Source organism: Hevea brasiliensis, chromosome 2 (assembly GCF_030052815.1).
Source record: "Hevea brasiliensis isolate MT/VB/25A 57/8 chromosome 2, ASM3005281v1, whole genome shotgun sequence".
Lineage (NCBI taxonomy): Eukaryota > Viridiplantae > Streptophyta > Magnoliopsida > Malpighiales > Euphorbiaceae > Hevea > Hevea brasiliensis.
The window spans coordinates 116,067,433-116,199,365 of NC_079494.1; the positions used below are offsets into that span (position 1 = coordinate 116,067,433).

Sequence of the window (131,933 nt, forward strand, 5' to 3'; positions counted from 1 at the left end):
TCTAAAACTTCAACGTCACTATAATTCCTAACATATCGAACCCCTGTTTTCTTCTCTACCCCACGCATAAAATATGCAATTTTTGTTACCTGCCCATATCCTAGCTTTTTTTTCAACTTCTCCTCTATATCAAGACAGCGAATCATATCTACGTCAATGTCTTCCTAATAATGCACCTCACCACCCTCGTATTCAAAGCTACCATCCCCATCCTGCAAAGTTCCACCATGGTGAATCAGCAAAGACACATACACCATCTTATGTCATGCACAAACAGAAACAAAATGAAACCACACTCAGTATACAAAGATCATTATTTTCATTGCATGCACATGCAAAGATGTTAGCGTTATAGGGAAAAATATACATTTCTTGAATAACCATACAAAACCCTCGAATCTGCTATGGGTACCACTTGAGTTTACCAATGGCGTCTGAATTTCAATTGAATACTTGATTCTCCTTTCGGCAATTGAAGGCAACAGCCCAAGGGACCATAATGTGATTCAGCTTAATTAGGGATTTTAAATATCAATGAAGATACAAATGACGAAGAGAGTCTCATGTAGGTTGGTATTAAGGGACTATTTTAGTGCTTATTTGGGGATTCATTTTAGGGGTATTTAGCGATTTCTCATTTGGCTCAGCAAATGGGCTGACATGGTAAGACATGGCAGCCATGTGGCATTTCCGTTACTCCACTAACGGGGTGCCTAATGACAGGGCATATATTTTATAATTCTCAAATTATAGGGTTTAATTGGTTATTTAGAAGTATGGGATATAATTAAAAAAAAATCTGAAAGTATAAGTTTTTTTTGGCAATTTCCCCAAAAAAAAATCATTAAAAATGAAACAAACAAAGATTTAAAAGTATCAGTTAAATGGTACTGTCAACTTCCACAAAAGAAAATTGACATACATGGAACTAGAACATAGAACTAACCCAAAGACTTTTGCTGTAAAGGAGAATAAAGCTGAATGAATTTTGGGCAAAAAAAAAAAAAAGACAGCAAAGATATGCGGTGTGAAGTGAACTAACCTGAGGTAGCGATGACAATGAGTAGGTTACTCTAAAAAATCACCATGTTCAAATCTGAATTTGATTAATATTATTAAAATCTGAAGCTGTTATAAATTAGATTAAAATTTATTATCTACTATTCGAATTAGTCTCGAACCTAATTATTATATTCGAAAAAAATTCGAACCTATTTAATTTTATATATTTTAATTAATATTTTGCATAAAAAATTTATTTTCACTAATAATTTATATTTTAAAAATTTAAAAATTTAAAAATTTAATAATTTCATAAATTATATAAATTTAATTTTATATAAAATAAAAATATAAAAATTTATAAATATTATTATAAAAAAATATAAATTTTATATTTAATTAAGTATTTATATAAATAAATTCAGGTAATGGATATCAATATGTAAAACCCGAACTGAACCAATCACGATGTTATTTTTTAAATTCTAATTCGTCATAAATCTGATTATATAAAATTTAAATTCATCTTATTAAAGTTTAATTAAATTAAATATCTATAAAAATTTAATCTGTTGCTATTCCTAATATGAGGATTAGAATGCCCTTGTCTTGATAGTAGGTGTTTTTACCAATCGCTTAACAGGAATTAGGGTTGTGGTAAACGACAACTCGTTTTATATTCGCGCGGATTTGACCTTGTCGCCGAGCCTGCACTCAGCACGAACACGGGTTCAAACTCAGTTTTAAATTCGCAAACCCATTCAGAAAATGCAAAGGCAGTACAGGTACGAGAAAAGCATGGAGGACACTAAGCAATTGCAAATTGAAAGTTTCCAACAGCTTCCTTCGCCTTCATTATTCGCATCTCAGATTGAATCCAAAAACGTCCCCGCTGTAATGCCCTTGAACAATATAGTCATTCAATTTCCCTTTCAGTGGTCATCTTTCCCTTAAAGCTTACTCTGCCTTCCTCCTTTTTTTTCAAAGGTTTTCCGTGGATGCATAAAGGAATGGAAAGCCTTCACCCGGTGGAATCCTGTTAACGGCGGCCTCAACTATTTGCAGGTGTTTTGCTATTTTAAAATGAGCACTGCTTAGTTTCTATGCATGAACTGAACTCTGAACTCTGCAATTCCTTTCATCTCCATTGATGGATAATTTTTAGGAACTGGTGGGATCATCTACCGTTGAGGCTATGCTATCCAGATCCGCTCCTGTCTTTTATGGTGATCTTCGAAGCCATGAGAGGGTAATTTTATAAGGCTTTCTTCTTATAAGGAGCTTTGAACTGCTACCTGTTGTCTTCAATGTTATTAATAGCTGCTTATATCATATTATTTCTGTTTTAGGTTCCAATACCATTCTCCACCTTTATTGGTCTTTGTAAGCAGCTTATGTCAAATGCAGAAAGGCATGAGCCTGCAGTGTCTGATGCACAAGAGCAGGACCCTCTGCTATCTGGTGATGCTCCTCAAAAAATTTATTTGGCTCAGGTTTGAACTCAGTAGCTTCTGTATGGTGGATGTTTTTATCTCGTATTCTTTGACCAATGTGTGTTCATTTAGGATGGACAGTGTTAGGGGTAACTGTTGACACGACCTCATTTTCAATTTTAATTGCTTGTACTTTAGGTGCCAATTATGAATACGGAGGATCAAGAAAGGGTTCAACTGGGAGTTCTTAGGGAAGACATTCAAACGGTTTGTGCTTTTCTTAATTAACTTTGTCGTTCCTTAGTCTGTGGCTCTCCATAAAAGAACCATTTGTTTACAGTTGATTAATTTATGCAGCCTGCTTTTTTAGAGACAAAGGAACTGGCTTCTATTAATCTGTGGATGAATAGTGCTCTTTCTAGATCAAGTACTCACTATGATCCACACCATAATGTTCTATGCATAGTTGCTGGTTGCAAACAAGGTTTAGTTGCTTTCTCTTTTCACTTATCCATTTTACAGCTGGGGGGAGCCTTCTATGTTCATCTGCAATTTATTTGATTTATGATGACACCAATAGTCATTGTCTGCATTTTATTGCTTGTAAAGAAAGTTGAGAGCTCTTCACCTTGTGGTTGTGCCTGCTTCCATCTTATACACTTGCTCTTATCTCATGACTTCACTTTTTAGGGTCAATGGTTGAAGTGTTCGGAAGGCAATGCTTTTATCCTTTCTACACTAACTTATTTAAGAGTTGGAAATTGACCTTTTTTGAGCTATTTCTCTTTTGCATACAGTTTGTGGGAATAGATCATGTTTGATCAGATGAAAATGCTTTAATTGTTAACAGAGACAAAATGGAAGAAATAATTTTTTTTAGTTTGTGCTTTATGCTAATTGATTTTTGGCTGGCCTTGTTTTACATTATGGTTTTTATGTTTAGCCTGTACCCATGTGTGATAACTAGCTTCTTTTATTTCTTTTCCTTTTTGTTTAAATACTTTTTATTTGTTGCAGTTGTCTTGTGGCCCCCTTCTGCAAGTCCGTCTTTATACCCAAAGCCTATATATGGTGAAGCCTCGAACCACAGGTATGCTGCTTTCATATTGTGTGTTAAATTAGCTGCTTTTGTTTTGGGTCTCTGCTTTGTAAGAGTGGGAAATAATCAAAGTTTGTTTTAGTTGTTGGAATGGCCTTGTTTCTATAATTGATCTTTATGCATAGTGTTTGTTGTTTAAATCCTTTATCTCCCCTTATATTTTTATGTTTTTTTTCCTCTGGCTTGCAGTTCTGTTGCTTTAGAAAACCCTGATTTCTCATTGTATCCAAGAGCAGAATGCTCCATTGAGTACTCTCAGAAGGTAATTCTTCATGCAGGTGATGCACTTTTCATCCCTGAAGGCTGGTAAGGCTTAAATTATTATGCTTTTGAAGAAATTGCCTTAAAGGCCTGTTTATTCCCTTTTTCTTTTTTAAGTTATATGTGCTCCTATTTGTTACATATTTACAGTTATGTTAGCCAACAAATCTCAAAATGCTTGTTGGGTTTGAACTGAGAATTTCATAACCCAATTGCATTTTGCAAGTGGATATTGCTGCCATCCAATCAGATTAGAAGGCAATTTCTGGGGAACTTTCTTGTTAGTCTTCAAATTCTTGATAAAGGGAAAACCAAAATGAGCCTAATTACAATATTTACAAATTTATAACCAAAAGCAATCAATTCAATAATATATATGCTTTCTTATAGTTCAAATTCCACTTTCTGAAGCATAATTCCTCAATAGTATGTTTATTTTTGATTAATATGTTGAGCAGCATGCAATAAACTAAATAAATTTTTCAGTATTAAGGCTTCATTTGTTGTTTGGAAAATAACTTGCCTATGAAAAATGTTTTTGAAGAAAAATAAGAACTTATTTTCCATTATTTAGCTGCAATGCTGAAAAGTAAAGGAAAAATATTTTCTAATGTTTGGAGCATGCTGAAAATTATTAATTTTCTTTCAATTTATAATAATATAAAAATGTTCAGATAATAAAATTTTCAATTTTATTTTTTTACTTTCTGTTGTGGAATATGAGAGAAAAATTGTATAAAATGATCAACTGTGGCGTCACCACTAATTTTTAGTGAGTGTCACTAGTTGCTAATGTCCAATGGTGGTGCTTGATGGTCAAGGGTGACCAGTGGTGATGATAGAGTAATGAGTATGTGTTTATATATTTTTAAGTTTCTTTATATTTTAATAGCTTTGTCAAAGTCTTTGATTAGGAAAATATTTTCTGTTGACTAATTTTCTTAAGGACCCAAAGTGCTAGAAAATATGAAAAATATTTTCCTGGAAAATAGCTTCCGTGAAACAAACGATGTTTAAGACTATTCATATTATTTCTAGGAAATTGTCTCATTGATTTTGCTCTTCTAGCTTCAACTCTGCCTTCTTTCTACCATCACCTTAATTTCCACGATATTTAATAAGCATAGAAGTGAAAAAAAAAAGATCTAAAAGTTTGACATTTTATTGATCATGTTAACAGGTAATAGTGATATGTAAATGCCTTTAGCCAACTTCTTATGACATTAGTATTTTATTGGAAAATAAGTTAGTTTTCATTCCTTCCCTCTTTATATTTTCATTAGATTTTATTCTTTTTGCCATATGTTTTTATATTTGTTTATGTTATTGTTGATTCAGACCTGGTGTCTAACAAAACTGAATGGCGAAAAATGATCCACATAATCAACTCCAACTAGTTTGGGATAAACGTTTAGTTGTTATGTTATTGTTGATTCAACCTAAAATATGGCACCAAACATCTCTTTTGATGAAACATGTATAGATATGGATAAAAACAATTAGTTTTTAAAGAAAATTTTCCCTATAATTAAGGATTGCTTAACTTGGATTATTTTGTAATTATATAATTCTTTTTAGAAATTGGAATCCATAAGGAATTTGAGAATTCTTTTAATGATATAAATTATTGTTATACTAAAAAATAGGATTAGGGGTGGTAATTCAAGTTGACGGATTGTGTTCGTGTTGTGTCAATACATAATGGGAATAATATTAGGATCGACACAAACATAATACAATTTAATGAACCGTGTCAAGAATTTAAACATAAGCACATCCCTTTTATTGTATGGGTTATATGATATAACACACATAATATAATTAATATTAAATCGTGTCTGGTTAATTTGACATGACTCGATCGATTTAATATGCTTAGACACAATTCAATTCATTTAACATGTTGCACAACTTAACTTAACTTGTTTGACACGTTTTGATATGATTCAACACTTTTAATTTTCATAAAATAATATATAATATGAAATTTACACATTAATTTTAGCCATGAAATTTACATTCTGCCATTTTGGGTATCAATTTTTTTATGACACTTGCAATTTAAAAGAATTTACTAATTTATGACACTTGCAATTTATTACTTTTTTGACATTTTTAGTTTATGACCCTTGCAACGCATGACAATTTTTGAATGAAATTAAATGTTTAACATCCTTATATTAATTAGGCTTATATTTACTAACTTATCATTTTCTAATAATAACATTTGCAGGTTAGTGGGTTGCAAGTCAACTTGTCCTGAACATGTCGAATTGGGTTAATGGGTCAACTTGTAACATGAATCGATTATTGACATGTTTTTGACACAAACACAAATAAGTTTGTTATAGAAGTCTTCTTAATGAGGAAGTTTACCCCAATTATGAGATTGACTCCTATAGGATAGGATTCTTAATCCTTGTAGAATTAGAGTTCTAATCCATTTAGAATAGGAGAATATTGTGTATATATATATATATATATATCTGTGTATTAACATCTTAGTGAAATAAAAAAATACCTAAATTACATGGTATCAGAGCCTTAGGTCCCTAGTTTCGAAGTTTTTTTTTTCCCCGTTGAAAATTTTCTCCCGTTCCCTGTTCTAGGTCATCGGCTCACTATAAACTAGGAGGACTTCCTAGGACTATCAAAATACCTCACAGCCAGTCTCAGATGGAGGCCCAGGTACTGATCGGCCGTCCCTCAAAGTCCGGTGATGGGATGTGAAGCGAGTGGCCTCCATGCGCCACTTTTGTGTTTCGGCCATTGTTCCACGCGCCGGCGCGTGTCCGCCGGTGTGATGTTTTTCGGCGATTCCTGACGGCCGGCGATTCTTCCCCAACGTCGCCCCAACGAGTTGATCCCATCCCTGCAGCCCGTGTTTGGATTTGGCGCTGCGTTGTTGCCAGTGTTTGAAGAATCGCTTCTCTCGGGTCATTGGATCTGCTAGTGTTCAATAGCTCGGGCTATTTGTGGACTTTAAGGTGCAATAGCTGAGGGTGAGACCAAGTCTATAATCATTGATGTAGTCCCAGTGATGACTAAAATCACTGAAAACAAACTTAATGGGTTAAACTACTTGGAGTGGAGCAAAACTGTTCGGATTTATTTACAGAGCATTGATAAAGATGATCATCTCACGAAAGATTCACCGAATGATGATACTAAGCAAACTTGGTTAAGAGAAGATCCTCGTTTGTTTTTATAACTTCGGAATTCAATTCATAGTGAGATAATGAGCCTTATTAATCATTGTGAGTATGTTAAAGAATTGATGGAGTACTTAGAATTTTTATACTCTGGCAAAGGCAATATTTCTCGCATATATGATGTTTGCAAAGCATTTTATCGACCTGAGAAACAAAACAAAACTCTTACAGCATATTTTATGGAATTCAAATGTGTTTATGAAGAACTTAATATTCTGTTACCATTCAGTCATGATGTAAAGGTGCAACAAGCTCAACTTGAGCAAATGGCTGTTATGAGTTTTCTTGCTGGTTTACCCTCAGAATATGAAACTGTTAAATCTCAGATTCTCTCTAGTTCTGAGATTTTCTCCCTTCATGACACGTTTACACGTGTCCTTCGTATAGAAAGTACTTATTCTCCGCAACCTACTAACGGTGCTCTTATTAGTAGAAATATAAGTGGACAACAGGGATATAGAGGAGGGATTACTAACCACAGAAACAATCAACGCAATGTGGAGGCTAGTTCTAATCAGAACTCAGGAGGAATCATTTGTTATTATTGCCATGAGCCTGGACACACAAAACGCAACTGCTTAAAACTTCAGAGGAAAAATCAGCAATCCCAGGTGGCAAATATGGTAACAGAAAATTCTACAGTGTCTTCCTCTTTAGAGAAAACTGTCTCAGTTTCTGTAGAAGAATTTGCACAATTCTCCCAGTATCAGGCATCTCTAAAGCCTACCAACTCCTCAATCACTGCTATCGCTGAGTCAAATAAATCCACTACATGCCTTGTATCCTCCTCATCCAAATGGATCATTGATTCTGGTGCTACAGATCATATGACAGGTAATTCTGCTCTTTTATCTGATTTTTAGTCTTTTACCACTCCTTCCACAGTCACGTTGGGTGATGGATCTACTTCGTGTGTCATTGGTTCTGGAACTATGAATCCAATCACATCCATATCTTTGTCATCTGTTTTATGTCTACCTAACTTCTCTTTTAATTTACTATCTGTTAGTAAACTCACTCGAAACTTAAATTGTTCTATTTCATTTTTTCCTGATTATTGTTTGTTTTAGGATCTTACGACGAAGAAGATTATTAGTAAAGGGCATGAGTCAGGAGGTCTCTACATCCTTGATAAATGTGAACTGCGATCTATTGCTTGCTCTAGTACTTTAACTCCTCTTGAAGTTCATCATAGATTGGGCCATTCTTTTTTATCCACCTTGAAGAAATTATGTCCTCAGTTTTAGTCTTTGTCAGTACTAGAATGTGAGTCATGTCAGTTTGCTAAGTATCATCGTTTACCTTCTATGCCTAGAGTCAATAAACGGGCTTCGTCCCATTTTGAATTAGTTCATTCTGATATTTAGGGTCCATGTTCCATTACTTCTAAACTTGGATTTAGATAGTTTGTTACTTTTGTGGATAATTACTCTCGTATTACATGGTTATATTTAATGAAGAATTGTTCTAAGTTATTTTCTATCATTAATGCTTTTTGTGTTGAAAGTAAAACTCAGTTTAATACTTCTGTACGTATGCTAAGAAGTGATAATGTTAAAGAATATTTTTCTGAGCACTTTCAGAACTATATGACTTATAATGGTATTCTTCACCAGTCTTCTTGTGTTGATACACCATCTCAAAATGGTGTTGCCGAAAGAAAAAAATCGACATCTTCTTGAGGTAGTTAGGGCACTTCTTTTCCAAATGAAAGTACCTAAACATTTTTTGGCCAATGCAGTTTCTACAGCATGTTTTTTTATCAATCACATGCCATCTTCTGTCCTTAATGGGGACATTCCTTATACTATTTTATTTCCATCTAAATTATTGTTTCCTGTTGAACCCCGGATCTTTGGTTGTACTTGCTTTGTGCGGGATGTTTGTCCACAAGTTTCTAAATTGGATCCAAAGTCTCTTAAATATGTTTTCCTTGGATATTCGCGGCTCCAAAAAGGATACAGGTGTTTTTCTCCAACTCTTAATCGTTACATTGTTTCTACTGATGTTACATTTTTTGAGTCTACTCCATTATTTCCTCAAACATCTATGTATGAGAATCAGGGGGAGGATGATGGCCTTTTAGTCTACACTACAAAACAAACACAATCTCCTTTCCTTGCTCCTTCTGTCCCTGTCTCAGTCCGACCTCCTGTTATTCATGTTTATTCAAGGAGATTGCAGACTCCAGACTTAGATCCTCCCACATCTTCATCGTCGGAAGATCCAGTTACTACCACTGATCATGATCCTACTTTAGATCTTCCCATTGCTCTTCGCAAAGGTAAACGTACATATACTTACCCTATTTCTTCTTTTGTTTCTTATAATCATTTGTGTTCTCCTTCTCAATGTTTTGTTACCTCTTTAGATTCTATAAAAATCCCTAAATCAGTCATTGAGGCATTATCTCACCCTGGTTGGGGTGCCGCTATGAAAGAGAAAATGGAGGCCTTAGATACAAATGATACATGGGAACTGGTGCCTTTGCCCACTGGTAAATAGGCTATTGGGTGCAAATGGGTTTTCTCGGTAAAGACGAATCCTGATAGTTCTATAACCAAATTAAAAGCACTTCTTGTAGCCAAAGGATATGCTCAAACATATGTGATAGATTACTCTAATACTTTTTCTCCTGTAGCTAAACTAGCTTCAGTTCGATTGTTCATCTCCCTAGCAGCTACACATGATTGGCCTTTGCACCAATTAGATATAAAGAATGCTTTCCTTCATGGTGATCTCCAAGATGAGGTATATATGAAGCAACCACCAGGGTTTGTTGCTCAGAGGGAGTTGGGTAAAATTTGCAAACTTCGAAAGTTTTTTTATGGTTTGAAACAAAGTCCTCGGGCTTGGTTTGGGAGATTCAGTGAAGTAGTACAAGATTTTGGTATGCAAAAGAGTAAGTGCGATCATTCGATGTTTTATAGGCAGTCTAAGACTGGCCTAATTCTACTGGTAGTGTATGTTGATGATATTGTTATCACTGGAAGTGATTCTTTAGGCATTTCATCTCTTAAACACTTTCTTTAGACCCAGTTTCAAATAAAAGATTTAGGCCCATTCAAATATTTCTTGGTTATTGAAGTTATAAGAAGTAAGAAAGGTATTTTCTTGTCTCAGCGGAAGTATATTCTTTGATCTTCTGACAGAAACTGGAAAATTAGGCGCTAAGCTTTGCAATGCACTAATGACCCTGAATCTCTAACTTGGAGCAGAGGATGGTAAGCTATTTGAAGTTCCAGAAAAATACAGGAGGTTGGTAGGTAAATTGAACTATCTTACAATAACACGTCCTAATATTGCATACTCAGTTAGTGTGGTAAGTCAGTTTATGTCTTCTCCAACTTCTGCTCATTGGGAAGTTTTGGGACAAATTTTGTGTTATTTGAAAGGAGCTCCAGGGCGAGGCTTATTATATAGTAATCATAGGCATTTGAATGTTGAATGCTTTTCAGATGCAGATTGGGCAAGTTCTAAGGCTGATAAAAGATCAACTACTGGATATTGTGTTTTTGTTGGAGGTAATTGAGTGACATGGAGAAGTAAGAAATATAGCGTAGTCTCGCGATCTAGTGCTGAATCGGAATACAGAGCTATGGCACAATCAGTGTGTGAAATAGTATGGATACTTCAATTATTAGATGAGGTTGGCCTTAAGACCTCTTTGCCTGCGCGGTTATGGTGTGATAATCAAGCTGTTATCTATATTGCTTCTAATCCTGTGTTCCATGAACGGACCAAGCATATTGAAATTGATTGTCATTTTGTCCGGGAAAAGCTTCAACAAGGGATTATCTCAACACAGCACATCAAAACTGGAGACCAACTAGGAGATTTGTTTATAAAAGCTCTAAATGGAACTCGGGTTGACTACATCTGTAACAAGTTGGGCATGATTAACATCTATACTCTAACTTGAGGGGGAGTGTTATAGAAGTCTTCTTAATGAGGAAGTTTACTCCAATTATGAGATTGACTCCTATAGGATAGGATTCCTAATCCTTGTAGAATTAGACTTCTAATCCATTTAGAATAGGAGAATATTGTATACATATATATATCCGTATATTAACATCTTAGTGAAATAGAAAAATACCTAAATTACAAAGTTCAAACCTAATTCTCTATTTTCATGTCTTGTTTGAGTCGTTTTCGTGGGTTATGTCTAAAATTACCACTGCTAAATAGGATGCCTACCAATAATTCATAATTAAAAAATAAAAAATAAAAATAGGAATTGATTGGTATAAATGGCAATAGCATACTTCCTGCCAATTTAACATCGTCTCTAATTCTCTTTTTTTTCTCCTATATATATGTGTGTGGGTGTATATATATATATATTAATTTAAATTTTCATATATATGTAGGACCTTCTAGATTAAAAATGATAGTGTATTAGGTGTTAATGTGACATTAATGCCGTGTCAGGATGGATTTAATGGTGTTAAGTTGTTTGGCCTAAAAAAGCTAAAGGTGATAAATACAAGGCATCATATTGACAAAAAATGAAATATAGACCCTTAAGTGGCAAAGTGCAAAACCGCATGGCACTTTTTGTACTTTCCCCATGAAAAATAATTTTATCATCATATATTGCAAGCTTCATTGCCAGCCTTGACTGTTTGTCCCTCTTTTTTTTTTCCAGCTATGAGCTATCACCAGTCAGAAACTTAATAAAATAGCTGAATGTTTCCTAGTGTATATTTTACTATATTCGTTTCTTTTTTGGACTCAACTTTCTAGCATGTAGCAAAGTTAGATGATTGTTCTTTCTAATTGCTACAGGTTCCACCAAGTAGACAGTAGCAATTTGACAATTGCAGTTAACTTTTGGTGGCGGTCCAACATAATGTCTAGCATGTTAGAACACATGGATGCTTATTATTTGCGCAGAATATTAAGAAGGTTCATTGCTTAATTATTTCTTTGGATGTTTCAGTTTTTATTCTCTGGTTTTTTCCCCCATTTTTCCTGTGAATCTCTTTCTGTTTAGCTTAGCTTTAGCTTTAGTAATCCAGGCAGTAAGCTAACTTGATTTTGTGCTTTTGTTTCTTTGGCATGTTTTATGCTGAATGCTGTGAAATCAAGATTGACGGATAAAGAAATGGTACGTTATAACCTTGATATTTCAGTTGCAACAGATATTTTTACTACTTCTGGATTTGGAATTTGAATTGATGATTACCCCTACCCCACAAAACCTTGCTCTCTTGTTTCTGGGATTGCATAAATGCCCATTGTTTTAGTTTGCAAGCATTATATTTATATGTGTTTCTAAAACTCTTTTTATCCACTATTTGTATGGAAAATTGCATTTTGAGTTTGCAATCACACTTCTCAGGCTGTCTGAAGGAAAAAATTTTCTAAAAATGGATCCTGGAAAAAAGTGTGGGGGTCACTGGCAGATTTCGATGTGAAATATGGTTGATTATAACTTAGTACTTATGAAATCTGTACCTAGAAGTTGCTTAAGTTAAATAATGGACCAGAAAAGTTTGGCAGTTTCAGGTGTAAGATCCTTATAAACTCCACATATTAATGAACAATGAGTAGACATTAGAAACTTTGTAATTCTGTTTCATTAACTGTGGGGACTCAATATACTCCATTTCGTGTTTTCCTTTTGTCCCTTGTTTCCTACTAGCAGTTTATAGTCAAACATTCTAACACATGAGTCATACTTGAAATTAGGACAGAACCACATACTCCAGAAGGCTTCTTCTCCTAGCATGGAGAAACAGAAGATGCCCACATGCAAGCTGCCTAGTAATGGAGAGGCAGGTCAGTTTGATCATTATGTTGGTTGGTCTTGTTTGCCTTCAATGGCTTTTAGTTTTATGCAAGATATCTTGTGGCTGATCTCAACTTTTTTTAATCAGATCATAGTCACTGTGATTTGGTGCAGCCATGTGAAAAAAGTGATTTACAAGGGACAGACCAACAGCAGAGAGTTAACTTGCATCTATTGGAACCTTATGCACTCCAGGTTCTTCATGATCTTGTTTCTTTGGTTCATGACCGTGTTAACTTGATTGACCAAAGTCATTTGGTAGAGTCAACTTCAGCAAATGATTCTGCAGTTAGCATGAAAGGTCAATATGATAAGACAGCAACAACTAATGTGTTTATCCTTGAAGATGATCCAGTTGCTAAAATTCTTTGGACCCTTGATCCACACACTCTTCAGAATGTCCTTCTTTCTATGGCGGTGAGTTTGGGCTCTTGTATAAAGATTACACTTAATAGGCAGGAATTTCTGTCAACAGTACATGAAATGCCCATCTATTTTAAAAATAATCTCTATGTGCATTAGCCTTTGATAATTTCACGTTTGTCATTGCTGCTTTTTCTTGGAGATTTTTCATGTTGCATCACTCTCTTTCCAGCACAATTTTCCTAGAACTTTGGAGGCGTTGATACTGCACTTGCTTTCACCGGTGGGAGCAGAAGTACTCACACAGAAATTTGATGAGATGGATCAACTAACCACTGAAGAAAATAGGTATTTGTCAATTTCATTGGACTCTTTAATTCTTGAAAAGAAGAATAAACCACTTCAACTTTGCTGTATCATTCATCATTTATGATTTCAGGAACAAATTCTATGAAGTTTTCTATGAGGCATTTGATGACCAATTTGCTGCTATGGATGCAATTCTGAATGGGAAAGAATTATTTGCTCTCCAGGTAATACTAGGTGCTGTCTTTGTTTTCTGGAAGTCAACTCAACTCAACTAAGCCTTTATCTCAAAAATTTGGGGTCGGCTATATGGATTCGCTTTCTCCACTCTAAACGATTTTGGGTTAAATCTTCAGAAATGTGTAATGCTTTTAGGTCAATGTTGTACTACTCTACTCCAAGTCAATTTAGGTCTACCCCTTTTTTTCTTTCTATCCTCTAACCTAATGTGCTCTACTTGTCTAACTGGAGCCTCCGTATGTCTACGCTTCACATGACCAAACCACCTCAATCTCCCTTCTTTCAACTTATCTTCAATTGGCACCACTCCTACCTTTTCTCTAATACTCTCATTACGGACTTTATCTAGTCTAGTATAGCTACTCATTCACCTTAACATTCTCATCTCTGCAACTCTTATCTTAGACGCATACGACTCTTTCAGTGCCCAACACTCACTACCATATAACATAGCCGGTCGTATGACTGTACGGTAAAATTTTCCTTTCAACTTATTGGGAATCTTACGATCAAAATGCATTCTACATTTATTTTATTTTCAAGATGTAGCTAGCCGTGTATTTATTTGGCATGTAAAGCCATTTTGCATTATTCATGTGGTTGAAGGAATAAGTTTAGCTGTATGTGTTGGAGCATTCAAATGCAAGTCTCTTTAAGTTAGTAGGTGGTGAGGACTGTATGCTATATAAGACTTTAGAAGAGTTATTTAATTGATATCGGATTATTTAGTGCTCTTCTCACTTGGAATCCAATTAAAACAACAAGAAAACATATTGCTTCCTAGATACTAATTTGAAAATAGACGAACTTCATTTATTTTGAAGTATTGATTCTTTGCCCTTTCTTGTAAGTATCTGCCTTCCTCTCCCTCTATTATGCTTTTTAGTTATAAATAAAATGTGCTAATCTTGTTTTGATATTTAAATCTGTTTAATGGTTTTATTTTCTTCCAACGGCCAATATGTTTTTCTAACATTCCAAATGGCACTTTAATATATACACAACAATGGTATGTTGACTGACCTAGAACGTGGATCAATAATGACAATCCAAAAAATTAACCTAGTGGGTGAAGATACTGATATACTGTATTATATACAAGGCCATCTTGATATAGTTAAAGCATTTAACCAATATGGATTTTGCTCAAACCAGACTAGTTTTTTGGTTTTGATGCATGGTCATGTTCATGTTATTTCATTGGCATTTTGTGATCTAAAACTGATCTTAACTGGTATCATGTCTAAATATTTAATTGGTCCTGTTGCATTTTTCTGCCAACACCTTGTAAATTTCTTTCGGATTTACAAATTTCACAATGTAGAGAGCATCATAAATCTTCAGTGATCTCAATTTCATATGGTGAAGCACCTTTCTCCGTGCTCATATTTTTTTTTCCCCTCTAAATGATGGTGTTCTGCAATTGGAATTTGGTGAAATTTACATAGTGCATGAAACTTTAGGAGGTGAAATGCAAAGATTTTTTATTTTTTTTGATAATTGGCCAGGATAAAATATTCTTGTTGAGGTTTTATGCTTAAAATTATCAGCATAAACAGGCTTTGAAAACCATAATCTCTTGCCTATTCATTAGAAAAAGTGAAAAAAGGATTTTCATTATCTGTGCTCTGTTAGATATATGATATTGGATGATTCCTGTAATAGTTTGCATGGTGGCCTAGTTCTGTGTCATGTTAATGTTGCCATGCAGGATTGTAATGTCCATAGTTCCTCTTTTATATATTTTTCTTCTTATATTTTTTCCCTTTGAATTAAAGTTGATACTGAATGAATCCAACTGATTTTGCATCCTGCTCCCATTATGATTTTCTGAGCCACTCCAGCTTTGACCACATTGGTTTTTCCCCAAATGAGCAGTCTTTATAAAGTTTTTCAGTCTTTTTTCTTTTTGGTTCTTTGCACTTTTATATCTTCGTAGCATCTTTGTTTGAGTGAACTTTAGGTGCGTTAGTTAATCCACACCTGCATCTTGATCTTCAATTTGCTGCAGTTGGACAAGAATCTTCCAAGCATGCCAATAGATAGAATACTTACTGGACGTTTCAGAATCCATCTGAAATGAAACTAATGTTTATCAAGGATGATGGGATTGTGCTTCAGGGACACACACATGATGTTTTTGCTAACAGCACCTGCGAATGAAGAGCTTTGCTTTAATATTATTATTCTTACCTTATCATCATCATCATTATTTTGTTTTTCCTTTATCCCGTTGTTCACTTGTCCTAGTATATTCTCTGTGTTTCTCTTTAATAAATCCTTCCTTTATCAAAGGAAAAAAGAAAAAAAATGGAAAAAGAAGAAGAAGAAAGGAAAGGAAGGAAGAAGAAAATAAAAATAAAAAAAAAAGGGAAAAGCTGAAGAATATCTTGTGCAACTTTGATGCATTCGATTTTAAGTACATCTGAAAATAAATTTGAAATCTGATTTTGATGTTGCAGGCATTTCAGAATGTGTTGGATAAATACTTGGGAGTAAGCTTTGATGTGCGAAAACCATCAACTGGATAAGACGTTTAGTGACGCAACTTCATGAAGGAATTGGTCCCATCAAAAGAGTCCATCAGTGAAGAAGCTTTCTGTCTTAATCGTACTTTTACGTGTGAGTCATCCACAATTTTGTAGAAATATAAATCATTGCCAACTTTGAATGATGATGTATATCTCAGCTGTAACTTGCCGTACCATCCAATTTCTTTGCCTTTAATGATACTTGCACAAACAATTGTTTAAAATCTTGTGGAGTCTAAATTATGAAAGTCACGTTTGTGTTTCCTGATATGGGATCCAAATGGTCCATGAAAGATTGTAACAGCTAAGATGGCATATTCAGAGGATGGGTTCCTGTATCTTGCTGAACCAATAGCAATTTTTCCCCGGACAAAAATCTTGCAGGTTTAAATTTGACCAAAATTGTTGGAAATGTTGTGTTAGATAATAATCTTCTGTTAGGATGTGATATACTCAAGCCAACAAGAATGCCTGTTGATATTCTTCGATACCGGGGGTATCATAGATGAGTAACACGTGGAAAGTATTTGGAAGGGTATGAATACGGTGATGAGAATATAGATGATGACTTACGTTCAGTATATGCTGTTCGAGTGGTAAGGACTTTGGTCCGAGCGGGTGAGATTGGGTTTCTGTGATTTGTATCTGCTCCTACAAAATAGCAAAGTATTAGAGAACCAAAAGGGAGCTATTTCCTAGTGGCACTCCGATAATTAAGTTAGTGAGGGTTGAAAGGATAAAGGATGGCAAAATAATAAGAGAGCTAAGTATGAGTTCGAATGTTTTACCTAAAGGTGCCTTAACGTTTTATATATTGATTGTTGGATCAATGGTATGGTGGAGTGCCAGATGTTGTTACTGGATATTGACTAGGTTGTATTATTCAGCTTTAACAGTGAGGGATGCCGAATTTGTCAAATGTGTTAGGAACTCACCATCGTTGCAACGGCGGTTATACTGTCAATGACGGTGACATTGGTGTGCTCCACAATGTTTTTTGTGGTGCAATTCATTAATGCACTTGTTAAGTTTTTATTTTTCAATTTTCTATTTGGTTTTTATTCATGAATTACTTTAAAGAATCAGTCTCAATAGTATTCGGATTGTCTCTTCGAGTGATCTAATGACCGGTCGTTAAAATGGGATCGAGCGAACTCCATATCCGCTAGAGTAAGGATCACTATCCTTTATATACAAGCATGATAAATTAGCAAGTACCATAGCCTCACATATCATTAATCCATGGGATGAATATTTTTATATGTATCATCTGTAAAGTTACCATGTACGTACAAACAGAGCTAGGGCTGATATTGCCAGTACATGAGAAGATGAGCTTTTGTTAACTAGTGCAGGACAAATGGCTATTTGCTTGTAGAAACTTGGATGCATTTGTGAAAATCATTATTTTGGTCTCTCGGGTTGTCCTTTTTTTTTTTTCTGTTCCATTTTTTTTAAATTAAAAATCCCTTGCTAGTTGCTATCATCTTTGTCTAAATTTGTGATTATGAGCAACAAAAATGTCAATGAAATGCTGGAAGAGGATGCATATTTCTTTCTTTATTCTCAATTGAATGGTGATACTCAAGAGGATTGTGGAAAAGAGGGAGTTGCATGGGGATTTGCAGAAGGGGAAAAGAGAAAAGCACAGAAAAGAAGCTCTGGTAATTATTAGGACTGGAAGGAAGCAAAAGTGGGAAAAGGAAGGTTTGTTAGGATGAGATTCCCTGGTGGAAGATGACATATGCAAGTGAAACAATGTTAAGAGAGGAAGGGGGGAAGTAATGGAAGAAAAACTTTTGGTTTGTCTGGTTGTGTAGCACAGGAAGATTAAAAAAATAATAAAAAAAAAGATTTGTCTTTTTTACTAGACAAATGGTATGTATTGCACCTTAACCCTGCAACTTACACTTATGCTTTCTAAAAGCTTTAGATATTCCGAAACCCTCCTCCTTTCATTAATCCCTAGGTCTCCTCTCTCTTTCCCAAGGTGAATATGCTAAATTGGGTTCTGCTAACTAGCATTTCCATTCTTTATCTGCCTAAGTATACACAACTTGAAATTCATTAATGCACACTGTTGGGAAACCCTTAATGCTCACTGTTACAATTACTTCCTATATATCATCCTACCATATTTAGGAAACCTTGAGCAATTAATATCCTAGCAATCAAATGAAAACAGATGGAGAGTGTTACCATATGTTATTTGTCAAGACTCTTTGAACTACTGGTTCTTCTCCAGAGAAAAAAAAAAAAGAAAAGGAGGGGCATACGTTGGTGGGTAATGCAAGCAAAGTAGAGAAAGATAATGTGAATGTAAACATAGGTTAAGGTGCATTGCAAAGGCTGTGTGATATGGGGACGTGCACAGAAATTGATAAAGGGATCATCAGGTAAAAGAAAATACTGATGAGAATTTTTGTAATTTAAACTTTGTATTAAGCATCTTTTTCATAACCGTTGACATCCTCTTCCTCTTTCTTTTCTTTTCTTTTCTTTTCTTTTAGTTTAGTACCACCATGCATCGGACCACCACCACACTGGCACAAATACACACAACAGCATCAACTTAGTTGCCTTTTTACTCACGCTTGCGGCCATCTATACCTCTCTTTAGAAAAGCCTACATTTCTTCAAAATTATCAAAATTTTCCCTCATAGTTTCATAAAGTCATTGAGGAAAAGAAATTCTTGGAAACTGCTAATGCTTCTTTATTCTTTAATAGGGCAATTGATTGAGGAAGACATGTGATCTGATAGAACTTTTCCCACTAATGCCTGTAGTTTATGCAATATATATGCCATATAAAATTGAAACAGTGAGAGTTGCCATTTTCAGTATTATTTATAAAAACAAATGTGAAACGATAATGACTCATTTGAAAACTAATATTAATTACCTCTCGTGTACGTTGTTGCATTTTAATTAGGATCCTGCGCTAATTATTTGTCTAAGCACTTTTGTCTATTGATTTGTCAGTGTGAATGTGTTGACATACATCATTTTTTAAAATTCTGGGAATTTATTTATTGGCCCAGTTGAGGAAATTAGAGAGGGGAGAAAAAAAAAAAAAAGCTCTGTGGTTATATATATACATATTTTTTTAATTTCCCATTAGTGACAAACAAAAGATCTAAAGGTGGGGGTAACCCCTAAGGTCTTTAGCTGTTGAATTTGGAATTTAACAATTGTCTTTTCAGCAAAGCCGTATGGACATGTTCAATGTAGACTGCATAATCATAGGCTTATGGATAATAAATTATTTTGGCATCTCCAACTATTTATTTGTATTTGAGATTACTAGAAAAATTGATGGTAATTGAAAGAGGCTTACTTTGTTCTTTAATTTATATTTTAATTTCGATAAGGATATATATATATATATATATATATATATATATATATATATATATATATATATATATATATTAATTTTGAAAATCAAAGGACTGGTAATTTATTTATTTCAGGAAAAAATCAGAGGTCTAATCTCATCGCCCAGAAAACAATGGATGACATGAAAATGAAATAGGGCAAATCAGTGTCAAAAAGTGTCGAATACAAGATTAGGGTTACGGGGGCACATTCGTCAATCCCAAGAGTACAAGGTATGGCCCCCTTCACCGACATGCTTACCTCATCTCATCTCTGCCACTTGCTTATCTTTGCTTTGGAGTGCAAGTTTTTCAAACCCTAGAATATACTCTTTCCTTTTAATCATCTCCTACAATCATAACTCTCTCTCTCTCTCTCTCTCTCGTCATTTCCTTGTAAATTGAGGGCATAGTTGTAAATCTATTGCATGCATGTATTACATTTGTTGATACGTCTTTTAACTCCATCATCACGAAGAGAATGGTGTGTGTGTATATATATATTCACTTTCTTTACTTTATACCATCAACGAATGCAATATGTATGTCCACATGCCAATAATGAGGCATAGGAATAATAAAATTATATGAAGCTCATGTCTTTATGGGTTGCTTGCATGGATATACCACGCTATTGTGCATTGCAAAAGGTGAAAAAGAAATAAAAAATAAAAATCCTTTGTGTGAGAAGACTTCAATTCATCTTGATCTTTCGGTTCTTATTTAATAATCTATTTTTCTATTATTTATCTATTTATTATTATTATTATTATTATTATTATTATTATTATTATTATTATTATTATTATTACTTTTGATTTATATTTATAAAAAGATATATAATTATTAAATTTCAATTAATAAAAAATCTTATAAATTAAAAAATTTTATTAAAATAGATATAGTATACAAAAAATTTTATAAGTTAAATATGACTAATAAGAATCTTAAATTATATATTTCATAGCAAGATAATTAATAATACTAAAATAAATTCAATTCCTAATTCTATTATAATTGGTATTTCAAAATTAATTTAATATAATCCTATGTATCTCACATTCTTAATTGTATTTGTTTATGTTAATTATTATTTATTATTAAAACTATTAAATTAATAAATTTTAATTGGTCAATTAAATTATTTGATTAATTAAATTTAGTTTTTAGTTAATTATTTTATTGATCAATTAAATTATTTAGAAGTCATTAATATTATTAAGTATTAACTAATTTTATCTTATTTTTAAGGATAAATGATAACGTAGTCATGTCTTATTAAATTATGGTAAATGAAGCAATCAAATTAAAAAGAAGAATTCTACATATATTGGAGGATCTCTTAAGTCTTTCCCATTTAAAAATATATTGGAACAAGTTCAAAAGCTCTGTAGAGTTCTAATTGCAAAGCTCTCTTCAAATTCAAAGAGAAGAGAATCAAGTTCTCTATCAACGAGAAGAAGATTTCATCATTGATCTAAGATCAAGTTTATTAGACCCTTAAATCTTGTTATGCAAATTAGAAGAATTACAAGTTACATCTCTAAGAAGAATCAATATTAAAAGTTATATTCACAAATTTTATTAAATATAAATTTATACTCTATTCTTACCTTTTAAGCTTTAGAATACAAAATTTGTGTGCATATGACGTCTCTTGGACGATTTTAGCTAAATAGATAGATACATAGAGAGAGAGAGAGAGAGAGAGAGAGAGAGAGAGGTGGAAAACATAAAGATATGGAGTGAAAAAGAGAGAGACAAAGAGGAAAGAGAAGAGAAGAAGAGATGGAGAATAGAGAGAGAATAAGAAAAATTATGTTCTCTCATTTTAAAGGAATATACTGACAGAATTAGATTAATTATTGTAAATAATAATAAATTATATTAAGAAAAACAATTAATAATTCTTTCAAATGATTTTGATCATTATAAGACAATAATCATTTAGCAATTAGTATTTAAAAAAAAATTAAAAAAGAGCAATTGGCATAGGTCCACGAGGCCCATTACTGGTTGTCTTTCGAGCAACTTTGGCATACTCATCGAACAAGACAAAAGTGATAACCACCATCACCATAGCTTTCTCTTCTATCTCTCCATATTGCAATTTGGTCTTGTGAACCATAGCTGTCCTGATAAAGATGGGACATAACCTAAAGGAATATATATATATTTTAACAATTTATCAAAATCCCAATCCCCTATTTGGTTTACATTCTGCATGTGATATTTATTTTATTTTTATTAATTTTAAATTTGAAATTTTATAATTTTAAAAATAATTTTACTAATTATCATTAACAGAAATCTCTTTAATTTAAATGGCAAAATGGACTTAAATCCATAACTGAGAAATGAAAAGCATCAAAGCATTTAGAAATGTCTGAAAGAAAATATGAAGTATAAAAGATGAGAGTCATCACATAACAAGAAAGGAGATCGATCCTTCTTTAAAACCTTCTCCAAACCCTTCTCCTTATTTTTGCTTAGGCAAGGAGACTGAGGGTATTTCTGTCATGGGGAAGCAAGAGCTGAATTACTATTTTACCCTTTTTCTGCATTTAGCAGTCACCCCACGTTTCTGAGGCCGGAGGCTGGGGGAATCCAAAACCATGGTGTTTCAACAATGCATGGTCTCTCTGATTGTATTGCTGCGACCCTACTCCACCTGCATACGTTAGCATTTCCCTCACATTCATGCTAACGTTAACACCGCCATTCCCATTCGCCATGTTTCCACTGCCATTGCCATTGCCATTGCCAGCGTGGCCATCTCCTGTCAGACCCAGAAAGTCTCTTGTCAAACGGTCATTCTTCTGCCACGCGGCCAGATTGCCCAGGTAAGAACCCTGATGGGAGATTTGACTCACTGAGTCAGCCGCAGCCTGACTCACCGCCCCCAATTCGCCCATATCCAATTGGGTCATGTGACTGTGACCCGCTGTCTGAGTTGCACCCACCGTTGCAGCCTTTTGGAGCAATGCAGTGGCTGACAGGTGGTGCGATGATGCTGACGCGGCAGGGTTTGATAGGCTTTGGAAGGATGAGGCTATCAAACCCTTATGGGTTGGCAAGGATGGTGGCAGTTCTTGGAAGAGCGGTGGAAGCTGGAAATGGTGAGTTTCAGGCTTGATATGAACTGGGTTTTGAGGGTTGCTAGGGTTTTGAGGAGGTGGGTCCCAAGGGTTGAGGGAAAGGTGATGATGGTGGTGGGTAGTGAGGGGGAAGAAAGAAGGGTGGGGTTGTGGGTTTTGTAGAAGAAGAGATTGGGCTGTAGGATTTGTGGAAACTAATTGGTGAGCTGAGAGCCTTGCACTTTCTTCTGCTAATGCATCACAGAATGCCCTGTGGGTTATGAAGCTATCCTTCCTGTGGTTTCAAAATCCAAGCACACGTAAAGAGAAAATGTTAGTTTAGTTTGAAAATGCTGAGCCAGGAATGAACAAGCAACGGAGAATGATGGGATTACTTGATAAAGTACTAATTAATGGGGTGTATATAGCATTTGAATGATTCTATTAATTTATGGAATCTGCATGGTATGAACTAGCTAAGAACATGGGATAGATTATTATAAAATTGGTAGGATAAGAGAAAAAAGAAAAGAAAAGAAAAGAAATCTTGACTAATGAAGAGATAAATGAATAGAGTATGTGGTTAATTAAGCAAATTAAGTGAAATGACTACGCTATAATTTGTTCTCTTCTTGATAAAGCTAATAGAGATGAGAAGTTCGAGACACTAGTAGGGCGTCTTGCATGCTGATTGGATGGATACATGATTGAAATAAAGCTAGATAATGCAAAAGTAGAACTATCTGTTTTAGTCAAAACTGAAGTAGAGAGAGAGAGAGAGATGCAAGGCAGCCGCATGAGAAATAGGCATATGGATGGTCAGCTCAAAATTTCAAGAAATTGCAAGCCTTTTGAAACTTGTGCTCGCGCATTTAACCTAGATGTGCAAATTGAAACCACAAGTATATATCTTATTATAGATGAAGGAAAATGAAAGCAAATCAGAATAACAGATATTTTTGCAGATTTATCAGTTCTCATCATCATGATCAAGGGTCAGAGCCTCAGTATGTTCTGCAGCTAAATCATGGCATGCTTCATGAAAATATTATCACGGGTTTTCTCAGCCATAAAATATTGAAACCAAACAGCAATTAAGATCTTTTTCCCATTCACTTTTTCTTGGAGAAGCAGAAATATTCATCATTGTTTTTGAGACTGCAGTCACTCCATTACAAAGTACCAAAAAAGGTAAACACACTGGAAAAAAGCAAGAACAGTTCAAGAGAAACACCCTCCAGTGCAGCGAACTTCTTTGTAACAATTTAAAACATGAAATGAAAGATTTGGTATATATGTTAATTTCACAGAATCCCCAATCAAGAAAAATCTGAATCCTTTGGAAAAAAAAAAAAAAGAAAGAAAAATCTGAATCAGTGCTTACGCAGGCATTCAATGCAAAGGACACAGGAGAAAAGTAATGCTCTTGGATTAAAGAGAAAGCATACATAAAACAAAAGATTATATATATGTTTTTATTTCTTTTTGTTCTTTTCAAATATGAACTTATTGGCAGGTTCAGATTTTCAGTGATATTGCTTTCAGTTACTCTTGTAATGTCATCAGTAACAGACACTAGTATTAATGGTGTCCACTTCTATGCAACCTGCCAATAAATTTAAGCATCAGATATATTCCATGCAGAGCTTACCCACTCTTGTACAAAAACAAAGCCGATTGAAACAAAATACAAACACCATTAGATAGACATGAGACTTCCCACTTTAAACAAAAGACCAATATTTGCTGTGACTTCCAATATCAGTCCAAAATGATGAATAACTGTGAAACATCAAAACTCGTAAAGTTGGGAACATTGGGAATTTCAGACGAACATAATAAAGATATAAAGACCAAAAAAGCATTTATTTATTTATATTTTTGACAAAAAGGGGGAAAAAATTGAAAGAAAGATGCCAAGAAAAGAAGAAAGAAAAAAAATACCTGGAGAAAAGGGTTCCACAGTCACATCTATACTCTCTAGTTCCACAAGTTTTAGAGTGAGCCTTCCAATCTGATTGAACAGCATAGATCTTTGAACACTTTTCGCACTTCCATTTCTTCTCTCCGTGTTTTCTGCAATAGTGTTTCTTGATGCCCGTGAGGTCACCCAGAGCCCTTGAAGGATGGTGGTGAACACATGATGGTTCAGGGCAAACATAGGCTCTCTTTTTGATCTCTTTACTGTTTCGTTGCTTCAGCTTCCACGGAAGGTTGTGGCCTCTCCTGTGAAGTTGAAGATTCTGATCTCTCTGAAACCCTTTGTTGCAGATCTCACACACAAATCTATTGGTAGCTAGTAAGGTCTTTGGAGATAATGCTATCACTTCAGCGTCTGGGTCTGCAACACCATCAAAGAAGATAAGACCAATAATGAAAAAAAAAATTATACAAATCTATAACGAAATTGAGATTGAAGAGATTAAGAGAAGAAATTACCTGGGTTTCCTGGTAGGCTTCTCTTCTTCTTGATCTTGGGTTGCTGCTGCTGCTGAGGAGAAACGGTGGAAACCACTGGATTTAAGCAGCAAAAATCCTGAACTCTATTACCGGAAGAAGCACTAGCGTCCTCAGACAAAGAAGTTGAATTGGACATGGCTGCAGGGAACATGCCTGTGAAGCAGAAAACTCCAAGGGAAAAAAAACACGGTTTCTTTGTTTTTGTTTGATAACTTTCTACCACTTTAACCCTTCTCCAAGTTCCCACTTTGCACCTTTGAAGAAACAACAAGAAGAGTAAGTAAGGGCAGCCCCAGAAATAGAGAATCCCGGCTTTGGACACAACTAAACACAGCTTTGTAGATGCACAGGTGGCAGTGAATTACAGACACAGAAAGGCATCATTCATTGGGTAGTAAAAGCAAAATCTCGTGAAGAGATGATGATGATGATGGGTTATTCTCCAAGTCGCTATCTAGCCATGGATTGCTTGTCTGAGCAACACTGCAACCCAATTCAGATATATCTCTTTGCAAACTCTCTCTCTCACTAAAACTATCTAGGAGCTTACCATGCAATCAAACTTAGAAAGACCAGACAATAAGATGGTTTTTCCTCTAAATCCTCTTCACTACCCTATAACCCTCTTCTATATTCCTTCCTTTTTTTCTATATAACCCTACTTAGGGATAGCAAGAAAATGAAAGAAATTATATATCAGTAGCTGGGTCTTGTAGATAATAGTGTACAGAAGGTGATGATTGTAGTGGCAGACCAAGGAAGGGGGGTGGCAAATTAGATAAAAAAAGAAAAATAAAAGAAGCTACATAAAAAAAGCTAGCAAACCCAAAAATGATAACAATTCTGCAAAAGTAGAGAGAGAGAGAGAGAGAGAGATGTGGGCAAAGACTAAAGAAGAATCCCAATCCTACTTGATTCATCATAAACAATTTTCTTTTCAACCATCTCTTTATTATTTCTTTAATAATTTTTCTTTTAGTGTCTGACGTTGGCACTTTCTGTCTTTTACTTTGTTCCTGTTATAAAACACCCAAACCCTAAAAGGACCTCGATTTGAATGGAATGGAATGATATATTAAAAGGAGGGTTTGCTTACCAGAATTGTTAGGAGAATGAGAAGCTTAAAAAGCTTTGAGGATATGGCAAAGGCAAAGATCCATGGAGATAGGCCGTCTCAAACTTTTTTATTACCCCACAACTAACATGATTGATCTATTGATTGGCTTTCTTAGCTTAATTATAACAAAAAATTCAATTATATACACTTATATGATCATCTTTGTATTGGAGGTAAGAAAAGAATAATTGTTTAGCCTATAATTAAAACTTATGTAGCCTATAATTAAAACTTCAACTAATTGCTTAATTATGGTAAAGATTATTTTTCTATCAAAATTGATCTCCTTTAGAGATCATAATTATTATATGTATAATTAATCATACTTTACTTTCTCTTTTGGTGATCTTTAACATGAATGTTTATTCTGTTTTCGTTATAATGTGTGCAATCTAAATGAATTTCTTGTTTTTCATTATTTTGTTGAGGAATTTTCCTCTCCTTTCTGTTCTCTTTCTTTTGTAATTATTCGCTCACATCCTAGTGTATAGTGAAAGTGCCCAAGCAAACCCCACCAAGGGGGGAATTTGGAAGGTCTCTTCTTCTTCTTCTTCTTCTTCTTCTTTTTTTCCCCTCTTTTCTACCTTTTTTTATTCCAAACCCAAATCTAAAGCATTGAAGAGATAGTATGGATTGACCTTTTTATCCCTTTCTTTAAACGAACATGATAAAATTCTTTAGAAATTCTATAATTACAGTGGCTATAAATGTCATTGCCAGTGAAACAGGGGAAATTCTCTTTCTAGAGGACATGCATGGCCTAAACATGGCGGCTCAAATAGGGAAAAACCATGCAAAAAGATTAACAATCAATAAGCCTCTCAGATATATATGAGACCCACCAATACTCAGAAGTTTGGGACATATAACATATGGTCATCGAGTATTGCTCTTACAGATCCTTTGGAATCCTATGCATTCTCTTTTGATCCAAAAATCTTTTGAATCAATTTAGCTTTCTGGTTGAGATTCATGCTGCTTTTCTTTTGGGATAAGATGAGATTTATGCTTCATTGATTCACCTTTAACCCAAAAAAGCTAGCTATAGCTATGATGATGCAACTTGCAAGGCATAATGTCACTCAAAATTGATATAGAAATATATATGATCTTTCTTCTTTTATTTTTGGTAAATTATCTCATTTTAATGAATTTAATAAGAAAAATTCCAAATATATACTGTTATTAAGTAGTTGAAATTACAAGTTACCTATAACTGGACATTTGAGATGTACCTCATAGCAGAAACAAGGTAAGCACATGTCTTTGCATGTTTAAAAATCCTAAAACAAAATCTTCACTTGAAGGGCATGGCAACTGATGGTGATATGCTCTACAGGGCTAAATTTTAATCCTATTCTAGCTAAAAGTACATTATCTACCTTCCATTTTATGTAACAAAATATTTTTGAGAATTAGTAAATAGATCTTGCTCTCAACAACTAGCTAGAGTGATTCCATATCATTTTTTTCCCTTTCTTTTTTATAAATTAATAAGAATGATATTAATGACATAAAAGATTTTCATTTTGAAAATAATATGTGGTCAATAATCCATGGATGTGACGTTTGTCCTAACATTCATGAATAACAAATTTAATCCCAGATTTTTGGTGTAGTCCCCCTACAGAAATTTACATAGCCAGCGCCTGTCATCTTTTTGAAGTGAAAAAAGATACCTAGATCTTGACTATTGGATGAACCCAAATTGATCAGTAGAACAATGCATGAAATAATTTACCATTACTTCATAGTTGTTACTGAAAAAATATAATCAAGTCTAATAATAGTGAATATATTTCTTATCTGCTGTGCATGCACAGAGAGAGAGAGAGAGAGAGAGAGAGAGAGAGAGAGAAGCATATTGATGAGTGGGAGAGGGAAAGAATAGGGCTTTTGTGGGCCATTGTTTTCTTCACGGGTTCTTCTATTACCAGATTCTCTCATGCAGTTTTTTGGGTCTCTTTACTTCCCCAAGGGCACAATAAAAGACATAATTGCAGTAGTGCACCAATGTTTACATCTTTCTGTAATCTCCTCCCTATGCATTTTATTATTGTTTTGCTCCTTGTCCCTTGTTGTCCATCTTCTGCTGCTTACCCATTAATTTCTTCTATGGTGTTGCAAACAAAGGTGAAGCTTCCTATGCCTTCGCACCTTTTTGTTTTCTTATATATACATGCGTCCTACTTTGGCCTTTAACATTGATCACAAGAAAGAATCTCAATCAACTTAATGAGCTCAAACAAATCCATGTCTGCAATTCAAAACAAAAGCTATATTTGAACTATTCTACAGCTACATTTCTTAAATCTTTGTTTTTTTTTTCAAAGTTGATATTGATTTTCATAGTCATACTTTTTTCTACTAAATCACATCGCATCACACCTAATGACCACCTATATACATGGGGTCAAATAAAACAGGCAACATTAATATAATTAAATAGGTATATATAATATTAATTAATTAGTTAATTAATTAATTAAATTCTATGATTCTTGAAATGCAGATCTTTCTTATTCAAAGTCTCTCCACAGCTACCCTACTCTTAAGAAGACTTAATATTATATATTAAAGTTCTTCGTTCCATCATTTTCTCACTCAAACCCACATGGTCAATCTATATATCATTGGAGTTGGGACTCAACAAACCTTGTAACTTCTAATTTCATCAAAAGGGTTCTTACATTCAAACTTTCATCATAAGTTACTGCCATAATTTAAACCCAATATAGATTTTTTTTTTTTTTTTTCCATATCTTTGTGGGTCTTTATTGGGCTTACCAAATTGAGCCAGCCCTAAGCTTCTGTGGTTAAGGTAGATCAATAATTCCCCATACGATCGTAATTATGGGTAACAAGTGGGATTAGTTGCACACGCAACTGATAATTAACTGGTATTTTAGCACGTGCCAGTATTTTTATTTTTTAAAATTTAGGCATAAATGCATAGGAGTTTGCATTCTGAAGGGTTTTGATCAAAATGGCAGGCCCAGATATCCACACAAGGCCCATGTTAAGAGGCCGGAGAGGAGATTGTGGAAGGGTGCCCCACGTTAAGGACCATCATGACATCACGAGAAAGGTAAGAAATTGTCCTTTTCATTTTTAAATTTTTAATTTTCCTTTAATTTCCTGAAGCGGGAGGACTCACGAGTGCTTACTTGGAGTTGGGGCCAACCTCAACCTCGATACACGTGTCAGACTCACGTGCTTCCAAGACAGACTTCCATAGTCCATTAACGCCCTGCTAGCCGTACACCAGCTCTTCGTTTTTTAGCATTTCTGGTTTCTTATTGCACGTCCCATCCGCCAACTTAGCGCGTGCTTAACAACTCTCTAATTCTCAAATTCCCTATTCATCTCAATAATTCATTCTGTCCCATTCATTCATCTCAAATAAATTTTTGGGAAAATCCTTGCTAAATGAAATTCATATTTTTTCATAACCATGAATCTTCACAATATTTAGAATTATTAATATATTCATCATATAATAAAAATTAAATTATTTTCAGAGACTAAAGTTTGAATTTCATTTATTAATATTTTAATCTAAATAACATATAAGCATTAGGATTAAAAATAGTATTAATATAACAAATGAAAAGTAAGTAAAAAGCAAAATCTGAGTTTGAAGACATTTTAAAGAGTGTAGGCGACAACTCTGATTCTTCAGTTGGCAGGAGTCGCCCTCAATGGAGTGGGTCCTGAATAGCCATCGCACTATGAACCTTGTGAATTGGACTGAATTATGGGTCAATCCTTTACACACACCGATCGAATACCACATCAACTTTGAATTATCATTTTGACTTGTTCTGTTTTGTAGTCACGGATGAGAAAATAAAACAGGGGACATGCTCGAAGACTTAGAAGAGTGGAACCACGACTTCAGGGAAAGACTTGCTACATCTATAATAACGATGACATGAATAACAATTTTTGAATGCCTTGTCCTATGCTACTGTTAAGTCGGCTGCTGCTGCTACAACTACTACAGATTAATATAAAACACACCCAATTTCCAGATTCATGAATTAGAATTACTTGTATTTAGTTTTTTTTTTTTTTCCACTCCTTGTAGCTTCCTAGAAATTATAATGGTATAACGTAAATGCCCAGCCAAGGTATGAAATTGAAAAATATGTGACCCCTTAGACTATTCTTCTTCTAATCTTATGAATTAACAAAGACATGGAAATGTTAGACCTATGAAGTTCAACTAGTTTCACATCAAGCAGGAATACAAGCATTTCATCATTCCAAGTTTTTATATTGGCACGTGAAATTGCACTCTCTCTCACTGTACAGAGGAAGATGCTTCTACCTTTTTAAATTAAACCTGACAACTTCAGTACGAGGACATTTCATATCAACCAAACAAGTAACTTCATTTTCAATCATTATATTCGTACTGTTCTACTGGAAATTAAACTCAAGGGTAAAGAGCCGTACGTGCAGAGACCAAGTAAAGTACTTATCTCTTTCAATTTCTAAACCACAGTAATCAATCAGGCAGGTGCAGATTGGAACAGAGCTGCACTTTTTTTTGTGGTTTTCAATTCTAACGACTGCTGAACCTCAATCTTCCTAAGACACAAAGAATTCTTGATAAAAGACAAGATTAAATTCTTGTTTTGCCCTATATCTGAACCCCATCTTATCCTAAGTTTGTTTGGCAAACAACTGTTGAGTTTAAGTTTCCATGTAAGCCAATGTCTTCCTTTGTCTTTGATTAAAAGAAAAAAAAAATGTCTTCCTTTGTCATGCTATAACACATTTTACATGGAAAATGCAAGCACACATCAATGATGAATGGAAAAGAGACAAACTTGTAACTAAAAAAGAAGTAAAAAGCCCCAATAAAACAAGCAGAAGAGATGCAATAGAAAGCTACGCTCCTGATTACTGCCACTTTTGCCATCTTAAATCTGTGAGAAAATTGATAATGACAATCATTTACCAAAGTTTATTCTTAGCCATACCTAGACCCTTACACTAGATCATAGGTTGTATATGGCAGATCTAGCGAACGATATCACCTTGTTTAATGCGCGTGTGAGATTCATATGGTAGCCACATGTAACATCATTATATACTGAAGCATATTGTGCCACTTCCCTGAGACAATTTTTCACCTTGGGTAGAAACATTACCACAATCAACAGTTTATATCTACAGTGAAAAGTGGCCACTTCATACAACTTAAAAAGTTCTCTCACCATATTTGCAGGGAAGGGGTGTTGGATCATCGTCCTTTCAGACGCAAGCTCATGCCAGGTCCAAAGTACATTGGTGAAAAGTGAAAACACCAAAATCTGCATCTCCAATATAATGAAGACAAAAACACAAGACAATTTAGGGACATGGATAAATGATAAGTTTTAATTTATTTAACTGTAGGATTTATTCTTGGCATTAGCCCATCATGGAGGCACAAGAAGTTGTCATTACTTTCTATCAAATCATAATACTCAAGTGGAGATTAAAAAACACAATATAATTTAGATTCTCTCTATTGCATTTTTGGACATTTCTGCAATCCATACTTAACCCGTGAGGACAACAGTTAAGACCATTCAATTTCTATCAACAGCTACTTCCCAAAAGACCCTCCAAAAGTTCCAAAATTTTGTCCTAGAGATAGACACAATCTAATTGCTGATGCCTTGAAGAGAATACCAATAAAATGCCGGTGCAATCTCCCCACAAATTCTACCTAAAAAATTTCAACAAACAAGGTTCTTTCTTTTTTAATTTTAGCACACCCATCATTGTCAAACCTGAACCAGCTGGTTAGACCAGTTTAACCAGTGACCAGAGCATGAGCCAGTTCGGTCTGCTTTCTAAACTTTTCACTCTAAACCTAGGCACACGTGTAAACCTGATCCGTTTTAAAGCCAGTGCTCATGTAGGGTGAAATGGCAGCTTGCAAAATTTAGTCATTGACACATCATCCCATTTAAAATTTTTTTAATGTAGTTACTGGTGTAGGGAATCAAACTTGCATCACAAAAGATTAGCTTTAAAGCAAATTGCCATTCAATACATTAGAACTTTACATATTTTTCTTCAAGATTATATATAGCTTTCTCATACAATTTTTTCAAAAATTAAATTATATCTATTAAATTACTATGTATAAAATATTTCAAAATTATTTCTTCTATTATAACCATTTCTTCTATTATATAATGTTATTATTTTAAATTTCTAATAATATATTATATGCAAATTTATATAAAATTTTTTAATAACTTAATTATAAATCTAATAAATTCTACTTATTTTATTATATAAATTAATCTATTTGTAAATTTTTTAATAAAATAAACCAAATTCATGTATTTTATATAACATATACAATATTTATATAACAGTTTGCGAGTTGAACTGCAATTCGACCTCGGTTGAACCTCTTAACTCATGACTTTATGCCTTCACCGGTTTAGAGACTAAGTCAGGTATAAAAACCTTATGCACACCACACACTTCTAGGATACTAAAAAAAAAAAGCAACAGAGGGGTCAGAATATTTTTCTATGAATGCAAATTAAAAGGATCCAAAAAAGAGAAAACAAAAATTTCCAGTGGGAGTTCACAAGGACAAACATATCAATATAACGTAGCCATGATCTCATAAAAAAAGTGTCATTGAAAGGACAACTTGGAGATATTCCAACTTTAACATGAACATAGGAATAATTTAATGACAACCAATTTTTTAATAGTGTTTGGAAAGAATTTAGAGGCAAGTCAGAGATTGCACTCAATACTTTAACTTACGCAACATCAAGGTTTCAACACCCAGACTTTTAACATTACACCAAGCAATAGTCCTATTAAACATAACTACACAGTTTTTTTTTTTGGGGGGGGAGGGGGGGGGGGGGGTTGGTGGGGCGGCGCCCGGGTTAGAGAGAGAGATCAATAAGAAAGTTGGCTAATTTTGACAAAAATGAGATGATAACATAGGCCCTTAGCCGTCAATTATGACATCCTAACACATATGTTAGAACTGCCAACTAGCCAAGTCCAAGTCATGCACTATCCTCTTCAACTCGCCTATCCTATTGGAATATTGATTCTAAACGATAAGGTCAATTAACATGGTATCTAATGCCATCAAATTTTCTACATTCTCATTCTACTCCTAATTTTATTGACATAACATATATATACATAGCAATACATATGCCTAGCTATGATTTCTAAGGGTGTGCATTATTTGTTTAACATCGAATAATCAAACCAATGAAATTCAATTATTTTGATAGGAGTATGTTTGGTTCAATTCAATTATTAGTTAGTAATTCTCAAAATTCTCGACTTTTAGTTATTGGTTCAGTTACCTTTAATTACCAAACTAACCAAATTTTTATTAATTAATAAATTTATTATCATTTTAATAATAATATATCATTTATAATTATTATTTTTATAATTTTATTAATAATATTTAGTTTATAATTATTCTTTTACTAAAAATAAATCATATTTATTATTTTTTATAAATAAAAAATTATTATAAATATATTTTTATTAATATTTTATTAATTAATAATATAAAATATATCTTAACTTTTTTTCATTTAGTTTAGTTATAATCGATAACTAACTGAATTTGTCAGCTTTGATTTTCTCGATTCAATTAGTACTTTATAGTTCGTTAAAATTTTGGTTAGTTCAACCGACTGCACATCCCTAATGATCTCATCAAAATGGTGTCCTAGAAAACCTCTTGAACAGCGACATAACAGGAACAATTTAATTACTACCAATTTTACAGTATTTTGGAAAATTTTGCAGACAAGTCAGTGATTGCACTCAATGCTTGAATTTGCACCAATGAGGTTGCAACACCCAGACTGTTAGCGCCAAGGAACAAACTGCCTTCAAAGAAATTCATAGCCAATTGCAACAGAAGTGGGATGATATTCGTAGCCATCAATCAAGACATTCTACTTTAAATGGAAAATTGGCCTAAATTGCCCATGTTCCATTGCCTCTTCTAGCTGGCAACATGTCCAAGTCAAGAACTATCCTTTTGAACTTGCCTATCTTACTGGAATATTAGTTCTTAAAGATATGGTCAGTTAACAAGGTATCTGATGTTACTAAATTTTCTTTACTCTTATTCTACACCTAATTTTATTCAAATTACATTTCATATATTCTCACCCTGTTTAGGCTAGAATTTGCAAAATCTTATGGACCAAATAGTGTTCCTCTAATTCTTGCCAGAAGATAGCATGCATCATAAGACTACTGAATAAAGAAATTGATAAGGTAGCAAACACATTATAGTTACTATGAATATACAAACATGCATAGCATTAATCTGCAGCCATATCTTTGTAAATCATATGAATAGACACAAAATGTCTATATTGATTCTTTTGAGCTTCAACTCTGTTTCAAATTTCAGATTTTATAAAAAAAAACCAATATCATTCAATTTTTCTACTGTCTTAAGCCCGAATCCATAACCAATTAGACAACAAGATATAGAAGTGAATTAAATTGTTACTTCTTCCCCAATCACTTCCTTTTTTCTTTTCTGCTAAGTTGATGTCTTATTTTAATAAAAGGGACCAAATTAATCATTCCAAGCTGCAACATTTGTTCACTCTAATCCCAATCACTGGTTTGACAAGTGCAATGAATACAACACAATCAACTAGTCTCCAAAGCTAATTGATAAGATTAGAATCATTTAATCATTATGTAGCCATCATAACATTAAAATAAAGTCAAAATTTTTTATCCTTTTCCATGTAGATTATAAATAATGTCATTCACTATCTTATCACAAGATGCTCTACCAAATATCAAATTGACACCAATACATGTCTTCTCAACTTTTACAAACAGTTATTATCCCATTAGAAGGCCAAAGGGTGTTCCTTATCATTTTATGACAAGACTGTCCCCAAATTGTTTCTAGAAAGAAAGCATTTACCCTTTTAACTGCAAAGCATCTTTCCATGCTTCAATAAGTCATTTCAACACATAAAAAAATCTCCATTGCAAAATGTTTCAAGATAAAGAAATTCTTTCATATAACCCTTTTGAAAACTTACCACACGAGATTGAGATAACTATCAAGATATAAAAATAAAAGACAAGGTGTTTGATGTTGATGTTGTTCTCCTCTTCTATGGGTATGAAATGATGGATCTCGGGGTTTGGATCTGCAAGACAACACTAAAGAATATCGGGTGGGTTACTTGACCACCACTCTGATTCTTAAGTCAGTATTGGAACTTAACTGTTGAATAATGAGGATGTCATTAAGAGAGATGACATTCTCATTCTTCAACAGTAAAGTTCTAATACTGATTTAAGCATCGGAGTGGTGGTCAACTAACCCACCGGGTGTTCCTTAGTGTTGTCTTGCATATTCAAGCACCGAGATCCATCATTTCATACCCACAGAAGAGGAGAACACGTTTTAAACATTACAACTAAAGTCTAAAGATGCCATGGAGATGTAAACTTTGGAGAGATATCCACCAATCTAATCAAGATTAAGTAAGATGAAACTTCATAGGAAGACTTTGCTGTTGACATATTCTTATGGTACAATTGACAAGAACTACAAACACTCTGATCTTGATTTGTTAATCTATAAATGGCCTTAGCTTTTTAGTTTCATTGTGATGCAATCATGTTTAAGCAAATTTCTATTGCATTGCTCAAAGTTGTTTAAAAAAGTTTCCATTTGCGGATATCAGTGACAATAAACTTGATGAGAGCCTCTCCATGTGGTTGCTTGCTTCGTGAGAGTTTATAAGCTTTAATAAAGTATGAACGTCAATAAATAACTGCAGAAAACTAGAGAAAATGTAATTATGCAACCACATATCAAATTTGATAGCACATTTAACTTTATGTTACTTTTTTCTTTTGCACAGTTGTGCACCCAAGTAAAGAAAAACAACCAATTCTTATCACTTCATAATACAAGCATTGATAACTTGACAGAAAATAAAGAATTGACCTTTCCGCTGCAGAGCATACTTTGGCAGTTCCTTCACAGAGAGTTTCTGCTTTCAAGAAGGCATTTCTACTGCAGAATGCATGCGGGCAAAGAAATTTTCATAGATAAACTTTTTGGAGTGAACATTTGCCACAAAACTGCGACTGGCAAAATTTCAAGAGAAATACCATATGATTTTAAAACACTATGTAAACTGTATAAATTAAAGTAGAAACATAAAATGCCAAGCAGGTATGAGTTCCGGTGACTTGTCTACCAATCTTGAAATAAGACTATGTAATTATGCAACTTAATAAAGTAAATTTTCTCTTTGACAAAGTGCTTCAGCTATGATTTGAGGGGAGTTCCAAGACTCACTTCTAGATTTCTTAATTTGCATGCAAATGCCATACTCTATGCTTCTCAGTTCACTATAAAAGTTCTCAAGCAAACCATTAATGCATTGCTAAAAAGGAAGGGGAAAATCCCTGGACACAATGCACTTCTAAAAACATTGATTTAGAACCTCTCCACCTAGGTGTGCCAGCCATCCAAAAGTTCTACATTTGATGTTTTGATTGGGTAACAGATATTCTAAACAATAACAGTCACCAAACCATGTTCAAACATAAAAATGAGAATAAGATGTTCCAACAACTGCCCCAGCAACCAGTTCCAACTTCCAAGTTCAAAAAAGAAAAGAAAGTCAGTGATCAGATCAATGTTGTAGTCTTATTTATTTATGCAGTGACTTATACAAATCCATATATGAACTGCACAAACATTACGGAGAGAGGCATGAAAAACTATTAAATGCTAGATTATTACTCTAAACTATAAATTTTCACTTATTGCTGCAGATATGCAGAAAAATGGGGAAAACCAAAAACAAAGGAAAAAGAAAATGAAATGAAATAATTGCCACATTAATAAGGACGAACAAATAGTTTTCTTCTAGAAGCATGTGAAGCCATGATCTATATTGACTGAATATCAGCAATGTAAATACATGAAATCAATTTACAAGTGGATCACTATGGTTTATGTTGCATAGCATCTAAAAATACTCCTTTCAGAATCAATAATGGATCATCTCATAATCTGTCCTCAGAATGCCATGTTGTCAAACTATATTGCAGAATTGCTTGTATGTAATGATTCTAATTTCTTAACAAATATCTACACAATAAAATATTATAAGCAATCACATGTTTTGGTTCAAATCATTCCACTAAACGAAAAGAACACATGTTTTGGTTCAAATCATTCCACTAAACGAAAAGAAGTTTATCTAATTACTGGTGATTGATTGACATGCTTTCACAAATAAGAAATTGGGCATGATGCCCTATAAAATAATAAACTGTTTTGACGACTTCACAATTTGATAATTTAATTAATCCATCTTTCTAGCTAATCAGAACAAGAATGAATGATCTCTGGCAAAGCTGCACAAGTTCACATTACTACCGAGTACCCAAGAAATCATTTGAAACTTGAAATGCAGATGTTATTTTACACCCTAAAGTCTAAACTCTTTAGTCAGTGAACAATACCCAATTTGACCCAATTCAACAGTAATTAGCAATGACTTGACAAAATCCAACTGAGAAATCCAATCCACAGTTTCTATACATGGTCCTCGATTCTGATAAGCTTGTTATTAATGCAACCAGGATTTAGTACATGAAGTTTATCACAGTCTCATCATTGGAAAAAAAAAAAAGAAAAGAAAAGAAAAGAAAAAGCATATAGAAATTGAACCAATCAATGCTGGCCATAATCAAAATAGTAATCTAATTTAGGTTAGGAAAAGTAAAGAATAGTAGCTTTTTTGAATAATACTGACCCCTTGTCTCACGAAAGCTTTGCCGATTAGCTTCGGTCATTTCTGCTGCCAGCTGAGGCGGGACTGAGCAGGGTGCGAATATTAGAGGATCACCCTGACGTTTGGTCTTCTATTAACTCCTTTTTAAAACGCCCGATGACCTCAATTAGGGATGGCAAATGGCAGGTAATATAAAAATCACCCAAACTTCCAACTTGATTGATATTCATTTTAAAATTGATTAAAATTTATTTTTAATTATTAAATTTAATTATTATTATTATTATTATTTAAAAATATTTAAATTTATTTAATTTTATATATTTAATTAATAATATATATATATAATTATTTTTATTAATAATTTATATTTTAAAAATTTAATAATTTTATAAAATATTTTAATTTTATTTTATATAAAATAAAATATAAAAATTTATAAATATTATTAAGAGTATATATTTTTATATTTAATTAAATATTTATATAAACAGAGATAACGGATACTCAACATGTAAAACTCGAACACGACTCAAACCTATCACAAGTATTAAATTTTAAATTCGAATCCATCTCAAATCCAATTATATATTACCTAAATCCGTCGTATTAGAATTCAATTAGATCAGATACTCGTAAAAACTCGATCTATTATCATCCCTAAGCTCAATTAAATATTTTTAAATTTAATTTTTCCTATTCATCGCATGCTCAACACACAAAATACAATGAAATTCTATTAAATACATGTGAATTGAATTTATAATAAATTAAATTTAAATAAAAAATTTTCTTTAAAATTTTATTTTATAAAAATTTCTATAAAAAAATAACAAAATTATTTTTCTACTTTCTTTCATACTCAAAAAAATATTGATTGTTTCAATCATCACCTAAATCTATTATAAACATATCAAATCAATACCATTATAATAACCTTATTTTTAAAAAGAAAGGTAATTTACCTGTTTGGTGCTGAAATTTATAAATATTATGTTATGGTGAAGAGATGTTTTTTAATATAAAAATCTATAAGACAAAAAAAAAAAAAGCAAGGAATGAAGTTCAAGAATAGACTAAAAAATTATCCGATTGTAGAGCCATGCCATTTGTATAAGGTGTAAAGTTTATTAAATTTAATTTTAAATTATATTTTAACATTCTCTTATTAGTGTATTTAAAAAATATATTTTTTTTATCAATAATTTTAATAATAATGCTAAATAAACCTGACATAAATTAGGTAAATTATATAAATAATTTCTCAATTTATTTAGTTATTTTATTTCAGTTACTCAACTTTAATTTATTAAAATAAAATTTTCAACTTTAGATTTGTTTAGAAAAAATTCATTGACCAAGGTTTTTAGATTAAAAAGAAAATAATAAAATTACAGTTTAAAAGTTTAATTATATCCTTGTACTTATTGATAAAGTTTAATTTAATTCAATTTTAACTTCTATTCAATTTAGTTTAAAAGTTTCAATTTAAACTTAATTTAGTCCAAAAATAAAGAAAATCAAGAAATTAAACTCTTAATTTTTTGGTTTAAATCAATAAGTCAATAAATTTGGTTTTAAAATCAAGAAATTAAACTTTTTAATTTTTTATTTAAATAAAAAAATCAATAAATTTCAATTTTTAAGCTAAATTAAACTTAAATTGAAGCTTTCTAGTCAAATTAGACAATAAATTGAGAATAAATTAAATTAAATTTTTTCGATAAATACAATAGCTAACTTAAATATTTTGCTATAAAATTATCCACTTACCATCTTTTCTGTCTTTTTCTCTTTCTTACTTTTATAATTAACTTAATTAACAATTATTATCAATAAAATTATTTTATTTTAACTAAATTTATTAGTTATAGGTGCTACTTATTATTAATTAAAATTTAATTTATAACCACTTGAAAAATTAATAATAATAATAATAATAATAGTAATAAAATAAAATATGTTATTTTACCAATATTTATAAAAAATAAAAAATACAATAAATAATAATTTATAGATTTATTTTAATTAAATATTAATTTAATGTTAATTAAAAATAGTTAGCTTAAAAAACTTGTTGTTACATGTTAAAAGAATTTTTTCTAAACCAAATTAAAATTAATGAATATTTTTTTATAAATTAAAATTGAATGACTAAAATATAATAACCATTTAAGTCGAGAGGTGATCATTGCAATTTACCCACATTGATCTGGATGTTGTTTTAAATTAACTTACTAAAATTAGATTATAAATATTTAAATTTTAAGTAATTTATTTTTAATTAAAATATTTATAAGTGTTTGATAAAATTAATATGAAAAAAAAAATATTATTATTCTTGTTAAAAAATAATTTATTTTATGTTTATATAATTTTTTTAAATTAATGTATTATATAATTAAATATTATAATTTTATATGTAAATTATTAAGATTATATTTAAAACTTATATTTTTAATTTATAATTTATTTTTTCTAGTATAGTAAAATTTCATTGATAGGACAATGCTTAAAGCCCATTATGGAAAGGTATCCAACCTAACATCAGATTATAATTAGGCCTTAAGCCTATAGAAGCTTATCATCATCTCAATCAATCTCACCCACTCCAACCCAATAAATCGAGATCTAGTGACCCAATGGAAAAAACCTAGTAGGGGCAAGTGGTGGATTTGAACCCGCAAATTTACTGAAGAATAGATGCAGCACTGACACCAATATCACAGGCATGGTTATTAAATTTTGGTTAAATCGATTGGTTGAATTAGTGAAATAATGAATTGGTTCTTACATTAATTTAAATTTATAATTAAATAAAATAAAAAAGTGACTTAATGTAATTCAATTGAGCTGTTGAGATTTGATTAGTCATATCAATTCAATTATTCAATAAAATTTCTCTTTTTATTTTTAGTAATGAGATTTAAACTTAAAATATTATAAAAAATATTTAAAATTAAAATTAATTAAATTAATTTGATAGCTTTATTTTAATATATTTATTTTTTAATTTATACTTAATATTTTATAATATTTTATAAATATTAAAAAATTATATATTTATAAAAGTTTTTATACATTATATTATTTAAATATTTTTATATAAAATTTAAAAATATTATTAAAATTTATTAAATATAACTTAATAAATATTAAAATTTTATTTTAAATAATTAAAATTTAATTAATTATATTTATTTATATTAATAAAAATTATATTTAATTAATTTTAATTAATTTATATATTTAATTAATTTTTAATGAATTACTGATTTAACCGTTGACTATTCGTTAAACTATTGATCTATTCATCTAATCTCTTCTCCAAAGTCGACTGCCGGGTCAGATTTAATAACAGTGATCAAAGGGACCCTTAAAAATTGCTACTGTGCCAAATTTCCACCACCGACATGGAGAGGATACATCATGAAGTACATAACTAGTCCATTGCATTGCACATCGCTCAATAGAGGAGGCCCCAAGTACAGCAAACTACACAGTAAAAACAAAACCAAGCAAAGTCAGCACACCGCCGTGACTCTAAGAATCGCATAACTAAAGAGAATAAAAAAAAGAAAACGATGCAATTCCAATAGAAAAGAGAGAATATGAGAAGAATATTCATACGAGAGAGAAAAATTAAAAGAGAAGTGTAGTTTCATTTAATCAATACATTAATGATCTCCTATAATTAGAGGTTTATATATATTTAAATAATAACTACCTCTAACTAGCTAACTAACAACTTAACAATTCTCTAGCTAATAGCTAAAACCAAACAGCTCAACCTTTTACTCAAACAATACGTATCAATACTCCATTCTTCAAGATTTCTTGTCCTCAAGAAATATAACTTTGCTACAAATGTCCAAGAAGATTCTATAGAATAATGAGTAGCAGCTAGCTCATGGTCATGAAGATGCAAATAGTTGCAGAACACATTGAATCTAACTGAAAATAGAGTTCAACTGAAATAGAATTTATTGGTATTTAAAGAGTAGCCTTGCATTTTATTATTTTCAAATGTTCAATTAAAACTGAATTTCTTTGCAATTTGAAGAATTTCATCTTGTATTGTATTATTTCCAAATGTCCAATTGAATTTTGTCTCAACATTTGTTTCACCTCCCATTTAATTCTTTCCATATCTAACTCTAATACTTCCACCACATTTATGGCATCAGACATGAAATCTCTTTCTCCAAAAGTAAAATTGCAACCAACCATTGGACCCCAAGAGACCCACATTTGCTCAATTGCAGATGCAGCAATAATAGGGAGAAGCTGAAATTGCAGGAGATCCAAAATATCAAAAGAAACACAGTAAGGAACTTCTTAAGAACAACTAGCTTTATGACCATCATCCACATGTTTAGCAAATGCTTCAACAGAGCCTCTTTGGGCACATGCCAATAAGCTAGCTATCTTAGGCATAAAACCAAACAGAAGAGAAGCACCAAATGGATCTTGCTTATTAAAACCAATTTCAGTGGCAGGCAATCCATCATCAGCCAATTTGACCCTGAGCAATTGGGTAGAAGCCAAGTTAAAACCTTTGCTACAATTTGGCATCACAAGTTAATCTTCATATTTTAATACTATGGCATTTTTCTCAATGTCATGTCCTTGTTTTAATTCAAATAAAGCATCTTCAACTATTTCAATATCCCCAATCTGAACATCTGCATTAGCACCATCTTCCACAATTTCCTCATCATCACTTTCTGTCACAACATCAAAGCTTCCTTGAATTTGTTGTTTCTCTTCACGGGACCTGGTGAAATCATCAATAACATCATCATTCTTCCCATCTTCTTCATTGAATTCAAAATCTACAATGAATTCCTCATCTTCAACATCATTTATAATGGTGACCCACATTGGTTCTTTGTCGCAAATATGATCCATTGTGTACATTTCTTCATGCCAAAGATAAAGATCTTGTTCCCTCCTTCTATTTAATTCTGAGATAATATTTGTGATTGAGAAATAAACATTGATTTTTGATTGCCAGAGATATGTTTTTCCAGCTTGGCCTTCATCAACTTTTCCTCTTTGAATTAGTAAATCCCAATTCACCTCCATTGCTCCCATTCTCCGAACCCTGAAAATTTATTTCTTCTTGAACTGACTTCTCCGAAATTTCTATTTTCTTTTCCCATCTTTCTATAATCTCAAGCATACCTTGAATAATCTTTTCTAATTCTATGGCTTGCTGTTGGTACTTTACAGAAACCAAAGAAATTGAAGAAAGAAAATAGAAAAGAGAAAAAGAAAATATTGAAGAAGGATCAAGAATAGAGAAAAATTTCAAGAAATTGAAACCCTTTCAAGAAATAAGTTTCTTAAAATACTGGAAAGGAGAAATTGAAGAATAGAGTAAAAGAAAGAACCAAAAAGCAACATAAGAAGGAAGATTTTGATTCAAGATTTCAATAAAAGAAGAAGAATTTGAGAAAAATTAGGGAGAAATTGAGAAAAAATTGGGTAGAATCAGAATTTAAAGGAAGAACAGGGGGAATGAGAATAGAAGAGAAAAGAAATAAAGATTAGAACCTTTAATTCCACTATGACCGAAAATCAATTAGCTCTGATACCATTGATGCAATTCCAATAGAAAAGAGAGAGAACAGGAGAAGAATATTCAGACAAGAGAGAAAAATTAAGAGAGAAGATTAGTTACATCCGATCAATACATTAATGATCTCATACAATTAGAAGTTTATATACATTTAAGTAATAACCGCCTCTAAGGAACTAACTAATTACATAAACCAAAGAAATTGAAGAAAGAAAATAGAAAAGAGAAAAAGAAAATATTGAAAAAGGATCAAGAATAGAGAAAAATTTCAAGAAATTGAAACCCTTTCAAGAAACAAGTTTCTTAAAATACTGGAAAGGAGAAATTAAAGAACAGAGTAAAAGAAGGAACCAAAAAGCAACATAAGAAGGAAGATTTTGATTCAAGATTTCAATAAAAGAAGAAGAATTTGAGAAAAATTAGGGAGAAATTGAGAAAAGTAGAATCATAATTTAAAGGAAGAACAGGGGGAATGAGAATAGAACAGAAAGGAAAAAAAGATCAGAACCTGTAATTCCACCATGATCGAGAATCAATCAGCTCTGATACCATTGATGCAATTCCAATAGAAAATAGAGAGAACAGGAGAAGAATATTTAGACAAGAGAGAAAAATTAAAAGAAAAGAATAATTTTATCCGATCAATATATTAATGATCTCCTAAAATTAAAAGTTTATATACATTTAAGTAGTTGTCACGACCCAAGCTATGGGTCGGACCGGCACTAGGACCTGGGCTAGCCTAAAGCCCCTGAGGCCCGTAGTAAGTCTAACTATTCATTAACCTAACTCTAAAGCCCATTTGGGCTCAATTTCAAGAAATCAACCGGACAGAGTCCGGCCATAAAATGGACCTTTCAATGGAGAGTTTTTTACTCACCCGACCTGTAAACACAATAAATAATCAATTGGGGAGCTCAGCTCACCCTCCACATACCCATATCATCATAAAAATATATGGGAGCTCAGCTCCCTCATCCAGTCGATCAAACATGCATGAAATATTAAGTTTACAGGTCCAAAATAACAATTTATATTACAGACCCAAATCAAATAAACATTTCTAACACATGCGGAAATTCTAGAAATTTATAGAATTACACCAACATGAATAAATGACCTGTGAGGGAGAAAGCAGGTTAACCTCAAAAATATCATCCTGTGGCCTGGAAAAATATTGAACAGGAGTGAGCGCTCGACTCAGAGAGTAAAATATCAATTTTAACCATAATTTCTATAACTATCTAAACTAATGCAACCTGTAAAGTGAAATGCAACATCAGCAATAAATTCACATCATAACAGCAAAAAGGTAATTTAGAATACTCACACACCCAATAATATCAATCATAATATATGGGAGCTGATCCCCTATACAGCCTCTTAAATCCAACCTGGTGCCAGCGAAGAACTCAAGCCGGACTTTCGCTTAATAAACCAAATCGGGGTCCCAGCGAAGAACTCAAGCCGTATCTACCCCGAAGGACCGGGTCCCAGCAAAGATCTCAAGCCGTGTCTACCCGTTCTATCCATAGTCCACACCACATCACACGCACGCCAACGCACGCACACTGCTCTAAATTACCACAACTACATCCATGGCACTTTAACAGTTGTGAATGCAACATAAAATGTGCCTAGAGTTTAACTACATAATTATATACATATAAGTGATGCATGGGCATGCTTGAACATATAATAATATCGGAATTACAATTAAAATTAATATTTTACTTACAGACTTGACAACGGTCACTGTGGCGGCTGGGCGGAGGAAGAAGGCTGTCCCGGCTCACCTGACAATTACATTACAATTATTTAATATAATTGACTCAATACAAATCAAGAAAAGACCAAATACGTCCTAAGTCGTGCCGAAAATCCGACAGAGTCTCCCCTATACCTAGGACCTACCCAACCTGCAAAAGGGTCCAAAACACACTTCTATATTCACAACTCATATATCCACAACTCATATATCCACAATTCAATCACATCACACAGCCCCTCCTGGGCCCATCAAATCAATCATCCATCACAATATGTAAAATTTCAATTTAGTCCTTATAATTGATCATTTTTGCAAAAACTACCCAAACAAGCTCTAAAAATTCTAAAACTTTGTTCCGCGGTCCTTAGCAATATTACTAGGCTATAGCAAAAAGAATCATAATTTTTTAAGCTACCACGAATATTTTATGGATTTTTAATCCTATTTAAGCACTAGAAAATTATGAAAGGTTATGAAAAAGCAATTTGGGCTTTCTTTGCTTTGGGCGACGGGGGACGCGTCGACGCCGACAATGGGGGGTTGCCAAAACCTCGATCAAGTTCGGAGACTTTTCCGTAGCGGAGTGCATGCGGCCGGAAATTCATGAACTGACAATCGCGAATTCTGCGAATTGAGGATACCTACACGAAGCCCACAACACGGGGGTTAGTACATAAAATAAAATTTTCTAATTTTCTAACGTGGGACCCACCGAAAAACGGTGTCGAAAAATTTTGAAATTTATATCCCTGCCAAGCTCTCGACGAGTGGAGCGCTCTGGTACTCTCGGTTTTCTCGTGGGGTTCACGGTTTGCGAGAAATCTAGCTCGAAAGTCAAAATGGGCTAAAACTTCCCGGGCAAAAATTGGACAAACTGCTCGATGGATTTCGGTGTTCTTGGTGTCTATGGAAAGCTCTCGACGAGTAGATGAGTTTAGACACAAGACCCGGTCTGATTGATGGCCGGATCGGCCGAATTTTGGTCGGAAAGTCGAACGGTCGCGCGCGCAAGGGAGGGGCGTTCGCGCGCGTTTTCCGGCCATTTGGGGCGGCGGCCGGCCGTGGGGAAGGGGTGGGGCGGCGCGCCGGTGAGCTGGGGTGGCGGGAGAGGTGGCTGGCCGGTGGGCTGGGGCGGGAGGAGAGAGAAAACGGGAGAAAGAGAGAAGGAGGAAGAGACACGCGCGGGAGAAAAAGAAGAAGGAGAATACAAAATTTTAAATTTTACTGTCTTGGGACCAAAACGTCCAAAATTTCAAAAATTTAAAATTGACTCTAAATATATTTTTATTTTTACCACGTGGTCTTTAAATAAATTTTTTAAAAATCATCAAAGTTTATATTTTCAGAAAATCGAACTCAATTTTTAAAATTCGAAAAATCTCAAATAATTTTTTAAAATTTAAATAAAATTAAAATATCAATGATACTCATAAAATAATAAAATTTAAAATTTTTGGGTGTTACAGTAATAACCGTCTCTAATTAACTAACTAAAAACTTAATTCCTCTCTAACTGATAGCTAAGAGCCAACGGCTCAACCTTTTACTCAAACAACACTTATTAAAAGGAAAGAGAAATAGCTCTTTTAGCATCGCACTCTCTTTTAGCTGGTTAGCTGGAGGGAGTTAGCGCTATAAGATAAGTCACTAACACTTGAATTTTCGGGTTCTCTCACCGTCTAAACCACCTACTGAAAACTTGATCTCCCTACAATTCAAATGCTCACACCCAAACATAAAGGAAGCTGTGACTTGTCCTCAACCATGCAAATAGAAGATCAAACTAATTGATATTGTTTTCAGGTTGCACTTGCAAAAAAGAACATAGAAACACAACAGAGAATAGAACAGCTCTAAAGAGTTACTCGAATATACAGCGCCAACTGCATTAATTAACTAGATTAAAATTATATACAACCCAACTCGGTGGGAGAGAAATACACCAACCAGGCGTGGATAGAGGGGTCGTCGGGCAGAGGAGGTTGACAGGGTGGCAGCACAGAGAACCTATGGCTCTAGAACAAAAAAACCAAGAAGGATAAGAGTTTTTAGAGAGAGAGAGAGAGAGAGAAAAGTCTTCCAGGGAGATACATTTTCTAATAATTTATTTTTTATGGGTAAATTTATATTATATAATAAAAATAAAACTAAAAATATCCAACTGAAAAGTGAAAACTCAAGCTTTCGCCACCGGATCTTCTGTGGGGCGCCCGTATTGCCGTTTGACTGCCAAATGTTTATTTTGCAAATACGACGGCGTTTTAGCCCGAAATGGCAGTTGATGACAGCATGGGCTGTTGTCTGTTAATTTCGGCCGAAGAGAGCTCTCGAACACGCGCACGAATCAGTCCTTTTCCTCTCATCTGACAAATTCCCTTTTCCCGGATTGATTTCTATGATATCGAATTTTCAATGAGGATCGATAAATTAATTTAACGGATCATGATGGTTGCATTTAATTGGAAGCTTTTAGTTGTAGGGTTTGTTATCACCCTACATGCAAAGACACGATGTGGCGGAGAATCGTTGACGTGTTTGACGGTGTACAAAGAAGGTGGTGCTCCGGCAGTGTTCCAATCCACCAAATGCCCTCGCTGGAATTTCCCAAATTACGATTCTCGATCACGCACAACCACCACTGCAACCGGCAGCACCCGTTGCCAATCGGCCTTGCTTCAGGGTCGAAGGAAGTCTCAGGAGGACCGCATCCTCTGTGCTCTTGACGTTCGCATTCCTTTCCCTGGTCTCTCTCTCTATCTCTCTCTCTCTCTCTCTGTCTCTCAAACACACACGCGCGCGCACAATCACAAGCGCACACACACATGCACACATTTAAAGAGATTGGTGTGTGTATGTAAATGGGTATGTACCTGTCTATGGTTTGTGTATATGTGAATTGAATTGAATCGAGTTGTGATTCTAAAATAAATAAATAAAATAAAACCTTTTGGAGCAGGTAAAACTGGGCTTAAGGAGGTTACAGTTGGAATCGTGGCTGTTTTTGATGGTCACAATGGTGCTGAGGCTAGTGAGATGGCCTCGAAGTTTTTGTTGGAGTATTTTGCTTTGCATACCTATTTTCTTTTGGATGCTACATATTCTTTTGCGTTCAAGAAATCTGCAGGAAGATTACCTAGTAAGGGAGAAAAGGATGCTGTTTTTCAGGTGTTAAATTGGGATGAAGAACTTGGTCGGCATGAGCTGAACTTTGATAGGTGCTTTAAACATCGCTTTTTTTTTATATATATATTTTTTGTAGTGTTTGGTTCAAATCAACTACAAAACTAGAAGTTTCAAATGAATTCTAGCTAGAAATGAATTCCTCTATTTGACATGATACATCATGAAATGTAGAATTTAATAAATTCCATATGATTAATGTTTGGTATAATTTCATAATTGAAATTCACTTGTCAGCACTACTAAATTACCCTCAATAATAAAATAAAAAAAAATTATAATTTCCTCCTCTATAAAAAAAATCTATATTTATAACAATTAGCATACTATGTGTGTTCGTGGGGAATAAATGGGCATTTTAGTCCAAAAAATTTTGTTATCTTAAATTTGTAGAATTTTTTTCAACTTTCATCAAATTTGATGAGAATTGGTTTTAGATATAACCAATTCCATGGACTTTAATTTCTGGAATTCAATCCTAAAATTTTTACAAACCAAACACATGATATATGGAGTTCATTTGAATTCCACAAAATTTTGTGGAATTCATTTGAACCAAACTTCCCCTTATAGTCAATGACTAAATATGAATATGGAAATTTAGTTGAAGCAATATTCGTTGAATATGAGGTTTTTTCTTTTCCTTTTCCCCTTCTTTTAGTTGATCTTTTTAAGAGCTAATCCAACCCTTTAACATGGTAGCAATTGATGTTAGTTATTCTGCCTTATTGTTCTTGTCAATAATGAATAAATATTGCTCTCTTTCCCATGCCAATTTGGTCATGACTATAATCATGTGAAAAGAAAGAAAAAAAAAAAAATTTCCATAACTGTTGGTTTGTCTCTTAGCTGCTAACATTAAATTGGAGATATGTTCAATACTACTCTTTTTCTTGTCGGCAAAAACATAGAAAAGGCATGACTTGTGAAGAACACTCATAACTCACACAATCTTCTGTAATCTGGACTAGTATTTATGACATGTAGGTTTAGTTTGATTCTGTTATTGCATAAGTGATAAGTTTGTGTGTATATCACGAATCTTGTATATCTCATTTTTTTTTTTAAAATGCAATCTACATTGCTTTTGCAGGTCTACATTTTCATTGCCAGAAAATTTTGATGATTCTTTTCATTTGGAAATTTTGAAGGAAGCATTATTGAGGGCTATCCGTGATATTGATGCCACATTTTCTAAAGCAAGTTCGATTAATCTGTATTTACTTGTACTTTAGTTTTTATATGCATAGCAATCTTTTTTTTTCTTTTTTTATCTTATGTTGATAATTGGTATTCATTCATTGCGTCATGAAGGAAGCATCTAGAAGAAATCTTGATTCGGGTTCTACAGCCACCATTGTACTGATAGCAGATGGTCAAATTTTAGTTGCCAATATTGGAGATTCAAAGGCTCTTTTGTGCTCTGAAAAATTTCAGTCTTCTGCAAAGGCAAAAGGTTAGAAACATCTTGGCCCGCTATAAACTGTTCAGGTTACACATTTTTTAATCATGGAATGATTATATTCGTGGTCAATGTTCAGTGTTCTGCAACTTCTTTTAATGGTGTAATATTCTTGCATGTCTGAAAATGGAGTACAATAACATAGTTGTTGTTGAAGGAGAATATCTTACAGGTTATTTGTTTTGTGGTATTTGAATTTACAGCCAATTTATTAAGGTTGTACAGAGAGCGGAGACGTGATGGAGCTGTTTTTCCTACAAGGTATCATGACAACATTAAATTGATTGCATCCAATGGACTGACATATTTTATTGTCGAGGAATTGACTAGAGACCATCATCCAGATAGAGATGATGAAAAGTTTCGAGTGGAAACTGCTGGCGGATATGTTCATGAGTGGGGTGGAGTCCCTCGAGTAAATGGTCAGTTGGCTGTTTCCCGAGCTATCGGCGATGTGTATTTTAAGAGGTGAGGTTCATAACCACTAAAGAATGGATGGTTTGGGATAATATTCACTTATAATTAGATCCCATTGTGAGTTCCATATTAAAGCATGCTAACTTGCAGTTTTTTTTTTTTTAGTTTTTTTTTAATCATCTAACAGTCTTATCTGGATTGCTGTTTTCTTATAATGTAATATATATTTGTTTTTCTCATTCAATGTTTGTCAATTATCTTCAGTTATGGTGTTATATCTGCACCTGAAGTGACAGATTGGCAACCTCTTACCACAAATGATACATATCTGGTGGTTGCATCTGATGGCATGTTTGAAAAGTTGAGTGTACAGGATGTTTGTGATCTACTCTGGGAAGTACATACTCATGGAACTGAGAGATCAGATCTTTCTTCTTCATGTTCACATTCATTAGCTGAATGTTTAGTAAACACTGCTTTTGAAAAGGGCAGTGTGGACAACGTGGCAACTGTTGTTGTTCCATTAGGAGCTATTGCAATTCCTCAAAACCTGCCAAGGGAAAGGTGTGTTGGAGATGGAGACATAGATTGCTCATTTATAGGGCTAAAGAAGTTCATGCATGAGCAATCAGGTAAATTTTTCTGATTCTCGCTTTCTAAAGATGTTGTGTTTGACTCATAATGGGATTAGAATCTTGTTTATTGGAGTGTTATTGTTACATATATGAATTGGGACTTAATGATTTATTTCCTTACCATTGCACATATAAAATTATTGTCAAAGGTGGGGTGGCCAAGTGCCAGTTCTGGGCTTGAATTGACAGTTTCCGGTCCCCCAGGTTCCCTGGTTCCAGTCCTGGTCCTGTTTTAATAAAATCCAATGGTTGAATTTTTTTTTCCTTGAAAAGAAAAGAATCCGATTTGGTATGGAATCGAACCAGCCAGTTTCAGTCTTGTCCAACGCCGGTTTTGGTCAATCAAGTTTTTCGACTTCTTCCAGTTCCAAATTGGCCCATGGCCTGGTCTAGTTAAAGGCATGTTGAGGAGTTCATGAGCATAAATAAAGATGGCCTCAACATCCCCATTTAGGTTTTCTAGTAGAGTGGATGGGAGAAGGGTGGCATTAACTTAGGAATTTTGTTGGGAAGTAATGTTGGGTTGTTCACATTCTAAGATTTTATGGTTGCAAAAATCTCCAATAGGTTAGATGGGCATGAGGGTCCTTTCCTCTTTGTTGGTGGCATATCACTCTCCTCCAAGCTCTCATATTTTTCATTTTTGTTTAGAATTTCTGTGGATCTTGCTACTAAATTTGACAAGTTGATGAGAGATGTAATTTGATCTGTTGTTGCAGGTCACAGGAAGGATTAATTTATTAGTTGGAAGTTTGTTTGAAAACCAAAGTCTTATGATGGTCTTGGACTATTTAATTTGGTATCTAAGAATATTGCTAGTGGGAAATAGTTATGCTAATTTTCCTTGGAGTTGGATTCCTTTGCTATAAGTTGGTTTGGACTAAACATAAAGGATGACCAGCCAAGGCAAAAACCAATTTCATTCTTGTGAACACTTGGAAGATCATTTGAGAGGAACATTTATTATTATTTTCTCTGTAATTATTGCTTCAATTATCATGATTGTTGCCTCATTTTTTCATTACATTTATCTGAAAGAGAGTCTTAATTAAGGATTTCTTTCCTAGATGGACAGGATCTGCAATCTGATCCTGCATATAATGCTTGTCCTTTGCAAACAACTTAAAAGTCTAATCAACTTATCCCTGCTGATATAAATTTTTCTGACCATCATTTGTTCTTGAATGACAACTTGGCTGTGTATGACGCATCTGCCAATTGCATCTTGTTTTATGATGTTCATACCTTTTATGTCATAGACAATCTGGGTGTTCATAGTGATTCTGAGTGTTGTGCTATTGCTGCATAGAGATGGTGAACATGTAAGGTAAATGACAGAAGTGTGAACCGTGCATGTCATGTTGAGAATGTAAGATGATAAACAAATTATCAAGCATGTTATATTGAACTTCTTAGTCGTCACTTGTCAGTAGCATGTCAAAAAATTCTTCTTTCTCCTCTTTTTTTGCCCTCGACACTGGATGTTTACAACCTGTTAAATATGCTTAAAATCCAACCATTATCTTTCCCAAAGTGCTCATTTTATTTTATCACTCTCTGACAGCTAATGATGCCACTTCTGACCTACTACAATTGACACATGGACATCCACTTATTGCAAAGTTTGACAGGTTATTGGTAAGGCATTAAAATCTTATATTGTTAATCTTTGCTTATTTGATGTTCATTGCTTTTTCAATTAGGCTCCTTTAGGTAATGTAGTTTCATACAAGCGAATAAAATGCTCTGCCTGCGAGAAAGTGATAGTGGCATTTTTAACATGTTACGAAATATAAATATATGACTAGGTCAGATAAAGGTTTTACTTCTTGATAATGATCCTGGAGAAAGAAAAGGTTCTGATACAGATTCCCTGTAAACAACAAACTGTAAGGTGGTTTTAGGTCGTCAGCTGTGATCTTGATGTAGTGGGTTTTGATGTTAGTTCTTTTCTTCCTTTAGGTTGAAGGAAAGCGTGGGAATTTTGGATGTTATTTTTTGTCAGAGAACTTAAATAATATGGATACACTGCGAGCTCAAAATAATGACAAAGAAAATTATGTCTATGGCCTACCTCAGGCTCTACCAGAGGCCTTCAGTAACCAGTATGGTAAGTGAAGTTGCTCCTCAGTACTTTTTTACTTTCTGGAGGGGATGGGAAGTAGGGGTTGTTATCAGGTGCTAAATGGTGGCATACTCTTCTGACCTGTTCCACTTTAATAGGATTTATGGCATCTTAAAATCATCATGAAACCTTTGTAACAAATGTGATTATTTTTGTTATAAATCCTTTTAGAGCAGACTTTGTTGATCAAGTATGTACTGGAGGGTTTGAATGTAGATGGACATAATTTTTGGCACATGCCAATGTATTTCCCTTTAATTTTTTGAATTTTTTTTAGGTGGACCTCTGAATTTGTATAATGACCTGAATTTGTGCTTAAATTTTGGGATGACTGTTGGAGTTAAAGATCAATGCACTAATCCTGAAGACTTTGCTAGTTTCCTTGGTTTGCTCGAGTCTATTCCTTTCCATGACACTGGTTCAAAATTTGGATCAACTGAGTATGCAGCGCCTGACTTAAGGTTGATGTCTTTTCTTTCATTAACTATTTTCCCCCTTCCTGTTGTAATTTTTAGCTTATGGAACATTTCGATATTGAAACTTCCCTGGTATTCAACATGGGGAAGAGAAGGAGAGTTATTTGTACTTATTTCGAACCATATGGAATGATCCTGCTTGGGTAATGCAGAATAGGAAGATTATATTCCTGATACAGTTTAGGAATTATATTCCATGTAAAATTAGGAAATTTAAGAGTTTTATTCTTTAGGAATTTTATTTTTATTAGGTCTATTATTTAGGAATTTTATTATTTTCTAGTTTATTTTGGTTTAATTTAGTATCCCTAATTATGATTGAATTAGGGTTCTAAAATTCTAATGTGATTGGGATTCCTAATTTTATAAATAAGATGACATTTATTTGAGATTAATATGATTTCTGAGAATTAGTTCTCTTTCTCAAGGATTGGTCCTTGATCTTTGTTTGTTCTACATCATTGGGTTTGGAGCAAAACAAGATATGCTGGAGTGAAAGCCTTGTTATGTCCCAAATTTAGAAATTGGAGATAGAAGTTGGAAGTTGGCAGTGGATTGGAGTAGTCATGCCTTGTTTAGCATGCTATGCATGTTTCTCTGCTGGTGTGCCCTGTTTACCGAGCTGCCCAATGTTTGTGGTTAAATAATCTCTTTATCAATGCTTGTAATCATTGTTTTTGTTTACTTATTGCTAACTCACATTCAACTTGATTATGTGACTTGTTTCCTCTTAAAACTAACCACCAAGACACTTTTGCTTTCTGGTTGTTAGATATGTACTAAAGAAAAGGTTTGGTCAAGGATCATATGGTGAAGTATGGTTGGCTTTTTATTGGAACTGTCATCAAGATAGGAATGCTTCAAGATGGACTGGAAAAAATGAAAATATCTCATTTACTAGTTGTTCTGATGCAAATAGAAGAAGTTCGTCTCGTAGTACTACTCAAGACTGCAATGCTAGTTCTCTGGATGATGACTTGTTCATTTTGAAACGTATAATGGTAATTTTGAAGTATTGAGTTTTTTTCTTTTGCTTAGATCTCATTTTGCCTTTCTTTCAATTGTACAAGGCTTCTCTCCTTAATGCAGTACTCTTTCATGGTAATCTTACTTTGTTAATTGTTATGAAATCTTATTACTTGTTCTGCTTGGGTTATTAGTGTGTAATTTCTATATAAAATTAATCAAAAATTGGACTTTGAGATGATGTAAAAATTTGTAGAACTATTGTTTATTCCTTATATTCAATCATGAATAACCTGCTACATGCCGTAGCATTTTCTGACCTTGTTCTAGTGATGACTTAAAGTTGGTAGCTCTCTTGAAAATTTTTGCTTTATCTCTTTTGTCCTTCGACAATAATGGAAAAAATCTTTGAAAATGTTATCAAGATATTTTTGTCTGTCTCTATTTGAAACATTTAACTGTTACTTTGTAAAGGTTTCTTCAATATATATCTGGTTTCTTTACTGGCTTTCAGGAAAAATAGTAGGTTCATCTACATGACGCTAATGAACAAGAAAGAAATATGTTATACATCTCTTAAGTTATTTCCACACAACGAATTCCATCTCAATGTTTGCTTTCACAGCTTGTGCTTTGATGCTCCTAAAGCAGGAGGCACTAAAAGGGTGTCTAGTTGATCTGTTTGATAAGTTTTCCAAATTAACCAGTTTCTTACTATTTCTCCCTCCTAATTTAACTTTAGAAGCATTTAGTGGTTTGAGAGGACTTAATTTATTTGATAACTTGATTATTTCTTGCTGTTGTCGTGGATAATCTTGAATATGGAAATTGTTGTATCTTAGTTTTTGACATTTGTCATGTTTGAGCTATAATTTCTGAAGGTGAAATTTTTTAAAATAGAGTTGATTGCTGTAAATAGGTGGAGAGAGGAGCTGCTGTTTACTTAAGTGGTCTACGGGAGAAATATTTTGGTGAAGTGTTCCTAAATGCCTCCAGGTGTCTTGGAGGTTTACTATCAGATGGAATCACAGCCCCTTTATTGGAAGAATTGGAATCAGATTTTGATGACCTATTAGAATCAAATGAATTATTCAATGGATCAAGGAACAGTTGGAATTTTGAAAATATGTTTCCCAACAAATTTAGACTGCAGAGAGCTGCTTTTGAAGAGGGTTTGAACCATATAGCAAGATTTGTAGAATCTTTTGAATCACAATCTAATGAAATCTGGCTTGTATTTCATCATGAAGGTGTCTCCTTGTCAAAGCTTATTTATACAGTGGAGGAAATAGAAAATAATGCTGATGAAGAAAAGGTTGAAGAAGTAAAGCGTGTTCAGGTATTGCACCCTTCAAAATGGTGGCATTGGCTGAAGACAACAGAAGCAGGAAAAGAGGAAATGCGCAACCTTATATGGCAGTTGGTATGTCTGCAAACAAATTCTAGACTGTTATGACTTACGAGGTCGTGAAGTTTTTGGTAACTCAGGCCCTCCCTGCATTCCTCCACCTTCATTATGTATATAGATTCTGCATATGTGTTTTTTTTGCTTGTAGTATACCATATGATTTGTTTATTCTACTTTATGCATAGGTAAGGAATGATTCAACTTTGAATCATGTGATTTTTTAGATGAAAAATATTTGTTATTTTTCTGTTTGCTGAATTGGCCATTATTAGAATAAGTAAAAGGAGTTGATTATATATGCGTTCTTATTGTTCAAATCTTTATCTGATGAAATATTCATTTGAAGGTTTGGTTTGGTCTTCTGGGACAACAAAGTTTGTACGTTTAGTTATATTATCTATATTGGCACACATCGGTGAATAGTTCTTGTACTGGAGTTCACATTAACATGTTTGAAATCTATACCTAGAAACAAAATTTGGCTCATGTCTATTCCGATCGGTTTCTGTTTTTATTCACAAATTTACCACTCTATTATGGAGATATCTGATATCTCTCTCTTACATGCCCAGTTGATGGCAGTCAAGGCTTGCCATGACCGCAACATCACCCACAGGGATATCAAACCAGGTGAGAGCATCAAGGTCTCTTTTCTCTTTTGGTTAGGGTTGATTATAATGCAATATGATGTTCAAAATATAATAACCTTTTTAGATTTATAAATTTATAAGTACTGCCTTGTGTAAATCTGGCACATGCAAGTATCTGAGAAAAGCTCCAGTAACACGTTGATAGGGATAGCATCGTACAATAGGATATTGTTGCTTCATTGTGCCATCTAATGAAAGTGCTTCTGCACTTTTGTTTTGTTTCTTCTCCCAACTATGTTTTGTTTCTTCTCCCAACTATGTCTCTATTTGAAACATAAAAATGAAATTTGCGGCTTATCAGCATATTTAAAGTTTTCGTTTTTCTTGTCACACCTTTTATTATTCAGTGGTAATATTGCTTCTTGGGGGTTATGCGTTACTCAAGATGTTTTCATGTTTCTTATTGATAGAGAACATGGTGATATGCTTTGAAGACCAGGAGACTGGAAGATGCTTGAAAGGAGCTCCCAGTAGAGACAAGAACTACACCACCAAAATGTATGTTGGTTTATCTTATATTAATTCTTGTAACTCACGAAAGCTTCTTTATTTAATTTTGTTGCTACATACAAGTTTCTAGTTATTGATTAGTAAATGGAATATGCTTGATAATTGCAACACGTGCTTTCTGGTTGTGTTGTGATTTATGAACTGTTTATCCCTCTTCCATTGACTGTGTAGGCGCATTATTGACTTTGGTAGTGCAATGGATGAGTTCACTCTGAAACATTTGTATGGATCAACAGGACCTTCTAGGTATCTTATTTCTCTCTGGGAGCCTTTTATGTTTCTCCTTGTCTTTTGTATCTCATCAAGTGTTTGTGACATGTTTATTTTTTGCTAATTAGAGCTGAACAAACTCATGAGTATGCTCCTCCTGAAGCATTTCTTAATGCAAATTGGTATCAGGGGCCATCATGCTTGAACTTAAAGTATGTCATCCTTCCACTTAAAGGTTTTGCATTTTCTTTCTGCTTTGCAAAGCACGTTATGTTCCTTGTTTTGAGTATCTTTCTTCATTTTTTTACGATTGAATGTCACCATTAAAATCTGTTTGACCAAATTGTTGCCTCTATTTTTTCGGTTTTGATAGGTATGATATGTGGAGTGTTGGTGTTGTGATTTTAGAGTTGATCTTAGGATCTCCAAATATTTTTCAAGTAAGTACTCTGACGCGAGCCCTTCTAGAACCACACATTGGGGGTTGGAATGAAGACCTCAAGGAGCTTGCATACAAGTGAGTGTTGTATCCTATCCTATGCTCTTATGATTATTGAATGCTCAGATTCTTGTTATTTGGGTAGCTGAGCCATGGATGATTCTCTTTCACAAAGATATGCTTTTAAGCATTATCCTTTCATATGCATGAATTTTTTAAGAGTGTGAAGTGTGTTTTGAGTTTTAAGGAAGTGACTCGAGAATTAAGCTCCAGTTTGCTTACATTTCACAATTATGCCAAGGTTCTTTGCAACACAAATTAATGGACTAAAAGCCACATTTTGCTCTTCTTGTACTTAATCTTCTACTAAAAGGGGAGGTTCAGGGTGGAAGAGCCCATCAAATTCAGTTGTAAAAAAATTCTAACTTGGAGTTTTCTTTTTGTACCATCATCAGTAATGGACCAGGAAATTTGATATGAAAACAGGATCAGGGATTTGACTTGTTTAGCTGTGCAACAAAGGTTAGCATTTAATGTCAGGAGATGCCCTTTTTCTCCTTTGTAGTTTAAGGCACATGCAATGTTTCTGCAGATATTACAAAATGAAGATTGAAAAAACTAGATTGAGTTTATTGGGAAGCTCTCTAACCCTAGCTGATGAAAGAGCCTTTTTGTTTTGGACGAGTGCCTTGCTTAATCCCTATTAAATTTAGATACAAATTTGAGTGGTCAGGGCTTCAGGATTGTGTGTGTGTGTGTGTGTGTGTGTCTGTGAGAGAGAGAGAGAGAGAGAGTTTGTTCGCAAACCTCCAGCTGTGGTTTCGGGGCGTCTTTTTTCCATCGCCATGCTTAAAATTATATGGTATATTCTTGTTCTAGTAACAACTCAAATTTGATATTTTTGTGATGTTTTTAGTGTTTGAGAACTTGCAATGATTGGAAATTTTGAGTTGTCTTTCATACTGCTGAACTGCTTAATTGTTGGTGAATTCTTAAAACTGCAAATAGGGTCCAGAAATTTAGCAAATATTTGAAGGTGAGATGTGGACCATCAATTTTATTTTTGTGATTAGAAAGACAATATTTAGTAGTTGATGGAAGGAGAATGAATTTTTTGCATCTTTAAGAATAACTTTGACATTGATGACTGGCTATTTCTGTGGTACCAGACTTAGGTCATTAATGGAGTTATGTATTTTGATCTCTGGGAGTTCCTCTAAACAGCATCCCATGATGGGCCAAGTAAGAAAAGCATCTTTTTCTAAATGCTTTTTATTTTCTCTACAAGACAACATATTTGGTCAGTATAATATTTCTTTATATGATAGTCTGGTGAAATATCTAGTAAAACTGGTTGGCAGGATCAGGCACTTGATTGTTCATTGACATACTTAATTGCTATTTTTCTGATTTAGGGAATCAAATTAGCTGGTATTAGGAGACAGTTAAAGGTCTTATTACTATTTCTTTTGGTGGTCAATGACCTTATTTTCTAATGGCTTAGAGGCTATAAGGACTCAGGAGGTGTTGTAAACCATAATATGGGAGCTGAGGCATCAATGTGTGGACAATTTTGGGAGATGGAAGTTTACCCAATTGTGTAGGTTAATGAAAAACCATAAAAATGAAAGCAATTTCTCTTGGTGGCACAAGCAGTTTTAAGGTATAGAAAATGGTTCATGTTTGATTCTGTTGCCCCGGCTACACTTAGATTCCAGTGATATAACTCTAACATCGGTATAAAAAATTCTTGATTAGACTAAATAGAAAAGTGAAAGTAATAATTTGTCACATATAAAAACATAAAGAAGTTCAATAATGTGACAGCGATTGGCTATGAGTATCAACTATGGTATCTGTGGTCGCACTTTCTCAATTTTTTTTTTCAATAGATTTTCATATTAATATCCGTGACCTTGCAACTTTAGCATCAGACTTTTGCATTTCTGCATAAAATTTAAAAATAAAAAAATGCATTATAGCATTGGAGTTGTCACATAAAACATTTGATAATGCAAATGATTGACTACTAAAATCAAATATCTTTTATGTGGAGAAGGTTAAATATATTGGTAGATGAAGGGTTTACCATAGATCTTATTGTTGTGAACTGTCACAACCAATAGAAGAACATAGAGAAAGGAGAAGAAGGATGAGAGAGAGAGATCGAGAGGGAGGGAGAATTTAGGGAGATAGAGAAATCATATTGATTAATCTTGAATACCCCCAAAATTACAACTCAATTATCTTATTTATCAGTTATGACTTACGAGTAACTACTGATCAGCTAACTAACTAATGCAACTAAAAAACAACTTAACTTCCTTTCCTTGGCTTAGCTTCTTAGATTATGGTCCCTCGTCTTTGAGAACATCCTTGTCCTCAAGGATGAAGTTGAATCCTTAATCTGCATACTTCTTGCCCGTGCAAATTGCTTATCCAACTCTTTGGCAAGTACTCCCATAAGCTACCATTCTCAGCAACTTAAACGTGCACAAGAAAAGACTTGCTTCCATGGTGTTAAGAATTTAAGAATTAGGAGAATAAGAAAGAAAGAAAGAAGAGAACCACAAAGACTACATCTTTATTAACTTTTCTTCTATTTGATAGAATAGAATCACTTATTTATATACAAACATCCCTAAAATTATGCATTATAATTCAGCTCTACTAGTTGGGAATACAAATCTCTATCTATTTAGGAATATAAATCCTACACTAAATGAGAATATAAAATATATTGACTTTCCATAATACTCCTCCGTAAGTTAGAACATGGAATCTCATCAATTCTAACACATGGCGTCAACCTCAAGACAATATCTTTTGTCAATACATAGTAGAGGTTCCAACATCTTCTTGAGGATTCATATATTCAATTGCTTCACTCATCCAACAAGTGCCAAACAAACACCAAGGCCAAGAATTACATAGGAATTCCAAGTAGCTGACTCCGTACGAACTTGGGCAATTCTCTTCAAATAAATCACTGTTGTTGGACAATGTGAATTTATAGAAGCAGTGCAAATATTCAAATTGAGAAAGTTCTCTTCAAGGGCATTTTCACAAACATTTGTTATGCATCATGCCTTTTCATTCTCTGCCTTCTCATCTCGAATCCATTCTCCTTAATAGTATCACTTCTTGATTTCATTAAGTGATCACGGCACTCATAATATTGGAACCTTCTTACAAGACCCACAGTTTTTGTATCTGTCTGTATCTTCTTCATCATGAAGACTAACAACTTGGACAATTTCAGGCTTAGAAACCCTCTGAACAAAACTATTCTTTTGATGAATCAGAGGAAATTTAGGGAGTCCGGTGTAAAGAAACATGAAATTACTAACTTTGCTAGGAGAATCCCTATTGATCATCAATTCTTGATTGTTGGCCGTTGATGGAATTTGAGAAATTATATTGATTGTGGAATTTTGATCTTTCTTCACAACATTGAAATGCTCAAGAGATACTGAATTTTTTTCTTCAAAATTCTGTTCATCATCATCCTTAATCCCAGAATGAGTTTTGTTTCTTGGACTCCACAAAACACTCCACAATCATTCTCTGGAATTTCAATAGATTGAAGGGCAACCTATATATTATTACCATCTTGTATTGAAGAGATTTCATATTTGTTCTAGAGTCTTCCTCTTTATTAAATTTCTCGATAACAAAATGCTTGAGAGGAACTAAAATTGGTTTTTCAAACTTACATACATTACCTTCCACGAACCCTTGAAAGGAAGAATTTAATTTGAGAGAAAGAACTTGGTCATCATTGCCATCAGAATCGTGATCTTCTTCAAGTTTGGAACAACCAAAATTCACGCAACTGTCTCTGTCAACGGCAAGACCCATTTCTTGAGCATATGCTTTTAGTAATTCCAAGAATCAATCCATTTCCTCTTCCCATCTCTGTTGATTCTGTTCCATTCTAATCTTAAATTTCTGTTGTGCTTCTTGACTCTGAAAAATCCTTCATTAGCTTTAGAGAACTGGCCCTAAAGGTTCAATCGCCTTGAAGGTTGTTATTCTCAGCGTGGCTACCATAGCAAATAAAGGAGAGAAAGAACATAAATGAAGAACAGAAAGAACAAGAAAAGAAGAGAAGGAAGCAGAAGTCAGTCTGTTGTGGACACATTCATAGGGAAGAGCCATCAGAGACATGGGGCTCATGGAAATCCAATCTGATCTGCGGGCAGCAATTTTATTATTTCCAGAATTTTATTTACTTTTCCAATCACTTGTTTTTTCCTGTTTAATTGTAGTCCCTATCGGCTCTTGGTTTAGGACTTCTTTTGTGAGTAGGATTCCAGTAAGTTGCTTGTAACTCTCTTATATATAGACGTGGTTTGATGGAATAAAAATACAAGCAGATTATTCCAAATTTCAAGAGGTTTGAGACTCTCTCTTCCCAATGAGTCTTGAGGTATTTAAGCTTCCTCCATCGAGCTCTTGTTTCAGTCACCATAGGTTTGGCAAGGAGAGGTAGGAATCGGAACAAAGGGAAAGCTACAGAAGATGATTTTCCATAGGCCTGTGATGCGATCCTTGACCCAGGAACATAACACAATCCCTAGGATTGTACTGCTCTGATACCAATTGTTTTGACCTGGTCACAACCAACCAAAGAATAAAGGAAAAGGAGAAGAGGGGGGGGGGGGGGGGGTGAGAAATAGAAGAAAGGAGAGAAGGAGGAGAATGAGGAGAGAGAGGGAGAGAGAGAGAGAGAGAGAGAGGGAGGGAGAGAATTATTTAGAGATAGAAATTATATCGATCAATCTGGAATACCCCTAGAATTACAACTCAGTTCTCTTTATTTAGCAGTTATGAGTAACTATCGATCAACTAACTAACAAGTAACAACTTTAATTTCCTTTACCTGGCTTAGCTTCTTGATTATAGTCCCTGGGCATTAACACCTATCCTGCCTTCCATTACTCATGCTCATGAAATATGAAACTTATTTTCCCTCTCATTCCCAACACAATCTCACTGGCCCCCAAGTTCACTGCTCAAAGAAAAAGGGGAGATGATTATTTTTTCATTATTCTGAGGAAGTTTATATTGGTAAAGCTATTTTACCGTCATTATGTTTTAACTTTTAATCTTGTTTTATAAATGATGAAAAAAAAAAATGATCTATTGAGATCCAGGGTGGAGCTACTTCACCTGCTTCTTGGAAATGCTCTGAAGAGTTCTTTGCACAACAAATCAAGAGTAGAGATCCTCTGAAATTAGGGTAAACTATGATGTCATGGATACTTTGTTGATTAAACTACTATATGCTATTTCATGATCTCTGTTGGTGCTGATGTTTTACTATCCAGTATTATTTTCACAATGTCTGCAGGTTTCCAAATGTTTGGGCTTTGCGGTTAGTGCGCCAACTATTACTCTGGAATCGAGTAAGTTTACAGATTATGGAAATTTGATAATTTTGTTGCAATCGTGTCTGGTAAATGTTTCTGAAGTCTCATAAAGACAGATCCATATATTTTTTCAATAATTTCCAATTTCTTTTAATGCATGAAGAATTAATTTATGAGAATGTGCATTGAGAGCAATAGTTTCAAATTAAAGAGAGTACTTGTTTTGCTCTCAATCTGCAATCAACATTTATTGTTTGCTGCCTCAGAATCAATCATTTTCAAATTAAGCAGAGTGTTGGTTTTGCTGTTGTTAACTGTCTGATATCTGCAATCAACATTAATTTTTATGCCAACTCAGAATCAAATTGATGTCTTGGAATTCAAGTAAAAAATTATCAATTTTTGGACTGAATGCATAGAACTATAGAGAGGAGTAATCTAACATCTGATTGTATTTTAAGCATTTTCAGATGGCATTTGGATATTTTTAGTGTGTGTACTTATTGGCAGCCAAGCTACTGGCCCCCTTTCATTTTATGGTGGCAGTCTCCTCTCTTTAAATAGTGAATATCCAAGCTTTAGAGGCTGTTAAATCTCTTGGCTTAGTTCTAGAAAGGTCTTGTTGAGTGTTGAGAAGAATGTAGTAGTGAGACATGACTATTTTTCGTCTAAGGAAAATTCACTATTAATAATTGTGCAGTGACAAATTATACTGCCAGTTATCTACACTTACCTGTTTCATTTTCCATTATCAGATTTGCAAACTTGACACATGGTTGATTATAAGTTGGATCCTGATTTTTGTGATTGCAGGAGGATCGATTGAGTGTTGATGATGCTTTGCAGCATCCTTATTTCCAACCTCCCCCTAAAAGATGAGACAACAAGAAGCATTCAAGTTTTTCCATTTTATGCACGAGTGATTTCTGTTTGGTGAAGGTAATTTGCACGATCATCTTGTGGTAACCAAATATGAAAGTGTGTACTGTCCTTATTTTTGCTTCAGGTGCCAGTTTCATATTTGTTTTCATTCTAATGTTCAAATTTCAACCATATCACTATGTAGACATTTCAGGGACCTTTTTCAAGATTGAAATGCCAAATGATAGATGCTGAGAAAGTGTCCTTTTCTCTTACTTGAGAATGCTCCTCACAGCACCATGCTGTTTATTGTCACCTCCAGATAAAATCATTTCATCAACAAGATCTGACTATTTCGGGATCCAGTATCAATTTTTGGTGCCGAAGGTAATGAACTTTTTCACCCAAAGGATCTTGGAATGAAAGTATATGGCTTGTAACAATGCGATTGCCATTATCTCCAGTAAACATTTTCTTAACCCTCTCTTAGGCATTAATTTTTTTTTTTTCACAATAGGATCTGAAATAGGGGCGAGCATTATTCAGTTTGAACTGAATTACCAAACCAAACTGAACAGTTACTATTCAGAAATTCGGTTTAATTTTTTAAAAAATTTGGTCCGATTTTAATTTTTAAGAAATTTAGTTTATTCAGTTCGGTTCTTACTGTAAGAAAATTGTAATAACCGAATTGAAATTAGTGAAACACATTTTTTTGGGCTTTTTGGCAATTGGAGATTTTTTCCACTGGATTGGGCTGCCCCCAAGTGAAAGCCAAATCCACATAACAGGAGGCTTTTTGTCTTTAGGTCCAAAACGCCATTGACTTTGGCCTTTTGGCCATTAGTTAACTATATCAAAGCCATCCCAAATGGCAAATGGACTTTGTCATCATATTCCAACTATTTCGTTGCTCCCTCCCCTCTACAGTCCTTCTTGGGATTTCTTTGCCTGCCTTCATGATCTCACATAACTATTCCATTCTCTTCCTCTCTCATTGTCACTCAATTCTCTGTCTCAAACTCTCCCAAACTCAAACTCACTCAATTTTGCCTAGCTATTTATCAGTCCTCTATTTTTTTTTTTCTTTTTCATCTTCAATCTTTGTCTCGTTGATTTTTCAATGGTTGCTCCACCTGTAAGGTAATTTTCATGCTTTGTGTTAGATGTATTGATTTGCATTTTGCTTCCTTCTCTAGTTCTCCCTCTCACCTCACAAATCTCAAGCTTCATAGCTTTACCCATGACAAGTGAGTAAGGCTACCAGTGCACTCTCACCTCATGCTTCACCCATGGCAAATGTGCCTTTGATTAAATTCCTCTACTTGGGTGCTAATATTTTTTTATTATTGATGTATTATGTTGATGGTTGAATTTTGGGGTTTCTCTTTTGCAATTTGCTGTGATTGAAATTTTGGCTTTGTTGGGTAATTGGTTTTGATTCTATGTAATTACTTGAAGCTTGTTGCATATGAGTGTTGGTTTCCTTTTTCTGTATGGAGAAATGTTGGGCATTTGATTGAAAAATCAATTAGTGTAGACTTCTATGAATTTGAAGTCTAAATAAATAGAGAGGAGCTCAAAATTGAATTACCAAACTAAGCCGAGCTGAATATTTCAGTTTAATTTGATTTGCTTCCTTTATACATTTCTAATAATTTGGTTTGTGATTCGGTTTGGAATTGAGCTGATCGAATGCACACTTCTAATATGAAGTTATAAACTTTTGACAACTTATTCCTTTTTTTTTAATTGTGATTTTCTTATGGCCTAGTTAAAATATGAACTTAGGCCCTTTTTTCAATTTTATTAGAAAGTTTTAATTTTAACATTTTGGACCATAAACTATCTAATTTTTGAAATCTTTTTGCCACATACTGGCGATTTGGTATCCCAAAATGCTAACCTAGCATTTATACCTCATTTCTATTATGCACATCAGATTATAAAAAAAAAAATGAAATTGAAACTTTGCGTCTTGAAAGAAGAGAGATTAACACTCTAATTTCCAATCGCCACTATCAACATTACTGGTATACTTGAACTTCTACAATTCTTTGAAATTAAACCAAGTCTTCACCCAAACCTTGGCTTCATAAAGCTTCTTCTTCCCAGCCTCGATTTCTTCAAGGGTAAGGTGATGCAGAGTCCCTGCCACTGCTTGCTCCTTCTCTTTTGCCTTTGCGACTCTAGCAAACTCTAGCATCACATTATACATATGAATTTCAAACACAACCAAAATTCTCTCTCAACAATCAAACCAACCCTAAAAGATCACACAAATAAAAACATAAAGAACAATTTGAGTTGATACCTCTTTCTTGTTGTGTTCTTTGATGATGAAGTGAGTGAGGCCATTGAACTTGACTCTGTTGGTGTTGACTTTGGATTTGTGAACTCTTTCTAGAGTGGCCATTTCTTCATTGCAAAAACCAGATGCTGCAATTTCAAAAGGAGAGAGAAGTGATAGTGATGAGAAAAAGGAGAGGAGAATGATTTTGAAGAGGTGTGGCATGTTCCAATTTGTCCACTTCAATACGCAATGTCAAATAGAAGAGATGTTTCAACTTAATGGTGGTGATTGAAACTTTGGGTTTTAATCTCTGTCCTCTTTCAAAATGCCTTTTTTTTTTTTTTTTTCTGAATCTGGTGTATATAATAGTAAATAAGGTAGAAATGCAAGGTCAGCATTTTGGGAGACTAATTTGCTAAAATGTGGCTAGAAAATAGTATTGTAAAAGTTAGATTGTTATGGTCCAAATTGGTAAAACTAAAACTTCTTGAAAGAATGGAAAAAATGGCTTAAGTTAATGATTTTTTTTTCGCCATTTGGTTTTTTTTTATTATTATTTTTTTATTGATCTTCCAAATATAATCTTGTTTATTCTTTAAGGAAAATGCTGATTTTGGTTGCAGTTGCTCATCTCTTAGCAGGCATTATACCAGAACTTACGATGCTAAGAAATGGCACCGATGTATCATCCCAAGCCATGAGAAAATCTACAATTTCCTGTTTCCAATGGATTGTTATGTATTTGTCAACAGATAGACAGTAGATCATCACTCGAAAGCAGATGAAGAAGGATCATGGATAGAAGCCACAAATGGTTATGTGATTCAGCAGCTGACATGCCACAAGTCAATGGTCAGCTAACAGTTGCATCACATACCAGCCTATATTGCTTAATTGTTATATCCATCAAAATTGTTGTGCTTTGGTTTTGCTTCTCCTGCTGATTGTTGATGCATGTTGTTGCCCGCTAAAGTGCAGTTTTTCACCTTTGTCTGAGGTGTACATTGGTTTATCTAAAAGAATATTTTGAAAGTTCATCTCTCACAATAGGTGGTCTTTTCCTGGAGTCTATATTTCAGGCAGTGATAGGCTGCAGCTATACTGTTACAATAGCAGGATGCACATTAATAAAGGATTGCGAGGTCAGCCAGTCCTCGTCAGAGTTCATATAATGTTCAACAAGAGGACGAAATATTGAGTGATACTGTTGTGCACACACACACACATTTAGATTACTTCAGTGAATGTAATGATCAAGTCGACTAGCGAAAGTTGTTGCTGGCAAATGTCTTTCTTATCATATGATGAGTGATGTCATGGAACCCTTTTAGCACTGGATACAGGCGGTACTGTCACATGCCTTTTTGAGGAGAAAAATAAATTTTAATAGTGGGAAAAAAAAAATACATATATAAATATATATATATTTATTTATTATTGAGCCCATGTATTTCAATTTGTTCGCATTGAGCTCTTAATTTTTTTATTATTTTTTACTATTAAGAATTTTAAAAAATAAAAATTAATAAATTTATCAACAGTGTTAAAAATATTAATATAATGTTAATATTATACAGTGGATATTAATAAATTTAGGGTGAATTATTATGAGGTTCTTGGATAGTCTTAAATTTTGATAATTACATCATTTAGTTATTAAAATTATGTTCTATCAACTAGTCTGTTCATTTTTAAAGTTTTTTCTACCATTAGTCAAATATGAAAAGATCGAATTACTCTTATTTATTTAAATTTTTTACCCTTCTCGTCTAGCATAGTTTGGTCTAATAGCAAATGGCATACAGCTTATCGGACAGATTTAGACATATGGCTCAATATTTTATTATCAACTAATTTAATAAAAAAGTAAAAATTATTAAATTTATTAGGTGTTAAAAATAATGATATAATGCTAATATTGTACACCTCGCTAATTGGTTCTTGAATTCTGATAATTTCATCAATTAGTTTTTAAAATTATATCCTTTCAATTTTAAAGGTTTTTATAACTAATCGAATGTGAAAAGATTAAATTATAATTCTTTACCCTCCTCGTGAAGTCTAACTTGGTTCAATGTCCCTCTGCCATCGCCAGCTTAGTCTCTCCTTTTCACTCGCTAAGTTCCAGTCGTTGGTCTTGCAATAGTAGGAGTTTATCAAAGAAGCCAACCTCATAATTCCTTCATTGAAACGCCTAACCCGCTATAAAACCCAAACCTATCTTGAAACTGATTTGGTTTAAGGCCCAGGGCTGCCTTTGAACCAGGAGAGATGATCCAATTGGAGATTGTTTTTTCTTTTTCGTATGAATTTTGACCTTTCCCCCTTTGTTTCCCATCACATATATTACTATGATTGTTGCCCTTGAAGGATTGTTGATCGCAATTTGGTGCGATTGTAGGTTGTGATTATGTCTCTCTAGAATTTCTATTTCATTTGCATTGAAATTCTTTTATGCAATTTCTGTTTTGATTTTTGAACTTCTATTTGTACATTTCATGGGATTAGAGATTGTTATATATATATATATATATATATATATATTCCTAAAGATATAGTTCATTAAGGATAAAAGGCAGAGCTCAAACGGACTATAAGCTAAAGAGTCGGCCATAGATGGCGTAGATGACTAAGGAAGTGGAATCCCAACTAATAGCAGCACTGCCACTTGGAATTTCTCAAAAAAAGGGATTCTGATCAATCCCAACTTAGCTAGTTAAGTAGCAACAGATAGAAATTAAACGCCAAGTCCATGGTAATGGCTCTCAACGCTTGAATCCTATACCTGATAATGAAAATGTTACTTCCACAACAAATTTGCTCTCAAACTGTACTATCAAAGTTCTTTCTACGTATATTTGAAAACAAGTCTGGCAGACTGATACCCAATAATGAACATGGGAATACATAAATGAATTCATCAGTCTCCATTAGATTCTGTTGGATTCCAATAAAATGAACTCGTAATTAAGCTAGAAACTTGCCTTTCAGGTATAAATCACCAATGGAACAAGACATGGCAAGCTCTCCATTGATTCGAGGCACGCCCCAATAATGACAACCACCAGCTGCTTTGATTGAGCTCTTTCATTTTTCTATCTGGACGATGATGTTGAATCACCTATCATTTCATTGAACATTCATTTAATCGATCATTACAGAGAATGCATGTAGGCCATTGGTGTGTGCAGTCCTACCAGCAAAAACAATCATTCTTTAACTCCGGCAATGAAGACAAAAAGAAAGATTTAGACCTTCAGTCCTGAGACCAGACTGAAAATTTTCTCCGACAGAAGAAGAGCCTTTGAGTCACCAAATTTGGCAGCTAAAATTTGCCCATCATACAAAAGGAACAACAGTGGCAGTAGAGCCAGAGAAAAAGTTATTTTTAATAGCTTCCTGAAGTATAGAATGAAGCAAAGCAATGACAATGTTATGACTTTGAAGGAGTGAATACCGAACTTAAAGAGCCAAATGAAAAGTTATCAGTAAAACAATGTCACTAATTGTCTTGGATAATGATTCTTGAAGAATTTCCAACTGAAATGATTTACAATCACTTGAGGGAAGTACCTCATTATGATGTCCCATTATACCGTACGAATGAAATGCAACATGCAGTTAAAATTAATCAAAGAGAAGGTTTGAAGCCATCTCATCTCCTTAGCTTCCTTTCGCCATGGCCATCAAATACTGATACAAGACCAACTGCGGAAAATTTATATTATATAATCATAAATTAGAATTAAAAAAAAAAAAAAAGTAAGGGTGACCTCCGATCTGAACCTAAACTCCTATGAAGTAGAGACGGAATCCGTTGCCACTACTACCCTTTTACGATAGTCATGAAACAAGCTGTTGATTGACAATGATTAAAGGATGACTTTATTGTTTGCGTCTTAATCTTTCAACTCAAACCTACTTCCCCGCGGCACTCACGGCTGATGATAAGGAAGAATTATTTGATTTATTCATATTTTTCCACTTTGAATAAAGAATTTTTTTGGTATTGTTATGAGAATTATTATTAAAAAATATTTAATTAACAGTATTAAAATATAATTTAATATATTTTATTTTTAAACTTGTTAAAATAATTAAACAATTCTCCTCACAACTTTATTTTTCAACAATATTTAGCCTAAAGTCTACCGTCAGCAAATGAGTTTCTGATCCTTTCTTTATCAGAATTATTATACATTTGCAGTTGCAGGTGCCAGGACGTCCTTCAACTATTGGGTCGAATTGGCTATAACATGGAAGAAACATGGATGCTTTCACATTAATTAATTAAATTACAAAAATGGAAAAGCATAAGTTACAAAGAAAAATAAAGAGAGAAAAAAAAAATTGAGGGTGGGGAGTGAATAGTATACAGGGTGATGATAAGAACCACATTTTTTTCTCTTGCATGCCATAGTTTGTCCTCCAGATTCAGGGTTCATGGCTGTTTACACGGCTGTGAAATTCCAACATTTCTTGATGGTTTGGGTCGACGGAGAGAGCAGCTCGACAGTCACGTAGGGCACCCAAGACATCACCAATGTGCTCATAGAATGCAGCTCTCAAGTGTAGAAGGTGAAGGTTTGCTTTGAATGCAATTGCCCTTGATAGTTCTGCTATGGCTTCCTTCTCCTTGCGGTTGTCCATCAACACTGCCCCAATACAAAAAGCAGTGCAGCTTCAATGTCAATTTCATGGAAACGAAAAACCCAAATCATAAGTATAATAATAATTTAAAGTGTTAATACTATATATCGATATCATCTTTATATGATGCGGGAGCCCAGTCGCGCAGTTCTGTAAGAAAAAGATCCTTAAAAAACCTTGTCTTTACCAATAAAAAGAAAAGACTTCTATAACAAATTCAACCAAAAAAACCAACAAATTCAAATTGAGAGCATCTTTCTGTCTGAAAGTTCAAAGAGTCCAAACAGCTGCAACATAAAGAACAATCATGGCAACATCTCACTCAATTACTAATTTGGCCCTTTAAAACTCAACTCAATTCTTACAACAATCACTGATAATATTAGGTGGAGCACTTCAATTCTTTCCATGTGAAAATTATTTGTGTGGTACAATGGTGAGGTATAGAAGGAAAATAATCTGACCTGCAGCTCGATATTTGTAAGGGTACACTCGAAGTGGATCTAATTTTGTGACCATCTCAAGATCTGCTTTTGCAAGTTCACGATCACAGTACTCAGACCTCTTTTCATAAGCAGATGCATTATTCCGGGCCTTCTCAATCAGTTTTGTCATTTCCTCATATGCAGCAGCCTTGTCATTTCTGAGAAAATGGACTCGTGCAAGACCCTGGTGAGCTCTAGTGTGCCTGATTTTAAGGGCATTTATGTAGCAATCAGCTGCCAAATCTAATTTCCCGCTGTCTACATATACACTTCCAAGATTGTTAAGTGCCTAGCAAATAAAATTTTGAGAACCAAAGTGTTAGTACATTCATGCCTGTTAAAGTAAGGCAATGTTAAATGATAGTTGATTAATCAATCTACATCATATTGACAGTTACACTAAAAAAAATAAAAAGGATCATTCAGACAGCAGGCAAATGGAGGACTGATAAATTCCTAAACATAAAAGTCCATATATAAACATACTTTCCACAGAACACTTTGAATTATCCTTTTCGACAAACAAACTTTTTATCTCAAAGATCCAGGAAAGTTGTGCACATAACTAAACACTTGAACAAATCTACTCATTCAATTGAAGCTATTTGCCATCCCCAAAGGAAGTAATGTATCCTGACTTTCTGCCACACCTTCAAGCAAAACATAAGAGCTCCGTAAGTTCATTCCAACTTCACCTTTTGTGGCTCATTCCAACTTCACCTTTTGTGGCTGCCCCATTATAAACATGGCCTAGTTTATGATGAGCCCCACTCAGACCATGAAAGAGCTGTTATTCAAGTTTTCCAGACTTTGATATTATTCAAGCAGATCATTTAGGCAACAGATCTTACTTCGCAGCCCAGCAGAAAAGGATATTAACAGCAAGGATGATGCCCAAAATCTTCTCCTGCTAGCGTCACTTTGCCTTTAAATATCAATGCTCATAGCAGTGCAGCTGTTACTCTAAATTTGGAATCAACTGCTATTGCATTATTCTTTCATCATAATTATTGCCTATCATAGCTTTTGTCAATTCACATTTCACTCTATTACCGGTAACAATATGCAATGTTCTTTCACACAAGCCAAAGGAATAGTGTGCAATGTTCTTTAACACAAGCCAAAGGTATTTACAGCATAAAACCATGATACAAACCAAAAATGGGTAGCAGATGAAAGTAGATGGCGATTATTTTATATTCTTTATGAAGATATGCCAATCTACTGCATGAATGGACTTATATTTGATAGGCAAATGATAGCAAGTCAAAGAAGGGAATATCGTAATGAAAGATGTATGGACATAAAAACAATACCTGGCCTTTTCGCAGTCTGTCTGAAGGGCACTTCAAAGCATCTTCAAGCAGTGAAACAACAGATACAGAACAAGATGGATCCTGGCTAGAGTCGGCCAGGGCATAGGCTTTAAGGAAGAAGGCCTCAAAAGACCTATTAATTTTGATAGACTCCTCAGCTTTTCGAAGCCCTTCCTCACAGTGACCAGTGTCATACAAGATCCATCCTTCATAAACTAGACGTTCATGTTCAGTTGATGCATGTTGACGGGCTAATTGTAAGCTTTTCATGGCTGCCTCAGGACAGTTCAACCTGATCAAGTACAGAAGTGAGCTTAGTAGCAATCTTACTTTAAACAACACCATTCAGTCCATGCCAACTTCCTAAAGCAGTAAATTACATGGAAGAGAATAATTCAAGGAAAGTAGAAGTGTAAAACGACTGGAATGCTTTCTCACTTGGCAGGAAAATTAAGGAATTATGCCCCGGGGAGGGCGGTGGGGTTGGGGGGGGGGGGGGGGGGGGTGGGTTGGTGTGGAGGATATAGTGCACAGTAAACAAAACTAAGCATATGCCCTGATTCCGACTCTAGAAATGATATTTCTAAAATAATTCCATGCATACATGAGATCCCAAATCTTTGCTACATATGCCAGCCCCAAGGAGTCAGGGACTTTCACTAAAATGCTGCATGTGCTTGATAAAAAAAGTTAGGTGCTGGTCTAAAACAAACAAATTCACAAGGTTGTCAAAATGCCAGTTAAATATTACAATTTCAGAACAGACCTAAGAAGAAGCAGAGACTGCCTGAAGTATAGAACACCTTTTGGTGCATCAGATTCAAGCATTTGGTATATGACAGAGAGGGACCCTATATCATCAACTGAAGACCACCTCTCATACAATTGCATCCAACAATCTGCTGTTGTCCAATTCCCAACATGCTCACGAACAAGGGTTCGAAGTTGGTATGCTGCCACCCGCCCCTCAAACATTCTATAATCTGGGGAGAGTGTAAGAATTGCCTGAACATCACAAAGGGCTGCTCTGTAATCCTCAAGACCTAGATAAAAACAAAATCGGAGTTCCAAGCATTCCAATGCAAGTTTAAACCCAAGAACCCGGTTAATTTCTGCAAGTGCAGCTTGAACATTATGTCTCCTCATAAAAGAAGCTGCACGATACATGTAGGGATATGTGAGAGTAGGATCCAACTCGGTTGCTTTCTCAAGGTCCTCACATTTCTTATTGCCTTCGCAGTACAAGGACCTCTCCTGGTACATCCATCCCAGTGGGGTAGTAGATGAAATCACAGAGCTGAGCTTGTCATAAGCCCAAAGTCTATGACCCCTAATGTAACCCAGTCTAGCCAGACCTGATACAGAATATATATGACCAGCATTCAAAGCTGCCTCAAAAAGACATTCAGCTTCATCATACTCTTTCCTCAAAAGCCTCACACAACCCAACTGATGAAAAGCCAACAGTTTCTGCCGGTTAGTTTCAGCTGATTCCACCAACCGTTCTAGGAAACAAGCTGTTTTATTGGACTGAGGATCAAGATTCATGGAAACTTCACTTAATAAACAGTATAGTGAAAATGAGGCAGCCCCAACCATAATCATTCTTTTTTGTTTATCAGCATTAATAAATATTTCCACCACCCGATCATCATTCAAACAAGCAGGAAGCTCTTGTAAGAAAACTTGCAAACATGATGCAGCAAGGATGGGAGAGTTCTCTTGAAGAGCAAATTCCATGAGTTCTACAGCATCTTCCACCGAGGAAACCAAAGAAGCAAGTTTCCTATCGCATGCATCTTTTAGTCTTTCACAACAGAACTTATTTGCAAAAGGCAATATTTCTAACAAAACATTTGGAGAGACTTTGTTCAAACTCCCTGTCACACTGAATTCACTTATTGCCCTAAAACCTAAAGGGGATATGTTGTTTTCAGAAAAATCTATGTTTTCACAAAAAGATTCAGAGAAACAACCATGAAGCATAGCATGGAATGGAGCAGAAAGGCTTGCAATTTTCTTCCTTTCACAAACTATCTTCTCATCTCCAATTTTAAAGATGACATTTCTCAAATTACAGTCAGCATTGACTAAAGCGGGCTCATTAAAATTCGAACTTAAATCAGCATAAAGCTGGGAGACAACATCTATTGGTCCAAACTCTTCTGCACATTTACCACAACTGGCAAGCAAGTCAGAAATAAGCTCCTCTCCTTGCTTCTCATACTTTAACCATGCCCCAAATACTATCTTCTCATGCACAGTACTAGATTTCTGCCATGCTGAGCGGAGGCTTCTCCGCATCAATTTGACTTCCCCAAGGCCTCTAAAGACCTGAAATTGAAATAAATAGAGATTTGACCTCTCTTGTGGAGGACATGATTCAAGTTCTTCATGAACCTGAGCTAAAACTTCTACATAATCAACTGGTTTAAAGAATGGTAGCACTGGAGGTTCAGGAACCTTGATAAGTGATTCTCTACAAATAGGAATCCGAAAGAGAAAAAGGAAGGAAAAAAAAAAAAATCAATCTATTGGTGAAACGGAAATTACATTTAGTTACTGAAACTATAAGAGATGAAAACAAAAACTTACATGGAGGAAGAAGAAGAGCATGAAGAGAGTTTGGAAGAAGAGAGTTTTGATAGTTTCCCTCTTTCAACCTGAAGCCATGACTGTGGATTCAAAGCATTGAGTTGTGACTCTTTACATGACTCAGATGGGAAGAAAGTCCTCATTGGGAATAAGAGATGAAACAAGTCCCAGATCTCCACGGTAGCCAGATGGATTTTTGCTTCACTTGCTTTCTCTCTACCCCTCCCCCAGCATCCCCAGAACTCAAACACTACGAAATTTGATAGTCAAAAGTTGAAAACAAAAAAGCAAATATTTTCTTGTTTTCATAAATCGCTCCCTCAGCCCCCAAAGCAACAAAAATTCAATACAAAAAAAAATCAGAAAAATACAAAAATATAAACAAACAAACAGCCACCAAATACAATATCACTAAGTTTTGACAAACATCAAATTTTGACCCCAAAAAAGAAGGCAAAAAAATGACGGGTAATTCTCACTCAGAGCAGCACTCAAGATTTCTTGAATTAGTTGTGATTCACAGTAATGAATAACCAGAACTCCAGAAGCTGCTATTCTCTAAAATACAACAAAAATTAGGTATCTCCTTCCACAACAGATAAAGCAAATGATACAAGAAAAGACTAAACTCAACCAACAGCTACGTAAGATCTCAACCAAAAAGGCAACGAAAACCACACTATACCCCACCCAATCCCCTCATAACAAAGCCAAAAGCAGCATAACAAATAGGTAAATAGATAAGACAAAGAAGACCCAGTTGAATTGTGAGTTTGAAATTGAAGATGGAAATCACAGATCACGAGAGCTGGAGCTTGCAGAGGCAGGAGAGATCAAAGTGAAGATTCCCAAAGGGAAAAATTCTGAAATCCAACTTTTGTTAAGCTTCTTTTGTATGGTAAAAGGGCAAGTCTTTTTCTTTTTTCTTGCTTTTGTCTGTCTCTCTCTCTCACTTTCCTCCCTCCCTCCCTCCCGTTGGACTTGGAGACTAGAGAAAGGGAAGAACATGAGGAACTGTTCATTGGAAGAATAAAACTAAAATTTATCAATTAATAATAATAATAATAATTAAAATTTGATAATTTAAGTTTAGTTAAATATAATTTCTTTCTGAGTAAAAATTATAATTTAATTTTTATATTTTTAAAATTAATTAAATTAATTCATAAAATTTAATTAAACCTATAATTCTATTTTCTATATAATTTATCATTAATTATATTAAAAATAATCAAAAATACCTTCAATTCTATATATTCTCTAATTTGAACTATTTAGTTTCTAAAATTTTATATTATAAATAAGATAATTTAAATTAATAAATTATTTTATTTATTATAAAAACCTTAAGGAATATATCATTTCAAATAGTTAATATATAAAATTAAAGGTAATTTATCAATTTTTTATATAATTAATTAAAAATTAGATGAAGATATTAAATTATAAATTTTTATTAAATTTTGGTGAATAAATTATTTGATTTTAAAAATATAAAAATTAAATAATGAATTTTTTCAAATTTTAAAACTAAATTATAATTTATTTTTCAAAGCTGATGAAAGGTAAACGATGTCGTATTCATCAGAGAAGTGACTATTCAGGATCCTGGTGCTAAGCTTGTCTAGTTTACATCAATAATTGAAAGTGGGCTCCTTTCAATTTATTAACAGATGGTAATTATGCAGTAAGTATGCTGGGTGGAAAGTACTTGTGTTTTGCTAATTTGAAATGCAAGATTAAAAGAAATATTTTGAATAAATCACAACTTCCTCCTTCAAATTTGTTAAAATTATATATTAGTCTCTTTATTTCTATATTTTTAAATAATTACATCTTCTTATGATTCATTCTGTTAATAATATGATTCTTTCATTCAAGTTAATATATGAAAGGTTAAATGATTAAAACAATATTAATTTTTAATTTAAACAAAAAAAAATATTTTGTAAAGATATATAATTATTTTAAATTAAAAATAAACAGACTAACTTATAATTTTAATAAATTTCAAAGAACAAATTATAATTTATTTTATTTTTATTTTAATTAACATAAAATTTGTTGATTTTTAATGAAATTACTACATAAACAATACAATAAAAATTAAAAAAAAATAAATTGTTTTATTTTAAAAAAAATTAATTGTAATAAAATTAAAAAATAAATTCAATATAGAGTATAAAATTTATTTTTAATAAAATTAAAAAATAAATTGAATATAGCCCATAAAATTAACTTTCAATATCATGTTACAATGTTAAAAAAAAAAATACATAAAATTTTATACAATAATTTTTTTTGGTAATAATATAATAAATATCTAATTTTAATGTACTTGAAACTATAAAAGACGATACAAGCTTTAATATATTGTTTACAAAGCAATTGGTATTTTTCTTTAAATTTTCCTTTTCTGCTTTAATATAAATAATGAGGAAGAGATTTCTAGTGTATAATGATAAAAAATATTTATTAAATTTAAATTAATTTAACAATAGCTTCAATACTATTGAAAAATAAATACTAAAAATGTGAGTACATAAAATCGTAATAAACGTTTTTCTCAAAAAAAAAAAAGGTAATTAACGTTTTTCTCAAAAAAAAAAAAGAGATCTAATTAGTTTAAAAAAGAAAAAAAAAACTTACGAGACTTAGCTCTCGCATTTTAAAGATAACTTTATATATAAATATTTTTTAAAAAATTATTATTTAATATCTTTATTTTAATAAAATTAATTATATAATTTTTATATTTTAAAAATATATTAATCAATCTTATAATTTTATTTTATTTTCTTAAAAAATATATTAATTAATTTTTATACTTTTATATTATTTACTTTTTTTAATTCTTTTAATCATTGTAAGTGTGTCTAAATTTCATTAAGCCCCTATAATTTTAAAAGTACAATTATATACTTCACCTATTTTTAAATAGTAATAGAAAAGTTAATTTAATCACAGCAAAAAGAAAAAAAAAGAGTTGTTAAAAAAAATACATAAATTAAGGTTTTATTTATTTTGTAGGAAATAATTTATAGATAAAATATTTTTTGTGAAAAATATTTTTAAAAAATTTATTAATTGTATATATTATTTTTATAATTTAATAAAATTATCAAAATATAAAAAATAAAAAAATATTTATTTTTTAAATTAAGAAAATATTTTTTATTGATTAATGTTTTTAGATTTTTTAAATACTAAGAAATATAAACAATCTTTTTTATAAAATAAACATAATGTAAAATCTTATAAATGGAATATATTAAATAATTTCTGGGGGTCAAACAGCACATGCGCTCGATTGTACACAATCAGCGTGGGCAAGTGGCGATGTTTTGGCCTCTAATAAAAGCCTAAATAATCGGCGGAAAAGGTTGACGGAAAATGACTAATATGACCCTGAGTTCAGCCTCACTGCCCTCACATCCGACCATTGAGCTGGGGCGTTAAACTGCTGCTCCGGCTTGCAGGATGGATGATTAGTTGACCATTCACCACTTATTCTCATCTCTTGGCTCCCCCCATCCACGATTCCCCACGTGCTTCTGCTTATATCGAATGTTTTGATCATTTTGCAGGTTCCTTTTTTATTATTATTACTTTTTATGACTATAAAATAAATTATTTATTTAATTTAATTTTTATTATATTTTATATTTTTCCATTATTTTTTAATATTTTAATTTGATTAATAATTGTGTCAATCTTAATTTTAATATTAATCTTATTTTATAAATGAGCTGATACCCAATTGAGTTAAAACTTCAATTCGGCTTAATTAATTTTTATCTCTAATCATTCAATGAATAGCCTTTTTTTAAGAATAATGATGAGCTTAATATTTGTTTTATGTTGAAAAGGTATTAATTTTTGAAATTGCCAAAGCCATGGCATTAATCAAGCCCCAAGAGCATCATCATACAAAATATACAGGAGATCCTGTGGCATATTTATCAGCCAATTACATGGCAGAATGCCCTGTAAACTCATTTTTGTTGGATAGTCAACTACTCTATTAGCATTCCTCTTAGCAATGGAAAACAAAGTAGAAGAAAAAGTTTGTTTCAAATTAATAATAGCTGACACTGTAGCTTGGATCTCCCAGCACTCATTTTTTGTGTGGCCAATAAGAGTGGATAAGAGAATCTCTGAATCAGCCTCAAAGACAACCCAGTCAATGCCCCTCTGCCTGGCAAGCTTCAAAGCTTCCAACACTGCCATTGCTTAATTCAATCCTCAAAATGTTTATTAAATATATAAAACAGTTGAAAATGATTATTTTATTTAAACTAATAGTAAAAAAAGTTTATTAAATTTAATTTTAAATTATTTTTTAATATTATCTAATTAATATATTTAAAAATAATTTTTTCAATAATAATTTTAATAATAATACCTAACAGACGATATATTGAGAATGTAACCGTATAAAATAGAGAAAAAAGAGAGACAATCTTATGACATCTCATTATTGTCTAGCCGAATGAGGGGCAATAGGCAAAGACAAGTCATCAACACTTTAATCCTTGGGGTTCTCTCTTCCCGGAGCAATTTGAGAAAACTTTGTCTCCTAGTGATTCCAAGCTCACAGCAACCAGAAGAGAATTAAGACTTGTCTTCGTCTATGTAATTCGAAGCGCAAGTCACAGTAACACTAGAGCAGTCCTGAAGAAACTCTCCATTTGCAATACCAACCACTCGACCAAAAGAAATTCAGAAGTAAATACAACCCAACCCAGCTATGAGTAGCGAAACACACAAATTAGGCAGAGACAGAGGAACCTCCCTCTATCTGGAGGGACAGGAGAGATTGAGAATGACAGGAAAAAGAGCCGAAGACTATCAAACTGAAAACAGAAGAAAATAAGAATTTATCTCTCAAAAGGAAAAAGAGAGAAGGTTTTGGCCTTGAACCTTCTCCTTTGAGACACCAATGATACCAAATTAATATCAATTTATATTTGCTATCATTATATACCACAAGAAATTAAAAGAATAATTTCAAAAATTATCGACCAAATATACTTATATTTTATTCATAATTAATAATTATCGACAAAATTATTGACAAAATTTTTTCATCCACAAATATTCATATAGGTAATTTTTAACGATAAAAAAAATATTATCACTAAATTTACCTATAAATTATTTCGTAAGAAAATTAGAAATTTTTTTTTATGTAATTTCGTGGGAGATTTTACTATTATAAATTATCAACTATTTATCAATAATATTTTTCGTTAGTAATTACTGATGACAACAAATTTTCGTGGGTATTTACCAACGATAACTTTTCGTAGCTAATTTTTATTTCATATTTTTTAATTTAATTTTTACTTTTTAATTTAAATTAACTTTTAAATTTAATTTAATTTTAAATTTAATTCAATTTAATTTTAAATATAATTTAAAATTTTCAATTTAATTTAATTTTTAATTTATTTTTAATTTTTAAATTTTTTATTATTTTTAAATTAAATATTAAATATTAATTATTTTTATTTAAATGTACAATTAATTTTTAATTTTTTAAGATTTAATTGATTTAAAAAAACTAGTGGGCCCAAAGTAGGCCCCACATAGCAGCTATCTCATAATTGTCTATGTTAGGGAGTGACTTTCTTTTTCAGAGAAAAACTTACTCTCCGAATGATTTTCCTTTCGTAGAGAAACTTACTCTCTTGTTATCTATTCACAAATGATATAAGAATTTTACACTTTTTGTGATTTATTGAAAAATTACCAACTAAAAAGTATTCATTGGTAATTACTGATGAAAAATTTTTATAGGTATTTATTTTAAAATTTAATTTTTTATTTTCTTCTTATTATTACCTACAAAAAGCGATATCGTTAGCAATTACCGACAAAAACTTTTCATAGATAAAATTTTTTTAAACTTTTTAAAATTTTTCTTTTTATTTCTTTCTTAGTATTACTGACTAAATATAGTTTGTTGGTAATTACTGATGAAAAATTTTCTTAAGTATTTATTTTAAAATTTTATTTTTTATTTTTTTCTTAATATTACTCACGAAAAGCAATTTCGCTGGTAAAAACCAACGAAAACTTTTCGTAGATAAAATTTTTTAAGCTTTTTAAATTTTTTTTCTTTTCTATTTTCTTCTTAGTATTACCAACTAAAATATTTTCGTTGGTAATTATCAACGAAAAATTTTCATAGATATTTATTTTAAAATTTTATTTTTTATTATCACCTACGAAAAGCAATTTTGTTGAAAATTACTGATGAAAACTTTTTGTAGGTAAAATTTTTTAAGTTTTTTAATTTTTTTTTAATTTTCTTTTTAGTATTACCGACTAAATATGGTTCGTTGGTAATTACTGATTAAAAATTTTCGTAGGTATTTATTTTAATTTTTTATTTTTTATTTTCTTATTAATATTACCTATGAAAAGCAATTTCATTAATAATTGCCGACAAAATTGACTAAATATGGTTTGTTGAAAATTATTGATAAAAAATTTTCGTAGGCATTTATTTTAAAATTTTATTTTTTATTTTCTTTTTATTATTACCTACGAAAAGCGATTTCATTGATAATTATCGATGAAAACTTTTTGTAGGTAAAATTTTTTAAGCTTTTTAAAATTTTTCTTTTCTATTTTTTTATTAGTATTGCCAGCTAAATATAGTTCGTTGGTAATTACCGTTGAAAAATTTTTATAAGTATTTATTTTTAAATTTTATTTTTTAATTTCTTCTTAATATTACTTACGAAAAATGATTTCATTAATAATTATCGACGAAAACTTTTCATAAGTAAAAGTTTTTAAGCATTTTAAAATTTTTCTTAATTTCCTTTTAATATAATCAACTAAATACAAGTTAGTCGGTAATTTGCCATTAATATTAGGCGCAATTTTTACCTATGAAATTGCGTCATTAGTAAATGGTTCATTGGTACAAATTGATTTAAATTTTATTTCTCTTTTTTGTTTGTAAAACGTTGGTAAAAAATCAATAAATTACCAACAAAATTTTGTAATCGATAATTTTTGTAATTATTTTTAAAATTTATTATAATTAGGTAGAAATGCCTAGTACGAGGCATTTCATTTTTTATTACTTTATCTCCCTCGATAATATATATGTAACACCCCAAAATTTTAAATTTTATTATTTTATGAGTATTATTGATATTTTAATTTTATTTAAATTTTAAGAAATTATTTGAGATTTTTCGGATTTTAAAAATTGGGTTTGATTTTCCGAAAATATAAACTTTGATGATTTTTAAAAAATTTATTTAAAGACCACGTAGCAAAACTAAAAATATATTTGGAGTCTACAAATTTTTCTGAGTTTTTCAGAATTTTTTCAAAATTTTTAGACCTCGTTTTCGATCCCAAGGCAGAGTAAAAATTCAAAATTTTGTATCCTAAATCGAACCGGTCGAATTGAACCGGACCGAATCGGACCGGTCTTCTTCTTTTTCTTCCTCCTCCCCACGCGCGTCCCGACCTCCCTCCCCTTCTCTCCCGTTTTCTCTCTCCTCCCTCCTCCCGCCACCCCACCGCCACCACGGCCATCCTCACTGCCCATCCCCACCAGCCGCCGCCTGGAACACCGAAAAACGGCGCCCGAAGCAACGCGACGCGCAAGCGCACTGCTTCTTCTTCCCGGCCGATCCAGCCACCAATCGGACCGGGTCTTGTGTCTAAATCCATCTACTCGTCAAGAGCTTTCCATAGACACCAAGAACACTGAAATCCATTAAGCGGTTTGTCCAATTTTTGCCCGGAAAGTTTTAGCCCATTTTGACTTTTGGGCTAGATTTCTCGCAAACCGTAAACCCCACGAGAAAACCGAGAGTACCAGAGCGCTCCACTCGTCGAGAGCTTCGCGGCGACATAAATTTTGAATTTTTCCAACACCGTTTTTCGATGGGTCCCACGGAACTTCGCAGTGTTTTTCCGAGCATTAAATGAGCTTAGAAAATTTCGTAAAATTTATGTACTAACCCCCGTGTTGTAGGCTTCGTGTAGGTATCCTCAATTCGTGGAAATTCGACAGTTGTCCAGGTCTGTGAATTTCCGGCTAGACAGACCCGCTACCGGAAAAGTCTCCGAACTGGATCGAGGTTTTGGCTACCCCACCATTGTCAGACATCCCGAGCGCGTTCCCGAAGTCGAAATCGGCAAAGGTAAACCCGAACCTTGCTTTTTCGTAATTTTCTAGTGCTTAAATAGGATTAAAAATCCATAAAATATTCTTGGTTGCTCAGAAAATTATGATTCTTTTTGCAATAGCCTAGTAATATTGCTAAGGACCGCGGGGCAAAGTTTTAGAATTTTTAGAGCTTGTTTGGGTAGTTTTAACAAAAATGATCAATTATAAGGACTAAATTGAAATTTTACATATTGTGATGGATGACTGATTTGATGGACCCAGGAGGGGCTGTGTGATGTGATTGAATTGTGGATATATGAGTTGCGAATATAGAAGTGTGTTTTGAGCCCTTTTGCAGGTTGGGTAGGTTCTAGGTATAGGGGAGACTCTGCCGGATTTTTGGCACGACTTATGACGTATTTGGTCTTTTCATGATTTGTATTGAGTCAATTGTGTTAAATAATTGTAATGTAATTCTCAGGTGAGCCGGGACAGCCTTCTTCCTCCGCCCAGCCGCCACAGTGACCGCTGTCAAGTCTATGAGTAAAATATTAATTTTAATTATAATTTCGATATTATTATATGTTTAAGCATGCCCATGCATCACTTATATGTATGTATCTATGTAGTTAAACTCTAGGCACGTTTTATGTTGCATTCATAACTGTTAAAGTGCCATGGATATTGTTGTGGTAATTTGGAGCAGTGTGTGTGCGTTGGCGTGCGTGTGATGTGGTGTGTACTATGGATAGGACGAGTAGTCACGGCTTGAGATCTTCGCTGGGACCCGATCCTTCGAGGGTAGTCACGGCTTGAGTTCTTCGCTGGGACCCCGATTTGGTTTATTAAGCGAAAGTCCGGCTTGAGTTCTTCGCTGGCACCAGGTTGGATTTAAGAGAGCTGTATAGGGGATCAGCTCTCATATATTATGATTGATATTACTGGATGTGTGAGTGCTCCAAATTATATTTTTGCTGTTATTATGTGAATTTATTGCTGATGTTGCATTTCACTCTACAGGGTGCATTAGTTTCAGATAGTTATAGAGATTATGGTTAAAATTGATATTTTATTCTCTGAGTCGAACGCTCACTCCTATTCAATATTTTTCCAGGCCACAGGAGGATATTTTTGAGGTTAACCTGCTTTCTCCCTCGCAGGTTATTTATTCATGTTTGTGTATGTAACGATCGGGAACCAACCACTAGAGGAATTGTCCGCTTTGGCCATAAGCCTCACGGTTTTGTCCCATAGGTGGAATGGAGAACTTCCAGGAGGTCACCCATCCTAGGATTTCTCTCAAACGAGCACGTTTAACCCTGGAGTTCTTCCAACTCTCCAGGCCATTCCACCAAAAGGCGCCTCTAGTGATTAGTTCCCCCATTTTATATATCATTACTTTTTGAGCCCAAGACCAACTCCGTGCTTTGCCGATGTGGGATTTGCCTAAGGGACCTTTCTCCCCCCCTTTCGGGACTCAGTGTCCTCGCTGAGGTTTGCCCCACCATCGCTCAAGAGGACACGCGAGCGGCTCTGATACCAAAGGTCCCTTAGGCAAATCCCACATCGGCAAAGCACGGAGTTGGTCTTGGGCTCAAAAAGTAATGATATATAAAATGGGGGAACTAATCACTAGAGGCGCCTTTTGGTGGAATGGCCTGGAGAGTTGGAAGAACTCCAGGGTTAAACGTGCTCGTTTGAGAGAAATCCTAGGATGGGTGACCTCCTAGAAGTTCTCCATTCCACCTATGGGACAAAACCGTAAGGCTTATGGCCAAAGCGGACAATTCCTCTAGTGGCTGGTTCCCTATCGTTACAGTGTAATTCTATAAATTTTTAGAATTTCCGCATGTGTTATAAATATTTAATTGATTTGGGTCTGTAATATAAATTGTTATTTTGGACCTGTAAAATTATTATCACATGCATGTTTGATGGACTGGATGAGGGAGCTGAGCTCCCATTTATTTTTATGTTGATATGAGTATGTGGAGGGTGAGTTGAGCTCCCCAATTGAGTATTTATTTTGTTTACGACGGGTGAGTCAAAAACTCCCCGTTGAAAGGTCCATTTTGTGGCCGGACTCTGTCCGGTTGAATTCTTGAAATTAGGCCTAAATGGGCTTTAGAGTTGGGTTAATGAATAGTTAGACTTACTACGGGCCTCGGGGGCTTTAGGCTGGCCCAAGTCCTAGTGCCGGTTCCGGCCCATAGATTGGGTCGTGACAATATATATATATTGAAATTGATCTTAAGTTTTTTTCAACTAAAACAAATCTTTAGTCGAATGACTATTTAGACAATTTTTTTTTTTTAATTATCTAAGATGGTCCAATCAGGGAAGAAAATTTTAAGGGACTAATGTCATACATAAAGTTATTCGAAATTATTAACTACACTCATTATTTATATATTTTGAAAAATATATTAAAATAATGCCATAATATTGTCAAACCCATAAGTTTCTTAAAGTGAGAAGGATTGGGAGGCGTAAATCCCCCCATAGTTCCCCCTCCCTCCGCGGTGAGCCAGTAACCATAAAAGTTAGAATATAATTGACATTGAAATTAAAACTTTTCTGAAATTTATATATTTTTAATTTATTAAAAAAGAATAAAAAAATTATTTAACTATTCAAAAATTTTTATAATTAAAATATGTTAAATTTAGTGTAAATATAACTTTTAGTAACTTTCAAAATTTTAGTAGTTTGTAATTAACGTCTTTAAAATAATTTTTTAACAACCATTCAAGTAATAATATTAAATAGATTATTAGGCTTTTTTTCCTCCTAGATCTTTAGGTGTTAGCTGTATAACACGAAAGAACATTCTATACCAATGAGGATCTCACATGGAATAAAATACCCTTCTCCATTTTATTTATTGCATAGAAATTTAAATTGTGAGGTTATTAGGTAGATTTGATATATATATATATATATATAAGGCAAATTTCACATTAATTTTAGTAATTGAGCTTTGCTCCAACTGTACCTAATAGTTTCTTCAAATTACAATGGATAATCAGTGAGTGCTCAAAAATTCCATACGTCAATAGGGAAAGGAGTTTTTTTTTTTTTTTTTTTTTTTTTTTTATTTTTTATGCTGCGCTTTTTATCCTACACTACGGAAATTATAAAAATTCAATGGCCAACCATTTCATAAGATAGAGAGTCAAAAGGGAAGGAAACTCTATATCCTCCTTATAGCTCAAGGTTCATTGGATGAGAGAAGCAAATCTAAGGAAATAATTGACCCACACTACCATGGCAATTCTTAATGTCATGTTCATGCATGTATTATTTAGTGTTAAATAGAGAGACAGAAAAAAGTGTAAAACAGAAAAGACGAGTAAATAGGAAAAGAAAAGGTTTATCGACAAAAGTAATAGGGCAGTGGCATATCTTTTTTTATTTCCCAAAGGGCAGCGGCATATCACGGAGGAAATATTAGGGATGATCATGATCACAATAATTGAAAAATAGACAAAATGACTAAATGGGGAGCAACCATTGGCGGGTTTAAGCTCGGCCACCTTTCTAATCGGAGAGAGAGAGAGAGAGAGAGAGAGAGAGAGAGGACGCCAGCAAGCATCCAAGCAAAAGGAGTATATATCCTTTTCCACTTTCAATAATTTGACTTTTGTCACCTATCTTCGTCACAAATATTATGCATATCCCCTGGCTTATCCTAAAAGCTCCTCCGGCCCATATATGGGTCCTTGTTGCCCCACCTATGCTCCCTCACACGGCTCAACAATTTCCATTGGGCTAATCTACTGCAATCTCCACTCAGAAGCACACAACGGATATCAATTTAAATTTCTTCATGAAAGATATCATTGTTCAGGCTGCTTTTATGTGCTCATGCACTTTTGCAGGCTCGCTCAGATGCTATCATGACCATAGAGCAACGAAAACACAGCTCAGGTATTGGGATTAGCAATTGCCCATTACATTAGTTACTAGCTATTAAGAGATTGGGTGGAGAAATATTGATAAATCTTAACTTTGAATTTGTTTGCTTCCAAGAGTAAGAACATTTCTATAACACACTTTACCTGTATAGTACAAACTCTTCCAAAGGAGCTACTTTCTTAAGCCTTCTTCAGTGATATCAGAAAATAGAAATGGTAACTAGTGGAACACGCAACACGCAAGTCCTGGCTCACACTGATAAAACAGCATCATGTAACAGATTCATCCTCCACATTGTCAACATTCTTGTACATCTGCAGTAAATGCATACACCATCAGAAATCATATTGTTCATACTTAAAACCTTTTCTATAGTTATTTCAAACTACAGTTGACTTAAGAGGCAAATATGAGGTTATAAGATGTCTTAAGGGCAATGCCATTATAATGAAATGATTGTGCCTCGTGATCAATTGTCCATGGTACTCTTTTTCCTCGCACCTGAGAGAGGAGAAGAAGGGTTGCGCGGGGGGTTGATGTACATAGCTTTACCCCTACTTCACAGAGAGGCTGTTTCCGTGGCTCAAACCCATGACCTCTAGGTCACAAGCATTACCAGTACACGACAAACTAAAATGATAATAACCATGAAATCTATGCAGTAGGATACCATGGTCACAAACACAGCTTTCAGAAAAAAACTAGCAGAGTTGCAAGCTTAACAAATATATGATGAAAGAAATTTGCATCATGCGGTACATCTTACAATAAACTTAACAATGATGAATTATAGGAACATATTGTTTGCATATTTTGACATTATTTTATGGCAATCTGTATCAATTCAAATGACATAAACTAAAACGTTCAAAGAGAACGTCAAGTTTTATTTCCACTACAAACTAAAATGTATACCACAGGTGAGTGTGTGCTACCTCTGTCATCGAGATCAACAGGAAGATAGGAATGCTTTGCTGTATTCTCATCAGAGCTGCATCGAGTAGGAGTTTCGGGTGGTCTGGGTTGAGAAGAAGAGCATGCACCACTAAGGTTCCATTGATCATTTGAGAATTGATCTCCCACTTGATGATTGAAGTTGATGTCTGAGCTAGCAGATGACGGCATTGCCACCTTTCTCTTGTTCTTAAACCTTCACCTAAGAGGAATATGAGGGACAAATAACAGGGCAAAATAGACTGCTTGATTTATATTGATGTTATAAGTATCTACTATTTAAGATACCTGTCTTTTCGTTTTTCAAGATATCTCTGTACTGATGCTTTTCTACTTGCTGGGCCTTCTGAAACATTTTTAAACCAGTTAGTTAATGTAACATAATGAAAGAAGTAGAAACCCCATCAATCATTAAGTCATTAAGTATAGATGAGAAATTAATTTCTCCCTACTTATAATCAGAGGTTTGTATATTGTGGATGGAAAATGAGAATCCATAAAGAAACTTGGAAGGGAAAAAAGAATTCTTCAGCAGCTCATTCCCTTGTGTTATTTTCCAAGTATCTCCAGTATACTCTCAAGGCACCTCCAGTACTTCACTCATACTGAATTTTAGAAAACAAATTCACCTGGCCTAGGAAGCAGACTGATTTGATCAATTAAACATGCTTAATTTACACGGGATGCCAAGATATTACAAAAAATTCATCAATATCTTGGATGTAGAACAAAAATCAATATGAATTTCAGAACCTGGTACAATCAATAACAAACCCTCAAGAAGATTGACCAAACAAAAAGCTATCTTCCTCGGTCAGGCAACTAGTATAAGGTTAAATGAGAAGAAATACAGACTACTATAGGGTAAAATGTGACAATTCAAAGGGTTCTTGTGCAGATACCATAAAGATAATAGGAAAGGAAATAGGAAAACAACTTCAATAAAGGGGAAATACTGCATCATCAATTGGTGCAAGAATTTGATCACAAGTCACCCAAGTCAAGAGCTATCAAGTTCTTGTTTCTTACAGAGTCACAATGAACCATTCAATATACCATAAGAGAGTCCTATTTGTAATTTACAGCCAACAAAGAAAATATTAAATAATATATACTGAAGTTGGAATAATGTAAGAACAATAAACGAGTGCTTCAAAACATTCGAAGTACCAAGTGATAAAGGACAGAAAAAATTATTATGTGTATAGAAGTCCATTTATTGGGGTATCATCCACTCTAGTTGGTTTTTGAAATAAAAGTTTGATTTATATCAAGCAGAGAAATAGAGAGAAGTCACATGAACCTAGGTTGTCTTCATGTGATATGTTGCTCTCTTCCCTGGGCAGCTGACAGTTTTCTGCCACTTTACCTGTAAAGTACAACCATGAAAACCTGTTAGAAATATCCAGCTACAAATGTAAAGCTCTTTGTATCAACAAATATTGCAACTTGAGACAGGAACTGTGGGACATTTATGCCGTGATGTCAAAATAAGCCACCAATATGTATATATACCTCCCAATATTCATCATGTTGATAATTTTGGGCTCTGGAACCATGATGACTAGTACCAACATGTAAGGATAAGAAATAAATCTTCATGCATATGAAGTTTTTAGAAACAAAGGCAGGAACACCCTTGAGAACCAACCTGTCTGCAGGGTTGGAAAGATCAACATAGGAGAACTAGCAGCTGCTTTGACACCTGGACTTTCAAGGTGGCATGGAATGGGCCATAATGCAGGAATTGTGTTAGATGAAGTTTCGCGAGAAAAAGAGAGTGGATATGCAGCAAGCTGCATTATTGCTTTTGCCTGAAAATAATTACATCAGATGGACAGTCTACAACGATATACTCTTCATAGTCTTCATGCAAAATTAAATTAATATCTGGAATATTCTTTCTAAAGAAGTAATTTTCTACCTTATGTCTTGGTACATCATCATAGACATTGACCCTCCCGCTATAAAAAATTGTCATCTGTCCTACAGGCTCATTTGCTGCAGTTTTAGTCCTGTCAAGTTAAAAATACTGCTTCAGTTTTTGAACCTCAATTAGTAGTCTATACTAATATAAAGATACTTGTCATCTCTTCCTCAAAATTCATGGCCATGTCCCAGATGGTCAACAAACTAAATTACACAGCTGCACAGGGATCAAAATGGCAAAGGTAATTCAGTTACATAGACAGTGTCATTGTAAAAAATCTGAAAAGAAGCAAAAAAGAAAACATCCCAAAAGAGACCATATAAAACCTCCAACCCAATTCAAAGGCTGGGAATTGGAATGAGCAATGATGGAAAAATTATATGCCACAGGTTGTCTGTGAGGATGCAGATCTAGAGACATCGCATTAAAACCCTCTCAGAGACAGGCTATCGTGGGTCACTGGCATATTCTGAAGCGCTTTCACACCCTTCACACCCATGCACACATGTTCTGCATCTATGACTCCACTCTTGCACCATTAACCCATTAGAAACTAAATAAATCTAGAAGTCATTTCATCACAAGAGAGCATTAGCTGTGATATACTCTATTAACAGAACAGCCACCCTTCGTATTGGCTAACATGATGGAGCCCCTTATCAAAGCAGCAGCATATTGCAATCCTTTTCAGACTTTAAACAAATTCCAAGTGTTATGATTCAAATTATACGAAATTATAACACAAAGATATGCAATTGTAAATTACTTCACAGTGACAAAAGTATAATGCAAATTCTCATGGCAGAGAGAGAAGAAGAAGGAGGAGAAGAAGAAAAAGAAGAGGAAGATGACGATGATGATGATGAAAAAGGGGAAAAGAAAGAAAGAAATAAAAAAATATATGACCCTACTGAATAACGCAAAGATTATAGCAATTGCAACACAAGTCAAGGACCGTCTTTGTTGACCAAGACGACAATAGTTGTTGCCTAAATCCAAACCCCGTTTTAAACATTTGTAAACCAGCCAGCAAGCAAATGCCGCTCAAATTCCAGACAGAGGGGTTGTTATTAACACTCTGACGCAATAGTCATCAGCACAAACTTGACCCATAAAGTCAAAACCAAGTCTATCCACAAAGAGAGAGCTAAAGGGCCAAAAAGAAGAAAAAAGAACTAAATTGCCTTGCAATCTCATAAGCTGAGCTAACTCAGACACTACCCACTTGCGTGAAATTTACTTCACGACTATATGTACATGTAGCTCCGCAGAAAATGCATAGTATTAAGAGAATAATAGTGATAATAAGGCTACTAATCCATCAATATTAACCAAGAATAAAATCAAGGAAAAACCTCGGGGAAACCGAGTCATTTTCTGTGGCTGCGAGACGGGCCGGAGGATCTCCGGGAAAATCATGCTTTGGGCGGTCATGTCGGGGATACGGAACCGGTTCCTCAGGCGATGCGGAGATCCGTCTATCGGCGCTCGTTTCCTTCACTGAAACAGAGGAATTTGCAGGGGCCTATACCAAATAATAAATTATAAAGATTAAAGCAACGATCAATAAAAGAAGTAACGTTACGTGTAGAAATCAGTGAAACATTTATTTTATTAATTGTTAAAAAAATAAAGGATAAAACTCTGCTAAGATTTTACTTTAATAGGAGTAATAAACAAATATCTTATAGAATTACGAGAGAGTGGTGGTTAATGGTTGGGAATTGGGAAACGCACGCGATGAGGGCTATCTGGACGGGGAATGTAGAGCTTTCTCCGCGCTTCGTTGCAGTCCGAATCCGGTGTCGCTTCGAGGAGCGCTTTGAGAGAGATCACCTGCTGGATTGCCTGCGATTTGTTCCACGAAGGCCGTCTCATGCCTGCAGTGACACAAGACTCACTCGCTGTGCTTTGATATACATAAACAAACATAATAGACAAAAATATGCACAAAGACCTTTTTCTTTGAGGTATCTCCGGCAATCTTCGCGAGTGACCTGAGAAATGTCATCTTCAGTGAGTTGGTGAAGGGGTTTGTCAAGAGGCGACCGCGAAACGGTCTCTCCCGGCTGCATGGCTTTAGATTCCGGTCAGTAATCGGCGATGGAGAGTTCAGGTAGTTCTCTGTTGCGGGGAAGATTAGCCAGATTTCACAGTTTCTACTGGTTGTGGTAAATAAGAGGGTACTTTTGGGGCGTTTAGTTTAGTGGAGTGGGCGAGAGACTGGGGGCATTTGGGCAGCAGCGTCTCACCGTTGCTTTTTAAAAGCTTTTTCATTTATTTATTCTTCTAAAGAGTCTGCAACCCCAGCACGCCACGTAATTGCATTGCCCCCTTGCCTATATATATGTATACTGCTTAATTATAAGTCCAAGTGTCAAAGTAGGATTTAGTTCAGAGAGTAACCATAGTTCAATGATCCTAATTTGCGAAACTTTTTGCGGTAAATAATATTATAATATTATCTATTTTTTTATATCAAAACTTTTATTTTTCAATATTGCATTAACAAATGGGAGCTTATAGTCAATAAATATATAATTTTAAATTGTATTGATTTTTTATTTTAATTTATTATATTCTTAATTTTTATTTTTATAGTTAATAATTATATTTTTTTTTGAAAGCATTAATCATTATTTTTAAAGTTCAATTATGTTTTCTAAAAAAAAAATCAATTATGATAATAATAATCTTTTTTTCTAGTGAAATTATGTTAGTCAAAATTGATATCATATAAAATATTATCCCAAAAAGACCCCTGCCCATTGGTCTTCATTTTGTTTTCTTCTTTCAGGCACTCACTTCTTCCTAGCTGGGAAAGTGTACATGGAAATTATTTTATCAAAATTTAAATTTATTATAAATTTAATTAAAATTTATTATTAATTATTTAAATTCATTTTAAAATTAATAATTATTATCAAAACAGTACTTGAATCTATTAATTTTATATATTTTAATTAATAATTTATATAAAAATTTATTTTTTATTAATAATTTATATTTAAAAAACTAATAATTTTATAAAATATTTAAATAAGGTTTTATTTAGAATAAAAATATTTATTTTTAAATATTATTATAAAAAAAAATATATTTTTTATATTTAATGAAGTATTTATATAAACTAATTTAAATAACATATGTTCAACATATCTGAACTCGAACCCACTACAGTACAGGTAGTATTTTTCAATTTCGAATTCAATTATGTATCATCCAAACTAACTTATTATAGTTTGTTGAATCGAATACCCATAATCACTTGATCCGTTGTCATACCTACACTTAACCTTCTTCTTTCTCTCTTCTATCCACTTTCAATGTTAATAAAAAATCTAAATTTAATTTTAAATTTATACTTGTAATCAATCCTTTATGTATATTATTGATGAATTTATCATTTAGAAAAATAAATAATGAAAATTTGACTTTTTTCCATCATCTCTCTTCTTGTCTTTAACATGCTTATTTTATTTTTTTTTATAGTTAATTTTAAATAAAATTTGAAATCCAAACTTTATTCTTTTAGAAAAGTGTATAAATAATCTATTTATTTTATAAAAAAATAATTTATAAATGAAAAATATTTTTAATTAAAATTAATTTTTAAAAAATATTTTTTATGAAAATAGTTTTTTTATTTAATTATAATATGAAACCAATGACATACGTTAATAGTTACTTACATGTATAAGTATTTTTATATTTTAATAAAATTATCAAAATAAAAAAAAATATCTTTTAAAATTAGAATGTTATTTTTCTTAAAAATTATTTAAATTTTTTAAATAAAAAATATATTTTTATTATCTTATTTTCTAAATACGCTTCAAACGTTAAAAAAAAAAGTAAATATTTTTTACAAGACAAACGGAGGCTAATATTATTAAACTAAGGTATATTAATTTCTTTAAAATTTTTTATATAATTAATTGGAAATTCAAATTCGATATCATCAATAATATCATTTAGTTAAAGTTTTTAATTAATACTAATAATATTCAGGAAGTGCTCGAGGAAGAGGTGCTGATCCTTAAAGCCATGGGAACTGGAGTGGATGTCACTTTTGACTGTGCAGGCTTTAAAAAAACCATGTCAACAGCAATGAGTGCCACTAGACCGGGTGGTAAAGTTTGCCTTATGGGAATGAGCCATAAACTGTCCCTCTTACACCGGCTGCAGCGAGGGACGTTGATGTCATCGGTGTGTTCCGGTATAAGTACACATAGCCACTATGTCTTGAATTTCTGAGGAGTGGTAAGATTATGCGAAGCCCCTGATAACCCATGGGTTTGGGCTCTCAAAGAAGGAGGTTGGAGATGAAGAAGCCTTTGAAACTAGTGCTCGTGTTGGTAGCACCATTAATTAAGATGCATGTTTAATCTGTAAAATCAGCTGTAGCCTGCAGGCTGTGAAAGCTGCTTCTGTGAGAAAATTTAAATAAAGCCATACAGATAATACATAGTTAAAAATCTAGGTGTTTAAAATGATATTTGGATTTTTATTATCTTTAATACCAATAAAATTATTATTATTATTATTATTATTATTATTATTACAAAATTGGGAAAAAAAAATCAGGCGAGTAAGCAACCTTATAAATATCATAAAGCAATGCCATGTCAAAATACCATCAAGCCTATAAGAAATAAGAAACACTGAGGGAAAAGAAACAACGCAAAACAGACAAAAAGCACAACTCGATCAACAAGCTCAAATGAACATGTGAAATTAATGAACCACCATGTAGCTGCGCTGCGGCACCTTCTTAAAGGTGGTCCAGATAAGATCAAAATACAGGGGAAACTGCGCTATGGCAAACAGAGTCACTGGAAAGCACGTCACTGCGTAAATTGGCATTGCTGCGTACTTCAGTTGATCTCTAAGCACAAAGAAATGTCCCGAACAAAAGGACACCAAAACGGCAGCAATTGACACGAACAACGATGATAAACCCAGCAGAAGCTTCCTCGGCAAATCTTTCCCAAAATCCTTCTCTTGGTATCGAGAAGTCAGTATTGACAGAAACATGACCACGGCAGTTATTGAGAAGCAGAGAGCCACGAGAGAGGAGATAGCAAAGGCGTTGAATGCGGGGTGACTTTCCAGGGTTGGCGCGCCGCTATTCTCATTGACGCCGCCTGGGACGGCGGTTGATGTTGCGAAGGCGACTGTGGCGATGAGTGCGGCTACTACGGAGCATGATTCGGAGGTGTTAGTTAGCCATTCGCCCCCGCTTTTGACGAGTTCGCTGTGTGTTTCGGTGAATATGTCTCTTGAGGTCTTGTTATCCTTGTTGTAGCGTGGGAAAAAGTGGGGTGGCATGGATTTCTTAACATACTGCAACCAGCATAAACTACTTAGCTTAATTACGCACTTGGGCTTTTTTGTAGTTATATCTATTTATCTTTTTTTTTAATCTAATAAATGATTATATGTTTATCAATTCGGGTAACAAGCATATAGAAATATAGCTAGCAGTAGCAGAAAGTGGCTTTAGTTTTGATGTACGTACCTCATACCACTTGATCTCCCATTGCATCTGTAAAGCAGAGCCTGGAATGAGCCAAGGCTTGTAGGCTCCAAGCGTGGCAGCCAGGTGCAGTGCGCTGTTTCCTTTATCGTCCACTCTGCGAAAGATGCTGTCTCTCATCACTTTTCTCTTCAGCAAGAGCTGGTATACGTGTGGTTGTCTGTTTTCCACTGCCAATAGCACTACATTCTTTCTCTCCGGGTTCATGTCATGAATAGCCACAGGAAATTTTTCCAAGATTTTCTCCACCATTTCTGTGATACCATTTTTTGCTGCTATTAGTATTGCTGTCTCCTTCTCTACCATTTCAGACTTCTTTGGCTTCTCTTCCTTCTTTTCTAAGTTCTCGTCTTTCTTTGGCGTCTCCTCCTTTCCTACATGACACAAAAGTAAAGCCTGTAACACGTATAAGATAATAACACCCTAATTCAATTCAACTCTCCGAAACTAATCACGCATTATACGCTATATACACTTGATGCTTATGTATCATTCACTCGCATCATATTTACATACATCACCATGAAACCAGTTCACAGTTCAGACAAACAAGTTTTCATATATAAAACATAAATTTGACATCATTCAGTCACATCATTTTTTCCTTATTGGTTCACATCATTAAAGAACCAGATTTGATTGAATCCCAAGGCCAACACGTCATTAATAATATATAAAGATGCTATTCTAATGGATGATGTAAAAGGAGATTTGTTGGTCTAGCTAGGGTGGACTTATGATGGATCACAGAAATAAAATATATTTTACTAAAATAAATAAATGCATTGGGGTTGTAAGTTTTTACATGTTTAATAATTACTACCCTATTTCTTATTTTATATTAATTGCTAATCATTTATACAATGATTTAAAATATAAGTATTTGATAAAAAAATCTATTGAATTAACGATTAAATGTAAAAAATATTGATATCATCTTTTTTAATTAAAATGTTTTCTCGACTTCTAAAAATTAAAAGTAAAAGTTATTCTCTCAATCTCTAAATACTAATATAAATAATACGCTGTCAAATTATTTTGTAAAATTTTAAAATTCTCAATTCAATTTAATTTCCTATCCCAATAATTTGAATCTATGGGATGAATCACAAATGTACTTGAATTGTGATCAAATTTTATGATTTGCTAGTAAATCAGGCAAATCAATATAAATCAGTTGATTCGCTCGATTCTTCTCTCAAAGGGTTGTTAAATTCCAAACTTTAAGATTTAAGATTTCACTTCATTTTTAATGATGAGAAGTGCACATAAAATTCCGATGATATTCAATACCTTTGGCATCATTTGGGGTGCTATGGTCATCAATAGCCCACACAACCTCATCACCTTCGCTAAATGCAAAAGGTGCTTCATCAGAACGGGAGGGATCCTTTCCGGCATATTCATACTCATACATCACAACACGTTCAAGAAGTTCGTCTAGGATCTGAACAGACCATGTATGCTTCTCTTTTTTTTTCTCCAACTTTTTGAGCTCCGATGATCCTTGCAACCATTCAAAAAAAAAAATGAAATAAAAAAAAAAAGATGACCTATATATCCAGTATAATTTAAGAATGGACAAATGATATGTAAGTGAAGGGAAGGAACAGACCTAATCCTAGAATGACTAACATTGCCTTGGACATAAACTTGAAGAGGTCAAAACATGTATCATAATTTGAAGGAATAAATCCACGTCTTCGTCCTCTATTTCTTGGTTGGTTTCCTGTACAGTACATACAGCACATTATTATAATTCATCATCATAATTATTATATAATATACATAATATATATATATATATATATTAATATTTTGAAATTTTATTTAATTATTTTAATAAATATGGAACCAAAGTATTTTAAACTTGTTTGAGAGATTTTTAAATCAAATGAACTATTCTAATCTTTAAACCAAAATCAAATTGAAGTTGCATTTGATTTTTTGATTTAATAGTTTCACCGAATAATTAATTAATATAAATACTCTAATTCACCTTTATTTTATATATCCTTTAACATTACCTAACTCATCTTGTTGATTCTCTGCATCTCCCAGCCGCAGGCGTTGTAAATTTTTACATTGATTCATTGTTGAAAGCAGAAAGTTATATCCCCATTTGATCGGATACCGAAGGAAATTTACGCATGTTTCGTAGTTCTGTGGATAAGTGGTTTTGTCATTAATGTTGGATGCCTCAGCTACTGCTGGTTGATTAAGCATTTCCTGATCCACCTTAAGCTCATCAACAAATATACCTAAGGAAAAATAATTAAAAAGGGTCATATTTTATTTGATTAGGCTTTCCTGCAACTGCTAGATAAGAGAAATAATAAATTTTTTAAGGAAAAAGGTCTTCTGTCCTGCCAAAATGGTCAAGTCCCTACACACAAAATTAAACATTATGAAAATAAAAAAGGGATTTGGCCATTGAATTGCTAAGCTAATGGCTTAAGAAAAGGCACTGAGACTGACATACAGCGATATATCATCTTGCGATAGCCTCCAAGGTGGGTACCGCTTCTAAAGGAGTCGGGTTTACTTGCTAAGAGATGCAGAGGGGTCTCGCCTTTCTGGTTGACGCTGCTAGCAAGTTCTCCACACAAATAAATTATTCGAAACGCTAAATCTGTCAACAATTAAAACATTTTAGTAAAATTTCCACACAAAATTAACTAGCGCTAAAAATTAATGTTATATATATGTGTATTATATGCTCACCAAAATATTCTCCAATGATGGCAGCATGAAGAATGGTGTCGCCGTCAAACCTCCTGTAATATGAACGACCTCGATCAGGGCCACAAATGAAATGGAGGCAAAGGAATGCCTCTTTTTTCCCAAACATAGCTGCCCAGAAGAGTGGGGTCTCTCCTTCCTCATTACGGGCACCCACCAAAGATGCTTCTACATTAGCAATGCATAAACACATCCGGACATTCCCCAGGCTAGCCGCGATATGTAGAGCCGTATTCTTTTTATCATTGGCGACTTTCAGAGCCTCCCTGGCATCTTCTGGGTGCCTGCACATTAGAGTTACTAGCTGTTCCACGATATCTTCTTGGCCATCGCGGACTGCTAGGTGCAATGCTGTGTCGCCTGACTTGGTGATTTGTGCCCTGTAAGCCTTCGGGTTCCCTGCGTAGGTTGTAACCACTTTGGCCCATTCACCTGTCATTGCGGATTTAAACATGTGTCTCCTGAGGTCAGCCATATTATCATCCTCGTTCTTTGTCCCCAAGGGAGTACCCATTTCTTCTCTTCTTCTTTCTTTCTACCACAATCAATAATAACGGTAGAATAACAAAGACTATATTATGAAGGACTTGCGGTGATTGAAATGGAAATATTTGATGCTATTTATTTCTAGTTAGAGGAATTTAATAATCTGCTATCTCTAAAGAGGGACCGCATGAGACTTGGAACTCAAGTTTTGCAAGTTCCACCTCGTGTATAACGATGAATCTTTCTACAGCACTAGAATTCCAACTTTTGCTTTTTAAAAATTAATCTGACCCCAGTTTAAGATGAAAGAATTCATTAATTTTGTTTTTAAAAGAGAAAGAACAGACAGAGCACATTGAATGACTTTTACTGTGTAAGAATAAAGTGAAAGGGTGCTGCATTACTTATGTGTTGGCTTGCCGGTGGTGGTTGTCTCAAAAGACTGAACACTTAATTAGCATAAAGTGAAAAACTTCCAAAGCCAATTGGAAATAAAATTGCATAAATTTTTTAATTGATAATTTACAGAAAATGATAATTCTGTATTATGTAATTTTGCCCTATTTTAATTTTTTTTATAATAAATAGATATTATGCAATTATCATCGCTAATGAAAGTAGGACAAATTAATAAATATCATCTAAATTTTGTTAATGTGATATTTTTTTAATATTAACAATTCATTATATCAATCTCATAATTAAAACAATCAAAACAATAATTAAGAACACTTTTTTGAAAAATTTATAAAAAACACTAAAAAACATTGAAAAATAATGCTATCATGGACACATAATTTCAGTTATTACCTGTATTAGTGTGATCTACACATGTTTTCTCTAGACAAAATTATGGGTTTTATTCTTGAAAAAGATGAAAATTTGCGCATAGAGAGTACTAAAATTTAATGATGTTTGGTTCACATTTTGAGTGTAACCGATAACTGATGAATACCAAACAAATGAATTAAAATGTTTGATAAACTTAAAAAAATAGAGTTGATAATTGATGGGTACTTAGTATGATACCATTAACTGTAATTTATATCAACTCTATTTTTAAAGTTGTCTTTTATCAGTGAATAGTTGATTTAATTTTATTTTTTATTTAAATCATATTATCATTTTTTATGTAATTTAAAAATCAATATTATTATTATTGTTTTTTTTTTCATTTACAATCTTAACACTTTAATTAACGCATTGCAACTAAGTTAAAATATTTTCTATTAATAATTTAATTAACGTATTGCAACTAAATTAAAATATTTTTTATTAATAATATAAAATATAAAATACTTATTTATAATAAAATAATACATTTTTTACGTCTAAAAACTTAAACTTATAAGATTTTTTTATTAATAATAATAATTACTTTATTATTTTATGAAGTTATTTAATTATTTTATTTTTTAAAAAAAGTTAATTATTTTCTTATTTCAATAATAAAAAAATAATATGATATAATAAATCAATAATTATATATTTATTTTAATAATATAATAAATGATGTAATATATTAAATTAGTAATTATAAATTTATTTTAATAATAAAATAAATAAAATAATATAATTAATCTATAATTTTATTTTAATAATAAAATAAATTACATAATATATATCTTTATTAATCATTTTACATGTCAACAATAATAGTTAAATATAATTTTACCAAAAACTTTATATAAATAAGCTATTATCAGTAATCAATTATCGATTAACAGTAATAACTATTCGCTAGCAGCTATCAGTTACATTTAACGACTAAATTAAACAGACACTTAATGCTCTAACTGTATTGTATAATTAGCCATTAAAGAGAGGATGTGCCTTCATTCATTACTATGTTTTTTTTTTTTGTAATTTGTTTACACAATTACTTCTACCATTAGATGGATCATTATTAATTCGATGGTTATTTATAAAATAAATTTTATTTTATTAAATTAACCACAAAATTTTTACCAAAAGAGAGCCGAGCTATGCATTGCGAAAGAGAAAATATTTACTCTAGAAACACTGAATAATCTCCATTATTTTGAAAGAGGGATTTTTTTTAACCCTATATTCATCTTCCTCCTCTTTCCCTCTCCAGCAGTACCTCATTCCATGGCAAATGACAAATTTTTGATTTTAAATATCAAAAGAATGATCCAAACGGTTCACAAAATTATCAGGAAGGCAAAACCCAACAAGAAAATTGCTAGCATGTCTCAAAGACTTGTTGAAATCGCACCAAAGCATCTGAGGCTCACTCCTTTTGCATGGCAGGAATACTGTCATCCATAACCAAATTGGTCAGCTTATTTATCCTGAAACTCCTTAATTTGCAATCTGCAGAGGCTTCTGTTATGATCTAATAAGGATGCGACAGCCCTTGATCAATGACTTCCCTGCTTCCCAATTTTCACCGCAAACCAAATCATTTGAAACAACTCTTGTACACAGGAAAGCCAACTCTATTATAGATAAATAAGTTTGCTGATATGGAAAATTTGTGATTGATGCAATGAAATGTTAGAATACTTAATTAGCAGTGTCCATCCTATATGCAAATTCCAGAATTCTTACATATTTTACTTCACCCTAATGGTAACATATGTAGTTATTTGTTTTTCTTAGTACTTTTTGATATAGTATGGATAAAAAATTGATCCAAATGGAGTAGAATTTGGATCTTTAAATTCAAATCAAAATAGACTTCAGGTGTTCGAATAGTTCATGAAGTATCCAGATAAAATATCAGGTATTCGGACAATTCACAATATCTTCCGGATAAGCTAGTTGCTCAATCAAAGGACAAGTATGTATTTAGATAAGGAAGAGCGATCAGGCATAAGTCAATTACATAATGAAATTATGTCCTATATTATCGCCCCCTATAAAGAGTGGAGGGAAATGAGTTGCTATGAGCTGGTGAAATCCCCATTAAAGAGGAAAAGGTATTGTCCTCTTCTTTATAAATATGATTCACATCAACATTCAAAGTATGCTATTCGAGTCTTCTTCTTTTTATTGATACTTGCTGTTTTTTTTTTTCTAGCATCTACAGACTTAAGGGTTGGAATGGCCTAACTCAGGCTACTGACCTCACTTTCTTCCTCTTGTTACAGGTAGCATTCTGATTAATTACCAACTTGAGAATCTCAGGCAACATCAATTTTGAACACGTCTGACCATGTGCTAGCCAATGAAATTAAGTATATAATACATTAATTGTATGATAGGCCATCCCTTATTTTTATTATTTTAGAGTTTCAATTCAATTTTTGTTTTGTTGGATTGGGTAGAGAAAAGAGTGAAAAGTAAAGTAGGGAGATCTAAAATAACTTGAACAAGTGAAAAAAATACTCTCATAGACTTTGTAAGCTCTAGATATTAATCGTGTCGACTTACGTCTAACAAGGTTAAATAGTAAAAAATATTTCAATCTCAAGTAGTTTAAATTTAAAGTTTAGTTGTTATTCTCATAAGGTTATAATGTAATGCAATAAAATTTTTTTGTTAAAATTTAATAAAAAATTTTAATTGCATTGTCCATGAAACTTAAATATAAATTAATTAATCTTAAAATTGAAAATGTCTTCTAGTACTTAACCAAATAAACCAAAATCCTTCCATGTGAACAGAAGTAGAAATGGCACTGAAATTTGTTCTGTAATCATTCAATGCTTCGAAGCAGAGCCAACTTGGTCAAACAATCTGCCAAAACTTCAAATCAAGCAAGGGACAAAGTCATTCACTAGCCTTCCTAGGATTTTGATAAATAGTAATTATTATTTTTTTGTAGGAATAGCATTTTATTAAGAAATCAATGTGAGAACATCAAAACGAATAGGTTTCATCGCATTCTCTATGTACAATAATCTATGATTATTTTTAGAAAAATTCATCATTAAAATCACTCAAAAAAATTATCTTAACCATAAATACTAAAAAAAAATCATATTTCTTTAATTGGATAACATGCATATATATATATATATAAAATACATTTGCATGTAAATAATAGAAAATAATTTAAAAATAAAAAGTATTCGTATATTTTCATAATTAAAAAGTCATTATAAAATATATTTAAAATTTTATATTATTTAAAAAAACTTTTAATATATGTTATTCATTTATTTTATAATTATATGATTAGCTTTTTATTATTGTAAATAAATATTTTTAAACAATTATTCAATTTTAATTATAAAATTTTTTTTTTTTCAAATGGAAAGTTACAAAGTAAAATTTTTATTATAAAAGAAAATAGTAGACATTAGCAAGTCCAATTGTTTTGCCAGAGAGCCTGGCCTGCACCTGAATTTCCTTTCCTCCAATTAATTAGGGGTGATCGAACTGAAAAATCAAAGCATATTGAATCAGAATTTATTTATAACTTTTAAAATTTATTATATACTTTTAATATAACTATATATATTTATATACAATTAATATTTTATATATATAATTTAATATTATCTTTATTTTTGTAATTTTAATCATAAATATATTAAATTATTTATAGTGTGTAATATAATATAGTAATGCACACCTTTTAATTAAAAATACTAATAATTATATATTAATAATTTTGAATTAATCAAAATTAAATGTGATTACAATTAATTTTTTATTCTAATGGTAAAAATGAGATTATTTAGAAGTGAATGCTAGTATTCAAATTTAATTGTTACAGATTGAAATCACAATATATGTGGAGATTTTAATTAATACTTATTTAATTATTTTATATTAATGTAATATAATGTAAGCTAAAAGAAATACTTTTGATATATTTTACATTAATTTAATTGATTCAATTCAATATAAAAAATATATAAAGTTTTAAAGCAATACATTGAAAGAAAAATATATAAAATTTCAGTGTAATACAAATGGTAACTAATTTTAAAACTTAAATGTCACGACCCAACCTATGGGCCGGACCGGCACTAGGACCTGGGCCAGCCTAAAGCTCCCGAGGCCCGTAGTAAACCTAACTATTCATTAATCCAACTCTAAGGCCCATTTGGGCCCAATATCAAGAAATCAACCGGACAGAGTCCGGCCACAAAATGGACCTACCAACGGGGAGTTTATGACTCACCCGACCTGTAAACACAGTAAATACTCAATTGGGGAGCTCAGCTCACCCTCCACATACTCATCAACATAAAAGTAAATGGGAGCTCAGCTCCCTCATCCAATCCATTAACATGCATAGAATATAAGTTTACAGGTCCAAAATAATAATTTAGTTTACAGACCCAAATCAAATAAACATTTCTAACACATGCGGAAATTCTAAGATTTAACAAGTTTATACAAACATTAATAATCGACCTGCGAGGAAGAAAGCAGGTTAATCTCAAAAATATCCTCCTGTGGCCTGAAAAAATATTGAACAGGAGTGAGCGTTCGACTCAGAGAGTAAAATATCAATTTTAACCATAATCTCTATAACTATCTAAAACTAATGCACCCTGTAGAGTGAAATGCAACATTAACAACATTTTCACCTTATAACATCAAAAAGGTAATTTGGAGCACTCACACACCCTGTAGTATCAATCATAATATATGGGAGCTGATCCCCTATGTCGCAAGGGATTTTGCGGTCACCTGGACGAACCCTCACCGAAGTGGGAAAGAGTGAGGAGTCGCCACCTTAGTTTTAAGGGAAACCAAAGAAAACCATTTGTGAAAATAAATTGAAATGAAACCACTTCAAGGCAGAGATTCTAGGTTCGGGGTCCGTAAACGGGTGGGGAAGGTGTTAGGCACCCCACCTCGTCCCTTAATAAGGGTAAGTAGATTTAATTTTGCATTAGTTAGGAGGGCTTGAATGGATATGTTGATCCTTTTGGCTAAAGGAGCATTTGATTTTTCACTAATTTGGATCACCCAGATACATAAGTAAATGAGACAACCTTAGTGAGTTACTGGTACATGTTAATCTTATCTAAAAGAAATATTTTATTAAAATTTAATTTAAGAATTGTATAAGAACTCTTCTCCAAACTCTTTAACATTTATTAAAATTATGAGTTGAGACCGGATAAGAACTCTCCTCCGATCTCTATTTAATATTTATTAAAATTTTGATTTGAGACCGGATAAGAACTCTCCTCCGATCTTTATTAAGTATTTATTTAAAATTTTGATTTGAGACCGGATAAGAACTCTCCTCTGATCTCTATTAAGTATTTATTTAAAATTTTGATTTGAGACCGGATAAGAACTCTCCTCCGATCTCTATTAAGTATTTATTTAAAATTTCAATTTGAGACCGGATAAGAACTCTCCACCGATCTCTATTAAGTATTTATTTAAAATTTTGATTTGAGACCGGATAAGAACTCTCCTCCGATCTCTTTTTAAATTAACAGGAACCTTAATGGGATCTTTCCGATCTCCCAAATTTAATTTCAGCTACATGCCATAAGGTCCTAAAGCTAAAGATTCTGATGTTCTAAGGTGTTGGGGGGGGTAAGGCTTCTTTTAACTAATAGATATTGTGACTAAATAAGAGAAGCTGGACTGAATTTTGCTGACCTCCCCTAAGGTCACTTTACCAGTACCTATTAATGTCCGATCTATTCTGTTTCGTTTACCTTGGTTTTATTTCACTTTATGGCATCTTGCCGAATTCCCGTTTACGTCAGCCTAATAGTTTGGCTATTTTCCTGACGTGTTATTCAGGCTCTCTCTCTTAATAGAGACCCTTAAGTTGCAGTTACCTACGTTTTACCTGACCACTTACACGCTACTAAGAGATAGAAAAGTTGCTTTCAGAAATGACGAAGATTAATAAAATGATGGACTGATCACTAAAGAGACAACTCGAGAGAATAACATTCTTTGGGGTTCTTTTGCACAAAATAAACTTAGAGAAAATTACATACGTAAGAAGAACAAAGAAAATGCGAAAAGTAAACGTAAACAGTTAATAAAACAACAGTATGAGCTCTTACCTGTAAGGAGCCAAATCTACTGAAATAACTATGGGGTGACAAATAGTAATAAGACAGCGGACTGATTAGCTTGAGAGCTGATGTTCGTTGTGGAATGAAGGGTACTTAGCTAAAATGCAATCAAGTTAAGATAAAAACCGAGTGAAATGAAGTTGAGCTCGGATAGTGGGAATGAAGGCAGAGATAATAAAGGGCTGAAAGTGAGAGTGTGACCAGATAATGAACAAACTGAAAATGTAGAGTTTCAGTATTCAGAATCCTTTTCAAGAAAACACTTCGGAAAATTAGTTTCAAAAGTCTTTCTAATCAAAACTTCAAAGTAGCAGAGTAACAAACTGAATCAAGTTTCAGAGTTCTTCCGCTATAATAACTGCCTCTCCTTTTTTGCCCCCTTTTGAACAGTTTTTCATGCAGGTATTTATAGGAATCGGGTGCTCCCCATGAAGGGTCAGGATTTATTTTGAGGGAGATAGAGGGTAAAGATTTCGAAGGACATGATCGGATGTTCAGGAATTAAAGAGAATCAAAATGAATGGCTGAGATCACTCTTCAGAATATTTGTCCTTTTCTTCTTTCAATCTGACGGTCCCAAATCTTCTCGTCCGGAACGATCTGAGGGCTAAGAGCGAAAGACGCTGGTATTGTCGTCTTCTCTCTTGATCCAAGGGTTCCGAGTTTGTCCTTACCAGTGAGATCAACGGTGGGGATTGGGATGTACAGGACTGTCATGACATACCCTGGCACCTGTCAGCATTGCGGGCGATTCTTAGGCGTGCGGTGGAGATCTCGTCTGCAACGCTTTAACTACCTCGGCTCTGATTCTGACGACGGTTATTTGGGATTTGTCTTATTCTTTTTGCCTTCCGATCCCTCTCACACTCTTATTCCGATCTCTCATGGTGATCTCCCATCTTCCGATCTCTTATTCCGATCTCTCCCTTTCTCTGGTCCGGTCTGGTCAAAGCATTAATTTCCCCTCGATTCCCGAGGCGTTAAGCTTGTCTTACGCTCGAGAATAAATGCCCGTTTTCCCCTATATATACCCCTGACGACAGAGACATTTCCTTCATCTGATTTTTCTCTCTTCCTTCTTTCTTTTCCAGTTCTAGCTGCTCCGGTGGTCGTTCCGGCCATGATTGTGGTTTTTGATCCCTCTCCGATGGACTTCCTCATTCCTCGACTGAAAATTTACGACCCCGGTGATGCTCCACTAACCCTTGGCGATTGCTTCCTCAAGTTCATTCGGCTTCTCACCACATTGAGTGTTCCAACAGCGGTTTCCTCCCACATTGGGTGTTCCGACAGCGGATTAAGCTCCGATCGGCGACACCCTTGGGATCAGTTATAAACCTGGGACTCTTTAGATAGGATGTCCCGCCGGTCTCTAGAGATCGCCCAAATGATGTAATCCTTCAATGTAATCAGATCTGCAGAGATCGCCCAAATGATGTAGTTAGGCCTTTATTGTAATCCGATCCCTAGAGATCGCCCAAATGATGTAATCCGATCTTTTGGAAATAAAAATCTTGTTTCTCCAATTATTATCTTATTGATTATTTTCCGATCTCTGATATATTTGTCCGATCTGGTTCCTAACAAAACGACTCTTAACTAATCCTTCATTCAAAATATTCAACTTATTATGCCGATCTCCATTTAACCGATCTCCTTGGAATGTTCGAGAGACGTGTCAGAACAGCTGGCGAATCTCGTTAACCGATGCACTGCCTAGAACCTCAGGAGCATTAAATGCTCGGACAAGTATAAATAGGGGTGAGGGGTTAGCCATTTGCTCCTGTATGTCATTTTCAATCTCTCGCTCACGACCTCAAAGTTCTCTCGTTTGCTCAAGTTCTTCCGACGCCGATCAGACTCCGGTAAGGGCTTTGATCTTCTTTTTAGTTTAAGTTCTTTGTTTTCTTTGAAAATGAGCGGTGCTGAGGGTCAAAGAGCGGCGAGTCCTCCTTCCAATCAGTTCTCGTGGTCGTCTGACGAAGAAGAGGTGGTCGGGCCAAACGCGCAAACAGAACCTCCTAGGGCCTCCGTTCCAGGTCGGGGACGGATCGTACCATCAAGGCACGTACCTTCTTCAGGGAGGGAGAATCTCCCTATGGACGAGCTGCCATCGATCTTACAAGAGTCCGATCTACAATCGTTTAGCCAGGAGTACAATATTTGCCCTGATTCGTACGAACTTATCCGGTGCCACGGCGATCATCGAGCCGATCACTTCTTTGAAGAGAATGACCTGGTTATGGTATACGAGGAACAGTTAAAGGCCGGTCTTCGGTTCCCTCTGGACGACTTCTTCAAGGAGGTCCTAAAACTTCACCGGGTGTGCATTGCTCAAATTCACCCTAACTCGTGGCGGATCTTAGTAGCTTTCCGAGGTCTATGCCGATCTTAGGGAATCAGACCTACGGCTAAGGTGTTCGCCGAACTGCACAGGCTAACTCACCGAAAGGACGATGATCACTGGTTCTTTCAGGCGAAGCCTCATTGCGGGCTCTTCACCGATCTGCCCTCCTCCTTTAAAAATTGGAAGAACCGCTTCTTCATTCTGAGGAGCAAAAATCTGATCTGCTTTGAGGACTTCCCTCGTAGCTGGTGGCACCAGGGGCCCTTGCTTCCGAAGCACGTTAACCTGAACCAGGAAGAAAGCTTAATAGTGATGGATCTAAAAAATCAGGTTGCCACTCAAAAGTATTCCTGTTTAGACGCAGTGACCGCCGAGCTGCACCATTGGACCCTACAGCTGCTCATCGGCCAAGATCGCGAACTTCCGCTCTCTGACCTCGGCACTGGTATTTTCTAAATCTCAGATCTCAAGACCTTAGCGATCTCACTAACCTCTCCTTTGTGCAGGTATGGCGGGTGATGAGGGTTCTAGGAAGCGGAAGAAAGAAAGAGAGATCTCCCGGAAAGTAAAGGAGATGAAGCGTTCGGAAATGCTTTGAACTCCCGGCCATGAACCAGGGGAGACGCAGGGAGGCCCGTCCCGACCTTCGGGGCCGCCGATCACTGAAGCTGTTCGATCTCCTCCTCAACAGGAAGAGCCGGCTCCACCTCCTCCAGCTGCTCCAAGCACAGAAAGGGGGCCTTCTCAATCTTCTGTAAGAGCCTCTTCTCGTGGCGCTCAAACGTTGATCGAGTCCCTGAAGAATAACCGGACTGTTCGGGAGAATCCCGGTTTTGCCAAAGTCTTGGGGTCTTCCATCTGCCTTCGGGAGGATCGAGACAGGCTATCCCCGGACAGTCTTGACGATATCCTGACTCGCGCCATGAGCCTGAACGTGGAGTGCCTGGTGAACCAGACCATAGTTCGGGAAAAGGCTCATCGCCTGGGCAAGGAGGTCGAGAAGAAGAATCAGGAAATGGCTTCCCTCCGATCCCAACTCGCATCCGCTCAGGATTACATATCTCAAGTTGAGGGGCGGGCGAAGTTCTATGAAGACAGAGTGGCCGAACAGAATCATGTTCTTGCTGAAAGGGATCATGCTCTTAGGGAAGTCGAGGCGCTCCGGGCCAACGATGCTTCTCAGGTCGCCCAACTTATCGAGGAGCTTAAGGCGAAAGATGAAGAAATGGTGACGGGGATAGCTGGTGCCTATGTGAATGCTCACAAGGACCTCTTGGCCTAACTCCAGAAGCGTTACCCAGAAGAGGACTTCTCTTGGATGGCCGACCTGGCTCCCGGGGGTGAGGGTGAGGATAGTGAAGAGGAAGGAGAGGATGAGCAAAATGTAGATCAGGCTGGGGGTGATCCCCCAGCCGAATAACTTGTACAAATTTGTGATGAAATGAAATGAAATGACTCTTTGGTTCAATGAATGGTTGTGATCGAAAAATTTCTAAACACTGGATTGTCTGAGTATATTGAAATAACTGAAAGCGATTATTATCCTAAGTGTGAGAGATCGGAAAACATGACATGCATGAAACTGGTAAGGAACCAACGCTAAACGGAACTTAATTGAAAATTTGAACATCTAAGATCGGGATCTTCATTAAACCGGATTAGAACCTTGGCTTGGTTATTTCTAAACTTTTAAAAGAGGTCGATTATAAATATTGGCAACAAGTTTCTAGTGTTAATTCGATTTCGGCTGACAAGAGAGATCGGGAATATAGTTAACTGGTCAGGATATTTGACAATTGTCTTGAGAGATCGATAAATGATTGAGAGACCGGTAAGGCTTAGCATTGACTCAATTCTCTGTGAAGAGAGATCGGAACTATGGTTAAATAGCAAGGAGAGGGTTAGTGCTAGGGATCGGTTTCAAGGTTTATTGATTCTAGGGATCGGCCAAAATATGGTGTCGACACCCTATACAGCTCTCTTAAATCCAACCTGGTGCCAGCGAAGAACTCAAGCCGGACTTTCGCTTAATAAACCAAATCGAGGGTCCCAGCGAAGAACTCAAGCCGTGACTACCCCTCGAAGGATCGGGTCCCAGCGAAGAACTCAAGCCGTGACTACCTGTCCTATCCATAGTCCACACCACATCACACGCACGCCAACGCACACACATTGCTCCAAATTACCACAACAACATCAATGGCACTTTAACAGTTATCAATGCAACATAAATCGTGCCTAGAGTTTAACTACATAACTATATGCATATAAGTGATGCATGGGCATACTTGAACATATAATAATAGTGAAATTACAGTTAAAATTAATATTTTACTCACAAACTTGACGGTGGTCACTGAGGCGGCTGGGCGGAGGAAGAAGACTGTCCCGGCTTACCTGACAATTACATTACAATTTTTAATATAAATGACTCGATACAATCAAGAAAAGACCAAATACGCCCTAAGTCGTGCTGAAAATCCGGCAGAGTCTCCCCTATACCTAGGACCTACCCAACCTGCAAAAGGGCTCAAAACACACTTCTATATTCACAATCCATATATCCACCACTCAATCACATCACATAGCCCCTCCTGGGCCCATCAAATCAGTCATCTATCACAATATGTAAAATTTCAATTTAATCCTTATAATTGATCATTTTTGCAAAACTACCCAAACAAGTTCTAAAAATTCTAAAACTTTGCCCCGCGGTCTTTAGCAATATTACTAGGCTATTGCAAAAAGAATCATAATTTTCTGAGCTACCACGAATATTTTATGAATTTTTAATCCTATTTAAGCACTAGAAAATTATGAAAAAGCAAGGTTCGGGTTTACCTTTGCCGATTCCGACTCCGGGGACGCGCTCGAGACGTCTGACAATGGGGGGGTAGCCAAAACCTTGGTTCAATTCGGAGACTTTTCCGTAGCAGTGTCGTTCGCCCAAATTTGCAAACCAGTCAATCGCCGAATTTTCGCGAATTGAGGATACCTACACGAAGCCCACAACACGGGGGTTAGTACATAAATTTTTCAAAATTTTCTAAGCTCATTTAATGCTCGAAAAGACACTGCGAAGTTCCATGGGACCCACCGAAAAACGGTGTCGAAAAAATTTGAAATTTATGTCACCGCGAAGCTCTCGACGAGTGGAGCGCTCTGGTACTCTCGGTTTTCTCGTGGGATTCACGGTTTGTGAGAAATCTAGCCCGAAAGTCAAAATGGGCTAAAACTTCCCGGGCAAAAATTGGACAAACCGCTTGATGGATTTTGGTGTTCTTGGTGTCTATGGAAAGCTCTCGCCGAGTAGATGATTTTAGACATAAGACCCGGTCCGATTGGTGGCCGGATCGGCCGGATTTGGGCCGGGAAGTTGAAACGTCGCGCGCGCGCTGTGCGTCCCTTTAGAGGCCATTTTCCGGCGTTCCAGGCGGCGGCCGGCCATGGGGGAGGACCGAGGTGAGGCGCCAGCGAGGTGGGAAGGCAGGGGAGGCGGCGGCGCGGCAAGGGGAGGAGGGAGGAGAGAGAAAAGAGAGAGAGAAGGGAGAGAGGTCGACGCGCGCAGGAGGAAGAAGGAAGAAAAAGAAAAGGCCGGTCCGATTCGACCGGTCCGATCCGGTCCGGTCCGATTCAGGATACAAAATTTTGAATTTTTACTCTGCATCGGGACCGAAAACGTGGTCCAAAAATTTCGAAAAAATTTCAGAAAACTCAGAAAAATACGTAGACTCCAAATATAGTTTTAGTTTTGCCACGTGGTCTTTAAATAAATTTTTAAAAATCATCAAAGTTTATATTTTCGAAAAATCGAACCCGATTTTTAAAATCCGAAAAATCTCAAAAAAATTCCTAAAATTTAAATAAAATTAAAATACCAAAAATGCTCATAAAATAATAAAATTTAAAATTTTGGGGTGTTACATTCTTCCCCCCTTACAGAAAATTCGTCCTCGAATTTTACACAAGGCAGAATAAAGCACATGATTATACATTGAACAGATAAGGGTACTTGCTACGCATATCCCGTTCTGACTCTCAGGTGCACTCTTCCACTGACTGGCTCCTCCACAAGACCTTAACCATAGGGATCTGTTTGAATCTTAGCTGTCTCACTTGGTAGTCCACTATGGCTACAGGTTGCTCCTCAAATGTCAAGTTCTCTTTTAGCTCTATTACATCTGGCTGTAGTACATGAGAAGGATCTGGAATGTATTTCCTGAGCATGGAGATGTGAAATACGGGATGAACGTGAGAAAGGTTGGGTGGTAGCTCCAACCGGTAGGCAACTGCTCCAACTCTATCCGTAACCTCAAAAGGTCCAATATACCGAGGTGCCAACTTGCCCTTCTTTCCAAATCTCATGACTCCCTTCATTGGAGAAACCTTCAGGAATACATAGTCGCCTACTGCAAACTCCACATCCCTCCGTCTGGGGTCTGCATAACTCTTCTGCCTACTGAAAGCTGTTTTCAATCGTTCCCTGATTAAGGGAACCATCTGTGAAGTGTACTGCACTAGGTCTACATCATGCACCTTCGCTTCTCCCATTTTCATCCAACACAGAGGAGACCTACACTTTCTTCCATATAGTGCCTCATAGGGTGCCATCCCTATGCTGGAATGGTAACTGTTGTTGTAGGCAAACTCCACCAAAGCTAGCTGATCATCCCATTGACCTCCAAAATCCAAAACACTCATGCGAAGCATGTCTTCCAGTGTTTGGATTGTCCTTTCGGACTGTCCGTCTGTCTGAGGGTGGAAGGCATCAGAGTTCAACTCGTGCCAAGTGCCTCCTACAACTTTCTCCAAAACCGAGAAGTGAATCGGGCCCTCTCGGATATTATGGAAGCCGGAACTCCATGCAATCGACTATTTCTCGAATGTAGAGCCGCATCTTGTGCCACGTAGTATGTAGTCTTCTGAGCAAGAAGTGAGCTGATTTGGTTAAGCGGTCTACAATTACCCATATCGAATCATATCCTCACGTGGTACGAGGCAACCCAGTTACAAAATCCATAGTGATCATTTCCCACTTCCATTCTGGGATAGGGAGCTCTTGCAGCTTCCCTGACGGTCTCTGGTGTTCAAACTTCACCTTCTGACAAGTCAAGCACTTGGACACAAAGTCTGCTATGTCTCTCTTCATGCCATTCCACCAATAGCTATCCTTCACATCATGGTACATCTTGGTGGAGCCTGGGTGGACATTGTACAGGGTATAGTGTGCCTCTCGCATGATTTCATCTCTGAGATTGTCCACATCGGGCACACATATCCTAAAACCTTGCATAAGGGCGCCATCGTTGGCAAACCCAAACTCACCATCTTCACCTTGCTGTACTCTTTCTATGATTTTCATCAATTGTTGGTCTCTGTGATGGGAAACTCTAACTCTGTCTCTCAAGTCTGGCCTCACCGAAAAATGAGCCAATAACACCCCCTCATCTGAAAGATCTAGGATTAAATCTTGATCCATCAACTCATGTACCTCCTGAATCAATGGTCTCTTTTCTGCTGAAATGTGCGCCAAACTACCAGAAGATTTTCTGCTCAAAGCATCTGCCACTACATTGGCCTTCCCAGGGTGGTACTGGATGGTGCAATCATAGTCTTTCAGAAGCTCCATCCATCTCCTCTGTCTCAAGTTTAAGTCCCTCTGTTGGAAGATGTACTTCAAACTCTTGTGATCGGTGTATATCTCACACACTTCACCATACAGGTAGTGTCTCCAAATTTTTAGTGCAAAGATTATAGCCGCCATTTCCAAGTCATGGGTGGGGTAGTTCTACTCATGCCTCTTCAGCTGCCTTGAAGCATAAGCCACTACTTTTCCATTCTGCATCAAAACACACCCTAGGCCAACTCTGGAAGCGTCACAGTACACGGTGTATCCTTCACCACTCATAGGTAGTGTCAACACAGGGGCGGTGGTTAGACACTCCTTAAGCTTCTGGAAACTCCTCTCACAGTCATCTGTCCAAATGAATGGAACATTCTTCCGAGTTAACTTAGTTAGGGGAGCTGCTATCCTGGAAAAATCCTGTACAAAACGCCTATAGTAGCCAGCTAGACCCAGAAAACTTCGCACCTCGCTGATCGTTGTAGGCCTAAGCCAATCGATTCTGACTTCAATTTTCTTGGGATCCACTTGAATGCCGTCACTAGAAACCACGTGTCCCAAGAATGAGATGCTTTCTAGCCAAAATTCACATTTTGAAAATTTGGCATATAGCTGGTGCTCCCTCAACGTCTGCAACACCATTCTCAAGTGCCACACGTGTTATTCCTCGGTCCGAGAGTATACCAAAATGTCATCTATGAATACGATGACAAAACGGTCCAAAAATGGCTTGAACACCCGGTTCATCAAGTCCATGAAGGCTGCTGGTGCATTAGTGAGTCCAAAAGACATCACCAAGAACTCATAATGACCATATCTTGTCCTGAATGCCGTTTTGGACACGTCCTCATTCCTGGTTCTCAACTGATGGTAGCCTGATCGCAGGTCTATCTTGGAAAATCTAGCTCCTTGGAGCTGATCAAACAGATCATCGATCCGAGGAAGTGGATACTTGTTCTTCACAGTCACCTTGTTCAGCTGTCTGTAGTCAATACACAACCTCAATGACCCATCTTTCTTTCTTACAAATAGCACAGGAGCGCCCCAGGGTGAAGTGCTCGGGCGTATGAAACCCTTGTCCAAAAGCTCCTGTAGTTGCTCCTTCAGCTCTTTCAATTCTGCTGGTGCCATCCTGTAAGGCGGCATTGAAATGGGGTTTGTACCCGGAACAACATCAATGCAGAACTCTATTCCCCTTTCTGGTGGCAACCCTGGAAGCTCTTCAGGGAAGACATCCATGAATTCTCTGACAACAGGAACATTTTCCATGCTGACACCTTCTACAGATGTATCTCTCACCAATGCCAAATACCCTTGGCATCCACGCCTCAACATTTTTCTAGCACTAATTACTGACACCAAGTTATATGGAGCCACGCTCCTGTCACCATCAAAGCTAAACTCTTCCACACCAGGTATGTGGAAATGCACCTTTTTGTTCCTGCAGTCTAAAGTGGCATAATGAGTTGCCAACTAATCCATCCCTAAAATTACATCAAAATCAATCACTGGTAGAGGAACCAAGTCTGCGGGGAGGATCTTTCCATCCACTACTACTGGGCTACCCGGAAAAACCATATTTACATCTATGTTGTCACTAAGTGGGGTAGCTACCGACAAAGGACATTCTAAGGTTGTAGGGTTTCTACCCAATCTCATGGCAAACACAGGGGAGACAAATGAGTGCGTAGCACCCTGATCTATCAAAACACGAGCCTCATAGGAACAGACCAGAAGAATACCTGCCACAACTGCATTTGAAGCTTGAGCATCCTGGTGGGTCAAGGTGAAAACCCGAGCTTGACCCCTACCCTGAGTGGCAGAACCCTGATACTGACTTCTACTTCCTGATTTGCCTCCAAATCCACGTCCGCCTTGTCCTCGCCTGACATCGAATCGATCGCCGCCATGCCGAAGCACCGGATACAATCGACGAGGAACATTCGCAATGTAACCCTCGTGACCCCATCCGTGGCTCGACCCGGGCATTCCCTAGCTAAGTTACCTGGTTGGCCACACCTGAAGCATACTCATGAACCCATCATACAAGGTCCTGAATGTCCTCTTCCACACTGTGCACAAGGTGCTAAGGTAGATCCTGAACTGCACCTAGAATCTGCTATACTCGAATCGTGACCACTGCTGGATCCGTATCCAGGTCTGAACCCTCGAGGTTTGTGTCTAAAACCACTCTTCTTGTTCCTACTTTTTCCTCTGTAATTACTCTGGCCACCACTGTCTGGAGTACCCATTTGGGGAACACCGGTAGAACCCTCTGCTCTGTTTTTCTTTGCTCTTCCGCTATCATCCGCAGCATAGCTAATCTCTATCTGTCTGGCTCGATCAACCACCACATCAAAAGACTGATCAGACATCATGGCCAGGTTCGCATACCTTCTGTCAAGCCCCTTTAGGAATCTCTTCACCTTCATAGTTTTTGTAGCTACTGCTGTAGGGGCATATCTGCTCAATTCCAGAAATTCTGTAGCATTTTCATCTACAGACCTGCCATTTTGTCTTAAGGCCTCAAAGGCCCACTGCTTTTGATCCCTGAAGCTTTCTGGCACAAACCGATTGATGAACAGTTCCACAAACTGAGTCCACGACAAACCCTCCATCCGAGGTAATATGTAGTCATTCATCCACTGTCTAGGCATAGGCCCCATGACATGCTGCATACACTCTATGAGTCTTATGTCGATCCAATCAACTCGTTTCTCGCCTCGTCATAGAATCTAAAAACCGATATGCATCGTCGACACATCATAAATACCGTGCACCAACTTCTTAAAATTGATTATCTGCTTGTAAGGTTCCTCTTGGTGCGGTGGATCTTCTTTGTGGAGGGTGGACCATATATCGCGCCATCATGTCGATGGTTCTTCGCAACCCAACTAGAGTAGCCGCCATGGAGTCCATGGGACCTGTGCCATGAAAGACTGTTTCGAATCAGGCAATGCTCTTCTACTTGAGCAGCTCTAGGCCTCCTACCCCGCCTCCTCGGGCAGGCGCCTCATCCTGTGCTGACACCTCGTTAGGCACATCTGGTTTTGGTGCAGTGGCAGCTCTCCTGCTTTTACGCATTTTCCTGAAATTCAACAGCATTAGCCCATAAAATTCAAAACTGCATGTTACACAGCTCTATGGACTCATATTTATACATAATTATGAAGCAGAGACTAGAAGCAAAAATGACAATGCAAGACGAATGTGGACCCTATTTTTCCGCATGTGACTCCTAGTAGACTCTTCCCAACACTTTAGACAATATTCCCTAAGAATCTGGAGCCTAAGCTCTGATACCACATTTGTCACGACCCAACCTATAGGCCGGACCGGCACTAGGACCTGGGCCAGCCTAAAGCCCCCGAGGCCCGTAGTAAGCCTAACTATTCATTAATCCAACTCTAAGGCCCATTTGGTCCCAATATCAAGAAATCAATCGGACAGAGTCCGGCCACAAAATAGACCTACCAACGGGGAGTTTATGACTCACCCGACCTGTAAACACAGTAAATACTCAATTGGGGAGCTCAGCTCACCCTCCACATGCTCATCAACATAAAAGTAAATGGGAGCTCAGCTCCCTCATCCAATCCATCAACATGCATAGAATATAAGTTTACAGGTCCAAAATAATAATTTAGTTTACAGACCCAAATCAAATAAACATTTCTAACACATGCGGAAATTCTAAGATTTAACAAGTTTATACAAACATTAATAATCGATCTGCGAGGAAGAAAGCAGGTTAATCTCAAAAATATCCTCCTGTGGCCTGAAAAAATATTGAACAGGAGTGAGCGTTCGACTCAGAGAGTAAAATATCAATTTTAACCATAATCTCTATAACTATCTAAAACTAATGCACCCTGTAGAGTGAAATACAACATCAACAACATTTTCACATCATAACATCAAAAAGGTAATTTGGAGCACTCACACACCCTGTAGTATCAATCATAATATATGGGAGTTGATCCCCTATACAGCTCTCTTAAATCCAACCTGGTGCCAGCGAAGAACTCAAGCCGGACTTTCGCTTAATAAACCAAATCGAGGGTCCCAGCGAAGAACTCAAGCCGTGACTACCCCTCGAAGGATCGGGTCCCAGCGAAGAACTCAAGCCGTGACTACCCGTCCTATCCATAGTCCACACCACATCACACGCACGCCAACGCACGCACACTGCTCCAAATTACCACAACAACATCAATGGCACTTTAACAGTTATCAATGTAACATAAATCGTGCCTAGAGTTTAACTACATAAATATATGCATATAAGTGATGCATGGGCATACTTGAACATATAATAATAGTGAAATTACAGTTAAAATTAATATTTTACTCACAAACTTGACGGTGGTCACTGAGGCGGCTGGGCGGAGGAAGAAGGCTGTCCCGGCTCACCTGACAATTACATTACAATTTTTAATATAAATGACTCGATACAATCAAGAAAAGACCAAATACGCCCTAAGTCGTGCCGAAAATCCGGCAGAGTCTCCCCTATACCTAGGACCTACCCAACCTGCAAAAGGGCTCAAAACACACTTCTATATTCACAATCCATATATCCACCACTCAATCACATCACACAGCCCCTCCTGGGCCCATCAAATCAGTCATCCATCACAATATGTAAAATTTCAATTTAATCCTTATAATTGATCATTTTTGCAAAACTACCCAAACAAGCTCTAAAAATTCTAAAACTTTGCCCCACGGTCCTTAGCAATATTACTAGGCTATTGCAAAAAGGATCATAATTTTCTGAGCTACCACGAATATTTTATGAATTTTTAATCCTATTTAAGCACTAGAAAATTACGAAAAAGCAAGGTTCGAGTTTACCTTTGCCGATTCCGACTCCGGGGACGCGCTCGGGACGTCTGACAATGGGGGGGTAGCCAAAACCTTGGTCCAATTCGGAGATTTTTCCGGAAACAGTGCATGCGGCGAAATTTGCGAACCACATCAGCGCCGAATTTCCACGAATTGAGGATACCTACACGAAGCCCACAACACGGGGGTTAGTACATAAATTTTTCAGAATTTTCTAAGCTCATTTAATGCTCGAAAAGACACTGCGAAGTTTCGTGGGACCCACCGAAAAACGGTGTCGGAAAAATTTGAAATTTATGTCGCCGCGAAGCACTCGACGAGTGGAGCGCTCTGGTACTCTCGGTTTTCTCGTGGGATTCACGGTTTGTGAGAAATCTAGCCCGAAAGTCAAAATGGGCTAAAACTTCCCGGGCAAAAATTGGACAAACCGATTGATGGATTTTGGTGTTCTTGGTGTCTATGGAAAGCTCTCGCCGAGTAGATGATTTTAGACACAAGACCCTATCCGATTGGTGGCCGGATCGGCCGGATTTGGGCCGGGAAGTTGAAGCGTCGCGCGCTCGCTGCACGTCCCTTCAGAGGCCGTTTTCCGGCTTTTCAGGCGGCGGCCGGCCGTGGGGGAGGACCGAGGTGAGGCGCCGGCGAGGTGGGAAGGCAGGGGAGGCGGCGGCGCGGCAAGGGGAGGAGGGAGGAGAGAGAAAAGAGAGAGAGAAGGGAGAGAGGTCGACGCGCGCGGGAGGAAGAAGGAAGAAAAAGAAAAGGCCAGTCCGATTCGATCGGTCTGATCCGGTCCGATTCGATCGGTCCGATCCGGTCCGGTTCGATTCGGCCGGTCCGATTCATGATACAAAATTTTGAATTTTTACTCTGCCTCGGAACCGAAAACGAGGTCCAAAAATTTCGAAAAACTTCCAGAAAACTCAGAAAAATACGTAGACTCCAAATATATTTTTAGTTTTGCCACGTGGTCTTTAAATAAATTTTTAAAAATCATCAAAGTTTATATTTTCGGAAAATCGAACCCGATTTTTAAAATCCGAAAAATCTCAAAAAAATTCCTAAAATTTAAATAAAATTAAAATATCAAAAATGCTCATAAAATAATAAAATTTAAAATTTTAGGGTGTTACATTTAAATGAAATTTATAGATTGACTCTATATTTGATAATTATATAAATTATTTGAGAATCGAATCAAATTGCTCTAAAATTTAAAAAAAAAACCCAAAAATTGAAATTGAAATATAAAAAAATAATAATAAATTAAACCAAATTAAAGCTAAAAATATTAAAGAATCAAACCAAATCAGAATGCCCTACCATTACTTATAAACCACCAGTGGGAAATTCCAAAAATTCCTTCAATACTTATTAATTTATCTCAATTTTAGTTTCTTTTTTAAATGATATTCTGAACCTTTGAATGAACCAACAAAAAAATGAAGGGAAAAAAAAACTATAACAGTACCTAGCTAGGTTTCAAGAAAGAAGAAACATTATTTAACAGATAGGTAATATTAAGCCCTCACTTTATTGGATATATTGTTGTACGTACAGAGATACGTAAGTATATGCATACATAAGCACAAGCCTCTTATTTATTCTATTTGATATACATACGTATGCGCATACATGTGCGCATATACATATATAAAACCTTACACCAAAGGTCAAGACGATTGCATACAAGAGGGCTATTAATTTTCATGGAAAATTCTTACCTAGATTGAGATAAGAAAAATCCAATTTACATACTACTAGCATGACAATCAGGAATCCAATCAAAAGGACAGGTAGGATCAAACTTCAAGCTGTAAAAATTTCCCAAATTGAGCAAGCTTTCTTGTGTTTCGTTGATGAACCTGGCAGGACTAAGATTTACCGGAGCAACAGAAGCGTTATTCGCAATGGTCAAGTAGTCCTTTGTCTCATATCGAAAATAACCATTCAAGAACGCCACAATAATCCCACCAACAGTTCTCCTCAGGGGATCTCTAGAACGATTCCCCTTGCAGATATTAATTCTGGGTTCATAGTCATCTAAGATGTCCATATGACCATAGTCTGTAGCAACAAAATAACCAATAGGAGGCTTGCTTTCCAAGTAGAACTCCATATGGTTCAAATCACTAGGAGCACAAGGAGGAAAAAGTAAAAACTTCTGATCACCTAACCCACTGCCGATTACGGTAACAGGAATCGATAAGTCAAAAGAGTGGGGGAAAAATTTGAGAATTTTGGGATCACAACGGCATTCTTTACTCAACCCTGCAACAGGATCGACGCCTACAAGTACTGAAATGGTGACTTCTAGGGGGATTTTGGCATATCCAAGAGCAAGTGCAAAAGCTGTCTTACCACCTCTACTGTGGCCTGAAACAGCAAGCTGGTCGAGGTTCCCTTCAACATTTTCCGGCAGTACAGTCTTGAGGCCTAAGAGTAACCAGTTCGCTACGTTTGCCGCGTAATTAAGTTCTTCATTTCCACTTATCGTAGGAATAACAACTGGGCAATTATACAACTGAGCCAAAGATTAAATGGAAAATAAATGGTAAGAACTTTGCATCTTTTCTTAAAACAAAAATGCATGTAACGCTATCAGAAGTCTGCGTTCATAAAAAGCATCAATTTACAAGGAAAGAAGTACCTGAGGAGCAACAACTATGTATCCATGGGAAGCAATATGCTCGAGGAGGCTTCTGTAGACAGAATTGGTAGTGCAGGTGCCATGGAAAAACAAGAAGACAGGGTATTTTCCCCCTATAGTTGGGGAAATGATAAACAAGGGCTTAGGAGAGGTAGATTTTGATTCCTTCACTGAAATAGCTTTTGTGGAAATACTTCCTGCTTCAAAAACAGGAAGGGTTGCCAAGACTGGCTTCACCACTTCCGAGTGTGATGACAGTAGCATTACCAACAATGTTATTGACACTGTTGCTATTGCCATCTCTTGCTTTTCTCTACTGAGAGCTCAAGCGTGAGAACTTAGACCTACCTATCCACTCATATATAATGAAGAGTGGTACTGAATTTTTTTTTTTTTTTTTTTTTTTTTTACAATTGACTGTGACTGAATTTGAATTTGAATTTGAATTTGAATTTGAAATCTCACAATTTTGAAAATATCTTCACTTTTTATATAATTTACTATAATTTTGTCATTAAATTATAATAAGACTAATTTCACTTATGAAATTTTAGCAAGAAGCTTAATTACTTGAAATCTGATGTGGTGGTCAGTTTGAAGCTCAAATTGATTTATACATGGAGAAAAGAAAACGATTTGTAAATTTTTTCTAGTTTTTTTTTTAAATTAGCTTATAAAAAAAATAGAGATTTGTGTTTTTCAAATTAATTTGATTGTGCCCACATATAATTTTGGCGTAATAATATGTTAATTACAAAAGTTTGTTTGGGATCTTAATTAGAAAGTTTTTAATACCCTAATTTTATATCCTTTAATCTTATTCCTAAATTTTAAAATGTTTAATTTGAATTTCTAATGTCAATAAAGTTAGCTCCTTATTAAAAATATTATTTATTCCGTCCATTTCAAGAATTAATAAGAATTGTCTAATATTGAAGGAGAGCTTTCATTGTAATACGTGTCTAAATTTGAGAAAACAAGATAGCTTTCATTAAATAGAGATAAAAAAAATATAAATTTACATTAATATTATTATAATTTTATATAATAAAATTTTAAAATAAATCACTTATAAAAAAATTAATTATTATTTTAATTTAAAAAATCTGGATATGAAATCCTTACAAAAGAAAGAATAACAGACCCTCACAATAAAGAGATGGTAATAGATTATAGATCCTCACATGGTAATAAAAATCTAATATTTATCAATAAATAATAAATATAAACTCAAATTTAATCTAAAAGATATTATTATAAAATTATTGGAAAAATATAAAATCAAAAAATAAGAAAAAAAATATAGCAAAGAAATAAAGGGAGATAAAACTATTAATGAAAACTCGTTAATGGCGATTTGAGAAATGCACAAAATGCTAAAAGAAATTTAGAAAAAAAAAATAGACTTACAGAGAATCCAAATGTGTCTAAGCTGATTATTGTTTTAGAAAAAAATTAAGTTTATTATAAAATTATAATATAAAGAATAATTATCATTAGCCATCACTTAATTTTATAAATATTTTTATAAAAATTATTAAATTTTTATTTATTTTATAAAATTTATTAAATTTTAATTTAATTTTATAAAAATTATTATACTTAAAATTAAAAGCTTTCAGATTAACTTATTAACGTGTCAATTGTTTTGTAAATAAAATTACGTAATTAATGGGTTAATGTGGAGAAAAAAATAAAAAAAATGAGAAGAAATTAATAACCAGGGAAGTAACTGATTTAAAAAATATATATATAATAAGATAATTTTATTTATAAAATAATTAATAAATTAATATATTAATTTAAAATTTTTTAATTTTTTATCATAATAATTTATATAAAATTAAATTAAAATTCAATAATTTTTATAAAAAAAATTAAAATTTTATAATTTTTATGAAAATATTTATAAAATTAAATGACTCCATGAGATTTACCTGCAATATATATATCAAATCTTAACTTATCAGATGATGTCGATATTCATGAGATAGAAATAAACCCATGGGTCCCTAGTGAATTGATAGGTGGGAGTAGTGCAACCTTGGATCGGGAAGCTTCAAATAACGATAAACAATAGTAGCGACATAAAAGAAAGAAGCCATTGCTTATGTTTGGTCGCTGTTTGGGTTGAAATTTGTAATTTTAATTTAATTACTAAGAAAAATTATATCAAATTACAGAATTTTATTTTAATTCCAATTTAATATAATTTAATTATAATTAAATTTAATAATACAATAGTTTATTATTTTAAAAAAATTAATTTTGATTTAAAATTAAATTAAACGATTTAGATTTAAGTTATTTTAATTCAATTATAAATTTAAAATATTAATTTTAAATTTAAACAAAATTTTATATTTTCTTTATTTGTGGATATACAAGTATTTTTATTGAACCACGTGAATTCGATTTATTCTGATTTATTGTGTATTGATTTTGGTTCTGAACCGGCCCGTATCTGGTCCAGTAGCCTTAACTGATGTCTTTGTATTGCATGTCAATAACCTAATGTGTCTTGCTCTTCGGACTGAGAGGGTAAGCATTCGACAATTTAATTCATTCTGTTTGAATAATTAAAAGATTAAATAAATTAAAATTTACGGCATATTAAATTGAATCAGGAAAATTATAATTAAATAAATCAATTTAATTTAGTTTGAGTTTAATTTAATTTAAGATTCATTTTAGATTTATTTTATATTCATTTTAAATTTAATTTTAATTATATTTTTTATTTTCAACTCTAATTTTAAACTTAATAATAACTGATTAAAAGTATAAAAAAATAATTTATTCAATTTTATTAATTTTTTAAAAATTAAAATAAATTAACAAAATTTCATAAAATAAAAAAACTAAACTAAATCAAATTATAAAAAAAAAACTACACTAAATTTTTAGATTAAATCAATTCTATTAGTTTTTTTTTTTTATTTTGAAGCAAGTATGAGTTTTATAGGAAACAAAAGAAGAATATTGTAACATCTTCACTTTAGTTAGTCCGTATGTTCTACTGTTCCGGTAGCCAATGTCGGTCCCAGTGATGAGTGACCATAACGGGAAGTGACGGTGAATGCCGTTAGTAACTTTAGACCTGGAGAAAACTTTATGAAATAATTTTTGGGACCTCAGGGAATGATTATTGGGGTTTTAATGACAATAAAATGCTAAGAAAACACAAGAAAAATTTAATTAATCGGTACACACAATTTTAGCTTGTTAAGCCAAACGGAGGGCATTTTGGTCATTTCGTCTTCAGATATGATTTTTGGCCAACTTGTCTAATTAAGTATATAAATTATATGATATCAAATATGAATAAACATTGCTAAAAATGAAATTAAAAGTGAGTAGTAAAGAGAAGAAAAGAAATAAAAATAATATTGCTTTATTAGGTAAGCATGAGGTAAGTATGAGGTCATTTAAAATATTTGGGCCAATCAAAATGCAATAAAATCACTTATAATACATTAAAAGAAAGAAAAGAAGTAAAAAAACTCTAGAAAAAGCCAGCAGCTACCTTCTTCCTCTTCATGCCGAAATTGTTTCCTCATCCCTCTCCTCCATTGCCAAGTTTTCCAAAGCTTAGTTCCTTGGTTTTTATTTAACCAAACCCTATGTTCCCAACACAAAACCTTAATCTTTCATCTTAGTGAAGCTTTTAGGAGCAAAAAGAAGTAAAAAGGAAGAGCTTTTACAAGCTTGGAATTGACTCCATTCAAGGTTAGTGCCCAATTTATTCTCTCTTTCACTCAATTCATGTTTAAGGACATGATATAAGTTGAAATTGTAAGTTTAATGCATAAATTGAACTTTGAGAACTTGGAGACTTGAACAAAATTAGGGTTTGCTCATGTAATGGTATATGAACATTGTAATGGTCAATTAGTGACCATTTAACTATATGTGATGAGGAATTGAAATGATTTAGGACAATGGAATTGAGGTTAGGTATGCTGCCCTTGGTGACCTACAGGGCTGGGTGTGAGTCTAGCAGGTTTGAACAGCTGTAACTTGAAAGGTGTAGGTGCAATTGGTGCAAGGACAATTGGACATGAAACTAGACCCATAATGGCACAACTTTGGTGAAGAAATCCTGCCTAGAAAGCCAACCCAAGTTGACCTAAAAACTACCCTAATCCGAGTGACCAACATGCTGTCCCTGGAAAATGACTAAATGAACAGTGTTTGTTCAAATGGTCATAACTCAGTGTAGAAAAGTTCAATTGACCTGAATTTTTACCAGTAGAAAGCTGAGACATAGCCCTACAACTTTCATGAAGAAAATAAACCCAAATTTTGATCATAACATATCCAAAAATTGACCTGCAGTTAGTGTACAAAAACTGCAGAATTGATTTTGCCCAGAAATTCTGGAAAAATTGCAATCCGGCCAGTTATGGTGTTAGGCCATAACTTGAGCTACAAAACTCAAAATGGAGTGATTCAAAAAAAGAAATATAACTAGACACAATAAAGAATAATTTTGATGAAGAACATTTGGCCAAATTCTCACTGTAAAATGGCCTAATGGAACAGTGAACTCTAACACTCAAAACTGAAATTTCTGAATTATTCTCCATTGGTTTTAAGTATTGTTTGGCAACTAATGCCAACACTTTTGTAAACCAAAATGTGGTATCTTGGTGAACTTAGGTTGAACAAATCTATTATAAATTAAAAAGTCAACCTTTGAGTGAAATTAGTCAAGTGAATAGTGACCTCTACATTATAAAAATAAATAGTCAAATCATTAACTGTGTAAAATGCCCTAGTATGCCTAGAATGATTGGTTTGGATAGGTTGGCATGCCAATAGGGTTCAATTAGCAGTACTGCACATGGCATTATGCCATTCTGTGATTTTATGGCTTTTAGCCATTCTAATATCAGTGTGATACCTGGCCTTGTGCCCAATGTTTACTACAGCTTATTAGCTGTTCTGTTGCACACTGGGAGACATAATGTGACTGATGGTGTGATGGCCCAAGGTACTTGGTACCCAGTGCCAGTTTACCCGTATATCCAGTCCAGTCAACTAGTATAGGTTACTTGGGCAATCAAAATAAATCTTACTAAATTTTAATCAAATAATACTACAATAATTGCCAAGAACTTAGTCTACATAAAATGTCAGTACACATTCTGCATATCCATTTTATTTTACCTATTTTATTTTATATTGGCACCACTAAGCAGAATTGCTTAGCGCGTTGCTTTTGCCATGCGCAGGTACTGGAGACATAGCTGGGGAGTCCAGCAGACCTCAGACTAGGTGATTTGTCAGATTTGCACAGAGTCCAGAGTCACCTCATATCTGCAGTGCACTTGGTAGGATATTAGGATTTTGAGTTGTATTTTGTACTTTGCATTTTGTACTAGTTTTTTATTGTAATTACAAACTCATGAAATCATATGATAATGTAAATATATGAAATTTCATGTTATTGTAATTATCAGTATATTTTGTTTAAAAATAAAATGTTGAGGAGTTATTCATGAAATTAATTCAAATTGTGATGTGAACAAAAGTTTTGAAATTTGTGATGAGAATTGGAGATTGAGTTGATATGTATGTATATTGGAGTTCTAGATTTGAAAACCATATTGGAAGTGTTTTTAACAGGTTCAGAAGAATTGTTTTTCCAGTTTACAGCCGGCACTCTGCCGGATTTTCTATAGAAATTTATGAAAAATTCAGATAAATCAAAGTTGTAAATAAATAATATAATTGGTAAAATTTAGCACTTGGTGAATAATAAATAAATTAAGAAGGATAACTTATTATGAAATAAGATATGGTGTTCCGGCATACTGTGTGGCATATCTTGCTCAGCTACACTGTAGACTGGTAAGGGGTGTCACATTTAGTAGTATCAGAGCATCGGTTTAGGAGTTTCTGGGCCTAGATAGAGTGCATACCATTGTATTGCATTTGTAAGTATTAAGGTGACACTAATGCAGATCTGTTTGTTTTCTTATTTTGATTAGGATATGGATCCTGCTTTTCAAAGAGCAGTTGATGAAGAGGTGGAGAGTCATGCTCCACCAAGGGCTGAATCTGGAGGCAGAGGAGAATCTGCTCCACCAGCAGGTGAGGCACCTGCCCAACCTCAGTTTGCGTTATTTCAGCAAATGACTGAATTTTACCTGCAAATGATGGGGGCAATTCCACCACCACAACCACAGCCACAACCTCCGCCACCACCATAGAAGTCCCATATGGAAAAACTACGAAAACATGGGGCTGTAGATTTCTCTGGGAAGAAGGAGGATGACCCCATGACAGCTGAAAATTGGCTGGATAGAACTGGAAGAGTGTTGAAATAGCTTCATTGCACCCCCGAGTAGAACCTGGAGGGTTCTGTATCCCTACTTCAAGATGATGCATACCAGTGGTGGGACACAGTATCCAGTGAGGTGCAACCGGATCAGATTACCTGGGATTTCTTCCTCACATAGTTTAGGAAGAAGTATGTTAGTAAAGTGTATCTAAAAGAGAGAAGAAGAGAATTTATCAGTCTGAGACAGAGACAGCTATCAGTGGTAGAATATGAGCGTGAATTTGTCAGGCTGGGTCGGTATGGGAGGGAGATAGTCCCTACAGAGGCTGAGAGGTGCAGAAGGTTTGAAGAAGGGCTAAATAACAATATCAAGGTCATGATAACAACATTGGAGATTATGAATTTTGCCAAATTAGTTGATGCTGCATTAAAAGTAGAAAGAGTCAGAATAAATGAGCAAAACAGAAGGGAAAGACAGCAGAAGAGGAGTCCAGGTCAGTCCAGTTCATTTTCTACTCCCAGTAAGAAGTTTAAGGGTCCTCCTGCTCAGAGTTCGGGTCAACCACAAGGTCAGGGTCAGTCTTAGGGGCCCAGACCACAGTTCACACCTTGGAGAGGCCAGTCCACACCATCAGTGGGCAGCTCTCCAGGAACAGTGTTCAGGGGACCAGCCCCAGCATCTTCTGCCTGTCCATACTGCCAGAAGTGGCATAAAGGGGACTGTTGGCGAGTGACTGGTGCTTGCTTACATTGTGGGTCTACAGAACATCAGATCAAAAATTGTCCGAAGAGGACTACTACAGTTGCCCCAACACAAACAGATAGGCCTGCCCCTATACCTCAAAGGGGTAGGAAGTCTTGTAACACCCTCATTTTCGTAGTCCGTACGTCCTACTATTCCGACGGCTAATGTTAGCCCCAGAAAGTCAGAATGTCTGGAACTACAATCCAGTGATAGTAAACAAGCATAAAATAATGAGATTTGTGATGAGAAAAATTAAGGAAAAATAAAAGAGATAAAATGTGACTAAGTTAAATGAGCCAAACCCGTAGCGATGGGTGACTACACCGAGAAGTTACGGCGAGGACCGTTAACTAGCCATAGACTGCGGGAAACTCGGGAAAATATTTTTGGGACCTAATTAAAGGTCTACTGAGGTGTAATTGACATTGAAAATGTCAAAGAAAAATTAATAAGTTAGTATAACAAAAAAACGAAAATTAAAGAAATCGGCGGTACAAGGAGTTAATCTAGAGTATCGAAAAATCTGAAATATAAACCGAAGAGGGGCATTTTGGTCATTGACACCTAGAATGGGCTTTTGACCTAAATGTCCATTAAAAATAAGTGGTATTAAATTTTTAGAACTCCATGAAAAATGAAATGCAATTAAAAGAGAAATGGGGAATTAGTTTGCAAATATTGAAACCTTGGATTAAACTAATGTTTAATTATTATTAGTGGACAATTAGTGGACCTTAGTGGGGGTATAAATACCCATAAGTGGACAGCAATGACCATTTCAACATTCATTTCTTCATTTTGCACAACCATGGCCGAAACATATTCTCTCAAAATCTCCATGGAAGGTTTCAATCAAAGCTCTCAATCCTCACCATTTTTCACATAAAACCACAAGGTGCCTTCACAAGAACTTGTGTAAGGCCGTAGCAACTCCGTACATTCTACTGTTCCGGTGACCAGTGTCGGTCCGGACAGCTAGAATGTCCGGAAAAATATTTAAATTAAAGTCAGGAACCATAATTAACTCAAATATTAATAAGAAAAATTTAATAAAAAAATTTTAGAAATAAAATACAACCAAGTAAAACGAGCCGGTGCCCAAGCGATGGGTAACCGGAGGGAAGTTGCGGTTTTTGCAACGAGGAGCCCTAGACCCGGGGGAAAAATTATAAAATAATTTTTGGGACTCCAGAAAAGGGTTATTGAGGTTCCCATGGCATTAGAATGCCAAGAAAATACCTAGAAAAATTTTTCAATCAGTCTGACCAATTTTGACCCGTTAAGCCAAACGGAGGGCATTTTGGTCATTTCGCCTTCGGAGGTGATTTTTGACCGACTTGTCCAGTTAAGTAAATAATTATTATGAACTAAAATATGAATTAATATTGATGAAAAATGAATTGAAAGTTAGTAGTGATGAAAAGAAAAGAAAAATACAATATATGCAAATTATGACATCAATGTGATGTCATTTAAAATTGGCCACCAATTACATTTAAACTATCATTTATCTAACTAATAAAAGAGGTAAATAAAGACCAAGGAAGACCAAAAAAAACGTGAGCAGCCTCTTCTTCCATAACAGCCACACCAAAAGAAAGAGAGAGAGAAAGAAAGAGAGACCTCCATTGATGTTCACTCCAAACCTTCAATTTCCTCTTCAATTAACCCTAAAACCCTAGAAACCCTTCACTAAAATTTACCCTAGCACCTTGCTAAAGCTTTTGGCAGCCAAGAAGGAGAAAGAAAGTGAGGTTTAAGGGCTTGGAAAATTCTGCCACTTGAGGTTAGTGCATTTATATCTTAAAAACTCATTATTTTCATGGTTTGGGACTTGAAACTAGTAAGGATTGTGATTTAAATTAACAAAAACTTATGTGTATAACATCTTGAATTTTGGCTGCCCTAGCTATGGAAAAGGAGGAAGTGTATTTGATGAGCTTAGAGTGAAATAGAAACCATGTTGAAGTTATAAACATATAAGCAATGCATTGGTAGTTACTAAGATACATGGCATAAACTATGAATTTGAATTAGGGTTTGGAAAGGTGAAAATGTGACTTGGCTTAGGAAATGGTTAGAGAACATTTTAATGGTCAATTAGTGACCATTTTAGGTAAATTGACCAACAAATGGACTGAAAAATGAGATTGCAAAGTGAGGTTGCAGGCTGCCCTAGGACAGCAGCATAGGGACTGAAAATTCAGTCCCTTTACACTGCCATAACTTGGGCTGTGTTAGTCCAATTGAAATTTGGCCAATTGGACATGAAACTAGGCTTACAATGGCACATTTTTTCTGAAGAAACCATGCCCAAAAGACCAAAGCAAGAGGACCAAAACTTGGCCCCAATCCGGATACCCTGCACTGAATTCTGCAGAATTTGCCAAATGAACAGTAACTGTTCATTTGGCCATAACTCACTGTAAATTTGGTCAATTGACCTGAAATTTTTACAGCAACAAGTTAAGACATAGACAAACAACTTTCATGAAGAAACCTACCCCAAATTATGACCAGAACCTAACCCAAATGGCAGTCACAGTTACTGTTCAAACCTGCAACTCTGCAGATTTTGATTTGAGCAGTAATGTTTGGATGGCTATAACTCTCTCTAGAAAACTCGGATTTAGGCGATTCTTGAACCGATGGAAACCTAAGGCATAGTATAACATTTCATATGAAGAAAGTTAGATCAAATTATGAACTTAACTTGGTCAAATTACTGACCAAACTTGGACAAAAAATCTGCCAGACCCAAAATCTCAGCATGAACAGTGCACGTGAAAGAGTAAACTTATTTTGGCCATAACTTGAGCTACAAAACTCCAAATGGAGTGATTCAAAAAAGGAAATTCAACTAGACAAAATAAGGAACAACTTTCATGTTTACCATTTCCTCAAATTCCCACTGTAAAAATAACAAATGGAACAGTAAAGATGAAGCATGAAAACCGAAAATTTTGCTCAATTAGCATTAAGCTTAAAAATGGTATTGGCAACCAATACCAACAAGTTTTAAATGCAAAATGTGGTACATTGGGAGTGTTAAAACCAATGCACCTATGATCTATGCAAAAGTCAACTTTTTGTTGACTATTGAAGTGAATAGTGACATAAAAACTTGAAATTCAAAAATTGAAGAATTCAAAAGTATCAAATGCCCTAGTAGGCCTAATGTGATTGGTTTGGATAGGTTGGCATGCCAATAGGGTTCTGATAGCAGTACTGCGTATGAT

At 34.5% G+C, this 131,933-nt stretch overlaps 8 protein-coding genes and 1 long non-coding RNA gene across 18 annotated transcripts; 3 read left to right on the plus strand and 6 right to left on the minus strand.

Moving 5' to 3' along the window:
* Window positions 1-1,739: 1,739 nt before the first annotated feature.
* Window positions 1,740-16,582, plus strand: LOC110645616 (lysine-specific demethylase JMJ31). Of its 2 annotated transcripts, none has more exons than XM_021798839.2 (15): window positions 1,740-1,896; window positions 1,990-2,067; window positions 2,168-2,251; window positions 2,352-2,495; window positions 2,634-2,702; window positions 2,793-2,919; window positions 3,453-3,525; window positions 3,724-3,840; window positions 11,799-11,918; window positions 12,102-12,120; window positions 12,710-12,794; window positions 12,893-13,221; window positions 13,400-13,515; window positions 13,607-13,700; window positions 15,725-16,582. In XM_021798839.2, the coding sequence occupies exons 1-15, from the start codon at window positions 1,771-1,773 to the stop codon at window positions 15,794-15,796; spliced, it is 1,653 nt and encodes a 550-aa protein (XP_021654531.2). In that variant the 5' UTR covers window positions 1,740-1,770; the 3' UTR covers window positions 15,797-16,582. The 2 variants fall into 2 exon arrangements, with proteins under 2 accessions (XP_021654531.2, XP_021654533.2); XM_021798841.2 differs by having other exon boundaries at window positions 1,741-1,896; window positions 16,176-16,582.
* LOC131175824 (uncharacterized) lies at window positions 3,847-8,230 on the plus strand. Its single transcript, XM_058140498.1, has 2 exons — window positions 3,847-7,841; window positions 8,078-8,230. The coding sequence occupies exons 1-2, from the start codon at window positions 7,034-7,036 to the stop codon at window positions 8,101-8,103; spliced, it is 834 nt and encodes a 277-aa protein (XP_057996481.1). The 5' UTR covers window positions 3,847-7,033; the 3' UTR covers window positions 8,104-8,230.
* A 5,391-nt stretch (window positions 16,583-21,973) lies between the features above and the next one.
* Window positions 21,974-26,378, minus strand: LOC110645618 (protein indeterminate-domain 12). The gene is made up of 3 exons (XM_021798842.2): window positions 25,139-26,378; window positions 24,644-25,040; window positions 21,974-22,994 (listed from the first exon to the last, which is right to left on the minus strand). Exons 1-3 carry the CDS (start codon window positions 25,308-25,310, stop codon window positions 22,187-22,189), a joined length of 1,377 nt encoding a protein of 458 aa, XP_021654534.2. The 5' UTR covers window positions 25,311-26,378; the 3' UTR covers window positions 21,974-22,186.
* A 3,423-nt stretch (window positions 26,379-29,801) lies between these two features.
* Window positions 29,802-38,306, minus strand: LOC110645619 (uncharacterized). Of its 3 annotated transcripts, none has more exons than XR_002493027.2 (4): window positions 38,114-38,306; window positions 36,286-36,428; window positions 31,505-31,600; window positions 29,802-31,420 (listed from the first exon to the last, which is right to left on the minus strand). It is a non-coding gene; the product is annotated as an uncharacterized LOC110645619 (long non-coding RNA). The 3 variants fall into 3 exon arrangements; XR_002493026.2 differs by having other exon boundaries at window positions 29,802-31,403; window positions 38,114-38,305; XR_002493025.2 differs by having other exon boundaries at window positions 29,802-31,600; window positions 38,114-38,302.
* Window positions 38,307-47,523: 9,217 nt separating this feature from the next.
* On the plus strand, window positions 47,524-67,792 carry LOC110645615 (uncharacterized). 7 transcript variants are annotated; one of them, XM_058140510.1, is made up of 22 exons: window positions 47,524-48,190; window positions 48,404-48,662; window positions 49,721-49,830; window positions 49,946-50,083; window positions 50,293-50,557; window positions 50,771-51,138; window positions 52,706-52,779; window positions 53,104-53,251; window positions 53,544-53,727; window positions 54,515-54,743; window positions 55,628-56,131; window positions 56,689-56,746; window positions 57,177-57,264; window positions 57,448-57,522; window positions 57,615-57,698; window positions 57,860-58,003; window positions 59,095-59,167; window positions 63,085-63,170; window positions 63,282-63,336; window positions 64,114-64,239; window positions 64,367-64,548; window positions 67,078-67,792. In XM_058140510.1, the coding sequence occupies exons 1-20, from the start codon at window positions 47,890-47,892 to the stop codon at window positions 64,177-64,179; spliced, it is 3,309 nt and encodes a 1,102-aa protein (XP_057996493.1). In that variant the 5' UTR covers window positions 47,524-47,889; the 3' UTR covers window positions 64,180-64,239; window positions 64,367-64,548; window positions 67,078-67,792. The 7 variants fall into 7 exon arrangements, with proteins under 7 accessions (XP_057996493.1, XP_057996512.1, XP_057996504.1 ...); XM_058140521.1 differs by having other exon boundaries at window positions 47,620-48,190; window positions 67,093-67,792; XM_058140515.1 differs by having other exon boundaries at window positions 47,620-48,190; window positions 67,096-67,792.
* Window positions 67,793-70,711: 2,919 nt separating this feature from the next.
* On the minus strand, window positions 70,712-76,519 carry LOC110645622 (ETO1-like protein 1). Its single transcript, XM_021798848.2, has 5 exons — window positions 75,501-76,519; window positions 73,672-75,384; window positions 72,906-73,197; window positions 71,569-71,878; window positions 70,712-71,109 (listed from the first exon to the last, which is right to left on the minus strand). Exons 1-5 carry the CDS (start codon window positions 75,641-75,643, stop codon window positions 70,889-70,891), a joined length of 2,679 nt encoding a protein of 892 aa, XP_021654540.2. The 5' UTR covers window positions 75,644-76,519; the 3' UTR covers window positions 70,712-70,888.
* An 11,112-nt stretch (window positions 76,520-87,631) lies between these two features.
* LOC110645620 (protein TIFY 4B) lies at window positions 87,632-92,705 on the minus strand. The gene is made up of 9 exons (XM_021798844.2): window positions 92,406-92,705; window positions 92,186-92,328; window positions 91,804-91,973; window positions 90,443-90,533; window positions 90,170-90,332; window positions 89,822-89,887; window positions 88,807-88,864; window positions 88,500-88,714; window positions 87,632-87,878 (listed from the first exon to the last, which is right to left on the minus strand). The coding sequence occupies exons 1-9, from the start codon at window positions 92,521-92,523 to the stop codon at window positions 87,862-87,864; spliced, it is 1,041 nt and encodes a 346-aa protein (XP_021654536.2). The 5' UTR covers window positions 92,524-92,705; the 3' UTR covers window positions 87,632-87,861.
* A 2,335-nt stretch (window positions 92,706-95,040) lies between these two features.
* On the minus strand, window positions 95,041-99,344 carry LOC110645614 (uncharacterized). The gene is made up of 7 exons (XM_021798830.2): window positions 98,712-99,344; window positions 98,470-98,619; window positions 98,015-98,248; window positions 97,603-97,716; window positions 97,281-97,493; window positions 95,970-96,361; window positions 95,041-95,794 (listed from the first exon to the last, which is right to left on the minus strand). The coding sequence occupies exons 1-7, from the start codon at window positions 99,241-99,243 to the stop codon at window positions 95,186-95,188; spliced, it is 2,244 nt and encodes a 747-aa protein (XP_021654522.2). The 5' UTR covers window positions 99,244-99,344; the 3' UTR covers window positions 95,041-95,185.
* A 21,181-nt stretch (window positions 99,345-120,525) lies between these two features.
* On the minus strand, window positions 120,526-122,002 carry LOC110632586 (chlorophyllase-1, chloroplastic). Its single transcript, XM_021780860.2, has 2 exons — window positions 121,661-122,002; window positions 120,526-121,534 (listed from the first exon to the last, which is right to left on the minus strand). The coding sequence occupies exons 1-2, from the start codon at window positions 121,958-121,960 to the stop codon at window positions 120,761-120,763; spliced, it is 1,074 nt and encodes a 357-aa protein (XP_021636552.2). The 5' UTR covers window positions 121,961-122,002; the 3' UTR covers window positions 120,526-120,760.
* Window positions 122,003-131,933: the final 9,931 nt, after the last annotated feature.

What these genes read in the sequence shown, in the direction of transcription:
- LOC110645614 (XM_021798830.2), bottom strand. Translation starts at nt 99,243, where the DNA reads ATGGGTACTCCCTTGGGGACAAAGAACGAGGATGATAATATGGCTGAC. An exon ending in TCGCAAGATGATATATCGCT is followed by an intron (nt 98,249 to 98,469) that starts GTATGTCAGTCT and finishes ATTTTTCCTTAG; the next exon opens with GTATATTTGTTGATGAGCTT. An exon ending in CACCCCAAATGATGCCAAAG is followed by an intron (nt 96,362 to 97,280) that starts GTATTGAATATC and finishes TGTGTCATGTAG; the next exon opens with GAAAGGAGGAGACGCCAAAG.
- LOC110645616 (XM_021798839.2), top strand. Translation starts at nt 1,771, where the DNA reads ATGCAAAGGCAGTACAGGTACGAGAAAAGCATGGAGGACACTAAGCAA. An exon ending in CTTTTCATCCCTGAAGGCTG is followed by an intron (nt 3,841 to 11,798) that starts GTAAGGCTTAAA and finishes TAATTGCTACAG; the next exon opens with GTTCCACCAAGTAGACAGTA. An exon ending in CTAACCACTGAAGAAAATAG is followed by an intron (nt 13,516 to 13,606) that starts GTATTTGTCAAT and finishes TTATGATTTCAG; the next exon opens with GAACAAATTCTATGAAGTTT.
- LOC110645620 (XM_021798844.2), bottom strand. Translation starts at nt 92,523, where the DNA reads ATGCAGCCGGGAGAGACCGTTTCGCGGTCGCCTCTTGACAAACCCCTT. An exon ending in AATGACTCGGTTTCCCCGAG is followed by an intron (nt 90,534 to 91,803) that starts GTTTTTCCTTGA and finishes TTAACTTGACAG; the next exon opens with GACTAAAACTGCAGCAAATG. An exon ending in ATCACATGAAGACAACCTAG is followed by an intron (nt 88,865 to 89,821) that starts GTTCATGTGACT and finishes AAAATGTTTCAG; the next exon opens with AAGGCCCAGCAAGTAGAAAA.
- LOC110645622 (XM_021798848.2), bottom strand. Translation starts at nt 75,643, where the DNA reads ATGAGGACTTTCTTCCCATCTGAGTCATGTAAAGAGTCACAACTCAAT. An exon ending in TGCTCTTCTTCTTCCTCCAT is followed by an intron (nt 75,385 to 75,500) that starts GTAAGTTTTTGT and finishes TCCTATTTGTAG; the next exon opens with AGAATCACTTATCAAGGTTC. An exon ending in CAGTCTCTGCTTCTTCTTAG is followed by an intron (nt 73,198 to 73,671) that starts GTCTGTTCTGAA and finishes GTACTTGATCAG; the next exon opens with GTTGAACTGTCCTGAGGCAG.
- LOC110632586 (XM_021780860.2), bottom strand. Translation starts at nt 121,960, where the DNA reads ATGGCAATAGCAACAGTGTCAATAACATTGTTGGTAATGCTACTGTCA. An exon ending in ACATAGTTGTTGCTCCTCAG is followed by an intron (nt 121,535 to 121,660) that starts GTACTTCTTTCC and finishes TCTTTGGCTCAG; the next exon opens with TTGTATAATTGCCCAGTTGT.
- LOC131175824 (XM_058140498.1), top strand. Translation starts at nt 7,034, where the DNA reads ATGAGCCTTATTAATCATTGTGAGTATGTTAAAGAATTGATGGAGTAC. An exon ending in TGCTACAGATCATATGACAG is followed by an intron (nt 7,842 to 8,077) that starts GTAATTCTGCTC and finishes TGTTTGTTTTAG; the next exon opens with GATCTTACGACGAAGAAGAT.
- LOC110645615 (XM_058140510.1), top strand. Translation starts at nt 47,890, where the DNA reads ATGATGGTTGCATTTAATTGGAAGCTTTTAGTTGTAGGGTTTGTTATC. An exon ending in CAAAGTTTGACAGGTTATTG is followed by an intron (nt 52,780 to 53,103) that starts GTAAGGCATTAA and finishes TTCTTCCTTTAG; the next exon opens with GTTGAAGGAAAGCGTGGGAA. An exon ending in AGCATCCCATGATGGGCCAA is followed by an intron (nt 59,168 to 63,084) that starts GTAAGAAAAGCA and finishes ATTGAGATCCAG; the next exon opens with GGTGGAGCTACTTCACCTGC.
- LOC110645618 (XM_021798842.2), bottom strand. Translation starts at nt 25,310, where the DNA reads ATGTTCCCTGCAGCCATGTCCAATTCAACTTCTTTGTCTGAGGACGCT. An exon ending in AAGCCTACCAGGAAACCCAG is followed by an intron (nt 25,041 to 25,138) that starts GTAATTTCTTCT and finishes ATGGTGTTGCAG; the next exon opens with ACCCAGACGCTGAAGTGATA. An exon ending in TGTGGAACCCTTTTCTCCAG is followed by an intron (nt 22,995 to 24,643) that starts GTATTTTTTTTC and finishes TTGAAACCACAG; the next exon opens with GAAGGATAGCTTCATAACCC.